Consider the following 144,179-nt stretch of genomic DNA (forward strand, 5'->3'; position numbering starts at 1 on the left):
TTTGAAATAGCTATTTTCAGTCCTATTGTATTTTCAGCACGGGAGTGAAGGAATTGACTAATGCCTCCCAGCTAGAACGTGAAGGACTTGGGCTTTTAGACCAGGCAGCCTGACTCCATAGCATAACTATTAAACACAACTCTCACCACGCTGTAGGTATGGATAGTCCTTCTAGAAATTCTGTGATTGGAGCTTGTTCACAGCAGAAAAAAATATATATAAGTAGAAGCAAGCACATAAATATCTTGGCATGAGACATTCTTATGGATGTATTCCTTAGTTCTTAGACTTTCTTCCTTGTTCCTAAAATATCGATAGACTGGATTCCGATTTTGCCCTCCGTGACTGAATTTTCTGTTCCTCAGTCCATAGTGTTTTCTCTAACTCTGCTCTGCATTGTCAGACTCTTGGGACCTGAACATAATTTGGATCATTTGTTGTCCATGATCGTCGTCTTCTTTCCACTCTTTTTGAGCTACTCTACCATTTTCAGTTCTGACTTCAGATTTGTGTTTCTCTCTCTCTCTCTCTCTCTCTCTCTCTCTCTCTCAATCTCTGGAAAAGCCAGCCTCTGGTTTGGAAGGCCATGCTTAGCTTCGGTTTTGGATCTGACTTAACCTTATTTCTAAAACTAGATTCTAGACACTTAGAACTGAGAACACTGAATTTGGCAGATTGTTTGATTCTACAACAAAAGTATGATTAGCTTTGGCCTTGTTGGTCACAATGTAGACATCCTTTGGCTGGACCATGCACTCAGTTATTCACCATTCACTAAGCACTGGTCACATGCCAGGCATCTTGCTGTGTGCTGAGATAAACCATGAATGAGTTGGTTCCTGTGCTTTCAGAATACTTACACTAGTAAACAATACTTGCAAGAGGCAACAGTGGTTACAATAGCAGCCATGGTTGTAACAGTAAACAAGTTACAGACTCTGCGTGAAGGATATAACAAGGAAGTCATCAGCTGCCTGGGAAGTGAAGGTTGAGCTGAGTTTTGAAAGCTGTGTGGTTCACCAGGTTGACAAGGGAATGTGGGGTATTGTAGCCAAGGAAGCAGAATTTACAAACGTATAGAAGCATAACCGAAAGCTTAGGATAGGACAAAAGGAATAATCGGAGATGGTATGGAAGAGAGGTTTAGAGTTACCTCAGGAAATGCTTCATATGCCATGCAGACGAGCTGGGGCTTTGAAGGGATTTAGGCAATCCAATGAAATGATGAGATCTGCCAGGTTAAACCACTCCTTCAGGCTTCTGCACATCAATGTGCCACCAGACGAGTGAATACAGAGAAGTGATTAATGAGCTCTGTGACCACCCAGAAAACATTTCTGGCAGCTGTAGGCCCCAAGACACATCGAGGAATCTGCTTCTCTGGCAACATTTAAGTTAGAAATAAGTCTATTTTTGAGAGTTTTTTTGCTGCTTTAGTCACATCTCTTTTTATCGGCCCCATCACCATATCATAGTTGCTGGTTGCTTCTTCTTTCTATGGATTATTTTCAGGGATTAAGATACAGATTAATTGATACAAAGAAGGTTTGTATTGCCTTAGTTTTGGGGTGAGATGGATCGTGCAAATCCAAAAATAATTTGGTAGGGCACACATACTCCTATTAGCAAGAAGTACATTCACTTACTGCTCCCCAGTGAAATAACAAACCTTATTAAAATGGAAAATGACAACGTATATGTGAGAAAGCCATGTTGACAGGCCTTAAGATCCCTTCAGCCTAGTCCTCACTTTCTGATGATGCTAGCAAGGGACACTTGTAGGGAGGTCCTAGAGTTACCCTCCCTGACTCCAAACCTCCAGGTTGATGGATAAAGCTGATTACACTTGATGAACTCAACAGCTTTACTTCCATGAGCATTTAACTTCAAATGTCATTTTGCATCTCCTGTCAACACTGAAATATGTAGCAGATTAGTACCAGGAATTTATCAGGACAATGTTGTTTATTAATACGAGCCCTTTGGAGCAAATAGGAAGTATCCAAGTCTAATTTTTAGAAGATGGAAAAATGGTATGGTTCTAAAAACATCAGATAAGTGTATAATATTCTGTTCATTTGGGGCTTTCTAATCTAGCCTCAGGGATCTGCTTCATGTTTCTATCTTTTTTTTTAACATGAGAACAGCGTTTACCTCCCATTTTACAGTGATTGAAATTCCCAATGCCTCAACTCAAGCCAAAAAAATGAAAAAGAGTACAGGCAAGGAAATAATGTTCCAGGGACAGGACACACATTTTTGCTCAATGTAACAATACTGAGAAGTGAGTATCAAGACAAGGACTATCTCCCTGGATTTTTTTTTAAACAAATGCAGAGGTGCTTATAAGAAGAAATAAAATGTTGAACAGCAGAAGCAGCAGGGAGGATTTCATATTGGATGGTAACTAGTTGAGACATTTTGGATATCTTCTTGCAGACCAGTAATTGGAAATTAAATAAATATTCCCTATATAAAGAAGAGGCACCTGCTTACAGCTTTGTGTTCTATTATTCCTGCTTTTCTCCTTTGATGCCTGATATCCATGTGCTTAGAATAATTCATGAGAATTACTTCAACATTTCAGAAAAGAAGCAATGGATAAAAGCTTGCTGTCTAGAAAAATATTACATAGCTGACTTCTGACACTATAAAGAAACTTGGAAATCTTTCCCCCTGCACTATCTGCAGTAAACCTGGTTTCATTAAAAAGCAACAATTTTAGAGTCAGGTGTCCTGGGCACAAGACCCCACTTCCATTGGTAGCTAACTGTGTACCCTTGGAAAAGTCATTCACTTCTCTGAAATTTAGTCATGTGGTCTAGAAAATGATGGAAGGTGTTTGATAAGCAGTGGGGACTATGCTACCTTTAATACTCTATGACAATTTGTTATGTTTTAGATTAAACACAAATGAACTGAGAAAAAGGAATGCAGAAATTAAGGATGCCATCATTAATGCACTTGGGGGTATGGGGAATCACACATGAAAATCTGGAGTTGCTTTTTCCCCATACCCTAGGTGGGAATAAGCAGCCATGCATTTAAAAATGAAACTTTGGAACGTAGCGAAACTAATATGTAGGGCTAGAGAAAGAACCAAACCCACAGCTTTAGGGGTGGTAGAAATCCTGATACCAGCTGTATCCTATGGTTCCTGTGGATCTGGGACTCAGAGAGGGAGAATGTGACTCACAAGGCGAACACTTTCCTTCATCCCACAGACCTCGGTTCTTACGAATATTCCAGATCAGTGGGAGACCACTCTGTCTGCCTTGGAGAACCAAGCCAATTTCTGGGCTGGGAAGGAGTAGGTATCTAGAATGAATGCTTGGGTAATGAAAGAAAAATACATCCTCTACGATCCTGGAACATGGGCCTCACAGGTGGTCTAAGGATAGGATTCAGGTTGTTCTAAATGAATTTTCTTTCAGTTTGTTTTTACTGCATTGAAATTGGTCCTTTGGACAAACTGTTGTCAAGTTATTAAGGTCCAATTGTTAAAGTATTTATTGAGGCAACTCTACAGTGGATTGAGGAGTTACTATGGACAGTGAAATGGCATATGCTTCTCATGGTTGCCAAGTTATGATGTCCAGAATGATTTTTTTTTATGAACCCTAGGAAAAAATGTATTCTACCAGTATGACTATAAATATCTCATTACAAACTTATAATATAAGGTACAGCTCAAGTTAGAAAACGTCAGAGAAAAAATGGTACAATGAAACTTACAGATCCTTTGGTTTTATTTTCATTGCAAAAATTAGGGGACAGAAACAGTCTTCTTGAGTAGTTGTGCTCTTGCCAAAAGAAGCATAAAGTCAACCAAGCATGTTTTCGATGCATACGAAACAATGTGGGTTTCAGGAGGAGAAAGCTTAATTTTAAAAATCTGGAACTTGTACACTTTTTGTCGTTTACAACCATCCAAAACTTAACTCAAATTAATTCAAGCACCCACACACAAAAATAATATTAGGTTATCTCAATGAACTTAAATCAAGAATTACCTGGCCCCCAGAAAGCAACTAGAACAGGAGACATTAACTCTATTTGAACTCCTGGTTTTTTTCTTATTGTGTTCATTTCTGTCCATTTACTTTATTCTACTTCATTGCAGTTCGGCTTCCACCATTTTTCTGGGGTATGGTCTACATGATAGGAATATATGGGCTCCAACATACCTATATTTTCCATAATATTAATACGTTAAGCAACCTAGAAAAGATCTGCTTTTTTTTGGTACAATACCAGTTCAAAAATTCCCAGGCAGGGATCTATTTCACCTAGCATGGGGCAGGTGTATAAACACAGGCTGATCAACTCTGGCCAGGGTTAACATTATAGGAACATAGCTGTTCTTCCTGTCACCAGTGGATGAAAGGTGTAATGTAACCTCTTAGAAAAGAATTGGTATTACTTGGCTTTAATGCATAGAAATATACTGTACACCCTTGATCCCCCAGTGTAGATGTCAAAAGTGTCCTGCTGAAAGTTTTCCGCCTTTCCCAGGTGAACTTTGGTTTTGGCCCAAAATTATACTTACCCTGCATTCTGATATAATGACCGGGGCAATGATTCTCTGTGGCCAGGCTTTATGAGTGCAGCTCAGCCCTACTGTATTCAGCTTCAATTACTTATTTATATAGTTCTTTATAACATGTAATATACCCAATAAACAATGGTGGGAAGAAAAGCAATATAATTATAACAAAAATTTTATTTGATTAAAAGAATGAAAGAGTTGCAGTGTATATTGGCCACTGATCCTTAACATATCCTGATGTAAAGGGATATAAGGTGAATAATAAAATGAGCAAATATCTTGGACATATGCTTGTTAACTCTCTTCTCTAGAAGTCAAGTGGATGCTTTGATTATTCTATCCACTGATTGGGAGGGTTTCCTATAATGGGTGTTCTTCAGGAGTTGTCCTATGATGGGTGTTCCTCAAGACTTGCATTTGACATTGGAATTTGGGAGGATCTCTCCTAAATCACCTCTGTAATTCTCTTTTTACCAGTACCTGTATGTGGGCCTTGCTTTACTGGGTTTTCTGTGAATGCAACTTCTATAAAATGTTTTTCAATTATCTGTCAATTTCACCAGCGAGAATTCTATTTTTAAATAACCAGTGAAAGAGATGTGTGGAATTGAACCTCTAGCCTGAACTGGTCTTGTCTTCTTGGATTCTACTTTAGAGCATCAGTCTTTAGGACTCTTCTCTTCCCTTTCTTTCTCAGTTGAAGGATCTTTTGCATGAATGAAAAACAATAGGTTGGGACAGGGAAGTTTGTGCCTTTATTCTGTACTGAGCCCTCAGCCCCCAGCTGTGTTCCAGCTCTAGCTAAATATACTTTACAAAGAGAGGGTCATCAATGTGTCCACCCCTGTACTATTGGTGCTTTGGAGGAGCACCTTAAGTTCTCTGGGACCGCCCAGATATTCCTATTCCAATTTCTAGAATGGAATTTATTTGTTTTTATTTCAGAATAGAGTGCAACAGAGGATTTGGTTTTTGCAGTTCAGCAAGGTAAACGATTGATCCCTAGCTGGTCAAAGGCACAAGTTATAAATATGTACTACTGTGCTGACAGCACACAGCCTGCTTGGGATTTTCTCTCTCTCCCTCTCTGTCTCTGCCTCTCCCACACTCGTGTGTGTATGCACACACTCTCTCTCAAAATAAATAAATAAAATCTTAAAGTAATAAATATGTCCTGTTGTCTTTGAGCTGCTTTCATTTGAGCCACCTCAAACTGAATATTATTCTTTTGTGAAAAAACCCTAATAAAGTCTGAATGAAGTAGCCAACATATTAAAATATTCTGACACTTGTCGCCAACTCCCCTAAACATCCTGGATACAAGATACAAAAGAAGATAACCAACTGCTATGCTATGTCAATTCTTCTCCTGGTCCCAGGGAAGGGATTCTCGCCATCCCACCCTATCTTCATTCAGTCAGTGTGCAATGTCTGCCCTTACACTCCTTCCTTGGAAAAACAAGTTGTGCACATCCATGCCATGGAATACTATTTGGCAATAAAAAGGAAGCACCTTAATGAAGCCTTGACTCAGTGATGCAAAAGTATGGATGTCAAAAACATTATCCTGAATGACAGGTGCAAGACGTGGCAAGGCATGTAGTCTGACTTCATTTATATTAATTACAAGATCAGGCAAAACTAATCTATGGTAATAGAAACCAGAGGTGATTGTCTCTGAGTGGGAAGTAGAGAACTTCCTGAAAAGGGACACAAGCAAATATCCAGCAAAATGTCTTTGTTGGAGGAGGCCATCAAGAGGATGTGACTGCCCCCTGACCCAAGAGCTGGGCCAGGGCAATTGGAGGCTCCTCATGCCTTCCCGTGGCCTTGGAATGTATGTTCTGCCCACCGTTCCCACATTATGAATTATTCCAAGGACATAGCCTTCAGAGAGTGATGTGTTGTTGAGATTACCTGTATGGTATAACATGATTGAATCCAGTTAAAGCCTTTATGTAAACTTTAAAAATTCTGGAGGGTAGGTGTGGACTCTACTCATCTTGTAGCTGCCCAAGGCAAGCCTCCTATGTAAGTTCCCTTGCTTATTAAACCTGCCACCTACCAGTCTGGTATGACCTGCCTCTTTCTTTGGTCTCTCTTTGACTTCTTTGTATGGGCACCAGTTTACCCAGGGAACCCTAAGGTTGCAAACCAAAAATTTTGTTTTGGATAGTTATTACATTGATGCTTACACACGTGAAAATTTATCAAACTGAACACTTAAGGTCTGTGCATCTTACTATATGTAAATCACACTTCAGTTTAAGACAAAAAACTAGTTTTTCCAGTAGAGGTAACATAAATCTCACTCAAATTAGGTACAGCAAAAAATAAAGGAATTGATTACAGGGATTTGTGAGGGTTTGGGGAAGACAAGTGGAATGCATGTGAGTGTAAGAAATGAGCTGGGACCAGAAATTTAAGTGCTCTCAGGATTCAGTCTCCCACTAAAGCTGATCTTAGCACATCTCCTTCATTTCCCTTACATCTCTGCACCTTCCTCTGCTTCTCGGGTCCAACTGCCAGGAAATACAGATGACAGCAGTCCCTACGTGTCACATGTTACAGGATAGTCCAATCCTTCATTTGTTCAGCAAATATTTACTGATACTGATTATTGATTGTCACAGAGCGTCAGGTACTCTCATAGGCCCTGGGGCTATTTATCTGAACTGGCCAGACAAATCCTCTGGAAAAGTATATTCCAACTAAGGGGAAAGGAGGTGAGAAGTAAAAAAACACACAAACAAAAACCACCAAAACAATATAATATTAGGTAGTAATAGGGATACTAAAGAAAAGGAAAAGAATATGCAAGTCAAATGATACATGCCATATTTCAGAGACAGAAGGATTAGTGGGGCTGGATGAGGAGTAGACTGCTAAAAAAACATGAGGCACCTGGTGGCTCAGTTGCCTCTTGTTTTCGGCTCAGGTCATGATCTCAAAGTTATGAGATTGGGCGCCATGTCTGGCTCCATGTGGAGCATGGAGCCTGCTTAGGATTCTCTCTCTCTCTCTCTCTCTCTCTCTCTCTCTCTCTCTCTCTCTTTCTCTTTCTCTGCTCCTCCTCCCACATGCATGGGCACGCACCCTCTCATAAATAAATAAATAAATAAATAAATAAATAAATAAATAAAGTCAAGAAGGTAGGCAGACGCTATCCTCGAGAGCCATAAAGACACAGATGCAGAATTGGCTTACGTTTTAAGAGCAATGGCAATCGTTGTGTGATTTTACTCACTGGAGAAATAGGTTCTGGTTGATATTTTTAGACCAAAGATAATAGACTCTCATAGGTAGTTCTGATATCACTTTCTTAAATGTATGCTTTTCTTAAGTTCTTGATTACGAAAAGATTTCCTTGTCCAGTCTGGATCAGGGCTCCACCCCTCAGTTCAATGGTTGTGGCCATTGAGTAGGATCATTTTACAGAATCAATGCTAGGCCCTGTACAATTTATATGTTTACAGGAACAAAGAATTTTTAGGAAGGTGTGGTAGACAGACCAACCTATAAATGCTCACTCTATATCCCAACCCCAAAACTAAAGTTCTCTGCGAATTTGTTTTCTTGTACTGCCAAGTAGAGATGTGACATAACCTGGAAAGGCTTCAAGGAATCATGCTTTAGAAACACGAGAAGCAGTTTGTGCCTTGGTTTGTGGTTTGTGCCTCTGTCGACATTATCCACTCCAGAAATACAGATATTTCACTCCATATTTTGAAGGAGGTCTTAGAGGAATTGGCAGATGTGCCATTTTCCTTCAGCATAAACTGGATGGAATGACTGATGCGTCCAAGTGCGGATAGTTCCTAGCTTTCTTCCTTCACAGCTTACGAGAGGGCATGGGATCAGGTCTATACGGTTCACTGTTGCACCCACAATGAGCAGCATAGGGTAGATACTCCATATATTTGTTGAATCTGTAAATTATGATGCCACCAAAAATGCATTCGTATTTTATGTCTGTTCTGGAAACTTCAAGGAAATTGATGTCTCTGAATTGTTAAAATGAAAAACACAGTGTCTTGGACGGAAAGAAAAATGCTGGGACATTATGGTTAGGTAGTGTTTGAAATTTTTGGTGGCACATCCGGGTTCGTTTTTTTTGGCCAAAGATACAAGCTCTACACATAATCGTGGGTCATTGTAATAATTATCTAACTATTCCCTGCCATGTCTCACAATCTAATAGACGTCCTGATGTGTAGCTGTAGCTGGTACTTCATAAATATTTGCCAAATTATTACCAATATATCAGGATGTATTGACATCAAAGATTTTTTTTCAATTATCTCGAAATAAGCCTTGTCTACTGCTATGATGTTGTCACTTGCTATTATGTTTCTTCAAGTGGTTTCTAAGAATTAGAACTAATAATGAATTTCTTTTTCATTATGTGCAAAAGTCTATGATTTTCCAGAAGACAAATCTCACAGGTTTTCATTGAACCTGAGGAAGAAGTTACACTTTTATTGAGGATTAAAGAAAGCCTATGTGAAGCACTTTGACAAGGAGGGGCTCATTCCTGACCTGAATCGTTTGGTGGATAATTTTCACTATGTTAACCTGGTTAACTTTCGGTTTCAATGCCCTGCAGTTAACTAACGTGCTTCGACAGAAGGCCTGTAATCTCTTTTGACCAAGATGCTCCAACAGCAAAGAAAACTGGAGGCAGAGTGCTCTGAGCTGCCAAATATCAAAATAAATCCTTCTGTAAAGTGCAGGTTCTGACGCAACAAAATAAAACTCGTGGCAAAGTTTTCTGTGAATAAGTCTTACAACACTTCAGAGGAGACTGTCAATAGCTTTCAGAGGATTCTCCATGAGCCTTTGACTCCAGAATATGAAGAACCACTGTTACCCCAACATTCAATTTATAGATGAAATGTTCTGTGAGAGACTTTTAAAGGAGGAAGAGAAGTAAGCTTCGGGCCAGGTATCCTGAGAGCACTTCACATGCGTTATCAGTCATTCTCTCTCTTTCTCTCCGTATGTATGTATTCAATGCTGTCATGACCCAGTTGTGAGCCCATGGCAAGAGGTTCAGTCAGTCCTGAGCAGACGATTTAGTCCACACCCCAACCACTTCCATTAAGCTCACACACTGCAGCTCGCTATGTTTTGGTCCTCATTCCCTCGTGCCAGATAGCGCACAACAAGGGACAATCCCCATGACCTGAAGTCCATGAAAAATTATTCAAATTAGTCAATCCACAGACAGCCTGTGGACCCCACCCCATCTGGGTTCCCATACAAATATGCCCTCTATTCCCCTCCTCCCCGGGAACAACCCACTGTGCTCCCTTGAGGGGTTGTAAGGAACTTGGAGCTCTGTCTCTTACCTATCTGCGAGTCATTGGCTTGTGTTCCGCCACCAAAAGAGTCCTTAAATCTCCTAAAACACCTTCACAATCCTATGAAGTAAACATCATGGATTCTGTCTTGCAGATGAGGAAACTGAGCCTCAGAGAAGTTAATAAAGTACCTCAAATTTAATCATCTGTTAATTGGTAGAGCTGACATCTCAGTCCACATCTGTCTATACACCACTACACCTGGCCCTGAGAACAAACTCTAAGTTTATAAATTCAAATATCCTACAAATATGGTATATATTGCAATGATTTCTTAATCTTCAGATACAAATGAGGGAGAGAGAGAGAGAAAGAGAGAGGGAGAGAGACATGACCTAATATTTGGTTAAGGAAAACTGACAAAAATGTATCAATATCAATAATCATCACAAGTTATAGTGAATCTTCACTAACAATGAAATAATGCTAATATTTGTCTGTAAATAACCTTCCATTGATTTTTCCCCCTTATGAAATACAAAATGAAAAAAGGTATTAAAAGGTTTCGCTAACAGGTCCGGGAGTTCGAGCCCCGCGTCAGGCTCTGGGCTGATGGCTCAGAGCCTGGAGCCTGTTTCCGATTCTGTGTCTCCCTCTCTCTCTGCCCCTCCCCCATTCATGCTCTGTCTCTCTCTGTCCCAAAAATAAATAAACGTTGAAAAAAAAATTAAAAAAAAAAAAAAGGTTTCGCTAACAGAATATATATCCCTGCCATGCAGAGGCATGCCAGAGCCAGGGCTTATAAGCTTATAACCTGTTGTTAAACTTTTAGGAAATTTGTAAGGCAGTTGTTATACAATTGGAAATTTGCTATGGTTTGGAGGCATTTTAAAGGATCACTTATGTGATTGCAGACCAAATCATCTCTGAGCTGTTTTCCAAATTCCACTACTCTAACTAGAAAATCTTACCTCCTCTTTTCTTCCACCTTAATTGCTTAATTACCGATCACCCTAATTAACCTGTTTTCTGGATTTCTATATTCCACATTCTATACTGTGCTACTCAGAAATTCTCATAATTTTTATATTTTTGAAATAGTCTGTGAAAAAATTACATTAAATTTTTTTTTAAAACATCATATCCACACAGTGGTAGATCTGAATGGTAAGAAACAGAATTCCACTATGAATTACAAAGTAGAAAGTAGGAATTAATTATTTAGTTTAACATCAACAAATGACTGTGTAAAGTGATAATAAAAAAACATATGTGCCTTAAGGACAGAGAACAAGGAGTATGTACAAGTGAGACTTTGTACATACTTTAGTACGTCATTTGTACTTTAGTATCATTACCTGCAAGATTGAAAACTTCACTTTTGTGTTGACAGAAAAAAAAACACAACAACATTATGAAAGAAAAGTGCTTCGAAGGAAAACACACTGTCCCAGGGCAGAGGCTTACTTTAAGGTGCATTAATTTATTTCTGTGATTCTGGTTCACATTTTAAGTTTTAATTACCTTCTCATTTAATGCCTAAGTTTCTCACACTAGATTGTAAACTTTCTTTTTTTTTAATGTTTGTTTATTTTTGAGAGAGAGAGCATCAGTGGGGGAGGTGCAGAGAGAGAGGGAGGAACAGAGGATCTGAAATGAGCTTGTGTTCACAGCAGAGAGCCCGATATGGAGCTTGAACCATGTGATCATGACCTGAGTGGAAGTCGGACGCTCAACCGACTGAGCCACCCAGGCACCCCTAGATTGTAAATTTTCTGAGATCAGGCATGGAGCTTTCTCCAGCACCTAATTCAGTCTGTGGCACATAGTAGCCACTCAATAAATATTTCTACAATAAAGGGATGAATGCATACCTAATGACTCAGAATGAATGGCCAGAAATATAGAAGCGGATATACACCAAAGCGATCATTATTGTTTGTGTGAACATGTTTAATGATGTCTTTCGTGACACTGAGGATGTACCATCTGCCTCCTTTCAAAGAGAGAAGGGATAAGGTGTAACCTGGAACAAGAGGAAGGAACGAACATAGGACATGCCTGGTCAACTGACATTGATCAGTTTTCAATTAGAAGTAGCCATGTCCAGTGGAGAGAGAAATGAGAGCTCTGTTTGTGGCAATCCAGTACTTCCAGAACCCATTGCCACATCCCTGACTCCTCTCCCCCATTCTGCCACCACCAGCTACAATTTCCAGACTCTGAAAGGTCATAGTGGAAAATCTTTGTTCCATGACCTGCCTTCTGCTTCTATATCCTTGTCCCTCACAAATAATTCTAATGAAAATCATTTTTTCCATTTCTACTTCTGAGATTTGGTTTCTCTCAAAAGCCAGACTGCTCTTGTGTCCTTACCTGAGGTGTTTTCTTAGCAAGAAAAGTCTGTGTACATGGATGGTAATGACTAAATCACCTTCTTAAAAGGGTATGTCCATGTATCACATAAGAATAGTCCCCTTTAGAGAGTGCTAAAGAAAACTAGGGGAAGGGTAGGGGAAAGGGGCAGTTATTAAAAAAGGTAAAATGCTGCCGATGAGTATAACTGATAAAAGCAATTAAGCATTAAGTGTGGAGTAGGGAATATAAAGCATGGCATAAATTATAGCCACACCTCATGTTTCCTTCGTCCCTAGACATTGACATTACAAGCCCCCGTGGCGTTCCAAATCAATAAATTCAGCCCTGTTTAGGATGCTTGTTTCCTTGTGAATGTAGGAGGTGTCTCTCCCAGTGACTCAGCTGCATGAATATCATTAAAATTATGTCACAAAGAGCTGACCCCAAGTGAAGCCATTAGTAGGGGGAACGAGGTGCAACGGTGCAGAGGAATAGGATTTGGGCAATTAGGAGTGAAGAAAAGAGGTTATTTACTTAAAGCTACTCTGTCTCTCGTTGCTAAAGCACCTTAAAGTTTATCAGCAAAAACCATCTCTCTCTACCTGCTCTTTCACACTGCAATTATTGTACTTTCTTAATCTCAAGAGGATGCCAGTATCTTCTGAAGCAATAAAACCTGTTCTAGAATGATGTTATGGGCTTGCAAAGTACTTTTTCTAAGCCTCCCTCACAATGCCATCTCAAGAAGTCTTCACTTTAGAGATGATATCATATCCCACATATTTGACATATTCAAGGAGAGCAGAGATTTAAAGTACAATTTATTTCTAGTAAAGACAAAACGGAAAGTGTGCTCCATACTGATTGAAAGGCAGCCACGAAAATAGGTTTGTTTCAGACCTTTTTGTTGTTAGTAGAAGCCATAAAGCTCTGAAAAAAACAAAGATATATGGTCTTAAATCTGAGTAAGACCAAATAAACCTGATGGTTTTTTCTGAGCAAGAGGTGGTGAGATGGCCTAGAAACCTGTGTTGTGTGACGATCGTGAGATAGATCATACCAATTTAATTGGTATAAAGATTGAAATGGTTGTACAAAATTATTCCTCTGGGGCTATTTTACTGCCAAGATAGTACAAATTTACACCCAGCTAGGTAAAACTTCTTAAAAAGGGCAATTTCTATCCCGAACACAAAGTCTAAAAAGAGTTAAGAATGAATGAAGTCATGCAAACTTATAGTTGACAGTTTTTTGTGGAGCCTGGATTAAGTTGGCTAAGCAACCCACTTCAGCTCAGGTCATGATCTCACGTTGGTGAGTTCAAGCCCCCGTTGCTGACAGCTCAGAGCTCGGAGCCTGCTTCAGATTCTGCGTCTCCCTCTCTCTGCCCCTTCCCTGCTCACACTCTGTCTCTATCACAAATGAATAAATGTTAAAAAAAATTATAGTTGACAGTTTCTTTTTTTTTTTAAATGTATCTATAACTACAGACTATAAAGTAGTCCTTGCTAATTGGATACAAATTCTGCAAACCTCTCTCATGCATGGATCCCAACTCAGTCAGTTACTAAAATGCATGATTATATAAAAATGAAACGGAAAAGAGAGCTTAAATGAATTGCGTTCCCGCAGGTAGTTTGATGAGTCTCTGAGGGTAAGGCAGGTCCGCTCGGTTTGCTTAAGATCAGCGGAACCTACGGAAGGGATATGAAAGATTAATGACATTATAATTCAACATTATAGGGTTTGCCAACCATATTTCATTCATTACCCGGTAAATTAATGATGGCCTAAATTAATGCTGCCAACAAGCAGCAAGACAATGCGAAGGAGAGAAAAGCCTGAGCAGAGCTACTCACTTGCTAATCACTCTAAAAAGAAACCCATCACTGCACAGCTCAATACAAACCACATCACACTGGAATTCTTTGCCAAAGGACCCTCAAATGAGTGAAGACACAGAACATGTTTACAACTACCACTTCCCATGGAAATTGTAGAAACCCTTTCTCGAACCGCGTACTAGACAGCCATGGTGCTCTGGTCCCCCCGGAATTGTTCCCTCTTTACCAGCACTAACCAACGTCCAATTGTTTATTTTATTTCACCCCCACAGCAGCTCTCTGAGGCAGGAATTATTGCCCTCATGTGAAAGATGAGGTGGTGAAGTCTTAAGAGAAGCCAAATGGCTTATCCAAGGTCTCTGGCCATCAAAAGGGGAATTAGGACTAAGTCTTCTCAGAGTCAGGACTCCCGAAGGTGCTCTTAGGTGGTGCTCCTCAAATTACCCGTTGTGAAAGGTGTTTCTAAAATTCCAATTTGTTACTTTTGTGATGATGCATTGGTTAAAAAAAAATTACTAGGAAGATGAGATTTTTTTAAAAAAACACCGAGAAGATGTAGCATACAGACTCAAATATTTTAGGATTAGGTTCGAAAGGTGTAAAGTTACTCTGTCAAATTGCTACCTTCAATTACCATTACAGACTGGTAACAAATAGTCCCTCGGCCCACATTGGCCCTAATCCACACTTTGAATAGCATTGTGCTGAAGTACTGGTTCAATGAGTATCTACGTAATGGTCCCCAAGCCGTAAGCATTATATGGAAAACTCCTACCAGCTACTAGTTTCATCATGAACAGAACCATGAACCGAGACTGCTCACAGTCGATCATTCTGTCTTCACCTGGACCTTCCTCCAAGGAATCTTTCCAGGAGATTTCAACATTTGGGCACTACTTGGTGCAAAGGTAGGATCAGAGCCCACGCTTGTTTTCGTGACAACTGATCTGCACGTCTATGGGTGGCTACCGTTTCTCTTGTGCCCGGGTGAAATGGAGCCCAAAAGGGGCAGGGAACGAAGTCGGCTTTGCACTCACCTCCATGGGTCTCGCGTCCCTGCACTCTCACCAGTGAATGCCCAGAACTTGCGGACCACAGGGTGGACCCTGTCTGACAGCTGTGCTTTCTGGCAAGCACTTTGCCGTTACTTGGTTTGTATGTGAGAGATCAATATAAATATCAATTTTTCTGAAGGTAGCTTTACATCTTTCTGCAACATTTAAAATATTGTATGCATCGGGGCGCCTGGGTGGCTCAGTCCGTTCAGCATCTGACTCTTGATTTCAGCCAGGTCATAATCTTGTGGTTCATAGGATTAAGCCCCCATGCGGGGCTCTGTGCTGACCTCATGGTCAGCTTGAGATCCTCTCTCTCCCTCACTCCTCTCTCCCTCACTCTCTGCCCCTCCTCCCCATCTCAAAATAAATAAATAAACATTTAAAAATATATGCATTGTCTGTTTCAAACTAGGACGTTCTCCTTATTTTTAAAAAAATTTTTTTTTCAACGTTTATTTATTTTTGGGACAGAGAGAGACAGAGCATGAACAGGGGAGGGTCAGAGAGAGAGGGAGACACAGAATCGGAAGCAGGCTCCAGGCTCCGAGCCATCAGCCCAGAGCCCGACGCGGGGCTCGAACTCACGGACCGCGAGATCGTGACCTGGCTGAAGTCGGACGCTTAACCGACTGCGCCACCCAGGCACCCCTACGTTCTCCTTAGTTTTATTTGGGGCTCACTTGAGAGAACTGAGGGAAATGACTGGGGTCAAGCTACTAAGTCTCTTCTCGCTCTTCAGTTTTTTGAGAAACATGTCCTTCACTTCACTTCCTTCTCTTGCCACCATCCAGTTTTGTTCCTTCTGTTCACAGTCAAATTTTGGAAGAAGCACTCATATTACTTACCACCTTCTATTACCCTGAACTAGATAAATTTTCTCGATTCAACTCATATCATTTTTCTGAAACTGCCATAGCTAAAAGTGCCAACCACCTCTTTACTACTTCATACAGTGGATACATCTTAGACCCTCTCTTATTTTATATATCTGAAGTGTTGGATATGATTTACCAGGACCACTTTTTAAAATTACAAGAAGCACCTGGGTGGCTCAGTCGGTTGAGCATCCGACTTCGGCTCAGGTCATGATCTCACGGCTGGTGAGCCCGAGACCTGCGTCGGGCTCTGTGCTGACAGCTCGGAGCCTGCTTTGGATCTTCTGTCCCTTTCTCTCTCTGCTCCTCCCCCGCTAGCACTCGCTGTCTGTCTTGCAAAAATAAACATTTCAACATTTTTTAAAATAAAATTGTGTGGAATAGAAAAAATAAAAAGCAAAACCTCTGGTCCACCTCCCATGAACCACACTTCCGTTCGAACTTTCCTTAAATTTTCTTCCAAATCTATTCCACAAAGACTTCTGAAGTATTTATAAATGTAAGACACTGTTCAAAGCATTTTACCAATGTTAACTTATTTAGTCTTTGTAATCACTTCACGAAATAGATACTATTATTGTGATCATTTTTGGGTGGCAGAAATTAAGGCTTCAATTGAAGCTTTTTTTTGTTTGTTTGTTTTTTCCCTTACTCCAATCTAGACTGCGATTATCTGAACTTGCCAGCCAGCTTTCATCTTGGGAGCTCCCTTCACTGTCCTCCTGTGTGGGATCTACTGCATGCTGGATCTGACATCATCCTCTTTCTTGATTTTCTGTCTCCTTTTACTTTTTTAAGAAAGGCCACATGGGAAGTAAAAGTATTATGACTCCTTGCATATCCAAAAATATCTCTATTCTGCTTATATGCTTGAGTGATCCTTTGGCTAGAAATACAATTTTGGATTGAGAAAAAGAATTCCCTTAGAAATTCAAAAGCATTGTTTTAATACCTTCTAAAAGCCATTGTTGCTGATGATAAGTCGAAAATGGTCTTTTTCTTTAAAATTTTCTTTTTTAACATTTATTTATTTTTGAGAGAGGGAGACAGAGCATGAGTGGGGGAGGGGCAGAGAGAGAGAGAGAGGGGGACACAGAATCTGAAGCAGGCTCCAGGCTCTGAGCTGTCAGCACAGAGCCCAATGCGGGGCTTGAACTCACAAACTGTGAGATCATGACCTGAACCGAAAGTCGGATGCTTAACCGACTGAGCCACCAGGCACCCCCAGTACTGGTTTTTTTCTCATTCCATGGTACGTGACATGCTTTTTCTGTTCTGGAATCTTTTAATTGCTTTGGCGTTTTGAAATTTTGTATGAAAGGTCTAGTGAAGGCAGAATTATAAGGTATCTCCCAAGATTTTCCACCTCTCTGATCTACATGCCCTAGATAATCCCAGGGTCTGTGAAAGTGATGAGTTTTATTCCCCATTAACTGGCACAGTTGACCTTAAGATAGGGAGACTACTGGGGACTTGAATTAATTACATGAGTCCTTTAGAAACAAAGAGCTTTTTTGGTGGTCACAGAAAAGGAAGCCAGGAATTGGAAGCACAAAAATGATTCAAGGCACCATTGCTGGCTTGAAGGTGGAGGGGGTCACTTGGCAAAGAATGAAGGTGGCCTGTAGATGTGGGAGTGGCCCCAGCTGACAGTAAGGAAATGGAGACTGTACAAGAAACTGAATTCTGCCAACAAGAATGAGCTTGGAAGCAAACTCTTCCCAAGAACCTTCCAGATGAGAGCTCAACGTGCTCAACACGTTGATCCCAAGTCATGTGATACCCTGAGTAGAGAACCTAGTCAAGGTCCATTTTATTTTAAATTATTAAAATTTTTGGTCTTTCTCTTTCATGTCACAGTTTTTCTCACATATCTGGTAATCCTTTTAATATTATAAGTTACATGAGAACAGAGACTTTGTTGTTTTTCCACTGCTTATTAAACTGTCCGTAATTCTTAAATTAATTGAATGAGTAAGTGAATGAATGAATGGAGTGATAGAACTTTGTGTACAAGGGAAGAATATTGATGACAGAGCTCTACCTTATGGTGAACAGACTAGAAGAAGGTTTCTTTCAGAGATGAATCCTCTAATATTTTGCCTCAGATAAGTGCTTAGTCATTATGAACACAGAGATGATTAAAGGGACTCAAGAAGAGTCAAGGTTCGACATACATATTTATTCTGTTCCCTTGTTCTCAACCCCCCTTATTGCTTCTGGTCTTCATTATACCCACTGTCCCACTATGCTAACTGCAAAGCCTCTCCAAGCTTACACTGGAAACACAGGCACCTTCCTTAACTCCAACCCCCTTTTTTTCATATGTTGAGATAATTCTAGTTTCTTCTATGCTGCTTCATCAGTGAATACTTTTTATGCACTTTCCAGAAATTTGTTTATGTGTTTATCTGCCAGAGATTCTCTCCATTCTCTTCACTGTTGAGAATTTATAACATTTATAACATTCCATTATTTTCATGTTAGTATAGTATCAAGAGTGGGAGAGGAAGGGAGGAGACACACACTTACGCTCAGTTTACAATCTTGAAGTAGAAACCCACTCCCTATTTCTCATGACTTTTTCCTACATTTATGGCCATGACATCACATACCTCTCATCAGAGTTTGAAGAGAAAAACAACCAAACTAAATCGATATTAATGTTCATATTAATTTATATTCCAACTAAATATTATATAAATTATAAATACATATTTGATTATATACAAATAATATATTACCTTAAATATTAATTGTAAATAAATGATGTTACTATAAATGATGTTTTATTGTTAATCGCTTCTGTTTTTATTTTCTTTTCCATACTCTCTTGAGGACTGTGATACCCTAGTTACATATCCACCTTTTTTTTTTAAATTTTTTTTTAACGTTTATTTATTTTTGAGACAGAGAGAGACAGAGCATGAACAGGGGAGGGACAGAGAGAGGGGGAGACACAGAATCCAAAACAGGCTCCAGGCTCTGAGCTGTCAGCACAGAGCCCGACGCGGGGCTTGAACTCAGGAACTGTGAGATCATGACCTGAGCAGAAGTCGGTGCTTAACCGACCGAGCCACCCAGGCGCCCCACATATCCACCTTTTAAGGAAGGGAGGCCAGGGGCACCTGGGTGGCTCAGTTGGTTAAGCCTCCAACTTCGACTCAGGTCACGATCTCTCAGTCCGTGAGTTTGAGCCCCGCGTCGGGCTCTGGGCTGATGGCTCAGAGCCTGGAGCCTGCTTCCAATTCTGTGTCTCCCTCTCTTTCTGCTCCTCCCCCATTCATGCTGTGTCTCTCTCTGTGTCAAAAATAAATAAACGGCAAAAATAAAAAAAAATAAGGAAGGGAGTTCATTTATGTGAGTCAAGTCCTTTTCAGAACTGCAGCATCATACCTGTGCCAGCAACTACTTGGGTCCTTTTGTTTGTTGGAAGCGTCTAGAACATTAGTGCTGCAGAAAGAAATTCTTGGTTTAGAAGTATGGAAATATGTCTGGACTCTTTAAGATGTCTCTAAATTGCTTTCTTGAGGATTAAAAGAAAGATAGCATTTAAATGCAAACATCAAATGTATCAGGTTTTTTAGTTTCTATAAATTTTTAACACAGTTATGCATTTCAATTCATATTATGCATATATAGGGTTTAAATATTTTATTTTTTTCTCCAGGTAATGGTATAAAATCATGATAGTTTCTAGAAGCATAAAGTGATTATTTCATTTTGTCTTACTAATAAATACTGAGTGAAGCATTTTATGCCCTGTCCCAAAGTAGTATCTTAAATTGAATTTAGTAAATCCAGTAACTTAAACTCCTTTGATTCCCCACCTAATCTACATAAATCAAGGTTCCTCAGAGAACTAATTGAAGCTATTTTCCCATTTGTAGTTGAAACAAGTTCTTTTGCAGCATAAGTCCATTTCATAATAAAATTCTTGCTGGTAAATTCTCTTCTAGTATGTAATTGTCATAGTTCTGAAGGCACTCTTAATTTTGGTAGGTGCAAACCGTTCATGCTACTAGGTGCAAAAATCATGAAATAAAGGTGAAATTCCTGATACACACAGAAAAATTTGGATGTCTTTATTTCTATTGCTCTATTTTATCTGTTTAATCTTTTATAAAGCCTCTTTTTGTTTCAAGAGGATAAATAGACACACACTTTTAAGAGGGATTCTGAAGTACATAGTAAATGAAAGTTAAAGAACTATGTTATATGCTTACATGAAAACATTTCCCTTTTTTCCCCTATTATTCCACTATGTACTGACTTTATCTATTCCTCAGTCTGATTTGGGCAGTAAAAGAACAGCAGTTGCAATAGTACATTCTTAATCTCTACTTGGGATTAAATACACAAATTCGTTTAAGCTTGACAATAGCCCTACCATTGTTATATCATATTACATTAGTACCATTATCTTACAGAAAAATAAACCAAAGATGTTTTTTTAATATTTATTTATTTTGGTAGAGAGAGAGAGAGAGAAAGAGAGAGAGAGAGAGAGAGAGAGAGAGAGAGGCAGGGAGAGAGGAAGATGGAAGAAGCTGAGGCCTGATATGGGGCCCAAACTCATGAACCATGAGATCATGAGCTAAGCTGAAGTCAGATGCTTAACTGACTGAGCCACCCCAAACAAAAGTTTTTAGAGTAAGTAAGGTGGTCAAGGCCACACAGCTTACAAGTGATAGTCAAATTACCAAGTCTGTTCTATCCGACCAGAGAGCTACCCTATGATAAATATTCAGAGACATTCAAGATCAACAAAAAGAAATAAATCATTGATATGAATTTAAGTTAATAAGAATTATTATAATAAACAATAATTTTGTTACAAACATGTCTATAAGATATCTGGATCAGTTAGGGTTGGAAGAGAGAATTTAGTACCAGTTAATAGAGTTTGCACTCAATCCTCTTGTTTGTCTGATAAAAAATAAAAACAGTGATGAAATAACAGCACTATTTTCTCAGACTATCAAAGTAAGCAGAGGTCTTTCACCCCCATCTAACCTCACTTTTCCAAAATTTATAGGAACTCATACAATGCAATAGCAAATAAATAAATAAATAAATAAATAAATAAATAAATAATCTGATTATAAAATGGGCAAAGTCTACCTGAGTAGACATTTTTTTTCCAAAAAAAAGACATACAGATGATCGGCAAGTACTTGAAAAAGCGCTCAGCATCACTAATCATCAGGGAGATGCAAATCAAACCATAATGAAGTATCACTCCATGCCTATTCGGATGGCTATCATCAAAAAGACAAAAGATAACGAGCATTGGTGAGGATATGGAAAAAAGAGAATCCTTGTGCACTATTGGTTGCGATGTAAATTGGTACAGCCACTCTGGAAAACACTATGCGGTTTCTTCCAAAAATAAAAAAAAATAAATGAAACCTGATATGATCCAGCAAGTCTACTCCTAGGTATTTATACAAGAAACAGAAAAGTCTATGTCAGCAAAATACTTGTATTTGATTATTTCTCGAAACTTTATTTGTAAGAGCCTAAAATCTGAAAGAACCTAAATGTCCATCAAGAGGTGAATTGAGTGTGGTGTGTTTATGCAAGAGATACTACTCCACAGTACTGAGCTGCTGAAATACACAACACAGTTGAATCTCAAGTGAAAGAAGCCATATATGAAAGACTGTATGATTCCATGTATAAGAAATTTTAGAAAAAACAAAAATATAGCGACAGAAATCAGATTAGTGGTTTCTGGGGGACTAGTTTGTAGAGGAAAAGGATTGGCTGCAAATCTTTGCATAGGTAGGATTTTGGCGGGTGATGAATATGTTCTATGTCATGATTGTGGTAATGATTATGCTACTGTGTACATTAGTAAAACTTTATCAAATTATACACTTACATCGATAAGTTAGTGAAGTTTACTCTGTGTAAATTATGCTTCACAAAGCTGACCAAATGAAAAAAGAAATGGCAAATATTCTAAGAGTTGATCAGATATGAACTTCCTTGAATTTTGCTTTTCCACAAACATACCTTTATCTGTTCTTCCCTCCTTCCCTCAGACCATAAGGTGTCCCTTCTCATATTTAAGACCAAACTCTTTATCTTGACTTGATTTCATTCCTTCTACTACCTTGATTCTCTCCATTTCCTCTAGTATACTGTCTGTGCGTTTTCTACACCATTGGATCTTCCCCAGATACTCCCTCTTAGCCTTGAACCATGATAAAGCAAATAAGAACACATCCACTGACCATAGTTTCAGCTGTGTTTCTCTCCTTCCCTCTTCAGCCAATCCTGGTGAAATAGGTTATTCTCTGTGCTTCCGCACGTGCTCTTTCCTTGCTCAGAATTCCTTTCCTTGTCCCTTCATCCTGCACCTTGCATTTTCCCGTGATTGACACCTGAACATTCAATGTTATCAATTCCTCCCGGATCTTTCCATTATATCTTATGCAACATTGGGCCTAAATGTTTCATTTTGTGTTCTCCAATTTGCTTATTCCACATTGCTTTAAAACCAAATGATTTTGAGACTGTTTTGAGGGTATGGGATTTGTGTCACTAGTTATACTAATCTAGAATGTAGCAAATGCTTTGTGTTAAATGTGAATAATATAGTTTTGTAATGTATAAAACATATATAAATGAGAGCCTCATTTAAAATGCGGATGGTGAGGGGCGCCTGGGTGTTTCAGAGGTTGAGCCTGTTAGGTCATGATCCCAGGTTGGTGGGATCAAGCTCAGCATCAGGCTTCACGCTGAGTGTGGAGCCTGCTCAAGATTCTCTCTCTCTCTCTCTCTCTCTCTCTCTCTCTCACTCTCTCTCTCTCTCTCTCCCTCTGCCTCTCTCCCCTTTTGAAAAATAAAATAAAATAAAATAAAATAAAATAAAATAAAATAAAATAAAATAAAATGCTGATGGTGAGCCATTTATAGAAATTTAAATTAACTTTGGGGCATTTTTAAAAAATAACTCTAAAGTGGATTACATACTTTAGAAATACCAATCTCCAGCAGAGTTTGCAATACATATCGTGTAATATTTAAAGGGATAGTCTGATTCTGTTATACAGATTAACTAATTCCTCTAGAATTCTGGATAGACTTGGCTTTTGTCATATTCATTATGCCTTGTTGGAGTATTACACACATTTCAAAATGTTTTCATATACACTTTACCATTAGATATGGTCATCTGCACTACAGCAAAGCTAAGGCACGTATTTCCAGGTTATAATGTTATATCTTCCTCAAGTCATAGTGAAACTCCTGCCACTGGAGGTGTTGAAATTGAGACTAGATGACAGACTATCCCCACTGGGCCTTTCTCCATCTTCAAAAAAATACAAATTGACCATAAAAGTCAGTGTCCTCTTGACTGTTGACAATGACCTTTTAGGAGGAGTTATTTTTTATATAGGTCATATGTAACATAAAACTTAAAGCTTTCATTTTTTTCTTTAGGATTACAGAACTATAATTTCATCCCAAGCAGTCATATTTCACCAGGCAGCCTTCATGGAAGTATTTAATTATAATTCATGATTTTCCTTACTACTTTAAAAACATGCCTTAATTGTGTTTTTCTATAGGCCTTCTCCCATCTTTAATGACTTGCTATTTAAACGGGCATGGATTAAAATACAACTGCTGCTGAATGTGTGAACTGCCAATAAACTTCACAAACCAAATGCTGCTGGTATCAGATGTCCAATGCTACAAAGAGCTAGCAAGTACCACTTTGCATTAGACACGCTATTATTTATAGCTCATATTGTTGGCATAGGAATGAATCCGTGCAGGTGGGAGCAACAGGAAAACACCAACGAACATCTCTTGAACAATAGGTGTCACTCTTCCTCCTGAATCTGAGCCCTATTTGCTTTGGAAGAGCTGAGGAGTTTAGCTTTGTCATTCACTGTTTGTAGATATTGTCTTCATAAGTCAAGTCTTTTATTAGCGTGAATAGAAAATAGTGTTTCCCTTGTCACTTATAGACAATAATCACCCACTTTACAAATTGCTGATTGAAAAGATCATGGTCATTAACATTTGTTGAGCAGCCCCTGGGTACAATGGGCTATAACAGGGAGAAGAGGAAGGAGAAATGAATGAGAAAGTGAAGGGCAGGTTCCAGAGAGAGTGTTTAAGCTGACCATCAAGACTCTTAGACCTACTGGGTGTGCTAGAAAGGCAATTTAGTTTAGCAAATATGTATTTACTATTAACTGAAGCACAGGGATGGTTTAAAAAGATGATTTTAAAAGACCCAGACATAGTATGCTCCCTCAAAGAATGAACGTCCAGCTATACAGACAGAACATGAACATGTAAAAAGTAACTGACAGTGCCATTCAGTAAATTAGGTTACGTGAGTAATGAAGAGCACGAAGGCTGTAGACGTGGACAGCTGTATAAGGAAGAACTTATGGCTTAGAAGAAATCTATTTTGAAGTGGCTCTTTAAAAATGGGCAACATTTGATGCATGGAGGAGAGAGAGGGAGGCTGTATTGAGAGTCAGTGATAGGCTTCTACTTCTACTGTGCTGGAAAGGGTGTAGAAGTTGTTCTGGAATAATAGGAGACAACCACCAGAAGATGGTTTGGGCCATGACTGTGGAAAACCCTGAGTAATAATAAATATTTAGCTTCTTTAATGGATTCTGCAAGACAAAAACAAAAGGGTAACAAAATATATATTTTTTTATTTTCCTTTTTGTGCCTGGAAAGTTGGTTTTCCTATTGTCTTTAATAGCTTTTCCAAATACTGACTTGTATACCCACCAACTCACCTATCCTGGGTAACTGTTCTGAAAGGCACAGGTCCTGGTAACAAACCTACATTTGAGAGCTTACTCTGGGAAGATAGAGACCTGGAACACAAATGACTCTAATCTAGGGAGGCAGAGCCTTATCTGTGTAAGAGGTTTCGGGCAAGATGGGATTCGGCGAAGGAAGGATTTGTATCTGGCCGAAGGTATCAGCACACGTATATCCTATGCTTGTTTTGTCTTCATGCCCAAGATGGCACCACCACTTGAATGTGAGAACTCTTCCAAAGGTTCCTCGCAAAACCAAAGAAGAGCTGTCCAGAGGCAAGAAGTGGTGCAATTTCAGGCTCTATGACCCCCAAATGGAGGAGATATTTAAGGTGAGGTCTATCTCTGAGATACCTGATATCTTTCTCATCAGGTGACAGCCACTCTGTCTGACGGGACTCATTGGAGCACTAGGAATCCTTACCTCTGCTCCCTGTAAACGGTGGATTACACACTTGAGCAGACCTGTCTGCTTCTGAGTCATGCACGTGGGTAAGCCCACAGGGTCCTCAGCTCACAAGAAAGGACGGTCTGCCCATGTGCCTCTCAGGGCTGCTAGTGACCTTCTGGCATCTGTACCTACCTGTTAGGGAAAATGGTTACGTCAGCTTTCATATTCAGAAGAAAAGTACTCCACTGACTTTTCGAAGAATACGTTTATTATTGTAGAGAGGGAATGGGGAGAACTGGGTTTTGAATGGACACAGGGAAGATCTGCCCATGTGTCAAAAGAGTCTTTGCTCCTTCACAGAATGAAAATATTGATGTTTCAGAAGGAGCACCATAAATTGAATGTGAATGTACAAAATAATTTCTCTTTTATTCAGTTAACATACGTAGAGGAATCTTTTCCCACAATTACTGTTTTAAAATGATGATTCAATGCCTGTCAGATACTATGGCAACTGAAAAACATCTGCATACCGGTTTTTGGTTAATTAAAAATTTTTTCATAAATATTTGTTTCTGTTGCACAAATGATCTTAGCTATATGTTGGGCAAACATTATGCTTCCTTCTGGTTTTACAAAAGAGGATGAAAAGTGCAGTATAGGGAATATAGTCAGTAATATTATAATAATGTTGTATGGTAAACACAATAATAATAACCAAAACAAAAGAAAGAGAATGAAGAAATTGCTTGGCTAGAATTACATATCGAGTCAGTCCAAAACCCACATTCTTTCCAAACCATAACACTAAGGAACCCATAAAGTGATACTTTGAAATACGCCTTTACAAAATTAAGGGAGGTTAAAAATCAAGAAACTGATCTGAGTAGATGTAAGGATTTAGTATATGATAAAGGAAGCAGATTGGGACACCTGGATGGCTCAGTCAGGTAAGTGTCTGACTCCTGATGTCAGCTCAGGTCATGATTGCACGGTTCTTGAGACTGAGCTATGTATCGGGCTCTGTGCTGACAGCACGGGGCCTGCTTGGGATTCTCTCTCTCCCTCTCTCTCTGCTCCTCCCCCCACGTGCTCTCTCTCTCCCTCAAAATAAATTAAAAAAAAACTTTAAAAAAAGGAAGCATTTTGAATCAGTAAAAAAGGAATGCATAGTTTATGAATAGTCTTTGAACCCTGTTAAATCATCTGGGAAAAAAGGTCCCTTCCTCACATCAGCATCCACATAAATTCCAGATGGACTGACAATTTCAATATAAAAAAGTTCTTTCAATGAAAGAACTGGAAGAAAATATAGGTGGCTTTTTTGTAGCTCTAGTATGAAGATCGCTTACTAAATATTAAAGCAAAGCAAAAGCCATGAAAGAAGCAAGTGATGATATTAAAGAGATACACACACACACACACACACACACACACACACACACACACAGATATATTTGATTACATAAAATATAAAACTTCTTTAAGCCAAATTACCGTATCCAGAATTAATACAAATGACTCACCAGAGAAACATTTGCAAACTATATCACAAAATATTTTATGGTTGGTATATAAATATTTCTTACATATCAATAAAAGGTGAACACCCTAAAAGAACAATGAGATGGGGCGCCTGGGTGGCGCAGTCGGTTAAGCGTCCGACTTCAGCCAGGTCACGATCTCGCAGTCCGGGAGTTCGAGCCCCGCGTCAGGCTCTGGGCTGATGGCTCAGAGCCTGGAGCCTGTTTCCGATTCTGTGTCTCCCTCTCTCTCTGCCCTTCCCCCGTTCATGCTCTGTCTCTCTCTGTCCCAAAAGTAAATAAACGTTGAAAAAAAAATTAAAAAAATATATATATATAAAAAGAACAATGAGAAAATGTTTTGAATAGTAAATCCATAAAAGTAAGAGAAAGAACCAGTAAATACATTAAAAAAATTCAATCTCACTGTCACAGGGATTGACTAAGTTCAAAGTTGGACTGTGTGTGTTCAAATCCAGGCTTGCAAAGCTAAACATTTTTTTTTTTCCTCAGGATAAATTATTTAGTTTAACCTTTTAACCTATGAAGAAGAAGTTAACTTTTGTGTGCCTCATTTTCCTTGCCTGTATTGCGATGGTATTAATTGGATATACCTCATAGTATCTACTTGATAGGATTAATATGAGGATCAGATAATATAATTCATTTTAAGTGCTCTAAAAAGTGTTTTGTTTTGTTGTTTTTTTTTTTTTTTTTTACAACAAACACCGGGAATTTTTGTGTAAATTAAAATATCAACAAGAATCCATTTTTCACTTTTGGATTGCCAAAAAATGTGTAGACATCATAATACTTTTTTTTTTTTTTATTTTTTTTTTATTTTTGGGACAGAGAGAGACAGAGCATGAACGGGGGAGGGGCAGAGAGAGAAGGAGACACAGAATCGGAAACAGGCTCCAGGCTCCGAGCCATCAGTCCAGAGCCTGACGCGGGGCTCGAACTCACGGACCGCGAGATCGTGACCTGGCTGAAGTCAGACGCTTAACCGACTGCGCCACCCAGGCGCCCCGACATCATAATACTTTTGATAAGGACTGGGAAACTAGTCCCTCACATGACTGCTAATGAGTATAAACTGATGAACTCTTTCAAAAGAACAAAAATATCAAGCTTTAAAATGTATAACTCCTTTGCTCTAATATTTCTTCTTCTAGATATTTATTCTGAGCAAATGAGTAATGTTTGTTAATGTGTTTTTTCATTAGGAAAAAATTAAGTAACTTAAATGTTCAACAATATGAAAATGATTTAATAAATTATGATACACATATGTTCTCTTTTATTGAGGTATAATTGACACATAACATCATATTAGTTTCAGGTATATAATATTATGACTTGATATTTGTATATATTGTAAAATGCTCATTATAGTAAATTTAGTTATATTCTTTAAAAGTATGCCTGTGTTAAATATATACATGTAATATATATATGAATATATACACATAATATATGTATGAATATATACACAAACATTATATTTAATGCTATATATATAATTTGTATATATGGTGTTCTATGTGGAAAATAAGGCACAAAAGTATGATCAGGAACCATGTAGATAATACATGAATATGATGGACACACAGGTTTATCACTGAACAGGGGGATGACACATTATTTGAATTTTCTTTCTTAACCATTGTCTTTAAAACTTTACAGTGATTACTTTCATAATAAGTGCATTGTTGTTGTTTTCCTTAAAAAGACAAAGAAGAAGTGGGGAATGCAATAGGCGTGTAGAGGAAGCTGGTTTCAGATACCCATGTGGTCCAAACGCTAACATGATAAATGGGAGCATTACCCCTAAGGCTGTACCTCATCCAAACGGTGAGTGCCAACCCAGCTCTTTCTCATATGTTTGTAACTAACTAGATCGAACGGTTCTTAAAACCAAGGCAGAGGGTGTGAATGTCCTGAGCTAAGACAAAAACCAACTTCTTGACTTTCCCATTAACATCATTTAAACTTTGGCAAATTACCCACCTACATGCATATGAATTAGTAACTCTTGTGGTTAATAGAAAAATTGCATTCGAGGGGCGCCTGGGTGGCTCAGTTGGTTGAGAGTCTGACTTTGGCTCTGGTCATGATCTCACGGCTTGTGAGTTCGAGTCTTGCATTGGGCTCTGTGCTGACAGCTCAGAGCCTGGAGCCTGCTTTGGATTGTGTCTCCCTTCCTCTCTGCCCCTCCCCCGCTTGTGCTCTGTCCCTCTTTCTCTGTTTCTCTCTCAAAAAGAAATAAACATTAAAAAAAAATTTTTAAAAGAAAAATTGCATTCAATTTTCTGACAAACAGTTATTGAACATCTAATTCAATGCCAGTGCTTTGCTAGGCCTTGGGGAGACTACAGAAAAGAATAAATGCTCTGACCTGCTCTAGAAAACCATTCCCTCAGGTGAAGGAGAGAGACACTTAGCAAGCATTGGTCGTAGAGTGTGGCAGCTGTTATGATGAGGGAAGGGCCACATGTTGCTACTCACTAGGTATTTACAAAGTGTCTACTATGTGCAAGGTGCTGTCACATACACTGAGGATACAGCCATGAGACTACTGATCCCTACCTTTGTAGGTCTTACATTCTAGTGAAAAAGAGAGAAAAATTAAAAGAAAAAAAACCAATGTAGGTAAGATGGTGGGAAGTTGTAAAGAAAACAAAGCAGGAAAAAATGTGGGGGAGCAATTGTCATTAGATAAAGAATAAAGGGAACCTGCCAGAGAAAATAATATTTGACTGAAGACCCAATGGAGTGGAAGGAATGAGCCATGTGAATATTTAGGGTAGGGTCATTTTGGAAGAGGGAAAGGAAGAGGAAGGAGAGTCAAGTAGAAGCCGAGGGTCCTCAGCAAGGGCAAAGGCTCTGAAGAGAGAGCAGGGTGGTGCTTTCCGAGAACTCTAAGTTGTGCGTGTGGTTGGAGGTACTGAGAGAGGAGAGCATATAGTAGATGGTGTCAGAGAGGTAAGGGTGGTAATCTAGACCCTACATGGCCTTGGAGACAAATGCAGAGGTCCTTACCTTTTCCTGTCAAGTCACTGCAGTGTTTTGAGCATAGGAAGGGCCCCCCGCCCCCCATAGGTCATGCCCTGTATGTCGTTAAAAAAAAATGACATCAACAGAGGATCACTCTGTTGTTTTCTTACGACAGCAAGGATACCAATTATGAGTATTTTGCAATAATTTAAGTGAGGATGGAAGTAGCTTGGAACAGACTGGAGGCAAGGGATAAGGTGAGAAGTTGCTGGATTCTGGATATATTTTGAAAGCTGAGTCACCAGAATTTGCTGACGGATTGGAAATAGGGTATCACAGGAAGGAGGAAGTCAAAAGTGATTATTATTTTTTTAAAACATGAGCAAGGAAAGAATGGAGTTGCTATTAAATAAAATGAAGAAGATGATAGGAGGAGCAACTTTTGAGGGTGGCAGATAAGGCGTTCAGTGCTTAGCATTGAAGGCTGAGATGCCTGCAAGCCATCTAAATAGAGATGTCAGGGAGGCAGAGGAATAGGAGTTCAGGGAAGAGATTAGGGCTGGGATACACACGTGAGCATTATCGGCATTTAGATGGTGTTCAAAGTGAATGAGATAGGACAGTGTTCAGAAGACTGGGTGTAGACAGAGATGAGAAGCGGTTCAGACTCTGATGTTAAGAGACTGGGAGTATGAGGTGGAACCACCAAAGGCGGGTGGGAAGGAGCAGCCCTTGGGATAGAAGGAAAACATCCCGGAGGCCAGGAGAAGAAAATGCTTAAAGAGATGGGATAGATCAACTGGCAAATGCTGCTGGGAGGTCAAGTATTGGTAGGACTAAGAAGTGGCCACCGGATTTGGAAACATGGAAGTCATAGGTGACCATAAACTGTAACAAATACAATTTTAGAGAAGAGCTGGGTACAGAAACATCAAGGGGGTGGGCCCACGAAAGGGTAGAAGGTGAGGAGTTAGATGCAACTGTTCCAAGAGTTCTGTGGTTTAAAAAAAATAGCAAAAGGGAAAAAAGGGAGGCAAAATGAAGCATATGGAGTAAGAAATGGTGTCCAGATGGCATCCAGATTTTTATTTTTAATAAGAGAGAAATAACATTGGTCTGGATCCTAATTTCAGGAATCCAGAATAGAGAGAAAAATCGATGATGCCTGCAGGAGAGGAGAAATTACTACCTCCCTTGAGGAGGCAAGAGAAAAGCCCTAGTGTCTCCGTGTGGTTCTCTAGAACAACAATGCTTCATACGTTAACATTTTGATTGGGAGGGTAAAATCACAAGGAGGCAGACATGAAGGTAAAGGGAGAGTGGTGGGGAAGGAAAGTAAGCAAACCTAGGAGAATATTACTGATCTGACCACAGCTTGGTGGCAAACTGATTGCTCAGTCCTGCAGGACATCTTCTGAGACGCCATACCAGAGAAATTAGCGAAATTCCCAAACAGTGCAGAATTTGTTCAACAGTTCACACCTCCCTTCTGAAAACCCAGCGTAGGAGGCAAGAGACTGTTAGGTTGCTCGTGGCAGAGAAGTGCTGGCCAGTGCATTGATCTGAGGTGATGCAGACACTGGCAATAGAACAGAAGGCTCGGACTTAGGACTGGAGAACTGACAGCTCATCCAAAATAACAAGAAAGACAGGAAGTTATTTGAGCATAGATGCATATAGATGGGGGGGGGGAGTTTGTGAAAATTCTCTTCTGTTTGCTTCTATTTTCTCAATAAAATCAGCTGAGTGAGGACAGGGGATTGATGAAGTCGGGGAGGCCCTTGGAGAGGGGAGGTTAAAATGATTATTTAGGAGAGTGGAAGGAGTAAAAAGACCGGGGAGTCTGAAAGCACTCATCTTGTCTAGCAAGTCTGCAAAAGCTTCCTGGAGAAAAGGATCTGGGAGCTGAGACCTTAAGAATGAGCTGGAGTTAGTCAAATGGACAGGGGACTTACCTTCTGGAAAAGGGAATATAGTATGTGATAAGACCTAGGGACTAGAAAAAGCATAACACATGTAAATATTGCCAATCGCAGTGCACAACGAGCAAAGTGTAGGACTTGAATTTGTAAAAAACAGATGGGTGGAAGATTTGCTTTTCAGGTCTTTTATTTCATAGGGGTTTGGTCTTCTTAACAGCGATAATAAAATACTTGATGAATTGGGGCGCCTGGGTGGCTTAGTCGGTTAAGCGTCCGACTTCAGCTCAGGTCATGATCTTGCAGTTCCTGAGTTCAAGATCTGCATTGGGCTCTGTGCTGACAGCTCAGAGCCTGGAGCCTGCTTCAAATTCTGTGTCTCCCTCTCTCTCTGTCCCTCCCCTGCTCGCACACACACACTCTCTCTCTCACACACAAAAATAGACATCAAAAAGTTTTTAAAAAGTACTTGGTGAATTAAGATTATTGAAGTGCAAGTCAAGTGTTAAGAAATTTATACATACTTGTGAAATTCAGATACACTGGGAGTTCCTGGTGTCCCTAATGAAAGTCACAGTTAGTCCCTCGAGCAGAAAAGTAAGCATAGCTGCAATTCTCAAATACGAAAAGTATTAACCATTTTGCAAATAATAGACTACATTATCTTCAGCTCCTCTGTAATATCTTTCTAGCTATTACATCAGAGAGGAATTTAATGATATACTTATGATACTTAGTATCCTTAGTAAAAGTGTCCTAGGATCACACTCAGAATTACACAAACACACATCTATGCACATACATAGATATTCATAACTTTGGCAGAGAAGCTAGATAAAATGTGAAATGGAAGAATGTAAAAATAAAACCAATTACCATCTTGGCAATAAGAGTTCTTTCACTCTGCTTGGAATTTCTCTGAAAATAAGAGGATGCATTAGCATCAATTCAGAGAGTAATATGTTCCAATACTTACATCTTTAGGAGGTTTTACCCTTCCCACAAATAATCAAAAGACATTTGGACATGATGACATCTTAAACTATAGAGAATTAAGACCAAATACGACACAGTAACGAGACTCCATTTTTTAAAAAGTCTCACTTGGGGTTTATTCAAAAGTTAAGTCTTCAATTAAACATACTAATAGTGTCCTACTTACCTTGTGTGTTCTGAGATCAGGCATCACTGAGGACACCCCTTTGATTTTATTCATTCTTCACTGTCGTGTGGACGTGTCTACAGTGTTCTCAGAGTTATGTTAAAAGCTATGGAGAATACTCAAAGAAGTACCTGCCCTTGGGAAGATTCCCAGAGAAAACTCAGGAGAACCACAGTTCTCCTTTCATCCCTCACTCAAATAAGGTAATTGGCTCAAGTCCACGAGGCTTCTCCAAGCGAAAGAAGGGTCTGGTAGAACCACATGAATCATGAATGCTTCCATCATCAGCCATTAAAATACAGTGGAAAATTTAAGTCACCACATGCACGGCATGCTGTGGTCCACAGAGGGGGAGAAGTGGTGTGCCTCCTTTAATTACTCCCACAGAACTGAGCACATGTCTAGCCATGGTCTTTTCTTTTACTATTTTCCAAATAATGAGTACTCTAATTGCTTCAGTTCGAGCAGCCCTTGCTCATTTTAATGGTTGGCTGCCAGTGTTCTTTCTCTTTCTTTCTTCCCTCTATTCGCTACACACACACACACACACACACACACACACACACACACACACACAGTCTCCCCTCCCTCCCCCGTTTTTGGTCTGAATTTGATGAAAGTCTGGTTTCTACTCCCTGAAAGTTTAAGTGGTTAAATTAAATCACAACTTGCTTTGGTCAATCATCTAGGGAGCTCTTTAGGAATTGGGGAAACATTTTATTTACGACTCAGCTTTCCACCTGTGCTGACATGGCACGGGATTTACAGCTATATTGAAAGCGTTATAACCAGCACCTCAGAAATTCCACATTCTCCTGAGCTGTATTATTATGGAACATTTGTCAGGCAGCCAATTGCTGTGTCAGCCCCTAATTGATTTATATGAGCATCTGTAGGAACGAGGTGGAGTGAGGATGGGGGTGAGCCCGGGCCGACTTCAGACTACCCCATTGCTGGGTCTCCTATGGACACGAGAGATTTGCAAACAGCATTGAACAGAGATACTGTGTTTTCCTTTTGTTTTGTTTTTAGGCAAGATGTTTAACATTACAGATGTTAACACAGCCAGTATAAACTTTTACTACCTTGGGAAAGGTTCGGGGAGCCTAGCGTCTCCCTGCCAGGCTGTCACTTAACTGTAAAGAACACGCGGCCCTAAAAGGTGAGCTGCATGTTTCCCCGGAGGGCAGGGGTTGGGGGTTGTGGATAAAGAAACCCAGAAACAACTTCAAAATGTTTTCCTCTGTCAGCCTTCATTTACAAAAATAGTAGTTAGCTCTCATAGCTCTTTTTTACACTTAGATTCCCCACCTCCTGGATTAGAAACCTACATCTACCTATATTGTTCATTCAGAAACACCTGGACTGAGGTTGGGTCCACGCTGAGGGACCCTGGAGAAATCAGCAAAAGGGACCATGGTGAGAAGGCCCAAGACACTCGTTCACTACAACATGGGTTCTTGGAGACAAATGGTTTGCACAAGAGCGTTCAAACAATGGTGCTCCCGGAGTGTCTTGGCCAACATGATTTTAGATGTTAGCATCCTTGATGGACGTCACAGTCCCTGCACTCCCTAACGTATCATGTCTGGTTCACAGCATACATTTAGATCACGGGCCTGGTCTCTGATGTACGTGAATCTGCAATGATTCACACACTGTCATCATGAAGCTTCTGCAGGAGATACAGGGCAGGGATGAAGGATGATGGGAAATGGGCAGGGTGTGAGTGTGGGGAATGCAAAGCTTTCTCACGGAAGAAAGGAGTTCCTTAGGTTTGTCTAGGCTTCGGGCTGTGGGGCAACCACAGCTGAGAGTAACTTTAGGGAAGGCCTGCCTCTTTCTACTGCCCGCAGAGAACTACTGGCTGGTCAGCAGAGGTCCTGGTGGCAGGTGCTGGATGCGGTGTGCCTGGCTGACAGAGCTCCTAAACCACAGCAGACCTGGGTTACAGTATGCCTTCATCTCCCCGTGCCTGGATTATAGTATACTTTGTTTGTAGCATGCTCGTGTCACGTGCTGGTCGGGCACCATGTGCCTTGATCACAACTTGCTTCAGTTACACTCCTTAGACTTGACACACCTTGGTCAGAATGCACCTCGGTCACACCAGGCTTGTGCCATAGTGCTCCTTGGTTCCCAAATGCCTTGGTCCCAAAATATTGGCCATAGAGACCCTCTAACATGGTATACCTTTGTTGTGGCACTAGTGTGCTTTGGTCATAGTATATCTTGGCCACAAGTATGCTTGCTGTCTTGTGCCTTTATCTATGTAGATGGGTCACAGTAGCCCTTGGTCATTGTGGGCTTCTGTCTCTATGTTCTTGGCTCACAAAGTGCCTAGCGTGCCCAGGCCACTACACAATGATGGTCACTCACCGCTGGTTATCTGGGTGCCTGAGTCATGGCTCATGTGGGTCACAGCATTGATGCGGTTATAATGTGACTTCTGTTTACAAAGTAATGGTAACTGTAAATAACCCCCTGGCGTGAAGTGTTCTCACTGGAGGTGGAGAGACAAGTGGGATTCCAGAAGCCAAGTAACAGAGGCATCACATAGCCAGTAAGATAGGCAGGTACTCAAAATCAGTATATCTATGGTATACATAGTAACAGACTTTGTGTTGCAGAATGCTGAAGTGAATACTTTAAAAACTATCTCTATGCTAATGACTCCTGAATTTATCAATTCTTCCCAGCCCCGTATGTTCATCTGCCTGCTCGACATTACCACTTTGAATTGATGCATGTGTCCCAAACTGAGCTGACATTCTCTTCTAACCTGACCTTCCTGCCTTCTTCCCCATCGGAGATTACACAACTCCAGGGCTCAGGTTGCTCAGACCAAAACTGATGGTCACCCTGAGTCTACTTTTTCTCTCCTACCCCACACCCAACCCATCATCAAACCCTGCAGACTCTAAAGTCAAAATATATAAACAATATAATCCTCACCACCTTCATTGCTATAGCTCTAGTCCAAATGACATCTTTCCTGGATTATTAAAATCGTCACATAATTAATCTCTTCGCTTCCAAACTTGTCCTCTTTACTCTGTTATCAACATAGGCACTAGATGAACCTGTTAACACGTAAGTCTTTTCTCTGGTGAAAACTCTTCAAAGTCTGTGTCCACTCCGCTGGGAAAGGCCTAAGTCCCTGCAGTGACTCCGAAGGACCCACAGTCTGACCCTGTGTGTTACCTCTCTGGTGTTATTCCCCCACTCTTTTCTCTCCAGGCCTCCCCCTTCTGGCTGCATGCCCCTGCTTCAATGCCTTTGCACTTGGGAGTTTCTTGGCTCCATGTGGAGAGCTCTGTCCCCAGACTTCAACAACGCTGAATCCCTCACTTTTTTTCAGCGCTTAGCTCAAATGATCCTGAATTTTGCCTTACTGCAAAGCACATTTCTTTGCTTTGTTTTTCTTAGCATTTGCCACTCTGTAACATACCATGTATTTTAACTCGTTCATTTTGCGCATTGTCTGTCTTGCACAGTGAGTTCAATGAGGGCAGCAACTTTTATTTAGTCTTTGTATTCCCTACAAGTGGAACAATGCTTGACATGCAAACGGTGCTCAAGACATGTTTGCCAAATGATTGAATATTAGGCAGTTACTACATTTTAAATGTCCCTTTTGCTGTTTTTTCTTTAACCTTTCCGAAAACTCTTTTGAGGTTTCATTGTCCTGTACACTTTTGACTCTTTTATCTATTCACTGTACAAACTCCTCATCTCATACCTCTCAGGACTTAGACTAACTTACATGCTAATCACTCACATCTCTTCATCAAGAGCATTTTTCACTCTCCTGACCTTTCTACTCTCTGACAGCCCACTGAAATTTCCTCTTGGTTTTCTAATACGGTCCTCAAATTGTATGAAATAAAATTCATTGCTTTCTTTCTCCAAATTTGTCATGTTCTATATCTCAGTTAATGGTGCTAGAGTCTAATCACAAAAATTAGAATTTTGGTATCTTCTTCAGTTTCTCCATGATAGTTACTTCTTTTTAAAAAAAAAACATTTTTTTAAATATTTATTTTTGAGAGAGAGAGAAAGAGTGTGTGAGTGGGAGAGGGGAAGAGAGAGAGAAAGACACAGAATCCAAAACAGGCTCCAGGCTCTGAGCTGTCAGCACAGACCCCAACGTGGGGCTTGAACCTGGAAACCGGATCATGACCTGAGCCGAAGTCGGATGCCCATCCGACTGAGCCTCCCAGGCGCCCCTCCATGATAGTTACCTCCAATTTCTATTAGAAGACCTCTTTTTGGTCAGGATGACAAATTTTGATTTCTTATTTCAATCTTTACCTAGTAAATATAACATCCACGTATGCGTCTATGGATGTATGTACATAAGACACACACATGCACACAGCACACAGCAATAGGAGAAGCTAAAGTCACAGTCCTATTAAGTTCTAATTCAAAAACCTGATGGAACCAGAAGTTTGACCAACAGCCAAAAGTTCCTCAGGCATCAAAGGGAATGAAGCCAGGCTTACTGCATGAGATTGGGCACTGCAAGAGACTCTCTACCTGTGGAATGCAGTGCAAAAAGCAGTGGCTACCGACCAGGGTGAAGGTTTTCAATCTGTCCACTTGCAGCACTTAAGACAGGCTGGACTTGAACCAAGCTGTCTGCTACTCCTCTGACTGAATGGGACAAGTGGTGCATATCATCCGTAGTTTCTACTATGAAACCTACTTCTTGGCGAGCGGTCCAGCTATGCCCCCAAGGCTATCATAAAAAACACTATAGAGAAAAACAAAAGTCGTCCTATGGGGAGAAAAGAAAAATGACCAACCTGCAAGCCAAAATTCCAAAGCACATAACTAAAAGAGACAGTCAATAATATTGACAAGTGGGAGATGGTGTCAGTCTCGAAAAAAATACAAATAATGGAACAATCTATACATGATTTTGAAACCTTTTTATTTAAGATTCTCAGAGACACACAAAAGCTATGACCCAGGGAAAAGTTGTGAAATACCAACTAGAAGATATAATTCAGAAATGGTTAAAAACAGATACAGCTAGCAATTGTGTGTATATAGACAGCGTCCTTGACTTTAAAAAAAAGGAGGACCTTCTACGATGTAGTCAAAGAATTAGAGAATTCAGACACTACTGGGCATTTGCCTACAACAAACACAGAAGGAGAGTAAATTAAAAATGTAAAAGATAATTTGAGGTTCCAAATTACATCTTAAAAGGGATGTGAGACTTCAAAAACAAATCAACCCTTCTCTAGAAAATAATTTTCCAGACTTCAGGTTATGAGTTTTCATAGCAAAAGTGCATCCTTAGTTGCAGGTATGGTCAATAAAAATAAACCCACATTCACACCCATCGCAGTGAAATTGAAAGGCATAAAAGATAGAGTAAAAGTCTCAAAAGTTATGAGAGAAAAGATGGATTAGCAACAAAAGAATGACGATTTTACTAAAACTGATTTCAACTAATGATTCTGGAAGACAACAGAGTAGTAGCTCTGAAATGCCAAGAGAAAACTACCATCATTTTAACACTTTATATCAAGCTAAACCATGATTCAGGAGTGAGGAACCGATGAAGACTCACAAAGGCCATGAAAATGTACTTTCCCACAAGTTAAAATAACTCTTAAGGGATAGAGTTCATCAATAAGAGAAATGAACCAAATGAAATTAAATAGGAAAACAAAAATGATCGAAGTAATGGTAAAATATGTTGGGCAATCTATAAAGCCATCTGTGAGAAAATTCTAGAAACATCATTGGAGAGAGTGGAGGTGGTAGGAAGTGGTAGGAACTCAGGAAGAATGTGTTAAAGTCATTCATTAAGAGAAGGACAGAGAAGATTTCCCTCTTGCTAGAAAAAAAAAACAGAAAAATGCATGTTAACATTTTAGTAGTAAATTCCTAAAGAGTAAAAATGCAAACAACAGGTTCCAAACTAGCAAGGTAAAAGAAGAGTGAACAAGAAAATTTTCAGCAATCTAACAGAAGTCAGGAAAGGGAAAAAAATGGGTACTTGGGTGGCTCAGTTGGTTGAGAGTGAGACTTGGGCTCAGGTCATGATCTCACAGTTTGTGGGTTCGAGCCTTGCGTGGGGCTCTGTGCTGACAGCTTGGAGCCTATAGCTGGCTTCAGATTCTCTTTCTCTTCCTGCCCCTCCCCACTCTTGCTCTGTGTGTGTGTGTGTCTCTCTCTCCCTCAAAAATAAACATTAAAAAAATTAAAACTAAATAAAAATTAAAAAAGGAAAGGGGAAAATGAAGAAAGCATAGAAAAAGGATGGGAAACAGAAGAAAATAAAATGGTAAAATCCAAATATATTAGCAAAGTCAAATGGTAATAGCTTGAACTCCTCTATTAGAAACTAAAAACCACATTGGGGGAAATTTTCAGGTACATTCTGATTATAAAGGGCATTTTTTTTATTGTGGTAAAAAAGACAACAAAATTTAGCATCTTAACCATTTTTAAGGGTATCGCTCAATAGGGTTAAGTGCATTCACATTGTTATGGAACAGATCTCCAGTGCTTCTTCATCTTGTAAATCTGAAACTCTCCATAATAGAGTCCCCCTTTCCCCTAGCCCTGGTAACCATCATTCCACTTTCTGTTTGTATGAATTTGATTACTTTAGATACTTCAGATAAGTGAAATTATACTTTTTATTTTTATTTAACAAATTGTTTTATCTTTGAGAGAGGGAGGGAGGGAGGGAGGGAGGGAGGGAGGGAGGGAGAGAGAGAGAGAGAGAGAGAGAGAGAGAGAGAGAGAGAGAATATGAATCTAAAGCAGGCTCCAGGCTCTGAGCTGTCAGCACAGAGCCCTATGCGGGGCTCGAAATCACAAAATGTGAGACCATGACCTGAGCTGAAGTCGGACACTGAACCGACTGAGCCACCCAGGCTCCCTGGAATTATACTTTGTAAATCACACAAAAAGATGGAAAATAACAGGATTGGAAAAGAGACATAAAGCAAATAGAAAATTAATTGGTGTAGAATAAACATTAGCCACTCCAATCAGCTTATGCTCAGAGCAACACTGCTTTTTAAGGAGTGGGGCGTAGAAGAAGAATCAATGGAGGAGACCAAGAAAAAAAATGAATGGGAGAATCGTGAGCAGAATAAGAAGAATGTAGAGATTCAGAAAGTAAAGATTATGCAACAATATATTAGTTCAGTCAAATAAGGACCTAAACACATGAGCAAATGTAGAAGTTCAGAGTACTGATGATCTCTATTGGTGATCTTGGCCAAAGCAATTTCAGTTGAATTTGAGCAAATTCCTGTCTCTCAGATTGAAGAGGAATTGTGCTTTTGAGAAGTTTGAGAAAAAATGGGTGAGAAGATAATGTACAGGTGAGGCTAAGGGAATATAAATATTGCTTTACAGGACACATATAACCATTTTTATACATTGAGAGCAAAGAGATTAAGCCAGAGGGGTGGCAACATCTCTCTCCAGCTACATCTCACATACATTTCCTTTAACACAGGGCCACTCACTGGTCCCTGAACAGCCCTATACCTTCACCTGTACTTTGATATCGGTACTGTTTCCAGGGTCTAAAATTTCCTTTCCCTTTTTTGCCACTTCTTACTCATCCCTTTAGATTTAGCTCAAATATTCCCTCCTTTGTTAAATCTTCTCTGACTCTCCCAGGAGAACCAAACACTCGATCCATTGTATTCATTGGGTTTGTAAATAAGTCTGTTCTTCTCTAACAAATGTTATTTATACATGGAATTATCTATGCCATTTCTAGGTATGAGTCTAGCCATGGATTTCTCCTCCTTAGTATAAGTCATATTTCCCTGCTTCTTTACAAACCTGGTAATTTTTTTTATTATTGTATCAAATATTATGCATTTAAACTTGAGTGCTGTGTATTTTGGTATTTCTATAAATATTCTTGAGCTTTGTTTTCAAAGACAGATAAGCAACTTTGAAATAGCTTGACTCTTTTGAGTCTTCATAGTTTTTAGGTGGGACCAGAGCAGTCTTTAGGGCTAATTTTGCCCCATTACTAAGGCAATGTCCTGGGTAGTCTACCTGATGCCCACTGAATTATGAAGTTTTACACTCCAGTTAGTAGGACCAACTACTGCCCCTGTGGGAACTTCGGAAATGTTCCTTCTAATTCTTTTCCTGGCCTTGGGTTGTTGCCTCACACGCATGTGCTAATGGGTATTCAACTAAAGACTCAAAGGGAACCTGTGCAGATCTCTGAAATTGTCTGTGTAGTTTTCTCCTATGTAGTACCCCACACTCCCAACTCTCTTTCACTCAGATAGATGGTTGGACTCCAGTTGGTCCCCTCTTCCAATGCCATAGCCTGGTATTAGAGGGCTCACCTTATTGATTTTTATTTCCTTGGGGATCATTGCCTTGTGATTCCCAACGTCTAATGTCTGAAAATGACTGTTTCAACAATCATTATGTTTCAATGAGGAAAAGAATGGGAAGCTAGGAGCTGGGAGATTTCAGATTAAAAAAATAAATATCAACAGTGAAGTTTTTAAAGTTATACATGCATAGCCATAAAATTTAATCATTACTGATTAAATTCTAACTTTTGATCACCACGATATTTTGCATAGATTTAATGGCTTCTCCTTCCCTATATAGCTGTTATGATTCGCATAGAGCTTCTCAGGTATTAGCATCCATGTAATAGGATATGTGAATTATAAAGCCACATAAAAGGAGCTACACTGTGTAGGCAACAGGTTTTTTTTTCTTCTCCTGGTTGTGATAAGCTTATAACTACTTGTGTCCCGAGAAAGGCAAATCACATCCACTATTGATTATATTAATACCTACTTTTATTGAGAATTTTACCATAAGAAAATCATCACTGTTTTATCAGGGTGTGACCTCCTGAAAAGAAGAATCCTTCAGTGATCCAGGCCATGTCTCATTGACTTTTGATATCCCAAGAGTCTATCACATTGCTGGTATTCATGTGTTGTTAAGAGACCTTGAAACACAGTTGCAAAAATCTGTATGACTAAATACACTCAATAAGCCTCCTTTAAAAGTATATCCATGGTTGAGGTGGAAAGAGAGGACACTGTAACAGCAGTGGGATGTACCACTGCAAGAGGATGCTCAGTAAATGCTAGCAGGGTCAAGGACTTAGTGACCCACCACAACAGTGGAACCCAAGTCCTGGCATCTATGTTAGGGCTGGTCATTGAGGCCAAGCTGTTCATTTTTAAAAGGGAGCTTGATAAATTAATGAAGAACAAAGTCAATGAGCATCTTGGGCTGTTCTTCCTATTAAAATATGATTTCAAGCAGGGGCAGGACAAGCTGTTATAAATACACCCCAAATGCCATGTTCAAGTGCAATAAGCACTTTTTCCTCACTTATGTTGCTAGTCTTCAAAGCAAATATCCCAGGTTGGTGGGGAGACCGTATTCCATTCAGCCATTCAGAGACCCAGTCTCTCCTACAGGTGAAGTCAAGGAAGAGCAGCTCTCGGCTATGGCTTTCCAATCAGACAGCTGCAGGAAAAGGACATGGATGGGTGCTTGTAAGTAAAGGTTATGTGTCCAGGCTTTCTACTTCTGTTCACATTCCACTGGGGGAAAAGTCACACAGCTGTAGACACACCTAAATGCAAGGTGACTGAGAAATATATAGTAGCTGGGCGGCCATATGTGCAGTTCCTACCCAAATAAAAATCTGTTGACACACCTGGCCACCTGTTTACTTTTAGTAAACTGAACAGGAAATTATTTTCCTGCTGACTGCTGGACCAAATCATCTGGTGATTGTTTGAAAAAGAAACAAAGATCTTTTGACTTCCTTTAGTTCTTTCTAGAAGGCGTCCTACTGACACACAGGTTAACTGTTCTTAGTATTTTTCATACAATGACATCACAGCTGGCTTTGTAACTAACAGCTTCCTGTGCTACTCTCATGACAGTTCATATGAAGTTCTATGGGAAAACATTGCTACGTGTGGGGCAAAAAGGAAAAGCCTGCTTTTCAAGGAGCCTCTGGATTCTAACAGAAGAAAAATAAACATTTCAGGACAATAATTTTTTCGTATGTCTAGGAGTTTCTTTGGGGAAAAATATTTATGAGTATTTAAAATATTTAATTTTAATATTTAATAGCCCAAGCATCTAAGATAGCACCTAAGAGTACTCAAAAAAAAGTTTGCAAAAACAAAAATGAGAAAATACACACAAGGACAAGAGTGTTGTTGCCAAATTTCAACTTTAGGCTGTACATGTGTCAATATAAACCACAGAGGTGCATAGGGGCTGGTCAGGGGTACTGTACTGTTCTCTGAAAAGCTGGGAGTAGGGGGTTGCAAAGCAGGTACGGTTTGAAGGGTGGGTTGGATCTATGAGTGAAAGATCTTATACACCATAAATGGGATTTAAAGCTTAGCCATCAATGGTTTTTAAACAGGAAAGTGACCGATTCAGATCTAGTTTAGAAAACTAATTTTGTGAAACAATGAATCGGGTAGGAGAGAGACAAAGGACAAAAGACAGATGAGGGTCTGAACTTGGCAGTGGCAATGGGCTAAGAGGGAAGGCATAAAACATCTTGAGGACATTCAGGTGCAAAATCAATAGGAGTGGTGATTACTGATGATTAAACATGGAAGGGAGTACCAGAAATGAAATTGTTCTAGGATGCAGGTGGGAAACCTGGATAATCAACTTGTTCTAGGACACGCTGAGTGAAGTGCATTTAACACTTGTAGATAGTTCCATTAAAATTACAAAGTTAGTTCAAAAATAGCTACAGGGGCCAAAGCTATAGCATTTAATGCAAGGTATTATAAGTATTTATGAACCTGCTTCCTGTCCCTCTGATTAATTAGGACAAGGATTTTACTCATTTCTCTACCACTGATTCAAAATATACATACAACTAAGTATATAAGAAATGTCTGACAGCTGAGAGTGTGTTATCGAATTTCCACTCTGAGCTGTAGATAGATCAAAACCATATGCAGAAATATCACAGTAACTACCAAAACAATGACAATAATCTCATGAAGGCATTAGGTGTTATGTTTAAACAGGATTAAAAAAAAAGTTTACTTGTTAAAAGCCAAAATCAACCATAAAACCCAGCAGAGATACATGAAAATTATAGAAATCCAAGAGTGAAATTGTAACAATTGTGGATTGCTTTGCCTTATTAAGATGTATTCTTAAAAATTCTTTAACTAAAGCATGTAATTCTAATAAAAGGCTACATGCAAATACTGATTATAATTTCTTATGCTCATGGATATCAATCATCATATGGGAGGATACAGAATTCGGACCCTAGACACTAAAACCGGTAGAAATGATAAATTATCTTGAAATTTTTACAATAGAGAGATTTGGGGAAACTGTATACATTTCAATCTATAATATAGATGTTCATGTTTTTTTAATCTCAGTTAATACATCTCAAGTTAAATCAAACATCTTTATTAAAAGACACCAATTATCAGATTTCTCAAAAAAAAACAAAAACAAACCAAATGGTCCCAAATATTGGGATCAATATTTCTCTGTTAAAAGACTTTCTTTTTATACATTAGTTTAAAAAGTGCCTCATGGAAAAAGGTAAGTTCTGGTAACTGGATATTTCTCAAATATTGAAATAATTCAATTCATGAAGAAACCGTACCCCTCTTTGAAGACTCTAATAGTTTTTTTGGCAGGACGCTGAGCTATTCAATGTGTTCATGGAATGCCGTCTTAAAAAATAGTGAGTTCTAAATTATCCTATTACACAAGTCCAACCACTGCAGATTCCGAGAGTGGGAGGCACACAGCAGGCTCTCTGTGGTGACATTTGGTTCTCCTTCTTGAAAAATACCCCTGTAGCACATCTATTGTAATGTTGGTTATAAATTACTTCCTATCACATTAAATCAAAAGGACTAACACCCTTCAGGTGTGTACAAATAGCAATTCACTTTCCTTTTTGACATCAAGTTTTTAAAAATAGTACCATTGGCTTTATTCTGAGAAGTAATTTCTGGCTTCTGTTAAGAGGACTGTGAAAGTGAGTTGTAAACGTTCCACAGACTAGACATTACAAATATTGCTGGGGCACCTGGGTGGCTGTCGGGTAAGTGTCCCGACTTTGGCTCAGGTCATGATCTCACGGTTCCTGGGTTTGAGCCCCGAGTCAGGCTCTGTGCTGACAGCTCAGGGCCTGGAGCCTGCTTCGGATTCTGTGTCTCCCTCTCTCTCTGCTCCTCCCCTGCTCGTACTCGGTCTCTCACAAAAATAAACATTAAAAAAATTTTTTTAATGTTGCCTGCCACAATTATATAACCTTTATCTCCGAATATCTTAAAAAACAGGTTGAGATTACACACAGTAACGATGTTATCATTAGCACTGGTAATGAAGAAAACACTATGAAAGTGGCGTGAACATCTATTAAGATATGTTGTATGTGAATTAGTCTTTATCAGAAAGCACAGAAAGATTACATTGAAAAATTTTAGGCATTATTTTTCATAAACTAAATGATTTGGTATTTATCTTTTTCTGAAGTCTGTATTATTCTAGGATATATTAATACTTACTAGATTCATTTTGTGATTATATACGTTCTTTTCCTGCAAATGTCAAAGAGAAATTGAACTCCTGTTTTTCCACACAGCTAAAATTATCTGTAATCCATATATACACACAGAGTAAAAGGGAAAAATCATATTAAAGTAGAATGAATATAATTTTTGAATTTCAAGTGCTAATGATTTAAACCTTTGTGGCTAAGTCCGGAAAAATGAAATCCTTTAAAAGAAGTTCTTAATCATTGAATAGGCCCCCATCAATGCTTGCAACACATCTGGCAATAATGAAGACAAGTTAATAAGATCTTGAAAGTCTGGCAATATGATAAAGCCAAAGCATACAAAATCACTTCTCTGCACGTAGTCACTGGTGGTCCAAGGAAGGATCAACTTCCTGTCCTAGACTCTGGTGTCTACATTAAAGGAAGAAAATCTTACTACAGTCTGGGGTCGTTTCTGGCTCACAGACGACAAAACTGGACACTCCCTAAGCAGGAAAACGTCACCCCCCCCAACATATCCTCCGAGAAGAATCTGCTTTTCTAAGAACTGCTTTCACTTTAGTTCAAAGGACTGAAAATGGCATAAATTCACACCTTCATCAGGTTGGATTTTAAAGCTTAATGTGCTATGCATTAACTCTTCCCATATATATTTAACTATTCTTGGGCAAGAGGATTGGTCTTTAAACTATAGACGTAAACAAGAATTGCCTTTAAAAAATCCAATTTCATCACCTGAATTAGTAGACTTAAGTTTATTTCAAGTAATTGAAATAATGTCACTTAATTTTAAAGATGACTATATTCATGTTTTGTGTGTATATACGCACCATGTAATGACATTTTCACTTAAATACTATTTAAAACAACTATTTTAAATAGTTTAAGTAACAGATTTGATACTCAGTTTTTACCAAAAGCAGGATAACCAAATTAGAAAATATTTTAATTCTTTAGAATAGCTTAAAAGTACCTTTTTTATAAGAACTGCTCATCCAACACAAAATCAGTAAAAAATAGCCAAGATTTCTATCAGCATCCCACTATAACCTGGAACAGTAAGTGAAAATCACCTCTGTTATAGCCACTTTAACTACAGAAATGTGCAGTAAACCATGCTCTTGTTATAATTAAAGGGATGGTAAATGTGAAACTATTTGGAAAAGCACAAGGCATCAGGCCACATAAGGCATTATTATAATTAAAGAAACATGGCTTGGGCAGTGATTTAAGCAATGGTGGTTGCACTACATTATACCAGACTATACCAACAAATCTTTGTTTGTAAAGTTAGAAATAAATTAATACACCTCAAATCTTTGTAGCTCTTTTTCGTTTACAATGTGCTTTTATATACACTAATCTGATTTGAGTTTGCATTACCTCAATTCTGTGTGATAGGCAGAATGGTCAGTTTTGGCTCATATTTTAATGTGCTAAGTATAATTTCCTTCAATTTGGACATGATAATATGAAATTATTAAGCCTAAAATGTGTTGAGAACAACAAAAACTGTAATTGTATAGATGGGGCTTGGGATCAAACTGACACATTTTATTAAATGCAATGTGCAAAATAAAATGAAGTGACCTCTATTCAAAAAAGGTACAAGACAGGTATTAATTAAAATGTTTTAGTACTCATTTTCAATAAAAAGAAATCTGGCATTATAAAAATACATAAAATAGTCATGGATTCATACCATTAATTTACATTAAGATTTTTTTTTCACATAAAACAAAGTTAAAAATAGTTTAAAAAGGTATCCTTATATGAAAGTTACTCCCAGTATAAAATTTTTTATAAATTTTTGTAATTTTGGTCCATCTGTATAAATAAGACATTTTATCCTTTTAAAATTCATAACTCCATTTAAAAACATAGGATTCTCTCTCTTTTAAATAAAAGTCTGCTTGAGGTAGTATGTTAGAGCTCTTCTTTGCTCCTACTCAGTCTAGGTGTCCAAGTCATAAGACTGAAAATTTGGAGTCCTATGGTTTTCTAAGGTCTGTTGATAGGTACACGTGTGATTTTCTTGCTGAAAATCTGTCCTTTCTTTCCCATATTCCTCTGACTCAGAGTCCAAGTCTGGGGAAGAACGAGCTTTTAGGTGAAACGCTCTTGGCTGACAATCTGATGGCTGTCCGAAGCTTGAAAAAGCATCCAGGTGAGCTCTCTTCAGAGGCTTTCCAAATGTTCCTGAAAGAAAACAAAAAACAAACAAACAAAACAAAACAAAAAAGACCCCTTAACATATGGGTCCTTTGGCTAGTATGGATATCAAAACACATTTTAAATGAAGGAGCATCTTACCCAGTGAGCACAAATAAGTGTTTCGTACAAGTCACTTATGGTTTCAGGTATATGTGCATCTGTGTTATGGAGAGAGAACTTACGGAACGGAGCTGAGGAATGAACACATATGTCCAATCGTTGCATTTCATAACCTACAGTAATATTAATCACTGTGCAATGAAGTTCCCCAATATAAGTTCTTCCAAATCCTAGCTTTGTTACTGAAGGGTCCACAATTTTCCATGAAGGAGATTTGGGTTGTTGGTTACAAGTAAATTGTGCCTAGATACAGAAACTTTCTCTCAAAATCATCCTTATGCCTTGCCCTTTCTTCTTCACTAACAAAATATTATTTGACTCAAATTCTTGTCACAGTCATATAAAAGATATTTTCATTGTTAAAAGAAAGAATATAAGTAGTTACACTGTGACAAAACAAAATTTTTTAAAAGCTGGTAAACGTTTTTAAAATTCCATTTTTTAAAAACAAGATAATTTGTGGTTCATTTTCCCATATCCTCACTCAGTGAAAAGATGGCCTCAGTTCTATCCGTTGCCTGTCTGAAGCACTAGACCAAAAAACTCACAAATGAGTCTTGGCACTAGCCAGTGTCTACCACCACCAACTTGGGCTTTAAGGCTCTGACGGGCTCCTCCGCCAAAGCAGTCCGGCTTGGCAGACGGGCAGATGTTGCCAGGCGGGACGCTGTCCACCCTCCGACCGTGGTCCAAGTGTGAGCGCCACCAGACAGCCCAAACCACAATCATGCAGCGCGCACAACTCCACCCCAAAAGCTGCCGTAGCCCAAAACCACTTTTTCCACATGGCTGACAAATGGAGCTCCTAAGTCACTCCCCAAATTCTTGTGTTCTAGATGATGCCACACACAGTGTTAACCAGAAAGCTCCTAGGGCTTACTTACGGATTACATATATAATCAAGGAAAATCCCCCGTGGCTGACTCCGCCTTTAGAAACACGTGTACTAACTCACAGGATGTCATGACAACACCATTTCAACAACAACAACAACGACAAAACACTCTTCACAAGTTTGGCATCTGAGGCGCTCACTGGTCTCCCACATACAACATGGAATGTGAGTCCTGAGTTGAGGGGTCTACTAAGTTAATAAACTCACCCATGAAAGAATTACTTGAAGCAACTGATGCTGGCTCTGGACTTAGACTGAAATCTAAAGAGGACTTGTTTAGACACAAACTTTTCATTCCGGGTCCTTCATTCTGAGAGTAAGTGGAGTTGATTAATTTCCTCACATGTGAAGGCCATCCTACATCACTGCCATTCTGTTCACAGGATTCTTCTGAAGGATAAGGACATGGGTAGCACTCCTTTTTCTTTATGTGACTGGGCTCACAGTGGTCCATTAAAGCTGTTCTCAGGTCAGGGCCACAGCCTTTCGAATTTGGGGACATTATCAGAAAGAGCCAGAGTTAGTGCTTCTGAAAATCTCTCCAGGAAACAGAACTCAGATAAGAAAACCACATACCTGTATGATAGGCTTCAAAAGGATCAGAGCCACATACATTCCCCCTCAAATACACAGGGCCTGAGGATCCCAAAAAGGGACAAAGGAATGGATCCGTGGAAACTTCCACATCGGCTTCACTGCTATTGTCGATATTGCACGTTCCTTTAAAACAGACATCTCGGTCACCAAATGAATTTGATTCAAGTATCCTTCAACACTGTCTCCACTTTTGGTATTTTCCATTATTTAGAGATAAAAATTTTGGATAGAATGACATATAAAAGAAATAAATTGCAGAAATTTATAGCAGGAAATTTATTGAGGCCTATGGATTAGTAACTAACTAAATCCGTGCCATCTTACAGAAAGAGCACTTGATTAACCATCATACGGACGTGTTCACCTCAGTGAGCCTCCCCGCCCGGCTTACGAGAGAAACTGATCTGTGTCTGCGTACAGCACCTAAAGCAGCCATGGTCTGAAACACATGATGGCATCAGCACTGCCCCCTTCCTCCATAATGTCACAGGTGAGCAGGATGAGGGAGGGGCCTTCAGCAAATGATCTCTGAATGCCCAGCTCAAAGATGAGCTCGGCCAAAAAAAAAAAAAAAAAAAAAAAAAAAAAAATCTCTACTGTGAGTATCTGAGCCAAAAAACCCAGAAATGATATGCCAGTTAGCAGTGGCCACAGTAGAAGGAGGACGAGATGCGGTGCAGGTGAGAGATGCCATGATAGGCCACGTGCCTGAGAAGTAGGAACCGGGCAGTCTTCGAGAGAAGAGACTGTGCAGAATGTGATCAGTGATGCTGGTGGCCTCTGGAGCTGCTGACAGCACCAATCTCCAGCCCCAGCAGCCACGTGACAGCATTATTGCCTTCCAGTTCTGTTGCTTTAAACTTTCATAAATGTCTCCGGTAAACCCTGCTACATTTGAACAAGCTTGGGCTTCTGCCCTTTGCAACCAAATGAGCCCAACCAGAACACCCACTTGGGTGTGCAAATCTTCTATCTCTACAACGCTGCCTTGCCAAGCACTTTGTGATTATTTGTTGAAATTTTTGTCTCATCACTGACTATACTATGAGATTGAAAACAAGTATCTTCCCTCTTGACTACAGAGTCCACCACAGAGCAGATATTCCATAAATGCTTGTGGGACAAGATGGTAAAATGTTTGAAAAGAATGTCAATAGCTTTCACTTTTTGAGCCCTTTAGTATGTGCCGAGCACTATGCAGTTTTCCAGTATCATTTTAATTTCACAACAACCTAATAAGTACTATAGAAATGCCCAAGATACACAGGGAGTAAGTGTCAGAAGTGGGTCTTGAACCAAGCCTGCGTGCTTGTCTTATGCTGCCTCCATGGTTATTCTTAAAACCACACAGTTCTTTTCTTAATGCTTATTTTTGAAAGAAAGACAGAATGTGAGTGGGGAAGGGGCAGAGAGAGAGGAGACACAGAATCCAAAGCAGGTTCCAAGCTCTGAGCTGTCACCACAGAACCCAATGCAGGGCTTAAACCCAGGAACTGTGAGATCATGACCTGAGCTGAAGTTGGAAGCCGAAGTTGGAAGCCGACTGAGCCACCCAGGTGCCCCCAAACCATACAGTTCTTAAAGAGTCAGAATTTGATTCCTCTCATTTGACTTTTAAGACCATACATGAAACCAGTTAACGTCATTTAAAAAAGGAGAACGTTCAGGGCCAAAGAGCATTTACGGTGTAAAGAAAATACTGCGTTGCATGGGGAAATTAAACTTTAGTTCTTCTATTGGTCTTCTATTATTATCAGAAACAGATTTTTCCAGTATTTAAGAGAACAGCATAAAAGTATTTAATTTCAAGCTTTGCTAGTGATGCTAGGCCAGTTCCTGAATATATGAGTGTATCGATTTCTTGAACTGTACTTCAGCCTTCCATCAAATTATTTCAAAACAACTACAGCCCGTGTTCATTTTAAACACTTACCGTTACTGTCATGTTGCGGTAAGAAAAATCCGCCTCCTGAAGAAGTGACGAACTGGTGGTGGCTTCCACTTTCTGAGGAGATGTACCCATCCTGCCTGTCGGCTAAGGTTCCCTGAGATGACAAATAACTAGGGATATCTGCTGGCAAGTTGGTCTCATCTACAATCCAACAACAGCACTCTGTTAACCCAGGATGACCATACATACCCCACAGCCTTCCTTGATGAACAGTAAATACTGTTTGGGTTTCTGTACAAATCAAGTAAACCTACTCCTGAAAACCCATCTTGATTGTATAATATTTAGGTAAGGAAGATTAGGGCTTTCTGTCTGCTGCTCGGCGAGCACAAGCCCATTTTGTACTGATCTTCTCCAGAATACCCCTCCCAAATTTCAAAAAATAAAGGCTTAGGAATTTTCATGGGATGTATCTAAGCTCTTGAATTAAGCTTGATTTCTGCCATTTTTCCAACTTAATATTTACCAGCAGAGGAGTCTGCACATATTAGTCAAGTGACAGCCCCCTCCCACTAATAACAGGATCCTCCCCAGATGGCTGCACGCACATGACAAGACAAAGAATTACGTCAGCGTGTAAAGCTCACAGCTGAAGGGCTGCTCCTGTTCTCCATCACCACCGTGTGAAAGAGTGAGTCTGTTTTACTCTGTGATTTGGGCTGTATCTCACAGCCAACAGGATATTCTGATGAGGTTTTAACAAAAAGGATTAATCTTTAAACGTCAGCTTTCTTTGGGGCTGAGGTGTTATTTTTAGCTAACCATATTTCTGCAGCTTGCAACAAGTGAGTCACCCCTCTGCCATGGCCTCAGGATGTGAGACACACATTCTAGACGAAAATTACCACGGGACCACAAACACACATGACGACGGCCTGCTGTGCCAAGCTTCTGTTTACACACCTGTGTTGGTAATGCTGCAATCTTCGTTCCTCCGCCTTGTGTGGTATATGATGACCACCCACACGAGCGACGTGCCCACCACACAGCAAACCACTGCTATGATCACGACGCCCACGGTGGCCCATCCGTCGTCGTCTAACGACGAAGCGGTCATCTGAGGGGAGTCGCAGGTGGGAGTGGGGATCACACTGAGGCGCACGTTGCCTCTCTCAGTGCCAAGGGTATTAGACATTTCACACGTGTACTTCCCAGCATCGCTGACATCAGAGTCCACAATGATCAGCAGCTGATTGCCTGCTGCAAAAAAGTGCCTTTCGGTGACCACCAAGGGGCTGTCATCCTTGGTCCAGTTCAGTCTGGGAGGAGGGCTACCTCCAGCAATGCACTGCAGGACGGCCGTTTCTCCCTTGGTTACAGTTCGGTCCAACAGGGGCCGCAGAAAGGATGGTGTCTCTGAAATGACAAGTTATGCTTTTAATCTAAATGAAATTAGGTTTTGCATATCATAAGACCCACTAGTTCAATTTACTAAAATTGGCACCTAACAATGTATTCTTCCACATCTTAATGTGTACACTTCTTTAAGAGCCTAAATGTGTATACAACATTTGGGATTTCATTTCATTATTTGGCTGTCATTTATTGTGACACCTGTTAAGGATAATATTTACTATTTTTCAAATCTCAGCCTCTCTCACTCTTGGCAAGATTGGGAATTGTGGAAGAGGGGCAATGTGAAACATTTTAGACATTTCTTAGAAACAGAAGATATATAAAAATAATTTTAAGCAGGGGGATGTGTTGATGGAGGAAAGATTTCAGAATGTTTAAATGTTTTAAAGGGAAACTTTCTAGTGCTAGATGTCCAAACCTATATTTAAATTATGAAAGTATTTTTATTTTCTGGTATTCATAGGTTACTTTGCTCAACTCTTTCAAAGATACACAGATGATTAACATATTCAAATGCTTAAAAAGCTCCCGTTTAGGCAAAAGGTAAAAGACAAACTCCTGATTTCCAGAATGGCAGGGCAGGCCATGAAAAGAGAACAGGTCCTTCCCAATCTGCTCACATGTTTTTTTTTTTTCCTTAAATATTTTTTATAGTGTTAGGATTATTGGTAGAGACTGGGCAATGGGAAGAGGAGGGCAGAGGAAAAGGTGACTCCAAAAAGGGGAAGCTTTCAAAGCATTTACTTTTCTCCTGCCCTCGAAACAGAAGAAGCAGATTCATCTCACTGGCCTCAGGCTAGAAGATGTAACGCACTCCCCACGTTGAGCTCCCAAGAAGCCATCCGCCCTCTCCAAGGGAAGGCAGTGTCTTATGGATTACCTCTCACCCTCACAACTTGGGACACTTAGGGCCTCTGGGGGAGCTAGTTATCTTTAAGATTAACTTACATCACGGAACCTGACAACAGCCACTTACCTAGGACAGTCAGAGTCGCATTTGCAGAAATGCTTCCTGCACTGTTCTGAGCTGTGCAGCTATAAACCCCGATGTCCTCTATCTTCACATCCACAATAAAGAACACATCGTCCTCAGGCATAACATGCATGCGTCTCTCCCTCGCAGCAGGGAAGTCTGTGCCCCCGTCCTTCTGCCAGGCTATCTGTGGGGCTGGATGCCCCAGGGCGGCACACTCCAGACGTGCCATTGCCCCGGCTCGGATGGTAAGGTCCATGGGGGTCTTGGTGAAGGAAGGAAGCACTGAAATCAGATAAAGAATATGGGCATCAGTGCTATGGAGTTTTAGGGGTTCATTTCCATTCTGTTTTTTTTTTTTAAGTACATACCTACCAATGCCCCTGACATAGTTAAGGCTGGTGTTATTTCTGATTGCAAGATAAGGAATGTAAAGCTGAGATGAAGAGGTGCCCTCAAGGTTACACAGACACAGAAATGATGAAGTCAGGCTGAAACAACACAGGTCACCTGATGTTCAGAGTGAAGGTCTTTCTGCTATTTTCAAGATACTTCTCAGTTCCCTCAGTAATCATCTGTGAGATCTTGGGCAAATCAATTAATCTCTTTGTACACTGACCACTCTCTCCTGGCTCCAACATTCTACGACTTTAGATATGTGTTTTGTCCTACAATTTTAAACTCAAAATTGTTGTATGTGTCAGGCCTCAGCAATCATTTGTAGAATGGATACATTAATGTATCATACAAGAAAATCTCCTACCACGGAAAGTACAAATGATTAAAGATAAAGTGGTAAGACTCCAGTCATAAAAATGTATACCAGCCACACAAAGTAATTACATATTTTTACTAACACTAGCTAATACTTACTGCCTTTAGTGAGCACTCACCATATGCTAGGTATTCTGCTAAGTTCTCTGTACCAATTATTTTATTTAATGAAGATCACACCTCTCTGTAAGGTAGGTACCATTATTCCTAATTGAAAGATGTGGGGCGGGGGGGAAGATGTGGAAATGGAGGCACAGAAAGGTTAAGTAACTTGCTAAGGGTTACACAGCTATAAGCACGAGTTGCAGGATTCCAACCCAGACCTCAGAATTAAAGGCGGTGTGCTCTAACAGCATACATCATGGCCTCCCCACATCAGACTAATACATCGTTGGGGTGTCTGAGTGGCTCAGGTGGTTGAGTGTCTGACTCTTGATTTTGGCTCAGGCCATGATCCCAGGGTCGTAGGATTGAGATCCACATCAGGGTCGGCATGGAGCCTGCTTGGGATTCTCTCTCTCCCTCTGCCCCTCCTCTGCTTGCACGCACACTCTCCAAAAATTAAAAATGAAAAAACATGGGGTGCCTGGGTGGCTCAGTTAAGCATCGAACTTTGGCTCAGGCCATGATGTCATGGTTTGTGAGTTCAGGCCCTGTATTGGGCTCTGTGCTGACAGCTTAGAGCCTGGAGCCTGCTTCAGATTCTGTGTCTCCCTCTCTCCCTGCCCCTCCCCCACTCGCACTCTGTCTCTCTCTCTCTTTCAAAAATAAATAAACATTGCAAAAAATTAAAAAAAAAAAGACTAATACATTGTGAACTCCCAGGAGAGCAAAGAGTGTCTGATTCAGTCCTGTGTTACCCACCATGATGGGGTCCTCAACACAATAACTGCTTGCATAGATGCCAAGACTCTTAATTTTGCAGAGAGGCAGAGAAGGGAAGGGTTAGGTGGGAAACTCTGAGCAGAAGACAGGGTCAGGATTAAGAGAAAACCAAATCTAAAAGGCGTCTTTAAATGCAAAAGGAAAAGTCAGACCACATACTATTTACTGTGAGCTTGGCTTTGACAGAGTAGGATGAGCCAAAGTGATTGGAGATGACACACTGATATCTCCCCTCACTGGTGAATTCCACGCTGCGCAGCCGGAGAATGGTGGTGTACTCCATCACCTCGCCGCCTTGGGCCCGCAGGTGTGCGTAATTTTCCATTTCAGCATCATGCAGTAGTTCATTGTCTTTTTTCCAAGCAAAAGTCATCGGGGAATCACTGCTGCTGGCAGCCGAGCAGATAAAACTCAAATTGGAACCTTTTATTGCCGACTGTGTTTCTGGCTGAACCGTGATCTGGGGTTTAGGAAAATCATCTGTTCAAAATGGAGGGGAGAAAACAAAACAATTTTAAGGCTCGAGAGTCCAAAAGCTACTCACTTTTTAATACCAAGAAACCCAAAACAAATGAGGGCTTAGGTTTTACCCTTTGTGTATGTTTCACAGATGGACTAACAGTCTTAGTGTTGAAATGATGGCCTGGGAGAGTGTTTATCAACTAATTTGTTCACTTCAAAGAGAGACTGAAACTTATTTATCAGTCACTAACTGAGAGGAGACTGCTATTTTGGAAGATAGGTTATCCTAGGCCCCTTATGCTTTTTTCATACAGATACAAGAAGAAATCAGTTATGGAACTTCCAGGCTCAGAGATCATACTTAAATGCTACTTGTTTTGGGGAAGTGCGATTTTTTTCCATGTTACCCATGAGTAAGCAGCAGGGAAATTAAGAAATCACTATCACTAAAGACAGCAATTAACACCCCATTTACCAAAGACAGAACCCATATTAAAAAGCAGTAATTTTTAGATACAGCAGAAAAAGATAATCCTGCAGTGAAAGAAAAAGCATCTTTCAAACTTCCTGTGAGACCCTGGCTTCAGCCTGGGGTTTCGGGTGGACAATCAATCAGGCCGCTGTGCTACACTGTTGGAGCTACATTATAATTAGAGCTGAGCAACTCTTTCATTCCAAACAGCTATTTTTAGTTCTCTGTTACTTTTTGGAAAAGTTACCTTCTTGAACTGCAGTTTCTTGGAGATGGTCTAAACCCAGAAGGAAAACAGCTTAGAAATACTGAAATGTATTATTTGGGTGCTCTAGAAAAACAACTCGTGAGTGTGTGTGAGTGTGTGTGTGTGAGTGTGTGTGTGTGTGTGTGTGTGAGAGAGAGAGAGAGAGAGAGAGAGAGAGAGAGAGAGAGAGAGAATGATTATGTATACCTCTGTGTCTGCACATGCGTGAATGGGGCATGGGAATGTTCTGATAACTCCAATGCTGCACACTTCCAATACCATGCTGTAATCAGGATGGTTTCTTCTTCCGTGGAATTATTCTAAAATTCTCATCTGGTATATCAATGTTTAGATCCACAATGGAAGGAGTGACAGAAAAATCTAAGGACACCATATGTACGTCTCAAAGTAATCGCGTTCCTATCTTAAGACTAGAGAACTGTGAAATAAGCACCATGGGAAAGGCATGGCTCAGGCCCTTCTAGATGAGTGCCAAAAGCTTATTTAGATCCAAAAGCTACATCAGACATTTTATTTCCAGAAACCGTTGGCACTGTTTAATGCTGCAACCTAAAAAAATATATTTTTCTTGTACTTGACTAAACAATCGCAGGCAAAGCAGTTTCAAATAAATTTTTAAAGGCCAATGTAAAATTAGGTTCTGTAATATCTTAACACACACGCTAAAATTTAAGCACAAGTCGATTTCGTGTTCTATGTGCACATTTATTTTTACAAAGGTCTCCATGGTGGTGAATAGTAAACAGCAGTGTGGTGTGGTAGACAGAAGCCTGCACCAGGGAGATGAGAACCTGGGTTTTGATCCGATCTGCTGACTAGCAATGTGAAGTGTGAGATTTCTGACACTGAGATTCTTAGATGCTATGACAATGGACCTTACGTTTATTTATAATAAATTCAAACTTTCTACTCCTTATAGTGCTTTACCCACCGGGAGCAAAATTGTTAACGGCCCATCAATCATAAGCAGATAATTTTTCTCTTTCTACTCTTAATACACAGCATTTACACAGGGGTTAGTTCAGCCTCTCAACAACCCCACGGTTGGGAAGGGAAGTCCACAGAGTTCCCATTTCACGGACACAGAGATTGAGATTTAGGGAAGCAGGAGGGCTGCCCCTGTCCTTCAATTCTCCCAAGATCCAATGTCCTACTCTTTCCATCAAACCACCCTGATGTCAAAACAATGACATTTTGGAAACCTCTCATCTGTAACATTAAAATCATCACGATAGATCCATTTACATCTACCTCAGCAGACACGGAAGCTTCATTAAGAGAACAGAAGCTTAGGGAGCGCCATTAGGGATGGCCCAGTCTGTTAAGCATCTGACTTCAGCTCAGGTCATGATCTCACAGTTCATGAGTTTGAGCCCTGTGTCGGGCTCTGTGCTGACAGCTCAGAGCCTAGAGTCTGCTTCAGATTCAGTGTCTCCCTCTTTCTCTCTGCCCCTCCCCCACTTGCACTCTTTCTCAAAATAAATAAACATTAAAAAAAAGAGACAGGGAACATAAGCTTATTCAAAACCATTAGCTGGAGGGAAAAAGAAGGAATGCAGAGGCAACAGGTACACTCACCACACACAAAGCCATCTGGGCTAACAGCAAAAATACTTCTTCCTTTTAGCAGCTGAGGATGGGCACAACTGGCATTTACAAAGCTCTGAAAGTTGTTTTCTGCCACCCACTGTGGGAGCCATTTTAGCTGGCAATCGCACAAAAGGCTTGATGTATTTAAATGCCTGAGGAGAGTAATTATGTTCAATTTGTTTTATATGAAATGCAGATTCTACAAGTAAACTAACTCAAGTAAATATTAACAATGCAATGAATGTGGAAACCAAATACACCCTATGAAATAAATATTCTCTAGTCCACCTTAAAATGTAAGAAATGTATTAGCACCATATTGTTTGTTCTTACCGACCTGCTGAGGGAGAGGGACTGATGATATATCAAAAATCTCTCACTACTGAAGACCTGTTACTGGGATATTCATTGCCCTGCATTAGGTCCCAAAAATGTAAATTGCAAATTCCTAACAGAAACAAAAAGATACTCCTCTTTTCGAGCAAAGGAACAAATAACCAATTCCCTTTGCTTTCTGGTATAAAAATTAAGTAATACTAAGGACCTGCTAGACACTTTTCATAGACACGTGATCTAGGATGTCATACCTCATAAGAGCTCCCCCCACCATGTTTTATTTGAAACCCTTGGAAGGAAAAAGAAAAGCTTACAATTGCTGAAGTTTCTTCATCTGTGAAAATGCATTGCCTTGTAACGACATGATTGCGTTGTCACTCAAATCTCTGAAAACAAAATACATTAGAGCGAATTATGGTCACTGCATGCCTCAGGGAAAGGCTGGGCCCACACTCCTCATCCCATTTACCGAACTACTCCATGCGCTAAAATATATAAACCATGCAACTCCAGAAGAACACAAGAAACTTAGATCAAAGAACATCTATTTGTATCCAGAGGTAGGTTCTGTTATAGTAAAAGAGATTTGCTTTATATCATTATGTACAGGTTATTTGACTCCTAAGGGCCTAAGCTGTTCTGCTGTATTTTTTAAAATAGTTATATGGCTTGTTCTGCTGTGATACTTTATTGTTTCTCATTATTCAAGTTAGTAACTTGAGAAGTTAGAACTTCAGAAGTTACTGAGAGTAACTTTTAAATACACAACTAAAATTCTTCATAGTTATCCTTTTTAAAAAACCCATCATGCATCAAATCCTTTCTATGACATGCACTGGGTTAAATGACTTAACATTTACTCCTCACAGCAACCCAAAAGAAGATGGTTTTACTACCTTGTTCAGCATGACAGGCACAGCTAAGATGCAAACTCCATTAGTTTCAATTTCAAAACCTATGCTCTTAGTAGCCCATTCTGCAACACACATGTATGTCACTGCTAAAGACGGTACCGCGTTCAGACAAGATGTACTTGCCGTAACACACTCTGGGAAGCGCATTAGTAAAACCAGAGAATATTCTAGGCTGACTTTATTTGTAACTAGTACCTCCAAGCAGTTTGAATTAAAGCACTCTCCACAATGATTACTACTCCGGTTTTCTTTACAGGTCAGAGTGTACAAAAAGGATTTTGAATGAGATGAGGGGCAAGAGAGGACAGAGTGAAGGTACCAAACATGGGCAGAGAAAGAGGCTGGGAGAGTCAAGAAGGTTTAGAAAGCTAAAGCCGAGGTCAATACTCCACTGATCCACTAATTCCACTTTCCCAGAAATGGAATGGGTCAGATGACAAACCCTTTTGGCTAGTTTCCCTCTGAAAGCAATTTGTTTCAAGAAGTCCAGCAACACTGGCCCGCCCTTCCAAATTCTGCAATGCAGAATCACCCTCCTCCAGCCCGAACTGTTTTTGTCGGTGTGGCTAGCCAACCAAACCTCCCTCAAACTAACAAGTGAGTCAGAAGACAACAAGGTGGTCGTGGATAATGGTGAAATCTTCCCTCTTGATACGCAGTGCAAACACGGGTACAACCAAATGTGTATTGTAAATCAGAACATCTTTTGTCGAAGTTAATAGTTATTAAAACTTTTGGCTACAAACATTCCCTAACAGAGTGGAGACATTTAGTATCACTTTGTACTTTTGCTGGACAAGTATAAAACACAGATCCAGTTGTAAGAAGCTGGTCGGTTCAAGCTCATGCAGGTTTCGACTCCTACCAAGGTTGGCTAGCTTGCCTTCCTAGTGGCTGGAAATATCCGAGTCCCTGAATGTCATTTCAAAACTGTGTGCCAGGAGTTGCTAAGAGGGGGTGGTGCAGAGCTCGTGGAGGTGAGAGCTGCTCGGCACAGGGACGCCTACGGCAGAGGCAGCCCCGGTTTGAGTCCTACTTCTGTCAACTGCTAGCCAATGGACTGGTAGCAAAATGGAAAAAGAGAAAGAACAAAGGTGGAAAACAGACTGTCTGCTTTACAGTTAACCACAACAACAAACTACTAAAAGCCTCCCAGTAGTGCTACTAGTCTCCTAATGTCATGCCTGACGACCGCGGGGAGTGGTCTTTGTATCTTTAAAATTCAAGTCACCATCTTAACTGTTCGATGGAATCAATGGACACTCTGGACTTCCATTTCTTCACTTCAAAATAAAGGTAGTAATAGCTATTGAATAGTTTTTCCTTTTTTAGAGACGGAGTGCAAGCAAGGGAGAGGGGCAGAGGCAGAGACAGAATGTTAAAGCAGGCTCCACACTCAGCGCTGAGCCCCATGTGGGGCTCGATCCCATGACCCAGGGATCACCTGAGCCAAAATCAAGAGTCAGACACTCAACCAACTGGGCCACCCAGGTGCCCCTGAATAGTTTTCTCATGAGGATTAAATGAGACTGTATATAAATACCTGGCATAATGCCTGACATGTATATACAATAAATGGTAGGTTTTTGAAAACTAAATATGTCACCGCTTGAGAAAAATAACTAAAAGAAAACCCAATAACGTGCAGCAACGTCCTCAAATGCAAAGGAAAATATATACCTATATACTGCCATGAAGATATAGATAGGTAGACAAATAGGTACAGGATAAGCAGATGTGTAAATATACTTTATGGTACAGAAAGGATGCCAACAAAATTACATTCTACTTTATCTTTCATGACACATAAGTAGATAACCATCTCAGATTCCTCTAGGGTAACTAAATTCCAGTCACTCACAGATGTTCTAATGCGTCCAAACCAGTAAAGGCTTTTTTGGTAATAGATCGAATCCGGTTCCCCTGGAGTATTCTGGGGAAAAAAAAAAATTACATTGGAACAGTTAAAGCCATTTGGGGATGGAATTCTCATGAAAAGAATTGCTTTTAAAATCATTTGTGAATAATTCGATTTTCTTCAATTAAATAATGTATCCTGTAAAAATGTTATCCATGCCATCTATTTCAGTAATACAGTTCAGCAGGGTCTCAAAGCATTCAGCAGAGAACTCAGCAAAAGTAGGTATTCAGTAAGTTACTCTAGCAGTTAAATTAAAGCAGTGATTTTGAAAGTCTTTTTAGGAAGAGGTAGAAACTTTCTTCCAAGTAAATGGTCTCAAAAACTATAATCAGTAAAGAAGATATAGTGGAGATCTTCTCTTTACCCTTCCTCCCCATGGACACTTTCATCATCCACAGAAGCTTAGGGCTATATGAAACTCAACCCGAAAACTTAAAACCCAGAATCTGGCCATCTACAAGGCCACTTTAAGGCTAAATAGAAGCAGGTTTTCCTCCTCTACTGCTTGGAACCTACTGCAGTACTATCAGTGGACACTGGGTCACTCCACTTAAAAACTCCTGTGAGCAGAATACAACTCTGAAAGGTTCAAAATGGCGGACTTAGTAAGCATATTAATTTTTATACAATGATAATCCCAAGAGCCTAAGCACTCAAAAACAATTTAACACTCTTATCTAGATACTAAAATAAGTTACAACTCACCAAAGTGTTGAACAAAACCACCATCCCACGGAAGAAAAGCTAATTAATACCCATCTTGTGTAACAATACTCATTTGGGAAAATGTCCAAGGGAAACGACCAGATATAAAGCCTCTAGTTCTAAACTCTTCCAAATGTGAACCTGTAGACTGGACCTTCAGTGAACGTGTAGGTCAGAGAGTGAGACAAACATGAAGCAAATCCTACTCACAGCCGCCTCAGTTTGTCAAGCCCAGAGAAAGCACCGTTCATGTCTTCAATAGTCCAGGAAATTTCATTGTTCTTCAGATCCCTAATTATTGAAAGAAACATTACTGAAACCGGTACCAGATATTTAACACAAGATACAAACACTCCCCTTAGAGATATGCTCAAAAAGTTAAGATCACCGCCCAGGTGGCATACAATTTGTAACAAATTCTTCATGATCCCTCACATCATCTCTACCCCTTTCAAAACAATACAAAATTTTCTCTCTCCCTGCCCTCCTCCCTCAACAACATTTTAAGTATTGCTGCCCAAAAATCAAGACAGTTGAACCTGTCCTATTAATTCCTCTATCAAGATGACTCAATTCTGAAAGACCTGAACAGTCTGAAAAATACATTAAACTTTAAAACCACAGCTCCAACCACATTAGCAGGAGTTGGCCAAAGCACACAGCATGTCTTTCAATTATGTCATGCTTCAAATAGTGAATGGAGCAAAAATTTCTGACAGTGCAAAAACCAAAAACCCACTGCACAACGTTAAAATGAACATTTCAGAGATATTTCAAAGGTCAATTAATCCAAAATTTTCTCTTCTCTTAGGAGATGGATTAAATCTGGATATAACTTGTATGATAAACAGGCATCTTCCTTTGCTGCCCTTTGTAGATCTTTTCACTCTGGGTAATTTCTAATCTGCATTTTTATAAAGAAAAATCAGTGGATTTACAATCGTTTCCCCTTTGAGCAGTTACCAACTTCCTGGAGATCTTGAGAAGGCTAAGTGTAATCACCAAACCAATCTGATCGTTGTCCTTTTTAATCCCTCTAAGAAACACATATGGATGAAATGGACCTATTTTAATCAAACTGATCTGGGAAAGATTAAGACACTACTTCTGAGGCTGTAGATATTTCCTTCACAACAAAGGAAATCTGCTTGGAGAAAAGTGGGCACATTTAGGAACCAATTAGGTTCATGTACGGAGAGCAAAATGTGTAACTTACAAAGTCTTTAAACTGGAAAGCCCCCGGAAGGCACAATCAGCAATGTAGCTGACTTTGTTATTCCCAATGTGCAGTGTATTTAGTAAGCTTAGGCCCAGGAAGCTTGAATCATCCAACCTCGATAAGTGATTGAAAGTTAGGTCCCTGTAAAAACAAAAAACAAACAACAGCTTTTATTTTCCAATTCAACACAACGATTTGTTTTCTAAACAACAGGTGATATATATAACCACAATAATTCTTATTTTGACACTCTGCCTTCTTAATAATACTCAGGTAAACATTGTTTCTAATCCTAGTAACTAAAAAAACTCTCTTTATTTGAAAATAACCGTCACTGATTTAGCCCATGTGCCCCAAAAGTCAAATAGCAGAGTTGGCTTCAACTTATCACAACAAAAATATGACTAGGTTGCATGTGAAAAAAGCTGTCACCTTGGAAACTTTGTTATGAAAATTTCACAGATCAGTGGTAAGAAGCTCATGCTCTGGCATGATCCCTGCTCTCAAACCTGGGGAGAATAAAAGGCAACTCACAGCTCACTGAGTTTCTGGCAGAACTCCCAGGCATCAGGGCTGATCCTGTTGATGGCATTTTGGCTGAGATGAAGTTCTTGCAGCATCAGCAAGCCGTAAAGCCAGCCTTTGGTAATCTCTGTTAGGTTGTTATGGTCCAGCTGCCTACATTTACAATAAGAATCAAAAGCAGGATCAAAAGTTCATTATCTAGTCTTTTCAAAGGAGACATATGATTACAACCTATTACATATTCCTATTGTTACAAGATGTTTAGCTTTTGTGATATAAAGGCATCAGCCAAAAGTACCATGTGCTTCTAAATTTCAGTCACATTACCTGAAACAAAACTGGGTATTAAATGAGGAGACTGTAACATAGGATTTCAAATAAAGCTACTGCATGTTCACTGCGTGGTCCATGGTCGTACTACCTAAGCAGGAACTGTAGGATAAGCCATACTTACAAGATTTCCATGTTGCTCAGCCCCCAAAAAGCTCCATCCATAAGTTTTGTTACTCCATTTCTTTGCATTTTCAGAGACTTCAGAGCACCAAGCCCTTGGAATGTGAGCCCATCTACATTTCTAATCTTGTTTCGGTTCAGTTCACTGCATTGGATATAACAGTTAAACGGTTAGCTTATATGACAAATTCTGGAGTTAGTAATAAAATGCAACATTACTATAATATAGTTAAACCAGCCGGTGTTAAATTACATGGAATGTTTTAAATTACTAAACATTTTTAGTGAGAAGAAGTTTGATTTATTAGCAGTGAGGGCATTTCCTTCTGAAACGTGTGATGTATTTTCAGAATGAAATACTGAAACTAGACTACACTTTAATTTCTAAATGGTCATCTACTCAGTATATTTGTCTCTAAATTATCCAGAGTGAGAATACTGAATATAATGTTAAAGCATGAGGTCTATTTCGGGGGCAGGGCCGTCAAGCTTAGCTTGCTTACAAAAGTTGGTTGGTTACTCTCTTTGACGATTCTTTTTATGTTTAATGCTTTCTCTTTAAGGCAGTCCTTTTCAACCTTGGTTGCACACTGGAATCACCCGGAGAGTTTTAAAAATTACCGAAGCCTGGATCTTACCCCCAGAGGTTCTAATATAATTGGTCTAGGGTGTGGCCTGGACATTGGGATTTTTAAAAGCTCCCCAGTGTCTATAATGTGCAGCCAAGGTTGAAAACCACTGTGTTGCAGAAGCCTGTTCACAGATCATTCCACTGCTATTAACGAGACAGTTCTCTGCAGCCACTTAAGCTATCAGAGCCTCCTGGAGTTGTCGGTATTATTCTCATAAACCACAGCTGTTGAGAGTCACCCACGATGTCTTCTGTGCCACAATGACGCCTTTGTGTGGAGATTGTTCAATGATTACACTGTGCATTCCTTCAGTAACAATCTAACCTGCCCTGTCAGGCAGGAGTCTGCACTAGGTGACTGTGAAGGCTCTTTCCAATTCAGAAATTCTACCACTCCAGCTCTCGATGGAAAGACAGCCACATCCTTGCTTCCAAACTCCTTCGGCCATGTTGTGGATTTTGGGCAACAGATGCCAAGGGTTAGGAGGAGCTGAGGAAACAATATCTAAGAGAACATTTTACTTACAGGTGTTGTAGTTGGGACAGTTTAAACATCTTGGGGGGGATAGCCGGGATTCGGTTCCTGTTCAGCTTCAACACCAGGAGTGTGTTGGCCAAGCTGTCAAAATACCCAGGTTCCATTGAAGTGACCCGGTTGCTGTTGATATACCTGTTAAAAGTTTGAAGATGAGCTGCTCTTTCTGGTTCTTTGGAAAGTTAAAGCACAAACATTCTCTGTGTTATAATGTCCAGAGAACCTAACTATCATCTGTAACAATGGACACTTTAAAAATTAAGTATTCAGGTCCTTGTGGACCAACGCTAAACTAGGGTTCACACGTACTGCTCAGGAAAGAGTGACTGGAATATCTGAAGGTTATACAAGTTTGTTAGAGATGCTTATCCAATTTTTATAAAATTCACTTACTAATGAAACAAGCAGTGGTTTAATTTTTTCAAAGGAGCACTTTTAACTCCACCTATTTTTTCTAACACTCAAAGGAGGTCTAATTTTTTTTGTTTACATTTTTTTTAAATGTTTATTTCTATGAGAGCGAGCGAGCATGGGGGCACACGAGTGGGGGAGGGGCAGAGAGAGCGGGAGACAGAATCCAAAGTAGACTCCAGGCTCGGAGCTGTCAGCACAGACCCTGCTGCGGGGCTCGAACTCACGAGCTGTGAGAGCATGACCTGAGCTGAAGTCAGACACCCAACCGACTGAGCCACCCAGGTGCCCTGGATGTCTAAATTTTTTGTAATCCAAAAGTACAACAACAAAATAAAGATTGTGGTTATTTGGGCTTACAGCAAATTACACATCAATAAAAGTTAAATGGCTGATACACCAGCAATTTTAAAAAAAGGCAGATTTTATTATATCCTAAAGTTGATTTTTTGTTATTATTACAATGATATTTTCATCGTAGGTGAATATTTTTGTTAAAGAAGAACTGACTTACAGATATTTGAGTTGTAGGGGTGGAAGGGGAATTTTAAGCTCTGAAATATTATTGCTGCTCAGGTCCAAAGTTTCGAGGGATTGAAACTGTTTCAGATGTTCAGGTAATACTTCAACAATCCTGTTTCCAGCTCTGGAATTTAAGGATAACACAGATGACAAGGTTAATAGTACAACAATCTGAAAGGCCATTCCTAATTTGTTCTTCAGAATTATGGAAAATTGATTGCTCTAAACTGTACTTTTAAAAGTTAAACAGCAACTCTTAAGTCACTTCAATTTTGCCTTAAACAGTAAATCATAATATTAGAATGTATGAAAAACATTCCTATGTAAATCTGAATGTGTTTACCAGTTGTGGTTACCTAGGTGCTATGCACTTAAACTGATTTTTCTTTATGTTATTTTATTACCAGTCCTTCTTCCTTACCATTTTATTATATGTTATGTAAAATGACTAGCACCGAGTTGGCATTCTAGGTACCGGTGTGTTAGTTCCCTATTCTTTTTCTTGATTCCTAATCTATTTCTAATTCTTCTCCTGGAGAGTACCCACACTATAGGTACCAATAACCTTAAAATAATCATCAGGTTGGGGTTATTTTTTAAAGCCACGCTAGAGAGCTCTCTTTTTCTTTAAGAGACAGCAAGTTTCAATGTATTGCTATACAGTCTTCAAAAGCAGTGGATGTGCTCCAGAGCTTTGAATATTATAGAAGTATTACATAAAAAGCACACCAGTCTAAAGAATTCCTAGAGAACTAGATTAATAAAGTTTGACATTAACAGCCTTAAACACCTGACCACGATGACCAATATGGTAGGTAGCCATATGGAGCACTTTAAATTAAATTTAAATGTTAAAACTCAGTTCCTTAGTCACAGTAGCCACATTTCAGGTCCTCGACAGCCACATGTGCTTGGTGGCTGTCAAATGGGTCAGTGCACATACAGAATATTTCATCACTGAAAGTTCCACTGGTGAGCCCTACATAGATCACAAATGAAAAACAAAACAAAAAAAGAGGCCAAGTCAATCTCTTAAAAGGTCATTAACACAACAGCTTTCAAGGGGAAAGTCAGCATTAAATGACAGTCTTGTTAGAGAACAGGAATCAAACTGATGTGCGAGCCATCTTATTTGTCATATTAGATCAGGAAGTGTGGACTTCTTAAACCATCATTTGGCGGGGGAAAACAACATGTCAAGGTAGGAAGCTAGGAAGGCCAGGATGAAAACAGAGTCCACCTGCAAAAAAAGTCTCTTTACAATCCAAGGAACAGGGAGACAATCTGAAGGCTCTGGGCAGAACTCTGTGAATGTCACATGCTGACGTTCTTATACATAGTCTACGGTTAAGCCTCATTTAATGAGAAAACTTAGGAAATACAGCTCATATGTGTATCTTTCTACCAATAACTTATTTCTATAGTGCTTTCAGTTTATTCAGCTCTTTTGCATTATTATAACTCACAGGCCTCTCACCATCTCAGAAGGTCCCTGAGTTAGGAGCACCTTGTATGTATTTTCACAAGATCCTACACTGTGTTCTGACATTGCACTTTTACACTGCTGATCTTCTCTGCCAAACTGTAGTGAAAGTAGGGATAGGTCTCTACCCATGTCTTGGATTGTATATGAAATCTAATAATGTTGAGAACGTCTCACATGTCAAGCCGAGGCTAAGCATTTTTCATATGTCGTGCCATTTAATCCTAATAGCATTTCTCTAGTGTAGATATTATAGATAACTGCAAAATTAAGAAACTAGAGCTTTTAACCTAACAAAGCCATATTGGTCCCAAAGCAAGGCTTATTTCATAAAACACAGTGTCAGATTTATTTTGGCAATTCAATTCTTATATGGAGATGCACGTCCAGAAAGGGCCACTACTTCCCACTCTTGCAGACATGTTTAACTTCTGGTTTCAAACTAATGTGGGAATCAACACCGGCTCACAGAGCCATCACCATGCCAACAATAAGGATGCCCTGGAAACAGGGTCTCCCCAGTCTTGCTTGTACCCCAGGAAGATAACCCACGTATTTGCACGTATTTGCCATACGCCAGAGCTTCTAGAAGACCAACACTCTGAATAGGCGCCAATGTTGGGTGCTGATTTCCCTGCCAGAAAGGACAATAAGGGGAGAAAACAGGTTGGATGCTTTCTATTTAAACGGCAAACTAGGGGCGCCTGGGTGGCTCAGTCGGCTGGGAGTCTGACTTCGGCTCAGGTCATGATCTCACAGTTAGTGAGTTCGAGCCTGCACTGGGCTCTGTGCTGACAGCTCGGAGCCTGGAGCCAGCTTGGGATTCTGTGTCTCCCTCTCTCTCTGCCCCTCCCCTACTCACGTTCTGTCTCTTTCTCTCTCTCTCAAGAATAAACAGTAAGAAAATTTAAAAATAAATAAAAATAAAAATAAACAAACTAACAAAACTTGTCAAAATACTGTTAAAACCCTCCATATGTTACTTTTAAGGACTGCAGGGATTCATGTCTTGATCCAAGTCATCTGGGAATCTATGTTTTGAAATAATCCTATACAAGGTAACAGGCATAGGTGATGTGTATCTTAAGAACTGAATTTGTCTGAGATAATAGTAAGGTTAAAAAAAATAAAGGATTAACAGTCCTATTTACAAGTAACAAATATCAAGCCCCTTAGACTCCCATAAAGTCTTACAGACTTTGTTTAGAGTCAAGTCAGCCATGACCTCTGATTTTGACCATTTCCCACATCTGGATTTGCCAGTGTTTAAACTCCTTGATCTAGTTGTGAGGTATAGGGTAATGCAACAGAGACAATTAGTCAATTTCTAGGTCCCGGAGATGGATTTAGTCCAAGAGAAAAGCCACAGGGCCTTAGGGTCAGGGTGTGTGGGTTAAACAAAACCACACTTTAGGGGACAAAAATGTTCTCTTAAACACATAACCCAAATGTTTGCATTACCAGGATGTCCTCCCACAAACAGTAGAGTAACCCTGAAATGCCCCTCTGTCTCCACCCCCCTCTTTGTCCCTAGTCGCTACCTCCCATCAAACTCTGCATCTGGTTTTGGCCCCCAGGCTGTCTGACGCTGGTACAGCTACACTTAACGTTTAACAACACAAAGAAAACGCTCAGCTATAGATTTTTGCAATAAACGGAACAACCTGGTTTTTTGTGGGAAGGAGAGGGAGGCCTACAGGTGTCTATCACGTTGGTCAAATAAGGCTACAGGTTAGATAACAGGCCATACAATCTTTGGTTTATATGTTCGTTTGTTTATTAAGTAATTATGAACAAGGTATTAAAACTGCCAATTACTTGAGTGACGAATAAAATTTTCCTTGCAGTTAAAGTATGCTCCAGCCAAAGCCAGCAATTTCCTGAACTGCACACTTCCTAAATTGCAGTGTGAAAGTGCTCAGTTACAGACGGAGTGTGCACAGTGCCCTCTTTGTCAGCCCTGCTTCCTCGCACAAAAATCCCTTACAACTGCCAGGATAATAGTCCCTGTATCACAGAATTTTAACTCTGTTCTAATGGAACTGAATTAAATCCAAATACCAGTTTCGTATTAGCTCTCAGACTAACTGACAAATAACCACCTGATATGTACCAGTTTAAACAAAACAAACTTGCTTTATATCATGCAAGAGTTTTTAAAAAAGGAGACAGCTCCATTAAAAACTAGATTGAAAAACCTTTCTAATCACCTAAAACCCTCAAAATAAACATAATTCTAATAGAGTTGGTCACAAATAGCCGCTTCTAAAAGACAAAGATTCAATTCAACTCCAGCTTTAATTTTTCTCCAAATATGGATAAATGCCAAAATTGATGAACACACTGAAAGCACTGCATTTAATATTTTTGGCAGGATATGTGCAATGCTTTAACGAAAACAAAACAGTGTGAATGCTTTTTTCCACGACTTGATGTGGAAATGCCATCTCTGCATTGTTCAAAATAGACAACATGTATGTCGTGTAAGTACTAGAAGGCATTTTAACCTTGTGCAAATCCACCTAAAAAGGACCGTGAACATTTTGGTCATCTGTGTCTGTTGACAGTACAAGGTGTTCCATGGTCAAATCACTGCTGAGGTCAAGTATAATTAGTCCCTTGTGGACACACACAGATTTGGGGGCTTGGGCTGTCGGAACGCAGATGGTTCCCTGAGGCTTCCAAGAAGCCACAGGAAAAACAGGAGTCCCAGGTATAGCCTTGGCTTCTCAGGACCAACCATGCTGGTTTCACTTTGTTGCTATTTCCCACTTCCGGCCCACTTTACCCAATACCTTTAGAATGCCGAGGCAAATAAAGCTTACCATTTGCTTATGGGATATTTGCTCTGTGAGTGCTGAAGATCTAACAAGGAACAAGATGGATATGGTCCCTGACCTCACAGAGCTTACGTTTTGGTGGGGCAAAGACGCAGGCAGATGAAACCAGTCACCAGAGTGATAACTGCTGTGATAAGACTGCAGTGGGAGAAGAACGACCAGCTCTTTACTTTTTAGGAGTAAAAGGTGGGGGGGGGGCAATGGTCAGCAGAACTTCCCAGAGCAAGGAGACAGGGCTAGCGCTCCAAGCAGAACCAAGTATGAGTAAGGCAGGGCTTCCCTTGGAAGAAATGAAAGAAAGAAAGCCTTGATGGCTGGAGTAGGGAGTTCCTGGGTCACGACTGGGGAGAGATGAATCCAAGAGTGAGGTAGCTGGGAGAAGAGGAGTGCAGGCCAAGTGGGACCCTGTAAACCACTGTAGGCACTGGACCTTTGTCTCAATCAGCTGGGGGAGGAGGGCAGAGGACTTCGAACGTGGGGTGGCAGTATCAGGTGTGCATTCTAGAAAAGCTGCTCTGGCAGTGGTGGGTAGAAACACTGGTGAGGGCAGGTAAGACCAGGTGCAGGAGCACCAGCGGGTGCAGAGGACCAATGGCGGTGTGTCGGGATAACAATGACCTCTGCCTAGCGATCAACTTTGGGGGTGAAGCACCATTCTTCATCTGGTTCCCCAGGACACAGGCTGTGCTTTTCTCCTCCCCTGACATACAGGCTCAGGTTTCCAGTTCTGCAGCCTCTGGACACTGGAACCCAATTCAGCACCACTCGCCACTACCACTCGTGTGTTGTGCCGCTGACATGGAAGGCCTTGTAAAGCATGGGACACAGACTAGGATTGCGTCTCGCTCAGGTCTGAGATGCTACTGAGCAGAACAGCCCTGTACTGGCATTTTAATGTCTGTAACCGCTCGGAAAATGGACAAATGTGTTATTCCCATCTATAAGAATGTCCCAATTTGTTCTGATACTCTCAACACCTGCACTGAATGTAAACCCAGACTAAATTATTAACAGTAAAATATAACTTTCGAGGCTAGTGACATGATCACTTGGTGTGATGATTTACCTCCTGACTCACTACTATCTCCACAAAGTGTAAGAGTCTCAAAAGAATTTCATGGACTCTTAAGTGGATATAAATGGTATCTGTTTATTTCCAGAGTCTGAGAGTGGAATATTCTTTGTGAGGAACCAGAGTATCAGTTTTTTTTTCACACTGGAATTCCTGAACTAATTAAACTGTAGCGTCTTGATGAATAAGAAATATCTGTCAATAGTTTCAACTGTCTCCTACATACTGGACAAGGTAACAGGCAGCTTAAAGTTTCTCAACTGTGATGTGTAAAGACGTGCAATCTTGGCTATTCGGAGAACGTTATATGCATGTGGCATTTACCTTTTAGAGAAGGTGTGAGCAGTAAAGTTCACTCTGAACCATATATGTTGCAATGCCCCCTTTTCTTAGAACGCATTACTCTAACCACATCACTTATGTCCAATTCAGTGACAGCAGCTAACAAATTGCCCAATCTGTGGTCTTTCTATACAACCACAGGACAAGCGTATTAACTGTATTGATGGGGACCAATACAGTGGGGGTTGGCCTGGCCCCAAGGAAATACTGATTTCTATATATAATTCGCAAACAACCAGTTTAGCACCCATTTATGAAAGAATTACAAGTTGTTAAAGAAAACGTTACATTTTGCAAATACATTAAAGGTCACTTACACTTCCAATGATGACCTTCTCTCCCCAAGAAAATGCTTCCTTGAAAACTACCTTGGCTGAAATAACTAACACCCCATAATATTAGGCTTCTTTTAACAGAGAGACTTGGCAAGCAGAGAGCCTCTCCCAAGCAGATAAAAATAAACTGTCTCTGCTCATCTTTTTTTCTAAAAAGATAATTAAGAAGTTTCATTAAAAGAACACATGTTCAGACTGGTCCGCTGGTACTGTGGCATCAAAGAATACAGCCAATTGAAGAAACTTTTGCAAGGAGAAAGATTCTTGATTAAGAACTAATGATACTAAGCAGCAAATGAACTACTGTAAGGAGCAAAGAGTTCTTTCAGCTAAAAGCCAGGTCAACATAAAATATAATTGTCTTTTGGATCAAAACATGAATGAAGATGGCCATATTTTAATATAGAGGTTCTACAATAATCAGGGCCTTCTTCATGTGCCAATATAATACATGTTATTTGCCAATATAAATACATGTATTTATAATACATGTTAAAAATGAAAAAAAGAAATAGGGGTCAAAAACCCATTTGATCCCCAAGTGTGATCCCCTGTTTTGATCCCCAAGTGTGAATTCAACTTAAAAATCTTTTTTAAGTTTATTTATTTTGAGAGAGACAGAGACAGCGTGAGTGGGGGAGGGGCAGAGAGTGGGGGGGGGGGGTGGAGAGAATCCCAAGCAGGCTCCACACTGCAAGAACAGAGCCGGATGCAGGGCTCGAACTCAAAAACCGTGAGACCATGACCTGACCTGAAACCAAGAGACAGACGCTTAACCAACTGAGCGACCTGGGTGACCGATGTGTGAATTCCATTTAGTCCTTTATGTAAACAGAGATTTCAGGGTGAACCCGCTAATGTTAAATGTCAAAGATACTTACTGAACAATTATCTGAATCTCAATTTAATTACGTACAAAAAAATTTAATTTCTAAAATTTAACAATTTTCTCTACCTCTCTTGTGAGGCAGAGGCTTTCCATAAGAGAGTTTCATATGCCAGACCACTGTTAGAGTTCAGCTGTGAGTTTGAGTTTCCCCTTTACCTTGGGACTTACTTGTGAGTAGAGAGGCTAACTCATCTTTGGTTCCCCAGAACTTAGGATTAAATGAATGGGTTTGAGACCAAGAGTGACCAGTGCTTCACCTAGAAATTCTAGATCAAGCTTCAGATTGGCTGGTAAGGATTTATCTCAACTATGGTTCAAGACGCATATGTACATCAGAAAATACTATGATGATTACAGCTACCAGCCAAAAAAAGTAAAACTGCCACTCCATATGCTAACCAACCTGTTAAAAGTAGGATCTCCTTGACACAGTAATTGAAATCACAGTTCCCTAGCAAGATTTTGATTCTCTTCCTGGCTCTGTTTTGATTTACTACACTTTGTGGACCTTGATTTTCTCACCTGTTAATCAAGAGGACCTTGAATGGACCGATTTCATCCATGTCTAAGAGGCTGTGATTCTGGATTTGGATGATGAACTCTGCAGAAGATCAGATTTGCCACAAAGTCTTCACAGAACCATTATTAGAAAATGAAGCCTGGCTCTGGAGGGATTTCACCTCCTTCCTCTGCGGGGGAATCTCACTGCCTGGCTGCCCAGTCTTCATCCTCGGTTTACTTGTTCATTTTCCTGGGGCATATCCTCCACCAGCTTTACAAGAAACCACACACAGAGGTGCTTTCCTCAGCCCCATGTTTGGAGATGACTTAACAGGATTGATAGTTTAGGTGTACACAGAATTTAGAAGTCATTCTCCCTTGGGATTCTGAAGACATTGTTTTACTCTATAACCACAGCACTCATGCAAGTACTCAGAGGAGCTGGAGGCCATTTTGATTCTCTATCCCAGGGTTTCTCAAACTTTGGCAGGCATCAACTGGGGGGTGGGGGTGGGGGCATGGCTTCTCCTCCAGCAGGTCTAGGTGGGACCTGAGAATCTGCATTTCTACCAAGTTCCCAGGTGATGCTGATGCTGCTGGCAGCACACTAGAAGAGCCACTGTCAACCCTTATAGGTGACCTGTTCTGTGTTTTCTCCCCTCCTCTCAGAGCTTCTTTACTCCTGGCATATGGAAACTGCACAGTAATGTCTCTAGCATAGGTCTTTTTTCAATTGCTGGCGCTCATTAGGGCCTTTCAACCTAGAAATGTGTGTTTCTCAGTTCTGGGAAATGTTTTTGTATCTCTGATAATTTCATCCCTTCTATGTCCACAGATGTCTCTGTGGAATTCTGATTAGACAGGTTTTAGATTTCGGTCTGATATTCCTATTTTCTCATTTTTTCCTCTCCCATTTTCCATCCTTTGTCTTTTGGTTCTTCCTTTTGAGAGAGTTTTCAGCTTTCTTCCAATACTTCTATTGCCTTTTTATTTTTAAAAAAAAATTTTTTTTTTCAACGTTTATTTATTTTTGGGACAGAGAGAGACAGAGCATGAACGGGGGAGGGGCAGAGAGAAAGGGAGACACAGAATCGGAAACAGGCTCCAGGCTCTGAGCCATCAGCCCAGAGCCCGATGCGGGGCTCGAACTCATGGACCGCGAGATCAAGACCTGGCTGAAGTAGGACGCTTAACCGACTGCGCCACCCAGGTGCCCCTCTATTGTCTTTTTAAAGTGTCTGTTATCTTTTTAATTTCTAAGACTTCTTCCTTATTGTCCCAATATTCTTTATTGTCATATACTAATTATTTAACATTCTTTACTTATTTTGTGGATGTAACACCTCTTTTCTTTCCACACATATTAGGTTGTTTTGAGATTCCCTTTTCCTTCCACTGTCTCTGGCTCTCTTTTTCCATTTATTTCAGTCAAACACTGATTTTATTATTAGAAACTTCTACAAAAGTCTGGCAACCACTGGGCTATCCATTTATATTTAACAAAAAAACAAAAGTCTGGCAACTACTGGGCTATCCAGTTATACTTAACAAAAAACACTCAAAAGTGGGGCGCCTGGGTGGCGCAGTCGGTTGAGCGTCCGACTTCAGCCAGGTCACGATCTCGCGGTCCGTGAGTTCGAGCCCTGCGTCAGGCTCTGGGCTGATGGCTCAGAGCCTGGAGCCTGTTTCCGATTCTGTGTCTCCCTCTCTCTCTGCCCCTCCCCCGTTCATGCTCTGTCTCTCTCTGTCCCAAAAATAAACGTTGAAAAAAAAAATTAAAAAAAAACAAAAAACAAAAAACAAAAAACACTCAAAAGCTTACTGAGGGTGGGGCACCTGAGTGGCTCAATCGGTTAAGGAAGGACTCTTGATTTCAGTTCAGGTCATGATCTCATGATTTGTGAGATTGAGCCCTACATTGGGCTATGTGCTGACAGTGTGCACAGTCTGCTTCTGATTTTCTTTCTCCTTCCCTCTCTCTCTCTGCTTGCTCTCCCTCAAAACAAACAAACAAAAAGCCAAAACAAAACAACAAAAACAACTTACTGAGGGCTGTGTGTGGAACAGACTTGTTGCCTGGTGAGTCCCAGCCACAGGTGGCAGGCAGAGTGGCGACCTATTTCATGATGGGATCTCTTACATGTCTTACTGCTCTGATCCTCCAACCTCCAGTCTGGTAAGTCTAAGCATGATTGCTAGCCTCTGGAAGGGCTAACAGGTACATAAGCTGAGGTGAGGCAGTGTCCTCCTCAGTGTTCAGATTAGATTTAATTGCCCTGATGCTGCCCTGAATCCCCACTCCTTCTCTGCCCAGTAGGTCTTGCCTCCTAAATTCTAGAGACTCACTGTTTCAACTCTCCAGAGGGTAACTTCCGGTCTTCTGTCCATGTCAATCACCGGGCTTTGAGTTTGGAGGAGGAAGCTGGAGGTCTCACTCCTTCTTATAAAAGAGTTTTAGCCTTTTCCCCATTTTCAGTCCTCCTCTGCACCCGAACCCTTATAGTCCTTGAATTTCTGAACTCAGAATGGTTCTGCAGAAAAGAAGTCTGCTGCTTTTGGACTCCACTCCATTTTCTCTAAGTCAGTTACAATTTGTCCATTTGCGTGCAAAATTTTTATGACATCTCTCATGTGGACGGTCTCCTTTCCTATTTTATCTTTGTTCCTATCTGTGTGCATTTTCTTTTTAGACCTTTACTTCCCTTTTAAGGGAGTTTTAAGGTGCAGGGTGAAATGAATTCAGTTAGTCCACCATGCTTGATAGGAAGTCTTCAACAGAACTCTAATGAAGAAAAATGGATTTTCTCTAAAAACCCCAAAATAAATCACAAAACCTTCCCTCAAAAAAGCTACTGTAATTTTTTGCTGGAAAAAAATCATCCAACTTAGATTTGTATATTTTAATGAAAAGTTAGCCTATATAAAGGATTTTCATTTAAGATGATGCTACAAAGCAGAAAACACATTATTTTTAACCTCAAATTAAACAGTTCTCATATAGAAAATTAATTCCGTACAAAAACATCAGGCTAAATTAATGTTATTTTACTGATATGGTTCACAGACGAATGGACTAAGAACATCTCAGACACCAAATATCTTGATTTAACCAAGTATTTACTGTCCTTGTGGGGCACGGCACCTGATTGGCTCGGTAGGCAGAGCATGTGACTCTTGATCTTGGGGTCATGAGTTTGAGCCCCATGTTCAGTCTAGAGTTTACTTAAATAATTTAAAAATAAACAAACTGTCCTTGTGAATAAGACACAGAAAATGTGGTGATGATGATCATACAGGCAATTGAGCTCACATCCTTTAACTTTTGTTCACAGACTGACATGAACCTTTAAAGGAAGCTGCTAGATACAAAATCAATGTACCTAAATCTGGTCGATTTCTATACACTAATAATGAAGGAGCAGAAAGAGAAATTCAGAGAACAATCCCATTTACAAATGCACCAAAAATAATAAAATAGTTAGGAATAAACTTAACCAAAGAGGTGAAAGAGCTATACTCTGAAAACAATAGAACACTGATGAAAGCAACTGGAGACAACTCAAAGAAATGTAAAAACATTCCATGCTCATGGACTGGAAAAACAAATATTGTTAAAATATCTATACTACTGAAAGCAATCCATAGGTTTAATACAAACCCTATCAAAACACCAACAGCATGTTTCATAGAACTAGAACAAACAATCCTAAAATTTGTATGGAACCCCAAACTGCCAAAGCAATCTTAAAAAAGAAAAACAAAACTGGGGGATCACAAGCCCAGAATTCAAAATATACTACAAAGCTGTAGTAATAAAAACAATATAGTACTGGCTGCAAAAAAAACACACAAAGATCAAAGAAAAGAAAGCCCAGAAATAAAATCCCAATTATATGGTCAACTGATCTTTAACAAGTATATGCAATGGGGAAAAGACAGTCTCTTCAACAAATGGTGTTGGGAAAACTGGACAGCTACATGCAAAACAAGGAAACTGGACCACATTCTTACACCATACAAAAAATAAGTTCAAAATGTAATTAAGACCTAAATGTAACGTCTGAAACCATAAAAATTCTAGAAGAGAGCACAGGAAGTTATTTCTCTGACACTGCCTGTAACAACACTTTCTAGATATGCCTTCTGAGGCATGGGAAGCAATAGCAAAAATAAACTTATTGGATCTACATCAAAGTAAAAACCTTCTACACAGGGAAGGAAACAATCAACAAAACTAAAAGACAACCTACCAAATGGGAGAAGATATTTGCGAATGACCTATCTTATAAAGGATTAGTATCTAAAATACATTAACAACTTCTACAGTTCAACGCCTAAACCTAAATAATCCAATTAAAAATGGGCAGAAGGCATGAACAGACATTTCTTGAAGGAGACATCCAGATGGCCAGCACACATGAAAAGATGCCCAACATCACTCATTATCAGGGAAATGCAAATCAAAACCACAAGGGAGATATCACCTCACACCTGGCTAAAAGCAAAAACATGAGAAACGAAAAGTGTTGGCGAGGATGTGGAGAAAAAGAAACCCTCTTATACTGTTGGTGGGAATGCAAACCGGTGCAGTTACTCTGGAAAACTGTATGGAAGTTCTTAAAAAGTTAAAAATAGAACTACCCTACAATCCAATAATTAATTGTGCTACTGAACGTTTACCCAAAGAATATGAAAACACCCCTATGTTTATTGCAGTAGTATTTACAATAGCCAAATTAAGGAAGTAGTTCAGGGTCCATTGATAGATGAATGGATAAAAAGAGCTGACACACATATACACACAATGGAATATTACCCCGCTATAAATAAGAATGAAATATTGCCATTGGCAATGAATGACATGGATGGAGCTAGAGAGTGTAATGCTAAGCAATATAAGCCAATCAGAGAAAGAAAAATACCTCATGATTTCACTCATATGTAGTATTTAAGAAGTAAAACAAATAGGGGAAAAAAGAGAGACAAACCAAGGACTATTTAGAGTACAAATTGATGGTCACCAGAGGGGAGATGGGTGGGGGGTTGGGTGAAACAGGTCACGGGAATTATGAGTACAGTTAACTTGATGAGAACTGCGGAATACATGGAACTGCTGAATCACTGTATTATACACCTGAAGCTAATATAACACTGTACTTAACCACAATGGAATCAAAATTAACAACGAAACAGGGAAGCTGCCAGTGGCTGCAATTGGGTCTGTGGCCCTTGTGCTCTCAACATTCGTATGAGCATGGACAGAGGTAGGAATGATCAAATGCGGATGTCCTAGAATTAAACGTATACATCATCTATTAGATGAATCACGATGCCACAACTCTCAACGTACTAAAATGATGGTCTAGAAGCAATTAGAGAAATTAAGTTGGGGTAAGTGTTTTGAATTTTTAATTAATCATTTTTAAAAGGCCTATGTGAAAGAAATTCTCATGAAAATGACAATAGACCTGGGGAGCTTGGATGACCACAACTCAATATGAGCCCAAAATACAACACTGTCCTTAAAAAGTCAACACAATTTTAAGCTTCATTAATGTCCAGTAATCTGGTCAATGGGCATGATCCCACTGTATTTTGTGGTGGACTTACCTCAAATATCTTGTCTGGGCACATTTTACACTGTCACAGTTAATGACGTATGAATAGGGCAACTTTAAGAATCTAGACCTGTACTGTCCTGGACAACAGCCACCGGCCATGTGTAGCTATTTAATTTTAAATTAAATAAAATTAAAAATGGAACTTTTCAGTGTACTAGCCACATTTCAAGTGTTCAATATGCATGTGTCTAGTAGCTACCACAGGCGACAGCACAGATACAGAGCATTTCCATCAGTGCAGAAAGGGCCACTGAATACCACTGGTCTAGACTCCATGTCATATAGGAAAGGATAATTGGAATTTGAGCCAGTAAAAGAGAAGGCTTTAAGAAAACCTCATGTTTTATGACCTGTAGGTATTATTATGCAGAAAATAGAACAAAGTTGTTTTTCCCAATACAGAGAACTAAGGCTATAGGTAAAGGCAGGGGAAGAGCTCAGCTTAACAAATAAAACATCCTAGTAACTACGACTATTCACAGTGGAATGGCTTGTCACCAAGAAGTGAGGCTTTGTCCCTGGAAGTGCTCAAAGGGAGGCTGGATAACCTCTTTTTCCAGAGATCTCTCCATAGAGAGAAATGTGTCTTCCCATTCTAAGTTACTAGGATTCCACGCAGATAGTCAAAACCAAGAAAAAATGGGTTGTGACCAGTTATACAATCTACCGAACTGTTTTTAATTCCCCTCATCCTTTAGTGGACACTTAAATGGGGATGATGGTGAGGAACTGAAAGCAAAAAAGACAGGAGAAGGAGAAAAAAAGAAGGATTTATACAATTGACTACTTTCCTGATTCTGCAAACATCTATTCATCTTTAAAGAGTACTGCCTCTATTCCTAGGCCAGTACCTTGTTCAGGATTACATGGCAATTAGTGACTAACTTCAAAAAGCGTCTTGTTTTTTTTTCTAAAAAAAAATGTTCGTTTTGATTCTATTCCAATGTTTGTTTTGGAATAAAAACATTTAAAATCGCTCATGCACAGTAAAACTGACCGTCCAAGAATATACACCATGTTTATCCTGTGTTGTAGGGTACCTGCAGCATGAACGTTACCTCGATATTTCATTTTGCCTTCAATCTCATTCTAGAGACTGGTCTATCTACTGGCTAAAGCTTCAGAGGGAGGAAGGGAGACTCTTAGGCAGGTGATTTTACATTTATAATTGCCTCTCCTTTCATGTTTCGAATTTAGTACTTATGCAACTTTCAGCCAAGGGAAGAAGCAGTGGTACAGGTTAGAGGCCTGTTTCACTGTTTTGGTCTCTCTATCCAACTAGAGCCTTGAGCCTCTCATCTGTGGAAGATGGCAGCGATACTGAAATGAGGATGAGAAGGAGGAAAAGCAACTAGGCCAGGAGAGAGACATGTTCACTCTTGCCACCCCATCATGAAAAGCAACTGGCTGTGACTTTATTGTCTTGTCTGTCTTGGCAGCACAAGCCTCATTCAGCACAGAAAACGTCTCTGGCAGAAGTCGCACTTGATACTTCAAAGCAGCAATCGAAATGGCTAGCATGAAGTTGAGGGGAGATGAGAAAATGCTGCAGGTTCAGGTAAACATCGGTAATACACGAGTTTTGGGGGCAAGCTATGCTGGAAGGACAAGTTCAAGGGAGCGGGGAGTCATTTCTATGGGGTCCGAGTACCACCACTCAAGAAAGATGTCCACTGGGTCACTACATCAAATCTGAGACTGTTGTTACCTTGGAAAAAGCAAGTGTTAATAGTGAAAACAGTTCTAAGTGTATATGGAGAGGTGTGAACAGAAAGGTTAACTGAACAGTGTCTTCTATAATTAACTGTATACGATATTAATTAGGGCTATCCATTTGGTCGTTCATTCAACAACCATGCACTGTCTATCAGGGGCCAGGCACTCACGCTAGAGTTATAATTGGGATGAAAACACACACACTCTCAGCTTTTATGAAGTTCCATTCTGGTGGGGAAAATGGACATTAAAAAAATCACACATACAGGGTGCCTGAGTGACTCAGTGGGTTGAGCATCTGACTTCAGCTCAGGTCATGATCTCACGGTCTGTGAGTTCAAGCCCCGCGTCGGGCTCTGTGCTGACGGCTCAGAGCCTGGAGCCTGCTTTGGATTCTATGTCTCCCTCTCTCTCTGCCCCTCCCCTGCTCATGCTCTGTCTCTGTCTCTCAAAAATAAATAAATGTTGGGGCTCCTGGGTGGCGCAGTCGGTTAAGCGTCCGACTTCAGCCAGGTCACGATCTCGCGGTCCGTGAGTTCGAGCCCCACATCAGGCTCCGGGCTGATGGCTCAGAGCCTGGAGCCTGTTTCCGATTCTGTGTCTCCCTCTCTCTCTGCCCCTCCCCCGTTCATGCTCTGTCTCTCTCTGTCCCAAAAATAAATAAAAACGTTGGAAAAAAAATTAAAAAAAAAATAAATAAATGTAAAAAAAAAATCACAAATACACAACTGACAAATGTGACTGCAGGTATGACAGCATCATAGACACTGTAAATAAAGGTGATAGGAAAATGTGTCACGTGAAACCTAAGTCTGACTTAGCAAGAGTTAGGAAAAGGGTGAGTACTGTGGGCAGAGAGGAAAAGTGTGCAAAGGGAAGTGACGCAGAACAAACTGGCACGCTCCTAAAAGCAAGAGCTGAGTCTGGAGAGGGCTCAGCAGGGGAAGATTCAGATCGGGCAAGCGCCTTGTAGGTCTTGTGAAAGATTCTGCTCTTGACCTAAGAGGAGTGGGGAATTCCTGAAGGGTCTAAAGAGCCACAGCATGATCACAAATGTTTCATATCTAAATTGAGAATTCAAACACCTAGCAAACCTGTATTGTGGGGACTGGTTTATGATTAATTGTAAAGATAAACGTAGAGTGTAACAAACACATCTTTGTGTACAATAAACTCTTTTATGTGCAAATCACATATAAACATTTAAAAATCCAATAAAAGAATACAACTTATCATATTAAGATGTTTATGTGTTTATTTTGTAAGACTTCAGCTTTATGAGCTTATTTCCATTAAACACAATAACGTCTGGGTTATTTACACTGGTAAAGGCTATAGCCTTCAGATGCAATGTCCTTTAAATACAAAGACACTAGTCCATTCATCCACATCACTAGAGCAGACATTTAGGGATGAGATCTTCAGTTAAGGTGGTCAAATTCTATGGGCTCATCTACACCCACAAACGGGTAAAGATGATATGGTTTATGTCCACTTAATCAGAACAAAGCTCCCAGATTCCCCAGAAACTTAAGATTCTAATTTTGACTAAAGCTTCTTCCCATTTCTCTAATTAACATGACACATTGGTAACCTTCTTTCAGACGCTGACTTATATAGTTTTGGTTTAAAAACAAACTATTTGAGCTTTACCACAGTTACACAGTTGCTTAGTTACATCATCACTTGAAATTACATCAATCATCGTATGCGAAAACGTATGTAATGCTTGCCTTCCTTTTATGCAGCTTTATCTGAGTTATAAACTATTCAAATATCAACACGCTTTAAAATCACAAACTGAGTTTGAGGAATAATTTAAATCAACTCTGTGCTATACAACCAAGCAATGGTCTCTTGAGTCACCATCTCCCAAAGATGATTTTATTAGTCTGTAACAAAAAATGCATGCTTATGGATGAAATTCCCACTCAGTATGGTGTTGGCTTCTAGATCTATCTATCTATATTTTGATATATATATATATATGTATTCTGATATGCGTATATGCATATCGTGATATATATATTCTGATATGTATGTATATATATTGGTACATATGTTCTGATATGTATATATATGTGTGTATATATATTCTGATATGTATATATATATTTTGATATGTATATACATATACACATATCAGAATACTGCAAATCTGATTTTTAATTTATTTTTGAGAAAGAGAGAGAGAGTGTGCACAGGGGAAGGGCAGAAAGAGAAGGTGACACAATCCAAAGTAGACTCCAGACTCTGAGCTGTCAGCACAGAGCCCGATGTGGGGCTCGAACTCACGGACCATGAGATCATGACCTGAGCTGAAGTCAACGCTTAACTGACTGAGCCACCCAGGCGCCCCTGCAGACCTGATTTCTAATCACTAGTTCAACTCCACCCTTTTCATCATACAGAAGTCAATGTTTATATGATGCCCACCCTGTGGTCAATTTCCTTTTGTGGGAAAGAGAGATGTGGCCCTAACAGACAGCAAGGGCCAGAGCACAGGATAGTTCTAAGGATGGATGGATAGCAGGTATTTGGCAAATCGTAACTGTTAATGATCAACAGCACATTATTTATCTTCATGGCATTTGATTTTGAAAATGAACATGGTTTAGTGACTTGAAAAAAAGGAAAGAAGATTCTGTGCTTCAATGAAATGTAGTCATTCTCCTGATTAACAAAAACGTCATTTCCTCCTCCAAACCTGTAAAACACTTAGGTGCATCACTACCAACTTACCCATGTCTCTTTTCCTTCTGTGGACCTCACTCACGCTCACGTTCCACACACACTGAAACTACAGCTCTCTTCCGCACTGGGACAGCCCTAGACATCTCTCCATCATTCAGGGCATCACCCTACTCGCAGCATGCCCTTATTGTCTGTCCTCCCCCGTTATTCCTTATTTAAAGTCCCTTGAGGGCAGAGGCCAAGTCCCATTTTTCTTTGTTCCCTAGCACTGAGCACATAGGTGGTGTTGCTGGGCACCCTGAGCAGCTCAAAATCCACCTACAGACACACAAGTCCTCAGGGTAGAAATGCTGTTCAGTCATTACAACTGAGTTTTCACCAATTCTTTGAACTACTGGAAGAGAGCAAAAGTTTTCCATATAAACCACTCCAAATGCAAACGCAAAGTTCTACCTCCCTCCCTCAACTATGTGGCCAGGATGTTTCTCAATCCTGCCTCCCCCCTGTGACCCTCTGGCTCCAGAATCCACTCTGGCCCTGCTGCAAGTGCTGCTGCTCGCACCTTTCAGAGCCGTCTCCTTCTGTTCACTCTGCCATTTGATCCTGCACAGGAACCACAGGAGATGGAGGGGCAGACATCTCACACCGTGTTTACAGATAAAGAAGAGGTGACGAAGTCGGCCTGAGGTCGGGCAAGTCACTGGTGTGAGACAAGACAACAACGTGTGCGCCCCATTCCCAGTTCAGGTCTTTCCACTGTTGCACAACGGCCCCACGGTCTCTCTCCTGACTCAGATATTTAACGAGCACCTCCTGCGTGCCAGATTCTGGGCTGGGATGCTGAGGGACTAACAGCTCAGTAGGACATGAATCCTACCCTGGAATGAGACATGTGACAAATGCCATTGGAGAATCTGAGGGAGTTTCAAAACCGAAGGGAAAAAGCCACCTTTCTTCTCAGAATTCCATAATATCATGCAGGCCACACAAGCTGCCAGCATCCCCAGATGCCCAGGACTGTTCCTTGCAGCGGGTAAATCACATTAGACCTCAGGAAAGGGCGTAACCCCCGTACTTCCCCACATCCCAGAGCATCCCTGGTACAGGAGGGCACGTGATGCGATGGGCCCCACGTCACACCACGTCAGGCTCTAATGTCAGCACACGAGGGGAAAACATCTATCAATAACACACCCTTGAAGATCCCTTTAAGACAACAGCGAAGTGTTCTTAGGCAGGCATATTCTCCCTCCCTGAGTCCTATATGACCAGTTTTGCCTTAAGTGTTGGAACAGATCGATTATGTATTTTGTTATTGTTTCTTATTTTGAATTTTCAGTTCAGGACCTGACGAAGTAGTTCACATGTATGCTGGGCCCAAAACCTGAAGACCAAAGTCATCCCAGGTGGGCTGAGATATTCAAACTAAGAAAGGCAAATAATGAAGGGGGGCTTTTATTTCCCACACACTTCCACCTCAAACACACTGCAGGGCATGCACTCACTGGCTAGAGTGGGGAGCTGAATCCTTTCACTACTTAACTTACTTCTCTTGTTCTTTCTTTTACTTATTACTATTGCTGTTGTTATAATTTATTATTATTTACCAAGCACACAGAGTTGAAGACACATTAAGTAAAACATACATATGCTTGGTCTTCACTGTAAGTTTTTAGGTACTGGTATAGACTAAGTAACAGGAAATCTGCCTGAATAATGCTAAGTGCATGTGGCTTTCCATATATACTCCTTAATTTGTATACCTAATTAAGCACCAACTACATGCTATTCATCTGCCAAGTGCTGGGGAAACTAAGAGCAGGCCCACAGGCCCCAAAGTATACTACGGGAGAAAAGTATGAAAAAAATCATTTCATTACCATGTAGGAGTTGGACATACAAGGTGGGAGGGCCTGGATAGATTAGGGGAGGCTTAAGGAGATGACCCTGACCCCCAGGATGCTGCACATGACCCTTCCCTCACCTTCAGGCCATGATTCAAGTGTCATCTTCTCAGCAGACCTCTCCCTTCATCCCCATTTAAAGTGTTTGGGGTGGCTTTGGGCTCCTGGGTGGCTCAGTTGGTTGAGCATTCGACTTTGGCTCAGGTTCCCTGAGTTCTCATGTTCCCTGAGTTCAAGCCCCATGTCAGGCTCTATGATGACAGCTCAGAGCCTGGAGCCTGCTTCAGATTCTCTCTCTCTCTCTCTCTCTCTCTCTCTCTCTCTCTCTCTCTCTCTGCCCCTCCCCCGCTTGCACTCTCTCAAAAATAATAAACATTAAAGTAAAAAAATAAAAAATAAAACTGTAAACCCCCTCTTGCCACAAACCCCTATTACCTCAGCTCTTTTTTCTTCCTAGCCCTCACTACCTTCTGAGCACATTTTTTATTTTACTTTTTTGTCTTCTTCCATGAGAAGGTCAGCTCTGTGAGGGCATGAATTTTGTCTGTTTGGTCAAAACAGTAATCTCAACCTGAGACGGTACCCAGCACATAGCAGGATTTGGCAAATACTCAGAAGCCTTCCTTGAACATATTAAAGGGCATCCGCCAGGGCTCTTCTCTGTTCTTGGTTTCCCAAGAGATAAATGCCAGAACAGCATTTATCAAGAAACTGAAGTAATCTTTAAACAAAAAAAATTGTTAGTGTCCTCTTACTCCTCACTAGAAATGGAACCTTCACAGCAGTGACTTGTCTGTTTTGTTCACTGCTGTGTCCCCAGCACTTAAAACAGAGTCTGGCACTATGTATTTATTCCACGAATTTCACTTGGGTGAATGATCATCATCATTGTGATCACAGCTCATATTCACTGAGCACTCAGCATATGCCAGATGGTTCTATCTGTATTCTCTTTTCAGATCCTCACAACCCTAGGAGGTGGGCACTGTTACGATTCTCATTTTGTAGATGAGGAAACACAGACAGAGACTTGCCCAAGATCTCAAACCTAGTAGATGGAAGAACCAGCAAATAATTCCAACTTAAGCTTTGCTTTAATCACTGTTCTGCTGCTGTGACATAGTACTGGCATCACTCTTGGGCTACCATAGTGGTTCCCCCATCACCTGTCCCCTCTACACCACCCTCCGGCCACCTTCAGGACATCCTCCACACTAAAGACAAAATGACACCTTCAGATAGAGAAACTCATCACCTCATTCTGCCTTAAATCTCTCCATTGGCTGTCCATTGGTAGAGTACACATTTTGAGGTCCCACCAGCAATGTTTATAATAACCACCCTCGAAGGATGACATTATCATTTCTAGAAAAATTACAGGCTATAAAGAACATGATGGGCTTGGGAGAAATGCTCTACCCTTGAGATAAGAAATAACGAGAAAAGGCTTATTTGATTATAACTGGATTCCATCAGCGGTTCCAGAAATACTTACTGAATATCTAATCAGAACCAACTAGGTAGATGTGTTAAAATGGATATTCCTGGGCCCCACCCAATCCCATTAATTCAGAATCTCTAGGGAGAGGGTCAGGAAATAGACATTTTTTAACAAGTACTCTGGGTATTCCTTTGACATTCAGGGACCTAAGTCTTTTCAACTCTAACACATAGGCAAGTACTTACATGTTGAGCAATGCTATATAAAACCACCGATGTCAAGGCCAAGATCTAACCAACTTTATTTAATGACCAGTGAGAACTCTTTTGTTCAATGATAATGTTATGTAACAATAATGTTATATAATTCAACAAAAATGCTCTAACTCAAAATTGCCCAAACTCAAGCCATAATTTTTACAGATGTCCAATGTTTGAGTGGCTCATGCTGCCTCACAGGAGGTCAGAACTACCATGTCTGGTGAAATTAACTTATTTATGCCAGGTCAACAGTTTTATTCTTTTAAGTTTGTTTATTTTGTTTTGTTTTGTTTTTTTAATTTTTTTTTCAACGTTTATTTATTTTTGGGACAGAGAGAGACAGAGCATGAACGGGGGAGGGGAAGAGAGAGAGGGAGACACAGAATCGGAAACAGGCTCCAGGCTCGGAGCCATCAGCCCAGAGCCTGACGCGGGGCTCGAACTCACGGACCGCGAGATCGTGACCTGGCTGAAGTCGGACGCTTAACCGACTGCGCCACCCAGGCGCCCCAAAGTTTATTTTGAAAGGGAGAGGGAGAGGAGAGAAGAGGAGAGAGCAAGCGAGCGGGCATAAGCAGAGGAGGGGCAGAGAGAGAAAGAGGGAGAGAATCCCAAGCAGGCTTCACGCTATCAGCACAAAGCTGACGTGGGACTCCATCTCATGAACTATGAGATCATGACCTGAGCTGAAACCAAGAGTCAGGCGCTTAACTGAGCCACCAAGGTGCCTTATCAGGGCAACAGTTTTAATGTATGTTCATTCCAAACATTATTGCATTTCTTCCCTTAACATATAGCATCCTGCCACGGCTACAAAATAGAAAAAAAAGAAAAAAAAATCACACAAACCATGTGCTGCCTCTAGCATGTCAAATTACACAAACCATGTGCTGCCTCTAGCATGTCAAATGTGCTCTGGGTGGGATTCAAAGAAAAGCAAGTCTATTCAGGTCTTTTACATTCTGACAGACCCCTAAAAAGGTTAGAGATGAACTTTGTTAAGGGAAAGTTCAATGCTCATCCAACTACCATCCCAAAGACCCTGGTATTTTACCAGGCTTCCCTGACATTATCAGAAGTGGTCCCTAAACGAATTCATCTCTGGACCTGGGAAGCCGTTTGCTCCTGGCTCCTGAAGATGAGAGAAGGTGAAGGTCTCACCAGGTGCTCTTCTCTGCCTCCAGCTAGGAAGGGTCCCCACTGCACAGAGCAGCAAAGATATGGAGAACCAACCTTAAATCTTTTTGCTCAAGACTCCCAACTGATTTTTCCTTTCCTTTAACATGTTTCCAAATGATTTAACTTGCACAAATGACCCCCAAAAACCTATTTTCCTCCACAAATGTTATGAAAAAACAAAAACAAAAACCAAACACCTTGATCAAAAAGAAGTCAAACAGTCCTGAGACCTACTTTGAGAGACATGGTGCTTAACTGTGGTGCCGTGGCAAGTTTCTAATCTAAGCCATGGGATGTGGTTGAACAATCTCTTTTGAAATTTCAGAAATTTAAGTACTGATCTAATGTTCAAGTACTTCTATATAAAAGAAAGTGCTCTGTCCTATACAACACAAGACAAAAATTAACAGTGCTTCAGAAACAATGACCGTGTACTGCAATATCGAAAGAGGACTACAGGAGAAAACAACACATTTGTAAAAGAAAACAGCCAGAGAAATACATTTTTCAACATATTTTATAGGCATGAAAACAATTTTTCACTACCTATATTGAATTAGCAGTCCCATCACATAAATAATCCTTTGCGGATGCTGTGTAATCTAGGTAATAAATAGGATCTCTCATTACATAAAAATGAACAAAATAATCCCCGGTCAGACATGCTGCAACACATTAACGGGAAAGAAAGTGAGAGTCTTCAAGTTCAGTAAAAGATTATTCAGCGCTCACTAAAGTAAAACACAAATGAAAACAGGGAGGACGGTTCAAATTTCGAAGGCTTCTGTCTTTCCAGAGTTCTTTTTCAGTTTTCAAATTATAAAGGAAAGCTTGAAGTGTAATTAAAATCACCTAGGTTGTTTATTTCCAATAGAAGTTTCTAATTTCCTTACAAGTTCTTACGATTTCAACTCTATACCAAGTCAAAGAGAAGACTGTTTTCCCCACCCCACCCAGATTCTAAAACTCCACGGTGGACCCTCTCAACCATGAAGCACCCAATGACCCTCAACTCAAGACTCTCTTGAACATGCTGACAGAATCTGCCAATACACAGGACGAGAACAGCAGGGGGAAGAGGCATTCCCTGGGATCGAGAAAGGCCCCACTGGTCCAATGCGAATAGCTAAAGCTGTTTAAGATACCAAAACCAGCACTCCATTTCGACACCAAATTCTTAAGCAATTATGAAAGACAAAGAAAACAGGTATTAATGCTAGCATAAAAATGTTTCTTAAATTCAGTGTTTATTTGTCAAATACCAACTCCTTTTTCTTTCATTCCTTTCTGTTTCTGATCTTTGGAAAAACCACATCAGTATCAAATGTCACTTAGTTCTTATTCAAACAGAGGAAAGCAGACACAGCGGCTGCACTCGTGACTTAGGTGACCTGGGCCCTCAGTAAAACCCAACCTCTATAAATCACCAGATGTAAGCAATTGGGTAGTGATCACTTTAATTAATTGAACAGCTTTCCTGAAATTTACTGTATAATTTCAACCCTCACAACACCTTTCCTAGAAGCAAGCAACAATGGTGGTTTTTTCTTAAGTTGTATTAGGAAGGAAAACATTTTAAGCTCAATGGCTTAAATATATTTTTAAATTATTCAAGATCATGGTGGCAAGCTACTGAAATTTTAGAAATTAAATGTTGCACATCCTACATGCTACCCTTAAGTGCCAAAAGTCAAAATTATGCCAGAACCTCTCCAAAGCATGATTATAAACATGTTATTTGTCCTAAAAATACAGGAAATTTAGCACAATTTTAATTTTATTTGAAAACTCATCTTCGTAAAGTAACATGCAGTGGTGTTTGTAACTTCAATCACGTACTTAATTTCAACTGTATAAAGCTGATATTTTGATTTATTGTCTCTGAACCTCGATTTCTGCTACAGGTACCACACTTAAAAGAGAATACTTCAGTGTCTTATTACCAACTCCCACTTCTCACAAAACAACTCTAATCACCCTCCACCAGGAACTATTTAATACCTAACCCACAGATCCCATGCCGACCACTGGGCAATAACCAGAATTAGTCCTAGTCTACAGGACATCATCCAACACCTGTCTTTATGAGGTGAAGCAGCTCTTCTGAATCTTGGAGACCAGTTCAGCAATGACAGCAACACATAAAGTGTGTTGTTACAATGGTACTTCAAATTTGGGAGAAAATGGCTGGAAAACAAGTCAACCAATTTAAAAAACGCTTCTACATTATCTATAGAAACATTCGTATTTTGCTTGTAAGACCTTTACTCTAGCAGAACTGCTACTACCCGTGGTCCTTGCAAACATACAAAATCCTAAGGTTCACTTACAAGGAGAGAAGTGTAATATTTGCTGAGACTGGTCCTAGATTTGGAATGGTCTCCAATTCATTGTTGTTCAGTTTCCTTTAGGTGCCAAAAAAAAAAGGGGGGGGGGGAGAAAAAAAGACAAAAAGAATGCTGATTAGATAATCTGTAATTCACAGAGGTAAAAACTTTATAAAATTAAAGATACCTCCCAAATTAAAAGTTTTTAATAATTTACTGTTATCTAAATGTTCTTTACAGTTAAGTGGTATATTTTATTCAACCTCAAATAGAAAGTAAAATAAGACTCACACTTCTCGAAGGCTCTGAAGGTGGCTCATGGAATTTGCCTTGATTAAAGACAATCTGTTGTGACTCAAGTCCCTATGAGAAAACAAAAATAAAGTTATAGGTGGTTTCAAAAACAAATCACTAACGGTCTTTAACAAAGTGCAAGACAGTTATGAAATATCTCTATCAACACTAGTGACAACATAAGAAATAACTGGTTCATCCTTTCCCCAAACTAGATGGTAACCAAACTGCCAAAATCAAAAATACAAATTCTGAGGACAAAATTAGCTCAGGAGGCTGGCAGATTCAAGTGCTTTGAGCCTACAAATTTTTAGGAGATGTTTTTTGGCACAAGGTGAACAGATCTTTTGTGAACTGGTTGTTTTGCTTCACCCTCCCCATCCCCTACCATCTCCTCGCTTCCAACCTGATATGATGAAGTCATGGCCTATGAAAAGTGGCTAATTAGGCAGGCTGCTGAAACTCAAATCTCTAAAGAAACCTTTTTATTATCATAAAATTAAGCATCGGTGTCTTTATTACAGTCAAACAAAATAGAAATTGCTTTTTATACATATTTGTTTCTCTGGGTTTAGGCACCAAATTATTTCAAGTACCATTTTGTGTGTGTGTGTGTGTAGGAAGCCACCTGAATCCACCTGAATTCTACTTTCCTGAATTTCCCAAATCTCAGTATCTGATAATATAATGTATAATTTAAACCACATAAACCACCTACAAAGTAGGCTGTATAGAAACCTATGATCAAATTTTTTTTCAATCATTAAATACATCTGCTTCTTACTCAAAGACTTAACCTGAGTAACAATTTCCATAAGACAGCATTATTTTTAAGAAAGCAAAACAAAACTTCTACTTACACAATATTGTAGGCCAGGCCATCATCTGAGCACTTAAGATTCAAGAATTTTAAAGAAACCCAGTAAATATTTGATGGCATTCCCTTTATGTGTTAATAAATTGAATGTGCGCCTTCCACGTGGTATAATGAAAACGAAATGGTTGGAACAGCCATCGAAAATCAGGCTTACAAGCAGTATGGCTTAAAGCTCTCCCACTGAAGGAAGCTTACCAATCCTTACCAAATTAATTCTTTCAGTGTTTAAAAATGAAGACTTGTAACTAACCCAAGATTTAGGTAACCAAACTTGACTGGAGAAAAGCATGAACCAAAAATAAAGGGCCGAAGAATCACATCCAGAGAAACACAGTGTAACTTGGTGCACATCTATTAAGCTAACAATTAGAAACCAGCAATCCTTTCAAGTCTTTGAATTTTTATTTTGAGAATAAACCTGGATTTCTCTATTTCACCTAAATAGAAAAAAAAAATCTGCAAAGGTTTTATTTGAAACATGTTTGCTTAAAGACCTACCAGACAGTAACAGACATGAGTAGATTTGTTCTGGTAGAGTTATAACATGAAAAAAAATCTGGCACAGTCTTTAAACTATAAAAATCCTGCAATTACAACCACTGCTGTGCATGCTCACCACGCTGGAGCCAGACACTTTCCCTCACGGCCCAGCTCACGTCCGTCTGGAGTTCATCAAGGAACCCGTGGGCCCAACAACTCACGTTAGGATTCAAACAAAACCTGTGTGCTTTTAGCACCACAGACAGTCACGGATTTCCCACAGGGTTTCAAAAACAACCAGCGAAAAGAGTCCTTCACCTGGGAGGTAGCCTGAATCAACAGAGAGTCTCATTTGGATCCACTTAACTAAAGAACATTGAACCAGCATAAAACTGCGTCCCTGATTGTTTCAATTTTTAAAAGGAAAAGGGGAGCCAATCTGGCATTGCCATTTAATACAGGTGGTTTTCTTTTTAATTAGAAAAAACTAAAACCACACTCTTCGCTTCGTTTTAAACATTATTTCATAGGGCAATCCTGTGAGAAAAGAGAGCGAGTGTTGAGTTTTTTTTCAACCAGTAATGGGATGAGATCTCCAACAAAAGACCTTTAAAATGAGAAACTGCCTTCCAAGAACTATGCACATGCTGGGGACCACTCATTTCTGATCCAGAAGCGGGAACTGGCAACCTTAAACATTTCAGTTATTGCAACACACTTCCATTCCTGAGTTTTGTGTACTATTAAAACCACATTATATGTGGGAGGAAAAAAAAATCACCTCTTAAGTGACTTTTACTACTAAATACTTAAAGCCACGAATCTTTGAATGCATCTAAATTTAGATTTAATACAGTTTATGTTTCAGAAATGATTACTTTCCAGTTAAAGGATGTCACATTTTCCTCAGTCTTCCCTATATTGTTTTTACGGCTAAACCACATTAAAAACAAACACAAGTCATACAATGTCGATATTTTCTTAAACCCGCAAGAACATTCAGGGAGAAAAGCAGATTCTTCATTTTTAGGGTTCCATTAATGAACACCTTCCCCAGGAAACCTTACTAAAAAACTCTGTAGAGTGAAGTTAATAAATGTGAAAAGTGGCGAGGCAAGGAGGTGTGAACTATTTACCTAGAACTCAGCCGGCCAAATGCTTGAAAATTAAATGCTACATGGTAGAGAAAAGTCTTCCTGCACGTTAGCAAGCAAATAAATATACATGAAAATAATTCATTTACAACATTTGGTTCCGGCCATCATTTTGTTCCTTTTAGCATTTGGAAATCTGACTTCCAAGTCAAATTTTAAAATGCAAATCCAGCTCAGCTTCTTAATCAATCCCACTGGGGCCTGCAGAGCTGCAAATTCAGCAGAAATCTGGAAAGCTGAAAAACAAAAAGCCAGGCTGTAGCTGTTTTAAGACACTGATCCAAAGTGACTCATAAATCAGCCTGCTATGTTCAAGTTTTAGTCTGGAAAATACAGAAAAACAGCTGTGAAAACCATAAGGCCCATTACCCTCACTCCAGCCCCAATTCTGGTACCGAGCAGACGATTTCTAACAGGAGAACACTAAAGCCACACCAGCAGAAAGTACCTTTCGGACTTTCACCTCAGCCCAGCTAACTCAAACATCTCTGTGTGATAAGATAATTCTGAAACTCCATTGAGATTTTAATACATTTAGCTCTCACTGGCAATTGAGCAACTTCTCTGTCTTTTGGCTAAAGTAACATATTCCAACAAGCACTCCTCTTTGGGTTCAGAACTCTGTAAGTGCAAACTCACAAGATGTAAACTCAAGTCTGCCTTTAAAGGCAGTTTGTAAGCAAAGACTTCCAGTAGTTACTGTTTTAAAAGCCACTTTCAGTAAAGTACTACAAGTTACTTATGGAAAAGAGAACTACGGTATTATTATTTTACAGCTCAAACTACTCAATTTTTCACACACGAGATTCTTAAGGCAATACATTACAACCGAATAAAGTGAACAAACTACATACGCACGTACATTAGATTTTAACTCGCAAATTCAACAAAAGACACAAAACACAAAGTTTTCCTGAATGGTGCTCTCATCAATTAGTCCTAAGGCAAATGTTTACTATCTTAATTACCCGAGAAAGAGTTAAGATATGGGAAAGAATGATACGTACTCTCCTGTTTAGTTCTCAACTCTGAAACAGTCTACTTAAACGCTTTTATAATTGTGTAAAATTTAAGAAACGGTGATCTTATGCCTCCTGTTCCAAACACCAAGTAACAGAGAAGTAAAGCCCAATTCCACGTGTTTTTCTGCTCCTTTCAAAGGTGGAGCGAGGAGACCTCTAGAGCTTTAGGAACAAAAGAAACATTTATAATAAAGAATTTAGACCGCATGGCTTGGTGACAACTACAAAGTTGGTTAAAAGTCACACAAGTACAAGGATGACAGAACTGTCCAATGAGTGATCACAGTGGGGCTTCTGACAACAGACCTGGTGCTTATTTATACAAGTGGAACTTATTTTCACATATATTTAAGGAATGTGTACTTGTACTGAGACAATTTACTGCTGGCGGAAATGTAATTAAAGATTGTGCTAACCAAATAAACTGTAATTTGTTTTTAGTGTGCCACCAAATTATCTGCAAAACAAAATCCTAATTAGGTCAGCTACTTTTAAGACAATGTTTCAATAGATATCAAACCCCTTTTGGTTTAACTCAACTTCTAATCAAGACCAGTACAGTTATTTTTTTTTTAAGACATCCAAATTCACACCAAAAATATATATTGCACACTGGCATGACCCAATAGACTATTTGGCAATGAGAAACTACTAATATAAGTTTGGCGAATGATTCAAGCATTTCTAAACACACCCCAGGAAGGACTATTCATTTTCTTTTTCTCATCTCTCTATTATTCATACATGTTCACCTCCAGTCATTCAAATGTTCAGTTCCATATGTTGTCAATAGAGCCATTCACATTTCATGAATAAGGCAGCATGACCTCCACAAGAAGCAATTGAACAGAATTAGCCACAACTAATTGAAAGTCTTCCTGCTTGGGGTTAAAGCCCTTATCTCCTTTCAATTGTTAAAAAAAAAAAAAAAAAAAAAGACACTATTAAAACATCATAAGAGATTAAATCATCTAAACCTTTAATTCTACTTTTCTGTTAAAGTAAGGTTTATTAACACAAATAATGTGCTTTTGGGGCCAACAGTCCCACAATTCACAAATAAAGATTTTGATTAGCGCAATGATTTAAAAACACAATTTCTTAAACTACCAGACTAAACTTTCTACTACTATTACCAGGATGAAGGCAGAATTTGCGTTGCAATTCTGCTAGGCCCAAACCTAAGGATTAAGGATGGACTGTATTTCAACTTTTTTAGACAAGATAACTTTTTAATTTTTTTTTGAGAAACACAAGTTTTGATTATTTACATTTTACACAAGTCCGCCAATTTTAACAAAAGACTGGGGCCTGGAGAGCCTAAGGAGAGGACATTTGGAAAGAATCAGCCTTTCCAGCTAAACTACATTTTCTTCCTTGTTCTTCCACGCAGTTGGCAGTGATTTCAAGTTTTCAGACTTCACAGCTAGCTTCCAAAAACTTGCATAACAGCGTCCAGTCCTCTGTCCTAAACTGTTTGCTGAGAAGCTACAGAAATCACGCCCTTCGTTCTGAAAACTAGTTCCTTTCTTTCCGTATCTACTCATCAGTCTCGCCGACTTCTTACCGGAACCAGGATGCATTACAATTTGGTGGAGGCTTTACGGAATTTCTTATAGGCGAAATTAAGCACAGGGGAAGAACAACAAAAGGATGTCTACTACAGCTTGGACGGAACTCTGGCGAGGGGGACTTCTCAAAGGCTCACTCAGTTACTGGTTAGGAACAGTAAAGGGGGCCAGAACCAGTTAGAAACTGTAGTTGAGCCACAGGATCACACACTCAGGGAGAACTGCAAACGCCGGTAACACGTAGGTTGCCACCTCTCCTGTCCCGCCCTCGCAGGGGAGCGCAATGGAATCCCCTTGGCAGGCTCAAGGCTCAGGACCCAGGCTCTACCCTTTGGAGTTGTCAGCAGCTCCCTTCCCCCGCCCACCTGCAGCCAGGCACCGGGGTAGAGAGACTGAGGCCTCGACGGCTCCTTTTCTATCCCCACGGAGCGCCGCTCGAGGCCTGGGCCAAGAGCAACTGCTCCAGAAGGGCCAACTGAGCGCCGAGCCCCAGGCCCCTTGCGAATCTCGAGCGGCTCCCCCCAGTGCCCTCGAAAATACTTACAGCCGAGCGACCCACGGCGGGAGCGACTCGGGAAGGCGCGCCAGCCGCTGGCGACTGCAGTCCAGGAGGTCCCCGAGGCAGCGGCAGGGAGCGGGACACAGGCGCTCGGCGGCGACCCCAGAAGGCTGCCCGAGTGTCCCCGAGCCGCCGCGACCGCTGCCCTCGGCCGGGCCCAGCCACCCCAGCACCGCGCACAGCAGCAGTCCCAGCGCCACCGCCGGCGCGCAGAGCCTCGGCGCGCCCATCGCACTCTTGCAGCCTCTAGCTCGGCCCGGCGCTCCGCAGCCGGCGCGCGCTCGGGGCTTGGCACAAACTTGCAGCTGAGAGTGGCCGCCCGCGCTCGGGGCCGCGTGTGCGCGCCCTGTCCGGCGCTCCGCGGCAAACTCCTTTATTTTACGCCCCGCAGCGAATCCCTTGCATGCCCCGGAGCAGCGAGAGGAAAACCGGAGAGGACGGCCAGCTGCGACGGCCTTGCAGCCCCAGCAGCGTCGGCGCGCCGAAGCCCCTCTCGCCCGCAAAGAAACTTTTTGCCTCCTCCCCGCCGCGGTGCGTGAAGTCCCGGCGCGGTGGAGTCGGGAGGCGGGGCGTGCGGAGCCGTCGAGCGCCCATTGGCCGGCCAGGCCCAGTCGCCCCGAGTCCACGTGACAACAACAGGGCTCCAGCCCCGGGCGGGAGCGCGGGAGAAAGTGGAGCTGAGATTGTAGGAAATTTGGAGTTAGAGTTTCCAGCCTCTCCGGCCAGCAGTCTCCACTACGTCCTGGGAAACATATATCAAATGGAGTTGAAGAGAAAAAGGTAGTGTGCAAACAACTGAACACATCATTAGGCCAGCTCTCGGAGTTGGAGGTATTTTGGCAAACTTGAGAGGAGTAAAGTTAGTCCTGTTATCAGGAAAGTTTTCAATTCCAAATTTAAAAAAAATTAGAAATTATCCACAGATGTAACGATGGTTTCAGTAAAAATACGGTTCCTTTAACATTAATAATGGCTGATTTTTTCACACACATATGTCAGCTCTAAAGATAAAAATAATAAAATGTAAAAGTCATGTCATTGGAAACGGTATATGGCGTGGAAATAGCCAGCCTTAGTGCATTGGGTCGAGCTGGGGGGAAATTCTGGGAAATGACTTTCCAGTAAACTGTGATGGCAATCGTAGAGCGTATGCAATAGCTAGGAATAATAAAAATAGTCAACAGTCATTTCAAGGCAAAATGAAAACTAGGACCTTGGAGGAGGAGGTTAATATAGGCCCCATAGTCTGCCTGGGCTTTGAGTGATGACAAATTCTGATTGAGAATGCGATCAGGCTAAAAGTACTGGTATACCTGCTTAGCTAGGGGGTGTGGGGACGGGGGTTGGGGAGTGGGGTGGATTCAGGCATATAGGACTTCCCCAGTGAAGTCTGTGTCCTGACTTACTCCTGCAGGTGGTTGGGGCCACAGGATGTTGGAAACCTCAGAGATAATCTGTGAACATCCTCCTCCTCTAGGTGAGGATATATACCCAGAGAAGGTAACTAATCTGTTTGTGGTGAAAAAAGGAAGCTTATTTGAAACTTCAACTTCTGCGGTCGTTGTTTCTTGCAGGCCATCTGCCAAAGCATTCCTTAGGGACTGCTTAAACTGTTCATTATTGAGGAGTGGACGTAGTTTGTCCAGTGGAGACTTTAACTCCAATTCCAGTGCTCTTTGATTTCTACTGCAGCAAACCACCTGTTAATAAGCACTCCCATTCTTGGGGGAGAGTAAACACTCACTTTGAAGTTGAAGAACACTTTAGATATGATATCCCATCCTCTTCCTTTCACTACTGTTAGTGTCAACTCCACCACTTTTTTGGATGATGTACAATTAAGAAATATTTATAACGATGTCATCTCGGTTTTGAATGATCGCTCTGCCTGCTTGGAGTGGTCAAGAAACACCACAGTCGTGCTGTGTTCAGCTCAGTCTCCCCCATCTATTTCATGTAAGGAAAATCAAGCTTAGTGCTTTGGAGTTTTTAGAAAGAAGTATGCCATTATACATGTGCCTTTATGTATAAGCGTGGTGGCTTGCTGATTGACCTATCACCGATGTGATGGAAGCAGTCAGAAATTGGCTACCATTTGGGGGAAGTTTGGCTCATTTTCTTTGTTTTCTACTCTCCTTATTTCATTTTCTGTTCATTTCACTTACACCTATGTGCTGACATTTACCATATCCATATTTCCAGCCCACATCTTTCTCTTAACTCGAGACTTACATATTCAACCACTCTTAGGTATTCTCAAACTGGACGTTCAAATGTAACATGTTTAAGATTAAATTTCATCACCCCTGAACCTTACTCCTTTTCTTCATGAGTTGGACATCTCAAGGAATGATGAAACCTCCCTCTTTCCAGATGGCTACAACTCCAGAAACCTCATTCACCCTTAATAGTCCTCATTCTCACCACCACCTCTGCATTTGATCAATTAGCAAGTCCTGATGAAGCTAGCAACTAAATGTATATCTCCTCTCCATCTCCAGAGGTGTTATGCAAACTCAGACCACCATCAGCTCTTGCTTGGATTACCGCTATAGCCTCCTTCCTATCTGGCATTCCAGTCCTTTCTCCACAGTGCACTCAAGTGATAAGCCGAAAGATCATATCTGAGCCTGTGATTCCAATGCCTAATTCCTACTGTCCTCAGAGTAAAGTTTAAATTCTCTAGCATAATATAGTCTCTTTTTGTATTTGGCCTCTACTCACCTCTTTAACTCATTTAATCGTGTTCATTTTAGTCCAGGAACTACTGGCAATTCTCTTCCCACGCTGTGCTCTTTGCCTTGTCCCTCCTTCGTACCCTGGGGCCTCTGTCCCTCTTCTGTCTGGTTGGTTTGCACTTCAACTTAAGCACCCTTCTTTTGGAGAAGGCTTCCTTGAGTCCTATCCCTCCACTTCCAGCATATCCTTCCACTTCCAGCATATCCTTCCAGCATATCCACTCTTCACTGGAATGTAATTGGCCATTTTTACTTTGCTATTTCCTAGGTAATGCTTAGAATTTTCCATATAATCATTTTTCCTGTACATTCTTCAAGGGTTTTACCAGATATATGTCAATTAAATTACTTAAAATTTCAGTATTTTAGTTTCTTCATCTGTGAGTTGGGAATATATATATTTTTAAATTTGACTTCCAGTATCAGTTCACTGTATTGGCTGTCACCCTCTATTCCCTCTGTATTATTTAAGGACTAATAGCCATGACTAGCTGAAATCTAGAGGCTACCAGCCCCTCCCTAGTACACCCTTTGCATGTTTGCTCCTACCAGTAGGATCCATAGTAGCTCCAGACTTGTTTATATCTATAATTACACAATCGAATTAAATATTATGTTAACCAAATAAATTTGAGTGCAATCAAAAAGTAGCTTTATTCCTTATAATGAATAATGATTTGGATATCTAATGAAGAATTTGAAACTGGAGAAGTTTCTTAAAAGGTAATCGCTAAAACACAATGCCATCAGATTAGATATGGGCAAGACAATTGAATAACTGGGGAGAAATTATAGATTAGAAGATTTCTTCACACAGATTGCTTTGTAAGCATCTTTAAGTTCTTAGTTCACTTCAAAGTAATTGTAATTGGGAATCAATCAGCAGAGGATGTTTTATGGATGTGGCTTATGCTTGCTCAGAACTTCACATGGTCTTTGAGCAAACTGTGAAGACATGGAAAGGTTTTAGCATACATTAAATATGGCTATTCTCCATCTCAATATGACCTCAACTATTCAGTCAATAGAAAGAGGAACTAGTTCTACATGGGAACTTTAAATCACCGTCATATTTTCAGAGACTTCTCAAACCCTTTATGAACCACAGGACTGAACTTCCATGGGGTTTCTGCTGAATGAGAATGTTCCTCACAGCCCTGTGCAGCTTCTTTTGTAAGTATGCAGACAATAGGAATGGAGGCAGAGTGCCAGGAAACATGGTCTGTAATAGAGGAGGAAAAGGAACGTAAAACTTTGTTTAATCTTCCCAAATTCATCAGTGAATAACAGTGATTCAGAAACCATCTTAATGTGTCATTGAATTCTCTGATCGTCTCATGACGTAGTTTATCTGTACACACACATATACAAATACAGTAGTATCACATGTTGATTCTCCATTCTTGTGGCTAATCTCTCATAAAAACAGATCTAGTATGAAGTAGCCAGATTCATTTTGAATGGAGGTCTTTTAACATTTGAATTAAGATGAGATCAAGTGTTGGATTTCTGTACTCCTTCAGAAGTTTACACTGGTTAACTGGGTAGTTGAAAATTGACTCTATTGGAAATGACCTAAATCACACCAGACAGTTTCTCATTTATAACTTTGTCCTGGTGAATGGCAATTCCCATCCGTTTTTAAAACAGCCTCCAGCTGCCCATTTTGTGGTTAGTATAACCCGGCCCCAGTTCTCTTTTCAGTTTTCCTGTTTTTTTTCTTTCTTTCTTTTCTCCTTCTGGCAAGTGTGAGACTTTCTTATCTTGAGTGTTGGCAAGGGCAATGACTCACCGATAAAAAGTAATAGAGGTGCTAAGCTGTCAGTTTTAACATCCCAGGGCAAGAATGAAAGCTAAACACTCAGTACTTGCTTTATCATGACAATGAATGGCACAGTTTGTGTAAGTGTGAACTGTGAAAAGGAAAAAGAGATAAGGCAAAGGAGGAAGAAAAGCACAAAAATCCCCAGATAATGATGCCAAAAGCAAATGTTGCTGTACTCTGTAACCTAACCATATCTTTTCCCATTCATTAAGGCATTTTAGAAGAAATAGATAACCCCCCTTTCTCACAAAAAAGTGCAATGTTTTACTTAGAGAACAGAAGACTAGAGTCTTAACTTTATAAAAGCTCTGCTATGAACATGTCTTAACTCTTCAGGAAATATTTAGAAAAATGAAGATAGCCACCCATCTGTTTCTCTCAAGCTGGCCAACCATGCGATATTACTGTAATTGAAAACAAACAATGTTATCTGAACATTCTGTTCATCCAACCCCAGATTCCACATATGCTGTCTTTTATTTTACCCATTTCTCTGGTCACCCACTAGGAATAATATGTGCTCTGAGGAAAATTCATATCGTGGACAGAACTGGATACCCTGGAAATCACTTAGGTGTAGCGTGGAGCCATTGGGAGCTGGGAACCTTGAGGTAGGGGTGGGGAATGCGTGAAGGCTCAGGGCTGTGATCTCCCCTAGATTCTCCTCAGTGGTGTGTCCTTTCCCAGCAACAGATCCTTTCAGTGGTCTCCAGTTTCTCCATTTTTTAAGGGACTTCCAGATAGGTTCTCTTCTTTCAATGTCTGTTCTCTTCTTTTTCTGTAGCCGGCAGTAATACTAACTCCATGGGGAATCTCGATGCATAAAAAATAACCCACCCTGTCAGAAATGCAGAATTCCAAACGCTTGAGAAATTGTTATAGAGGATGCAAGGTAGTCTGATAGGGAGATCATACACGCGGAAGCTTCGGCGTACCCTACCTCATCACATTGGCCTGTAAAACAGGTGAAGAATGACACATTTGCTGTACGGTACTATTGTGTTACTACAAAGTCCTTCATAGATTCTAGTTCCTGTGATTTAACTCCCAAGTTGCTATTTTCTAATGATATTTCAGGGAAATAAAGTGAATTCACTATAGAAACATTCTCCTGCTGGGGTTTTTGACAATGGACTGTTGGAATTAAGGAAACCCTCAACTATTTGTCCTGAGAAAAGTAATATTTAACTTTAAGACAGAGAACAACGACAAAAACATTTTATAACCTTAATAGAAGATCCGTAATCTATGTGTATGACAGCATATTATACATACCCTGAGATTTTTAATAGGTCTTTTATTATGGCATATCAAAAAGTTACTGCATGACTCAATTTGTTATGATTTATCTTGTGAGGTCAAAGAGAATCATTAGGTATATTTACTAAAAAGATTCATATATACCTCCTGGAAACTTTTCTGTAGAATATTTTTCTTCTACTTCTTGCGTGAACAGTTGGCATATACACTATTCTAAGAATTAATATGCATTTCCAAAACATGAGAGCACTCATAAATGAGTTACTTATTGCTTTTATTTATGGTTTCATCCTCTTACACATTTGTTGTTTACTCAAGTCTATCAAATTATTAAGGTGAGTGTGCCATGAACATTCTCAAAAATCAAATCCCCTACATTATTAAAAACTCTGTTTCGGGGTGCCTGGGTGGCTCAGTTGGTTAAGCAGCCGACTTCGGCTCAGGTCATGATCTCGCGGTCCATGAGTTCGAGCCCCGCGTCAGGCTCTGTGCTGACAGCTCAGAGCCTGGAGCCTGTTTCAGATTCTGTGTCTCCCTCTCTCTGACCCTCCCCGTTCATGCTTTGTCTCTCTCTGTCTCAAAAATAAAAACGTTAAAAAAAAAACTCTGTTTCTATTCTTTAAGGATCCCTATCAAGCTACAGTGTTTACTGTATCATCACTCATAAGTATTTCAAATAGAGAATGAAGAAGAATTTTGGTTGTATGGGGTCGGTTTCAACACGGCATCATGCTCCTGTCATAGTAAAGACAGAACAAGTACTTTCCTGCTAAAATCTTAAGTTTTTAGCCCAAAGCTTTACACATTTCTGTTGTTTATACATACATAAAGAAAGATTCCCTCAGAAACATTGACATGGAGCTTGAAGACGCTTTCAAGGGCACCTTGCTTATTGGCTTGCCCCGGGCACAACCATGTCTGCGGCAGGCAGCCTCCTCCACTCCCATGGCAATTATTTCAGACTTGAACACCTTTTTCAGTCAGAGCCTTCATCTTTAAAGCCCACACAAATAAATTCCTCCTGGTCTCTTGCTGTCATTTGAGCTTTTCTGTTTCTTCTGGGCAAAATAGAAGCTATTCCCAGAAATATTCCTTAGTTTTCCTCTTTGCACATTAAATAATTACAATTCTTTCTAACTCTTTCTCACAAGCAGTACCCTTCCTCTATCTAACACCCTCATGAGGATCAAAAATGTCTGTTTTTTGGTTGCCTTGCGTAGGTGAGTATGGCAAAATAGAAGTAAGAGACTCCTGAGACTCCATAAGTGAGGCTATTCAACCTTTGTCAAGCTTTCGCTATTCTTCCAATTTTCTAAACATTTACTGTGTATTAACTCATTTATTACTTACCACCACCATGTGTGATGTCATCCCCATGTGGCAGATAAGGAAACTGAGGTATGGAGATGCTAAGGAATTTGCCTATGTCGGAATTGGGATTCCAACCCAGTTAATCTTAGCTCCACAGTGTACTATCCTAACCACTATGCTACACTGCTTTCCACTAGAGTCAGAAGAAGCAAGTTTCCGAAATGCTCCAGAGAAGGGGTTTCCAACTGGTAGACTGGGATCAAGATGGGAAGCATGCCTGGCATTTGCCTGGTAATCCTTGAGGATGCTTGACTGCAGTCATTGTTTCTCCTTTCCTTCCCTCCTTCTTCCTTGCTTTCTTCATTGATCCAAGTTTAGGGGGAAAATTGTCTTATGCAGATGTATGAATAAGTCACCTCATATTCTGATCATAAAGGTTAATATCCCTACCCTAGTTTCAGAGTAGTCCTTCAAATGTAACCATTACAGATTAACCATATGTGCTCAGGCAGGACTGTCCCCCTAAAGTTCTCTGCAATGTCACTACCCCCTCACCTCCAGGAGTGTTGCATCAGGTGTCATTGGCATTTTAGAGTCAGTGTTGTAGGAAAGTACTTATGACTTGTAGGAGAACCTAGGTGGTTGGTAATCAGAAGAAGGAAAAAATGTGGAAGGGGAGACAGGTTTGGCTTTCTTTACAATTTTGTCTAGGGCTGCACCTAATTAGGGGAGCCATGAATGGGATACATTTGTCCAAGAAGCCCAGAGAAAGGAAATATTAATACTAGAGATTATATTTCAGCTGTTGAGATGGTTTTCATGTGGTAGCAGAATTTTCTTTTAGCTTTTGGTTTATTAGCTAATGCTCATTTTTATGCTTTTCTACCTCTTATACAGGAGAATTGTTCTTAATGTGTCCCCCAAATTGGCTGATTTTGAATTCTAGTTTCCCAAGCAGTTTTGTTTTAAAGGCTGCCCTTTAAGTCCGTTGTCCCAGGAACATCTCAGAGGCTATAGGGGACTGTGCTCAAGTTCTCACAGTCTTTCTCACATTCAGAGATACAACTCAAGTTATGAGATAGTAATTCTTATTATCTTCATTTACACTTATTAAGCCATCTATCACCATGACGAATAGTTTCTATTATGAGTAATAGAGTAGACAACGTGAAAATGAACTTACTGGAGTTTTGATTAAAAATCTATATTTTTCTAATATTGTAAGCAAGAGTGCTAGCGACACAAGTTCCCCTGGGTTAAAAATTGTGAATTCATTTTTTAATTTTTATTATCATCTAATATTAAGAGCTCTCATCTACAATTTTATGAGTTTGTACACAAAACTAATTCATATAAAAGTATATTGATTTTTTCCAGGTATTTCTTAAATATGTTAGGAAAGTAAAACTTATTTCAACAGTTTTTCCGAGAATATTAAATCATTTAATGCAGTGGTAAAATTTGGAAAAGCCAAGACCTATCTTAAAAACAGGAATTTGGATATAATCTTTATTTCAGCTAATGAGAGTATACCATAGGAAGTTAATGAAAGCATGAATAATTAATTACAGTAAATGCCGATGGATCTGTCCCAAAAGGATTCATAGCATTAGAAGCTGATGAGCATTTTCCTGAAGTTTGTGATTATTCATTGAAATTGATATGCTTGTAAAGGGAACAATAAAATGTACTATATTTTTTTCCTTGTAACTTTGGATCTTTTCCTATAGTTTTAATGAGAGTACATGCTAAATGTCTCAAGGTGAGGGTAGAATTCTCCATCTTGTTAGTAATTATACTTGACTTCTTGTGATCCAATACAAGGATGTTGGAAACAAAATTATGCATAATTTGAACATACTGATTGCAGTCACAAAAGCTCTTTCTAAAATTTTTGCCATAGGCAAAAAAAAAAAAAAATTAAATCAGCTTTTATAAAATCACTCAAATGTAGCATGCTTGCTTCCATTAAAAATAACTAAATTATCCTAAGGCAATCCATATTTGGTAACTACAGTTACTTCTTTAAGATGTGTTTTATGTGTGACTAGATCTGAAATTAAGAGCAATCTGTTTCTTAAAACTGATATGTAAAAAAAAATAAAGGGTTTAGGTCAGAGAATCTTTAAAATATCTCGTATTTTTGTCATCCTTTGTTCTAAAACTTTATACTGAATATGGTTCCTCTGTGTACTATTAGAAGGCACAGGATAAAACAAAAGTACTGATAGATGGTAGTGTTTCTCCAAGGGTGATCATTATAACTTTAGCATCAGACCCAGGGAAGGAGGCTCAATAAACAAAAAGACTATTTGGCCCTTTTCTCAACTTAACTGAATCAGAAATTCTATCGATGGGTTCTGGGGATCTACATTTTAACACACCCTCCAAAGTTTTGGAATCTGCAAGTTGCTACTCTGGAATTGTGGGGGACCAATTCTCCTATTACCATGTAGCCTTTTTAGAGTTTCATTACATGGGTGATGAAACCCTTACCATGAATTCATGAAACTCCTCTCTCTTTCTACCCTGTTCTGTCAAATACATAATTGAAACTTACGGAGTATGGAAAAGGATACCATGATTCTATCTTGAATAATCATGGTTGCCTAGGACCACTATGGAAATTTGGCAAAAAAGAGGCATACTTTCCCATATGTTTACATGGACAAGGATACATTCTATGGTGCCAAGCAATAGATCTTTGTATGCTATGTAATGATACATAATATGCTGCTGTACAGACCAATTTGTACAATCAGCTAACACTGAAATATCATGTATCTCAACAGGCCACACTATTCAGTGATCTATTTATGCTAAAGGCTAAAGAAGAAGGACTTAAATAAAAGTTATGGAAAATCTAGAGATCAGGAACTTCCTGAGTATATTTCTGTAACAACACTTGTCAGGTGTGTGTGTGTGTGTGTGTGTGTGTGTCTTCCTTATGATGTGAGCTCCTTGCATCTTGGAAGCCAGGAACTGTCTTACTCATTTGATTTGTGATTTGATCTGCCATTTCAGCTAGTGGCACCTGGTTCTTCTCCGCTCTTCTCTTTCTCTCACAGTTTACAACTCCCCTCCCACATCAGCGAGTCCTGTCAATTCTATTTTCAAAATATATGACGATTCTCACCAGTTTCCACACCTCTATTCCCATGACCCAGTTCTAGCTATCATTGTCTTCCTCCTGGATTAGTAGGAAAACCTCTTACCCAATCTCTGATGCCACTCTTGAATTCCTATAATCAGTTCTCCACAAAACAGTTCAGACCTTCTTAAACATAAACCAGACTCCTCTACAGACCCCTCTACTCTGCCCAATTCATAGATTCTCTCACACTTGAAATTAAATCCGAAGTTTTCACCTTGGTGTGGTCTGCAAGGCCCCATAGGAGCTGCTTTCTTCCCCAACCTTATCTCCCACTCCTCTGCTCTGATTTGTACCACTCTCCCTCTGGCAACACCATACTTGGTCTCACTCTTATTTCTGGAACGTACCAAGGTTATTCTCACCTGAGGACAGTTTCAATTGCTGTTAATTCAGTCAGGCCTAGACTGTGCTTCCTTGATCACCCCCTAGTTCATTCTCTCCTCATTAAGGTCTCTGCTCAAATTTCACCTCCCAGAGAAACTTCCTTCCACAGCTTCAAAATAACCTCCCTCTCCTCCCTCCCTGTCCCTAGACAAGCTCTAGTTCTTGGCCTGTTATTTTATTTCCTTGTATTATCACTACATGAAATTACATTATATGTGTTTTTTTTCTTTTCTTTCTTTCTTCCTTTCTCCTTCCTCCTTCCCTCTCTTTCTTTTTTCTTCCCTCCTTTCCTTTCTTCCCTCCTTTTCTTTCTTTCTTTCTTTCTTTCTTTCTTTCTTTCTTTCTTTCTTTCTTTCTTTCTTTCTTTCTTTCTTTCTTTCTTTCTTTCTTTCTTTCTTTCTTTCTTTTTCTTTCATGTTTTTCATCAGAAGGTAAGCCCCTTGGCCAAGTGGGAACTTGGTCCTGCTTACCACTGAAACTCCATGCCTAGAATATGTCTGGCATGGCATAGTAATCAGTGAAACATCATTAAATGTCTGTATCCCCAGAGCAATTACATAATCAGAGGTTTATACATGGGGCTAAATGTCTCACAGAATGGCTATTAGAAGCTTTGTGTTTCCAGTTACAAATATTCACCTTAAACAGAATGTGCCCCTTGCAGGTAAGTGCTCTTACCTGGTCCTACCTCTGCTTCCTTGATCATATTTTCCATCAGAACAGATTTGTTTTCTCATGTTTGGATGAATGAAAGTCAAGTAGAAGCAAGTTCTTATTAAATAAAAAGCAATTTGGGCTAGTTTGAAGCCTATAAAATAATCATAAAATTAATTTTGCCCAACAGAAGGATATAGGGTGGCATCCAAATTTTCATGAAGCGAGACAGTATCAGAAATAAGACAATAGAGACTTAGTAATGGGCCTTTTTCACTTGTTTCTCTCTCTCTATGTCACTGAGAACCTAAATACCCTGTATAATAACCCACCTGTTATTGGTATCCTTTCCGTTACAATTTCAGATTCCTCCTCAGATTCTGGGGGGATACCAATTTAGGTTTTAGGCACTAATTGCCTCACTGTCACACTTCTTTATGGAAATGTGTCTTTATGGGACATTTTAAAACCTGCATAAATGAAAAGCTGAAGAATCCCAGCCAGTACAGTGGTCTTGTAGAAAGGTGTCTACCTAGTCATACCTTAAAAAAATACCTTAAAAATATCATCTGCTATTATAGGAGCAGAAGTATGGCTTCTGACAACATTATCCAGAGTGGGAAATAATGGTAATGATTAATGCAAGTGCAATAATAAAATGGCTCCATGTTGCAGTCCCCCTCCCCCTTAGAATTCAGTTAGAGGATAATTTCACACTGGTAGACAACTGCTTCCCACATGTGAATTACAGTTCAACTAGACCAATGATGTCATTGACATGGAATAAAGAGTGCTGTGATTTTTAGTGATAGCTATTTCACCACAGCTGTGAGCAATGTGTTCCATAAAGACTGGTATAATTCTCCCAGGAGCCACGTTAAAACCTCACTCTTGCCACTCTTTAGTAAAATATAATGATTAAAAATGGATGCTAAAGACATTTACCCACAAGGTCAGTATTTTATGTATTTCCTAGTTTAAAAAAAGTTTCTGATATTATTATATATATGATACATTAGGCTGGTGTCCAGTATGTGCTTTATTATTAAGCAAGTCTGCAAATTCAAATAAGAAGGTGATCAAATACAATAAGGGTGATTTTCTGGTTTGAAATAAAAGTATAAGCACATGGTGCCTTTGAACTTTAAATATTTGAAGAAAAATAGCCTGGGTCAAAGGTAGAGCCAGATTTTTTTTTTTTTCTTTCAAAGCTTTAAGATTGCCTACTCTTATTTTGGTTGGATTAAAGCAAATCGTTAGCATTACTATAACCCGGGTCAGAGCTGGCCTTGGGGGGATGGCTGTGTGCCCAGCAGACCCGTTCTGAGGGAAAACGGCCATGGTGGCCTCTCCACAGGTGTCCTCCATGGGGCACAGTTTTCTCCTTGTGGGGTCTCAAGGATTCACCATTGAATTTTCATTGAAGAGACAGATTTCCCAAAATGGGAAAAGGAAAACAACACCCAGCAACTGAATATATATTAAGTAGCTGTTTTTAGCATAAAGAAAGTGAAGTCATTCCGTGTGTTTAGTCCTTCACCTGTACACGCCACATCTGATGTGATATGACTGAGCAGATTGCAGACTTTGCCCGAGACATCTGTCTGTCCAGGTCCTAGTTGGCCACATTTTGCAGAAAGACCATTTATTCAGGTCATTGCAGAAATAAAGCCTCCTGGGTTGGGTTTATTATAGAGGGAAGGATGGTTATCCAGGAAGGTTGAAGGCTCAATAGTGAATGTGGAAAATGCCTTTGCTGTGTTCTGAGCTTATATATTCATGAGCTCTGAGAATGCGTAAATTATTTCTAAAGTATTTATCATGATATCCCCTGAATTTAGACAAGTGCCTAGCACCTAGCATGTTTTATATGCTGAAAAGGGTTGTGTGTATGTGTGTGGGTTGAGATGGATAAAAGGAAAAAGGAAGAGATAAAGTGGGAAAATGAAAACGATGCTGAGTATCAGTTCTAAAAAGTGGTATGTGGCCATTTTCAGAGAACTACATGGATCCCTGAACTGGAAGAATAGGCTGGTGAACAGAGGACAGATCGATGTGAGTTTTCAAGACTAGGGCGGTGCACTCTGCAAGGTAAGGATATTGAATGCTCCTCCCAGTTTGGAAACAGGGCTGGCCTGACAGTTGACAGAAACGGTCCGTGACAGGGACAATGGACGCAACAGACACCTTTGCTCCTGTGGTAAGTCCTGCTCAGTAACACCTGCCTCGCTGCCCAGTGCATTTTTTCCTTGTGGTATCCCCTCCTACTTTCCCCACTAGAGTGCACATAAATCTTAAGAACACCATGGATTGGCCTCTAGGACTGGGATATGTAGAGTGGTTTCCAAAGACACTTAATTTGCAATCAGGAAGTAACTCAGACATCAAGCTATTTTGGCTTAATTAAGAAAAAAAGATCTCTGACAGCTACAAGTGGAAAGTTCTTGGGATGGGACAGCTTTTAATAGCTCCAGACTTGGCAACCTTCAAAAGAAGTGCTGCCAGGTCTTAATTTTAAAACTAAGCCTATATTTATGCAACATTTAAACAACTGGTTAATTTAGTGAACTATCGCCACAATTTGATTTGACGACTTGTAGATGAACAGACCTTAGATTAACTATTTCACCTTCCAATCACTTGTCAAGATGTTGCAAAAGGAAGCTGATTTCTGTTTCACACAACTGAGATTTATGGTATCATTAAAGAGCCAAGGTTCAATGACTTTAAACTGTGCTTGAATAATGACATAAAACACTGTGTTACATTAATAATGGTGGGGATATGAAGATTTGCTTTTAAACTTAGTGTGACGTTTTGGCTTTTACTTCAGTGACATATTTATCAAAGATAAGTCTGTGCTGAGTGTTCAAATGTGCTTTTAACCAAGCTTTTATCTTAGAAAACTACAGCAGTCTTTTTATTTTGCATTTTATGATGTTAATCTCTTTCCTCCGATTTACCCTATACTGTTAAGGAAATCTTAAATATTATTTCATAGTGTAATTTTTCTCCTTAAAAACTTTAATGCTGTATATATGTACAGATATTATCATACATATATCTAATTGGACATATGAAAAATAATAAAATTATGGATAGATATACACAAAGATAATGGATATGGAAGATTTAATTGCATCTTAAAATTCTTGTTTCTTATCTGTGTTGTCCTATTTTCTGCAAGGGGCATATCTTGCCTATGTAAAAATGTTTTTAATTTCTTTTTATTTTTAAAAACTTCCATAAGGCCCACTGCCTTGGTTAAAAAAGAAACAGGAAAAGTAAAAAAAGTAGAAAAAGTAGAAAGCACATAAGAGTACAGAAAAAATCCAAACATGGTAGTAATCATATCATAATCAATGTAAACAAGTTAAATTCTTCAGTTAAAAACAATCTCAAATTGAATTTTAAAACAAATACAAAAATCAGCCATATTCAGTTCATGGGAGATACACTTAAAACATTCAGATAAAGGTTTAAAGTCAAGGGACAGAAAAAGTTCGTTTACCTCTCAGTGGTAAACTAAACAAATTGGTGTAGTTATTTTATTGTCAGAAAAAGGAAACTTAAAGTCAAGAAGCATTCCTAGAGATGAATACTTCAAATCACCTCTCAGATATGAGTTCTATATTTTTTGAAGTTTATTTATTTTGAGAGAGAGACAGAACACATGAGCAGGAGAGAGGCAGAGAGAGAGGGAGAGAGAAAGAATCCCAACCAGGCTTCGCACTGCCAGTGCAGAGCCCAATATGGGTCTCGGACCCATGAAATGTGAGATCATGACCTGAGCCAAAGTCAAGAGCTCGACCCTTAACTGACTGAGCCACCCAGGTGCCCCAAGAGTTCTATTCCTTTTAAAGTAGTCTTCATGCCCAATGTGGGGCTCAAACTCACGACCTCAAGATCAAGAGTTGCATGCTCTACCAGCTAAGTTAGCCAGGTGCCCCTAACAGTTTTATTTTTATATGCACCTAATAATATAGTCTCCATTTGCACTAGAAGTTTTTATAATATGTATCTCAGTAGTAGATCAAAGCAGACAAAAACCATCAGCAAAGCTATGTAAGATTGAAGCGTACAGTTAACAAGTTTGATCTGTTTAACATTCAGAGAACGTTACACTTTACAGTTGGAAAATAAACATTGATATCATACAACTCATATTTCCTAAATCCAATGAAGTTAGAAATTGGTAGCAATTATGAATCTAGGGAGAAAAAAAACATACTGAAACACTTAATACTTTTTCAAAGAACCAATAGATTTCTAAAATTCATAATCAAAATTATAAATATTTAGAACTAATTGGTAACAAAAATATTATATAATAAAAATTTGGGGTAGAAACTAAAGTAAGTTTTGGTATAGGTTTTATAGCCGTAAGTACTTACATTAGAGGTAGGCTCAAAATTAACGATCTAGGGGTGCCTGGGTGGCGCAGTCGGTTAAGCGTCTGACTTCAGCCAGGTCACGATCTCGCGGGCCGTGAGTTCGAGCCCCACGTCGGGCTCTGGGCTGATGGCTCAGAGCCTGGAGCCTGTTTCCGATTCTGTGTCTCCCTCTCTCTCTGCCCCTCCCCCGTTCATGCTCTGTCTCTCTCTGTCCCAAAAATAAATAAACGTTGAAAAAAAATTTTTTTAATTAACGATCTAGTAATACAAGATGGTTTAATATTAGAAAATAAATCAATGTAATTTACTACATTAGTAGATTAAAAGAGAAAAAGTGTTTAATTATATGAATAAAGACAGTAAAAAAATTTGACAAAATTCAACATTCATTCATGATCATAGGTCTTAGCAAACTAGGAGTTTGGAGCTTCCGTAACCTGAAAAATGTCATATACAGAAGTGTACAGAAAATGTCATATTCCATGTCAACTATAAGAAGCATTATTTTTATAATTCAGAACAAGCCAAAGATGCCTACTCTCATTGCTTCTAACCAATGTTAAACCATTAAGAGTTTTGCAAGTTTATTTGGTACAAAAATTAAAAGACAAAACTCAATTCTATATCCATGCACCTATAAAAACCAGGAAAGGTAGTTAAAATAAAATGGAAAAACACGTTCTTTCTAATGTCTCCTAAATCAATAACAACAAGTAGCCACCATTACCCGCAACAAAAAACCTACCAAAATATGATGCCTTTTATGGAGAAAATCGTAATATTTTATTATAAGATATTAAATAAGACCTAAGTAGGAACATATATACTATGTTCTCAGGTCCTATATTACGAAGAAGAGAATTCTCTTGAATTTTAGCTAAAATTCAAAGTAATTCCAACTTGATTTTTCATGGACTTGAATAAACTAATTTTAAAATGTATGTGGGAGAGCAGAGATGAACAATGTGGTGTTACTTGCACAAGATGTTGCGATAGTGTATATTGTCACAGAGAAAAACCAGTGGACCAGTGGGACCAAATAAAGGATCTAGACACAGATCCTTCCTGATTTAAAGTGTGACCTTTGGAAATAAGTGGGAAAAGAAAGAACAATGTTATAAATGATGCTGGGAAACATTATAATTCCTGTGGAAAAAATAAAATTGAGGCCTTGTCTCCTCCCATACACAAAAATTAATTCTGGGGGGCTAAAGACTTAAATGTGAAATGCAGTCTTTGAAACAAATGCTTTGAGAAGACAATAGAATAGAATGTCTTTATTTTTTTAATTTAATTTTTTTTACTTTTTAATTTTATTTTTGAGAGAGACAGAGTGGGAGCGGGGGAGAGGCAGAGACAGGGAGACACAGAATCTGAAGCAGTCTCCAGGCTCTGAGCTGTTGGCACAGAGCCTGAAGTAGGGCTCAAATTCATGGACTGTGAGATCAGGACCTGAGCCGAGGTCAGATGCTTAACCTACTGAGCCACCCAGGTGCCCTAACAGAATATCTTTATATTCTGATATTGGGGTATGGAAGCATCTCTTAGGATATTTAATATGCATTTGAATTAAATATTTTAGTTTAGCAGAGACACCATAAATAAAAAGAGTAAAAAATAAGCCAGGGACTAGGGTGAAATATTTCCAATATATGTCACTGAGAAATGATTGTGAACTAGTGTGTGTAAAGAATTCCTTCAGCTCAGAAAGTTGGGAAGAAAACCCAACAAAACCTAATAGAAAAATTGGCAAAGGACATGAATAAACATTTCACACAGGAAGAAACAGCAAAAGCTCATAAGCATATGAAAAGATGATAAACATCATTAGTAATTAAATCAAATTCAATTTAGTATATTTATATGTCAAACCACAATGAAACATTTCATATGCACCAAATTAGCAAAGATTTTAAAAGTCAGAAAATACCAAGTGTTTACAAGGATATAGAATAGGGGTGGCAAACTTTTTCTGTAAAGAGCCTGATAGTAAATATCTTAGTCTTTGCAATTTATAAGGTCTCTTCTCTGAGTAACAACTCAATTCTGCTGTTGATTCACAAATGCCACCACAGATCATGCATAACCAGTTGGTGGCTGTTTTTCAATCAATCTTTATATATAAAAACAGGTGGTAGGCTTGATTTGGCTCATGGGCTGTAGTTTCCTGACCCTTGCTGTAAATGAAAGAGAAATCACATGAGAGTATACGTTGATATAAATCTTTTGAAATTATAAACAGAAGAGTCTATGCACAATCCACGCCTACATATGTAATGTAGAGTAACCCCAGCATACGGACACTGGAGGCCCATGCAAGAATGTTCATACCAGGATGTTTACAGTAGCAAAATATGAGAATCATCTCAAGTGTATATCACCAATAACATGGATGCATTTATTTTGAAGTAGTCATGCAGCAAAATACTCTACAGCAGAGAACACAGATGAACCACAGCTATATGGATACGTCTCGAAATCAGTGTTGAAAAAAAAAAAAGTAGGTCACCAAAGAATACAGTATGATCCCATCTGAATAAAGTTCAAGAGAGGCCACACTAAAAACATATATTTTTTAGAATCATGTGCGAGGTGACAAAACAAAATGGAGAAGCAATAGAATGATTATACAATATGCAGGACAGTGTTCACCTCTTTCAGGAGGGATGGGATATGATCTGGGAAGGCCACACAAAGGTTTCTAAAGTACTAAGGCTGTGCTGTTTCTTAACTCAGCAGATCTTTCAGTTGGTTTTCATTTTATTCTTTAAATGCTAAATATATATGTTATGTACCTTTGTCTATGTGGTATTTTGTAAGAAAATATCATTTTAACTACGGTGTGTGATCAAGTAATGTTTCAGGAAGATGACTCTGGCTGAAGTATTCAGGACAAACCAGAGAGGAGGAACTATCAGGCAAACTAGAGTATTGCATGTATAGGGGACAGATGTAAAGATCTTGGGTGGATAGGATGGGAAGAATGGATGAATCCAGTGACTTTTTGTTGTTGATGATGTTGTTAACGATTTGGGTCTCCTTTATACTTTCTGAGTACTTAATATAAATATTTAAGAAAATGAGGAAAAAAACTATTGAAGAATGTTTGAGTAATCTAGCCAAGTAATTTCCCCCCAGAAGAGCCTAAATGAAAATGTTTACCGGAAAAAGCACAAAATAGAAGGAACAAACAAAAATTTGTGTTTAAAATTCCCAAGGAAAGTTGAACAGAATTTGTTTTGCCATAAAATAATAAAAGGTCATATTAATATTATTTAACGTACAATGGAGAAACCCCTGGCATTAGACAAATGGTAGCTGCTTAGAATTCGGAAACATGGGAAGAAATGTGATTATCTTCCTACGGTGGTTAAAAGTGTGGGTTCCAATACTGGGCGGTCTTTGGCAATGTTTTTTTTTTTTTTTTTTTTTAATTTTTTTTCCATGTTTTTATTTATTTTTGGGACAGAGAGAGACAGAGCATGAACGGGGGAGGGGCAGAGAGAGAGGGAGACACAGAATCGGAAACAGGCTCCAGGCTCTGAGCCATCAGCCCAGAGCCTGACGTGGGGCTCGAACTCCCGGACCATGAGATCGTGACCTGGCTGAAGTCGAATGCTTAACCGACTGCGCCACCCAGGCGCCCCTCTTTGGCAATGTTTTTAATGTTTCTAAGGCTGAGTTTCCAATCTGTAAATGGGTATAATGATATCTATTTCAGATAGTGTTTGTGGGGCTTACTGTAATGCTTTTATGTGCTTACTGTATTACATAACACACAATAAACACCTGGTAAGTGACAGGCAACAAAAATTATAAAGATATTTTTTTGTAAACATGATTAGGTCTTTTACAAGAAATAACTGGTAAGTTTTTTTCCTAATACTTTTATAATAATATTTTTGCAAATGGAACTATTAGCCACGTGGCTTTGCTGCTTTGCTGTTATGGCTCTTTTCCTCCATGACTTTAAAGAAACTGAGTAATACAACTGGATTTATTTTAACTCATACTTTGATACATTTATTTTTCTCTCAATGACCTTGGAAAGGGCAAATTCACTGAGTAAGACTAGTTATGATTCCATAGAACATAGCTCACACTTCTGTGATTTGGGGTGTACCCTTAGAGAAAAACATTGAACTTACATACCTCACTCCTACCGTCTGTAAGAGGTAGATGGATAAAGGCTGAGTTTATGTGCATTTAAATTCTGAGTTGTAAGCTTCTCTTTCCTGTGGGAAGCTCGGTTATAATAAAAAGAGTGTGTGAAAGAAAGGAAAGTAAACCCTTGCAAAGGAAGGAAGACTCACTGTTTGGAGTGAATAATTTAAATCAATTGCCTATACAACTCAAATTGTGCTGATAATAGTTGAATTTCCTGCTTTATTTTTTATTGGGTACATTCAATCCTTAATGGCTCAAAACTTTTTTCCCCATTTAATAGTATGAACAATAAAGTCATGTCTTAGCTACATGAATGGGGATTACTTTAGGATTTAAAGATATGCATTGCCTTGGGAGAAAAACATACAACCTTCAAGGTGAAACTTGAAATATTGCCTTTAAATTATTAATTACATTTTATGGAGATACTATTTCAATCTCACTTGACTTTTGAATTCGATTATTTAATGCTTGGGGCTATACACAGCTACTATAAGAAATTATCTTCAGAAATATTTTAAAAGAAAATAAAGACAAAGAAAATGGAAACTTTGCTTCTTTATGAAAAACCTGAAAAATCTGTCTAGTAATTTTCTCAAACTAATTAAGTAGGTGATCTGTTAATTGTCATATTTGTAATATTTTAATAGTAAGTTACTAATCACCAAGCTAACGTGTATATAGTATCTAATTTGCAGGTGGTTTTCGTATGTTTTACATAAGAGGGAAAATTAGATTTTCTTTAAGATGTAGCCAGTCTTTGTAATTTTGGGGGGTGTATGGAGGGTAGTGGTAGGCTTGTCACTTCTAATTATAAGTTGTTTTCATTCACTTGCTCTTCTTACGTAGGTTTTCATATGTCAATCTAAGTAAATAATGAGAAAAGGTCAAATAAATACACATGGGATATCAGAGACATTCTTGCCAAGGAATGCATTCTTTAGAAAAATTTCATGACAATATCTCACAACATCTTTCACAACTAGGAGAAAATAGATGACGAACAAAGCCATGTTTACATAGATTAAAAGCATGGATACATTCAATCATAACAATTAAAAAAGTCAGTATAAGATCCAGTTAAAGTAACTTTTTATGACTTCTTAAAACAAAGGATCTAAATGCATGTTTTAGGTTTTGAAAGTTGTATACAGAGGAGCCAATCTCAGTGTCAGTTTGGTAGGATACACATCCTCATGAAAGTGGACCAAATGGTTACAATGCCCATATCTCTCTCGGATGGGTGACACAAGAAATGGTAAGCCATGGACTGAATTGGTATCCCTGTTCACTCAGACTGTTTACTGTCTCTCAGTGATGAAGGCTGGAGGAAGAATGACAGGCCAGAAAACCCAAGAGTGTGTTAGTAAATTAAGTGAAAAATAAGAGATAGGCTCAAGCTTATTTACTCCACAGCAATATGAACATAAATGACAGAATCCAAACTTCACCAGATTGAGAAATGATTATAATGGCTAATACATTTTAATGCTTATGATACACTAGAAACTTGACTAAGAACTTTAAATTTTTTATATGTTTTTATTTTTGAGAGAGAGAGAGAGAGAGAGAGAGAGAGAGAGGACTAATGAGGGAGGGGCAGAGAGAGAGGGAGACACAGAATCCGAAGCAAACTCCAGGCTCTCAGCTGTCAGCACAGAGCCTGACGCAAGGTTTGAACTCATGAACTGCGAGATCATGACCTGAGCCGAAGTCAGATGTTTGACTGAGCCATCCAGGCACCCCACTGACTGAGAACTTTCTATCTCTCATACCATCTCTTGATCCTCTTGACAACACTGAATTATTATCACCATATTATGAGGAAGGAACTGAGGTCAAGGGAAGCTAAATAAATGGATTGAAATCACAAGTTCAGTAAATGAATGAGCTAGGTTTTGAACTCAGGTCTCTGATTCCAGTCTATATTTTAAACCTCTTACTGTGGTTCTGGGATAAGAGAAGACTACATTCCTCTCAGTGTAGGAGATCATCCTACTGTGAGACCAGGAGTTAAGCATTCATTTGATACTAACATTCTTGGTCAGTTTGATTTCAGGATCTAGTAAAATATTTGTGTCCTCTGGGTGATCAATGGTAAATATGAAAGCTCTGATAAGAAATCTTGCCTGTTATCATTTAGATAAGCTGAAGAAAACATTCTTTAAATGTTCCATCTGTTAGCTAAAGGTTCTTTTTATGAATAGCTATCAGATTTCCAACTGCTGATGGACGTCCAGCAAGGGTATCAGAATAAAGTGTGCCCAAAGAGTTCATTTTAGGGAAGCAGTGAAATAAATGTGGGAATATGCACTAAATCAATTATCGCAGCCATTTTAGATGATAGTGTAAAGTCTGTGTAGCATCATAAAGGAAAATGATGAAAATAATAATTAGCATATACAGAATACAAGGTGCATATATGGTATGATCATGGCTGTATTTTAACAGGCACTCCTAGAAAATGCAAAAATACATCAAATGCTAACAAATGGTTGTGTCAAGTCGTTGGGATTTTTTTTTTCTCTAATTATAAGTCTTAACTAATGTGCTTAAATTCCTTTTAAAATAGGAAAGAATGAATAAATAGAAAAACAAAACAGAAAAGCAAGAATGTATTTGAAAGAGACATTTAAGGTTTGTAATCCACAGAGTGTCTTGACCTGTGGATGTGGTTGATGATCAAAAAGGAGGAGCCAAAGATGATTCCTGGTTTTTCTGAACCATCAGATGCATTCTCCAAGATAAGAGGAGGAGCAGATTTGGAAGGAAGATGCCTGAGTTCAGTTTAGACATTGCTGAGTGTTGCACTTAACCCAAATATTGAATTCAGGAAAAGGAGGAGAAGATTTTTGGAGAAAACAAATCTGTTAAGTTTTTGTCATTAGGTTTGTTATATGCCAGATATCCACCAGACAACTGGTAATTTTATACTGATGTTAGGAACAGAAGTTAGGGGTAGTGATTATCATCAGCTACCTGCTGATGCATAATGCCTGCAACTCTGAGAGTGTGTGAAATCATCCATGAAGAGATTCCAGGGAGAAAAGAGAGCCAAGGACAGAACTTTGAGAGACTCAGGTGTGAGGAATGGATTTGAAAGGGGAGATTGGGGCATGGAGTCCATTTCAGAGGCTGGTACCTTGTTTCTTCTGTGAGTTACTGAGAACATGGAGAATGGACATAGACACTGAAAGTAAAACCATTTTGGTGTAAAACTGTGTTAGGTGAGGAAAAAAGGAAATGAGGATAACTTCAAGGTACCCACTGTTTTGAGTGACTGAGTGAATGGTGGTGTCACCAACTGATTAGTGGGATAAAGAAGCTTAGCAGATGTAGCAAAAATTTGTGGATCTAGATTTTGGGTTTCAAATTTCCATGGCACAACCAGAGAGAAATAGACAGTCAGCAGATAGATCTGGCATGGTGAGGTCAGGGCCAGTGATAAAGACCACTGTGGAGATGGTGGTGAAACCCATGGAAGTGGGTACAACATCCCAGAAAGGGTAGGTCAAACAGCATCAAATGCTGCAGAGAGGGCCAGGACAAGGACTGAGAGGTAGCCATTGATTGGGCTGTGTGAAGAGTCATGGGTACTTGGGGTCAGTGTACAAGATCAAAAGGCCAATTGTGTTGGGCTGAGTAGTGAGTGGGGATGAAGAAGTAGCAACAGCAAAGACAGACTCCTTTCTTAAGAATGTTGGTAGAGGTGCCTGGGTGGCTCGGTGGGTTAAGTGTCCGACTGTGGCTCAGGTCATGATCTCACGGTTGGTGGCTTGAGCCCTGCGTTGGGCTCTGTGCTGACAGTTCAGAGCCTGGAGGCTGCTTCGGATTCTGTGTCTCCCTCTCTCTCCCTGCCCCTCCCCTGCTTGTGGGTGTGTTTCTCTCTCTCTCTCTCTCTCTCTCTCTCTCTCTCTCTCTCTCTCTCAAAAATAAATAAACATGAAAAAAAAGAATGTTGGTAGATAGAAGGTGTTGAGTCTCTCAGACTGAGGAAGAGACGCATGGCATGTTTTTAGGATGTTGATAATGAGTCAGAGAAGAAAGAATGGTTGAGAGTAATATGGAGATAATGGATAAAGTAGATTCTAGAGATGGTGTTAAAGGGTGGAGTGGGAATGGAGTTGCCATGGAAAGAATAGTGATACCTGTTGCTCTGAGGGGACCACCCTGGAGTGCTTTGCAAACAGTAGTTCTCTCCCTCTCTCTCTTTATACCAACTTAAATCTGTGTTACAACTAGACTGGCATTGTTCCAGAAAAATAATTAGCAATCTTCAAACTAATAAGTTCCTAGCACTCTTCACCCTTGAGCTAGCTATTCGAATTACCTAAGTGGGAAGTAGCTCTATTAATAGCTCCTAATATGTGGGTTGACTGTCCTTTTGACTTTGAAATCACAGTATATTTCCTCTCCATCCTTTGGCAGTGGAGACTGTCTTACTTGAGAGATGCCATTAGGCCCCCCAAGGGAATACTGCGTGGAGCTTATATCTTAAGTAAGATCACCCCCCAGGTGTCCTCCAAACTTAGCGAAAGTCTATGAGGCAGCAAGAGAAAAATCAATTTCACTTACATGTATTTTAAGCATATATTACATTTTTTCCTTATATTGCCCCAAGTCTTCATTTTAAGAATGAAATAAACAAACAAACACCTAAGACCTGGAAAGATGAGGTAACTTGTTTGGGGTCCCACAGCTAGTTGGTAACACAACAGGAGATACAAATGAGGCTTTCTGACTTGAATTCCAGTGCTTCAGCCTATAGTATACAGTCAACACTTTACATCAATCATGTGGATGCTTCTTTGTTCTTTCACTCTTTTCCTCTAAACATATACCTATACTTTATTGTATCTGGCCTCAAACAGTAGGCACATCCACTTATTGCTCGAGATGATCTAATTTAGGTCTGTTGGAAAGTTTAGCTACCTATGTATGTGACAGGAACCGGCTGCCCCGTAACTTGAAATACTATTTATGCCTGCCTCACTGGTGATCTTATAAACCAGCCGTGGCTGGTTTATTTAGTAATTATCCCCTTGGTCAGGAGAATTGGTTTGGGGGACTTCTTCAGCTTTAAATTTGCACGGCACCATGTGCTCTATCCTGAGTAACACACAAGCAATAGAAAATAGGAATGAGGGTTGTCTGGCTGGCTCATTAGGTAGAGCATATGACTCTCGATCTTGGGGTTTGGAGCTGGAGCTCCACATTGACTGTCAAGGTTACTTATGAAATAAAATCTTAAAAAAATAAACCAACCTATCTTAGAACTGGTATGCCCTTTGTCCCAGAATTTGGTTGGTTCTAGTTTTATAGATTTAAATATAAAACCTGTGATGAGAGTCTTTTGAAAAACGAGCCTTTAAGGTTTTCTTAGAGGAGGAGGCGGTGCCTGTGTCAACTGAATTAAACATGACGTGGGCTTCCCAGAGTGGAAATCGGAGCCTCTCAGAGAGCGCTCGGTGATTGGACTGAAGGGACAAATACATCAGACTTGGAAAGCGTACAGGTCTTATCAAATCTTATTTATACTCTTGAGGGTGGCAGCATGTAAAACAAATGAGGATGTGTCACTATTGGTGTCTAAATCCCATGAGGGTTTTTCAATGCCTTCCCAGGGTAATGACCTTACTTAGTTTGGGTTGATGTCATTTTGTTTCAGTCTTAGATGTTCTTTTCTATTCCACGGACCTTTGCCTTTCATTTTAATGATGCTTTTTGATGACAGAGATGGGGCCTAACAAGCAAAACAAGCCAATATCCACTGCTGACTATGTTGTATTTAAGGGTATCCCTTCAAAGACAAGACATAAATGAAGTGTATCAGTTAGGAACGGGTTGGTCTAACTTTAACAATTTGTGGGCAGGAACAGGCTCAAATTATAGCTCAGCGGTTGGGGAAACCCTCTTCACTCTAAGAAGCTGAAGTCAGTAACTTAGAAATAACACTAGTGTGTTGGAAGTTCTGACGTGTAATCCTTATTTGCAATGGGTGGCACTGTAGTGCATGTACTTTGGCACTTTAAGGTCTGAAAATTGTCAAAGCAATATTTTTTTTAATGTTTATGTCATGTGATTTTATTTTTCTTTGATTTTAAAAGACATACTTGCATCTTGTCCTAAATTTATAAAAAACAGAATAATATAAATGGAAACTAATACCATACTAAACCCGTGTGGAGGTAATCCCTGTAAATATTGGGCCTTCTTTTCTCCTATATTTAAAAAAAAGTTACTCATCATAATAGTATAATAACAATGCCAATAGTTATAATAGCAGCTAACATTTATTGAAAATTATGAACCAATAAATTCATATTGACTCTATCAGATGAAGAAATTAAAATAAGCATACAGAGTAGTGCTTTATACATTCTATGTGCTTTATATACATTTCCTTATTTGATTCTTACAAGCATAATATGGGGTAGGTGATATTACTGTTCCTATATTACAAGGGACTACAATACAGAGAGGTTCAGTAACTTGCCCAAGAACACACAGAGTAAAGTGGTGGGGTATTTGAATTCAAATTTAAGCAGTCTTACCCTAGAGTCTGAATACTTTACCATTATCCTTTGCTGCCTCATATACATGTTCATTTATATTTGATTTAAATCATATGTTAGAAACAATGTAATGTGTGCCCTTTTTCCACAAATGTATTATCATAAGGATTTCCCGTGGTAATAATCTCTTCATAAACATAATTTAAATAGTCACTTAATGCATCATTATATGACTATATCCTGTTATATGTAGTTGTTCCCTCTAAGTGAGGCATTTAGGTTATTTACAAATTTTTCATATTCTAACTAATGCTATGATGAAGTTACTTTTATGTAAATCCTAGCATTTCTTATTATTTTCTTAAAAACATTTTTTAAATGTTTATTTATTTTTGAGAGAGACAGAGACAGAATGCAAGTGGGTTAGGGGCAGAGAGATAGAGAGACACAGAATCCGAAGCAGGCTCCAGGCTCTGAGCTGTCAGCACAGAGTCCGACGCGGGGCTCGAACTCACGAGCTGTGAGATCATGACCTGAGCCGAAGTCGGTTGCTTAACCGATTGAGCCACCCAGGCGCCCCACTTCTTATTATTTTCTTAGGATAGATTTCTAGAAGTAGAATTATTGCTTGCTATGGAGACATTTTAATGTTATACTTTATAAAATTTCAATGATTAGAAGTCAAATTTGAAAAAAAATAACCATGTCTACAAATAAACTCCGTCTTCTTAAAACGTTAATTAATGGGATTGCTTACATTTTGGAAGCTTTCATGATGTGATGAGAGAAGGCAGGGGTCCAAGCAATGGGGAAACCATTCTCTAACTGCAGCCTGACCTTTGCTCATTAATAAGCCACTGCCTTATCTTTGTATGCACCCCTGGAGCTAATCCACACATGGATTGCCCATTGATTTTGAATAAGCTGTCTTCTCAAAGCAGCTTTTTAGGAACACACAGAAAGAAAAGAAATTAGGCCAGAGATTGCAAAGCCTGTATAAATGCTTAAAAGTCACAATGTGCAATGTTGGTTTTAATCACAATTCACAAAGACCTCTTTGTACCACAAAAATAAAATAACAAAGTAGAACTCCATTCTGAAGTAGTGTCTATCATCCATATGGGAATTTCAAGGTATGTTATGAAATAAAGGCATGATGAGCTCTCTGCAAACATCGGTATTTTCACAGCAGAAGCCAGTTCCAGTAAAGTGTGTAGGCCTAAAGTTGCAGTGGTGTGACTTGGTAGCTGAAAACGTGATCTGCTTCCTTTGGTCACTCGCCTGCTCTTTGATATGTTCTTGTTTAGGGCTTCCTTCTGTTGTTCATTCTGGCTTTTTCAGTCCTATCCCCCGGTTCCGATTTTATTTAACCATGATGCTGCTCTCTTCTTGCCCTCTGATAGGTTCTCTTATATTTTCTATCTTGCTGTCCTTCTGTGGACTCTAAAAGTTAGGACACCATTTATTTGGCTCTATATAGGTTTTTATATACATATATGCATTTACATATATACGTACACATGTGTATATGCATGTATAGCTCTACATATATACCATACACATGCGCGCGCGCACACACACACACACACACACACACACACACACACATACTTGGGGATATTTTAAATATATACTGTCTTCACTCACCAGTGGGCCTGATCCCGAGGTGAAAATGTGAATCATTATTCAATATCCTCTCTTTATTCCTTCTGTTCACTCATTCAGTGTTTTCTTACGGTCCCATGTCCCAGTCAGGTTTTTCCACATGGGCCCAAATTTGTCATGACTATCTTTTGAAAAATGACAGCTATGTAATTGATTGAGCAAATTCAAGCTAAATGAAGGGACATGTTCCTGGCTCTGGTAAACTGAAGAGTGAAAGCACGAGGATGAAATGCAAGTGATGACAATGAGAATACATCCATATGTAATAGCATTTAGGATTAGCTAGGAGATTAAGTTCCTGCAGTTTTACCTTTCCTTAAATAACATACAAATGCCCCCTTTCCAATGCTCCCTCAGGGAAGGTAGAACTACGTATAATGTTACCTATTATAAAGGATCTATTGCTTCTTTATTCAGAAGCTTTAGATTTAAATTTTTGACTTTCAAGGAACACAGCATAAAGAACTCCCTTTGGTGAGTCTCTACATACTAGAGAGCAGTGGCTCCCAAATTTGGCTGCACATTTGAATCACCTGGGGAGATTTATAAAAATGCAATGGGGCCTGGGAATTTATATTTTTCAAAGTTCTCCAACTGATTTTGATGCTTAGCCAGGTTTGGGAACTGCTGTTAAAGTGGCTGTTTGGATATTAGCTAAGTCAGCTTCTGTGCCTTCAGTGGGTATGCAGTAGGAGGCTAACAGTCACTGAGCTCCCATGTTGTGCCAATCACCCTGACATTTTCTACCCCGGGAAATTTGCCTAAGTTTGAAAGTGGCAGAAACTGGTCAAAGAGGTGAAAACAAGACTCTGCACACTCATTCCTATGCAGCTTCTCAACGAAAACTAAGGCACAACAAAAGGTAAGGGACAGGCTGAAGTTAAAAATTCAGTCTCTCATCCTCACATCTTAGTCAATCAGTTTCTTCACCTTAGAATGGAAATATCTTTGCAGGATAATGTTTACTTAACTTTATTCTAAAATAATTCTATACTTCGAGAAGCTTTGCAAAGGTAGTACAGACCTCCTATATACTTCTCACCCAGCTTCCTCTAATGTTAACATCTTATGTAATGTAATATCTAATATAATAAACATTGTATACAACCATGGTATGTTCATCAAAAGTAAGATAATAACATTTGGATTTGTCCATTTTTTCCATTAATGTATTTTCCCAATTTTTTTGAGAAATAATTAAAATACATCATTATATAAGTTTAAGACATACAGCATGATGGTGTAATTTACATATATTGTGAAATGATTACCACAAGAGGTTCAGCTAACATCCTTCTTCTCATATAGATACAATAAAAAGAAAAGAATAAAAGTAAGAAGGAAAATAAAATTTCTCCTTGTGATGAGAACTGAAAGGATTTATGTTCTTAACAACTTTCCTGTATCTCCTTTTCTGTGAGTTGGTGTGTGCGTGTGTATGTGTGTGTGTGTGTGCGTGTGTGTGTGTGTGTGTTTAGGTTCTGCATATAGGTGAGATCATACAGTATCTGTTTTCCTGTCTGACTTATTTCACTTAGCATATTGCTTTCCAGGTTCATTGATGTTGTCAAAATGAGGATTTCCTTGTTATTTTTTACAGCTAAATAATATTCAAGAATTACTACAACTCCTTTATTCATCCATTGATGGATACTTAGGTTGTTTCCCTATCGTGGCTGTTGTAAATAATGCTGCTATGAACATGGTGGTACAGATACCTCTTGAGTTAGCATTTTCATTTCCTCCGGATTATTCCTAGATGCAAGATTTCTGGATCATATGGGAGTTCTGTTGTTTTGAAGAGCCTCCATACTGTTTGCATAGTAGCTGTACCCATTCACAATCCCCCCCAAAGGTGCACAGGGGTTATCTTTTCGCCATATTCACACCAGCATTTATTATCTCTTGTCTTTTTTATGATGGCCATTCTTAGGTGTGAGGTGATATGTCACTGTGATTTTAATTTGCATTTCTCTAATGACTAGGGGTGTTGAGCATCTTTTCATGTACCTATTGGCCTTTTGCAGATCTTCTTTGGAAAAATGTGTATTCAGGTCCTGTTCATACTTTTTAATTAGGTTGTTTGTATGTTTGTTTTGCTTTTGAGTTGTACAAGTTTCTTATATATTTTGGATATTAACCCCTTATTGGATGTATGGTTTGCAAATATTTTTTTCCCATTCCATAGGTCATCTTTGCACTTTGTTGATGGTTTCTTTGGCTGTACAGAATCTTTTGTTTGATATTGTCCCACTTGTTTATTTTTTATTTTGTTTCTTGTGTGTTAGGTGTCATATCCAAAAAATCATGACCAAGACCCATGTCAGGGAGGTTTATTCTTATGTTTTTTTCTAGGAGTTTTATGGTTTCAGGTCTTACATATAAGACTTTCATACATCTTGAGTTAATTTTCATGAATGGTGTAAGATATAGGTCCAGTTTCATTCTTTTACATTTGAATATCCAATGATCTCAGCACCATTTATTGAAAAGACTATCTTTTCTCCATTGAGTATTCTTGGCTTCATTGTTTAATATTAGTTGACTGTATATGCTTGGGTTTATTCCTGAGTTCGTGATTCTATTCCATTGGTCTATTTATCTGTTTTTATAGCAACATCATACTGTTTTGATACCCATAGCGTTATAATATAGCTTAAAATCAGGAAGTGTGGTGACTCTGCTTTATTCTTCTTAGGATTTCTTTGCCTATTCAGGGTCGTTTGTGATCCTATATAAGTTTTAGTATTTTTCTTCTGTAAAAAATGCCATTGGAATCTTTTTTTTCAAAATTTTATTTATTTTATTATTATTTTTTAAAATTTATTTTTGAATTTGTATACAAGTTAGTTAGCATATAGTGCCACAATGATTTCAGGAGTAGATTCCTTAATACCCCTTACCCGATTAGCCCATCCTGCCTCCCACAATCCCTCCAGCAACCCTCTGTTTGTTCTCTATATTTAAGAGTCTCTTATGTTTTCATAGGGATTTCATTGAATTTATGGATGGCTTTTGGTAGTAACAATATTAACAATATTAATAAATATTGTTTAATATTTAATAATATTAATACTTGCAGTTCATGAGCACAGGATACCTTTCTATTTATTTGCATCTTCTTCAGTTTCATTTACCAATGTCTTGCAGTTTTTAGAGATCTTTCACCTCCTTAGTTAAATTCATTCCTAAGTATTTTATTGTCTTTGATGCTGTTTTAAACAGAATTGATTTATTTATTTTTCAGAAAATTCATTGTGGGTATATAGAAATGCTTCTGATTTTTGTATGTTAATTTTGTATCCTATTACTTTACTGAGTTTGCAGATTAAATCAAACAGTTTTTTGGTTTGAGTCTTTAGGATTTTCTGTATATAAAATCATGTCATCGGCAAAGAGGGACAATTTTACTTCTGTTTTTCCAGTTATCACACCCCTTTTTTTCTTGCCTGATTGTTCTAGCTAAGATTCCTACTGCTGTGTTGTATAGGAGTGGTAAGAATGGGAACCCTTGTCTTATTGCTGATCTTAGAGGAAAAATTTTCCACCTTTCACCATCAAGTGTGAGAAGGCTTTTGTTGGCTATGGGTTTGTCATATATGGCCTTTATTATGTTGAGATATGTTCCTTTCATGCCTAATTTATTAAGATTTTTATCCTAAATGAATGTTGAATTTTGTCAAGTGATTTTTCTGTATCTACTGAGATGATCATATGATTCTTTTCTTTAATTCTGTTCATGTGATGTATCACATTGATTGATTTGCATACTTGAACCATCCATGAATTTCAGGGATCCATTTCATGGTCCTTTTAATGGGCTGCTGAATTTAATTTGTTAGTATTTTATTGAGGATGTTTGCATATTCATCAGAAATATTGGCCAGTAGTTTTCTTTCCTAGTTGTGTCCTTATCTGGTTTTGGTAGTAGGATAATGCTGGCATCATAAAATGAGTTTGGGAGTGTTTCCTCCTCTTTGATTTTTTTGTAAGAGTTTGAGAGGGATTGGTGTTAATTCTTCTTCAAATGTTTGGTAAAATTCACTAGTGAAGCTCTCTGGTCCTTGACTTTTCTTTGGTGGAGATTTTTGATTACTGATTTAATCTCCTTACTGGTCTTTTCAGATTTTCTATTTCTTCCTGATTCAGTCTTGGTAAGTTGTATGTTTTTAAGAATTTTCTCATTTCTTCTGGATTGTCCAGTTCTAGTTTCTTAAGGTTTAGAGTTCGTGTGTTTATTTGAGATCTTTCTTACTTCTTAATGTAGGTGTTTATTGCTATGAACTTACCTCTTAGAACCACTTTTGCTATATCCCAGAAGTTCTGGTATGTTGTATTTCCATTTTTGTTTGTCTCCAGAAACTTTTTTATTTCCCCTTTACTTTCTTCTACGATTCACTGGTTCAAGAGTGTTGTTTAATTTCCACGTGCTTGTTAATTTTCTAGTTTTCCTCTTACTATTGATTACTAGTTTAATGCCATTGTATTCAGAGAAGACAGTTGGTATTATTTCAGTCTTCTTGAATTTGCTAAGACTTATTTTATTGTCTATCATATGGTCTATCCTAGAAAATGTTCCATGTGTTCTGGAGAAGGATTTTTATTCTGCTGTTGTTGGATAGAATGTTCTGTATATGTCTATTAGATCCATTTGGTGTACAGTGTTGTTCATACCCACTGTTTCCTTATTGATTCTTTGTCTGGATGATCTATCCATTGTTGAAAGTAGGGTATTAAAGATCTCAACTATTGTATTACTGTTTATATCTCCTTTTAGTTCTGTCAGTTATTGCTCTATATAGGTGCATAAATATTTACAATTGTTATAGCTTCTTGTTGTGTTAACCCCTTTTTCATTTTATAATCACCTTCTTTGTCTGCTTTTACCATTTTTAGTTTAAAATCTATTTTGTATGATACAAGTATAGCTTCTCCTGCCTTTTTTTTTTCTATTTCTGGTTACCATTTGCTTCAAATGTCTTTCTTTCATATCTTCACTCTCAGTCTTTGTGTGTCTTTAAGGCTAAACTGTGTCTCCTGTAGGCAGCATATTGTTGGATCCTATGTTGTTGTTGTTGTTTTAATCTATTCAGCTCTTTTAATTAGAGAATTTAATCCCCTTATGTTTAAAGTAATTCTTGATTGGCAAAGACTTACTACTGCCAATTTGCTAATTATTTACTGATTATTTTGTAGATCCATTGTTCCTGGCTTCTTATCCTTTTATATATATATATATATATATATTGATATATATTGATATATTGATATATTGATATATTTTGGTGTTTGTATGCTTTGACTTCTTTATCATGTTCTTTTGCGTAGTTGCTACAGGATTTTTCCTTGTGGTTCCCATGAGACTTACAAAAAAAAAAATCTTAAAATTATAACACCTTATTTTAAGCTGATAACAACTTCAACTTAATTTCAAACTTTACATTGTTACTTCTCTTCCCCCTCACATTTTAGGTTATTGATGTTACAATGTGCAATTTTTGATATTACATAACTATATTATTAAAGTTATGGTTATTTATACTGCATTTTTATTTTAACTTTTAAACCAGATTTGTAAGTGAATTATACACCACTATTACCATATTGCAGAATCTAGCTATGACTATATATTTACCATTACTGGTAGTAATATTTTATGTTTTATTGATGATTAAAAACATCTGCTTATGTTTTAATGATGTTAATTAGCATTTGTTTACTTCTACTCAAAGAACTCCCTGTAGCATTTATGTAAGGCAGATCTGGTGGTAATGAACTCACTCAGCTTTTGTTTATTCAGGAAAGTATTTATTCCTTCTTTGTTTCCAAAGAACAGCTTTGCTGGATATAGAATTCTTGGTTAAGAGTTGTTTTTTTTGGTATTTTGAATATATTATCCCATTCTCTCCTGGCCTGAAAAATTTTTGTTGAGAAATCTGCCAATAATCTTATGAGGCTTCCCTTGTACTGGGCTACTCTCTTTTCTCTGGCTGCTCTTAAAATTCTTTTTTTGTCTTTGACTTTTGAGAATTTAATTATAACATATACCAGTGTAGGCCTATTTGGTTTAAACCTATTTGAGATCCTATAGGTCTCATGGATCTGCATGTCTGGTTCTTTCCCTAGGTTGAGGAAGTTTTCAGTCTTCATTGCTTTAAGTATACTTTCTGTTCCTTTCTCTCTCTTTTTTTTTCTCCTTATGGAACTCCCATGATATGAATATTATTTCTTTTCATTGTGTTCTACAATTCCCATAGGCCTTCCTCACTCTTTTTATTCTTTTTTGCTCCTCTGATTGGGTAATTTCTAATGTCCTATCTTCCAAGTTGCTGATTTTTTTTTTTTTTTTTTTTTGGTCTGCATGATTGAGTCTACTTTTGAACCTGTATTTAATACTTTAGTTCAGTTATTATGTTTTTCAGCTTGAAGATTTCTGTGTTTTGTTTTGTTGTTGTTGTTTTTTGGTGGCTGTTATTTCCTTGTCAAACTTCTCATTTTGTTCACACATTATTTTCTTAATTTCATTTGTTTGTATTTTCTTATAAGTTCATTGAACTTCCTTTAGAGGATTATTTTGAATTCTTTGTCTAACAGTTCATAGATCTCCATTTCTTTAAGGTTACTGTTTGGAACTTTATTAGTTTCCTTTGGTAGTGTCATATTTACCTGATTTTTCATAGTCCTTACATTGGCATCTATGCATTTGAATAATTGGTCTCCTCTGCCAGATGTAACAGGTTTGCTTTGGTAGAGACAGTTCTTTACCAGTCTGCTCAGTTTGGGTTTCCAGTTGTGTCTCCTGGTAATGTCTTTGGGTAGGTGGGCCCTCCTATTATGGTCCCTTTTTGGTTAAGGCAACCATTCAAGGTCTGAGAATAGGAATGGGGGGATGTGTCCCTGGCTGAGAATAGTTGGATAAGACTGCTGGCGTGGTTTCCAACACAATTAAGTGTGTAGGATGGGCTCTGCAGTTTCCTGGATTCTCTGATCAGGCTCAATGTATGAGGCTGGGTGTTGTATCCAGTAGTACATGGGGCTATAAATTAGCTTCCATGCCTTGGCAGGCCAGTAGTTCAGAGTTAGGGGCTGTACAGCTTATTGTTTGGGGGTGTGAATCAGGCCAGAGTGTGCACTGAATTCCCTGGTCAGGTGAGGCCACTGGTTTTCCTCTGAAGATGGGGAAGACCCATGAGCTGTACACTTTGCTCAAGTGGCATTGTGTATTATGTGTGTATGTATGTATGTAGGGCTTTTTGAATGGGCTATGTAGCTTTCCATGTGCTCCAGTTAGGTTCCCTAATCAGAAAGGCTGAAGGCTTTATTCAGTCGTGAGTGGGGCTATGAATTAGAATCCCTGTCCAGGTGCAGTGGGAGAAGCAGCTCTTAAGCTGGTAGAACTCTTTGCTGTGTTAAGCGAGCTGACCTGCACACCAAGTGTCCTGACCGAACAGAGTCACTGGCTTTGTTCTGCAAACTATCGGCTCTGCCTGCCTACCTCTTGGCTCAAGTATGACTGGGCTGCACAGCTTCCAGGAGTTGTCACCAGCCCTCCTGGTCAGATGGGGCAGGAAGCCACTCTCCCTAGTGAGTGGGGCCCTGTCTTAGCTTTCTTGCCTAGGCAAGGGAAGCCTCCATGCCCAGCATTGGCTTTACCTTGGGGCAGTACTCACTTTTGCCCGCCTGTCTCTCAGCTCAAGTGCCAATGGGCTGCATTGTTTCCAGGAGTTGTCACCAGTCCTTCTTATCAGATGGGGCCTGAAGATACTCTCCACAGGCTTTGATTCAGTTCCTTGCCTTGGTGTGGGCAAACCGGGCTCTGGGGCTGGCAGAACACCTCATCTGAGAATCCAAATTAGGCAGATCTTCACCCTCTTGAGTTCCCTGGTCAGGTCGTGCCCCTTACTTAGTTCTGTGTGTGAGCAAAGGCACTGGTTGGGATTACTATTTGAGCACTGCAGGTATGAGTTTGGTCTATCAAGATGCATGTGCTGGTTTTTTCAAGCCCCTACCCCCTTCTTCATCATAGTCAGATTCCCTCTGGTTGAGTCCTGTGGATTTCCCTGCGATCCCTGTTATATAAGATTAGAGTAGGGGCTTCCATGAAGCAACCCACCATGCTGGGGGGAGGACATTGATTGTCCCCTACTAGGTTATCTTTTCCCACTGGGTTTGAGTGGGAGGCTCAGGGGACACCTCTCTGTGTGAAGCTGTGGGGGAGGGACAATGCAGTCAGCATATATCACTTCTCTGATGTTTTTAATTAAAAAATTTTTATTAATATTTATTTTTTGAGAGTCAGAGAGAGAGCACAAGCAGGGGAGGTGCAGAGAGAGGGAGACACAGAATCAGAAGCAGGCTCCAGGCTCTGAGCTGTCAACGCAGAGCCCCATGTGGGGCTTGAACCCATGAACTGTGAGGTCATGACCCAAGCCGAAGTCAGTTGCTTAATCGACTGATCCACCCAGACACCCCACTTCTCTGATGCTTTTAAAGCAGTCTGTCTTGGTTTCTGTGGTACGGGGGGTACTTTAGCCGTATTCTAGGATTCCCTCACTGGTGTCTTGTGCTTGACAAGTTGTTGCTCGTTCTTCTTGTGAGGGAGAGTGAAGTCAGGAACATCCTGTGTCATCATCATGATGATGTCACTCATCGAATGTATTTTTTTGTTCCATTACCCATTCCACAATACCACCCTGCATTTTGCCACTGTTTCCTCCAATTTGTAATCATTTCTCAGTCTTTCCTGGTCTTTCATGATGTTGACACTTTAAAAAACTAGTGGTCAGGTATTCTGTAGGATATCCTCCATTTTGGAATTTATCTGATATTTTCTTATAATTAGACTGATGTTATGAATTTGGGAAAAGTATACCACAGAGGTGACACACCCTTTCTTGTTTCACTGCAATAGTACCTTTGTAAGATTTTTGACAATGTATACCCTCTCAATAAAGATATTTAAGAAGATACTACATGACTATTTGCAATGCTGAAATAGTCCTTGCATTTAGGCAGGATATTCAAGACCTGTTCCAACTCTAAAAGCCTAAAACTAATAAGTGAACATTACAAATAAAAAATCACACATATAAAATGAATAGGGGTTTGGGTAGAGTTCACAGTCTGGAAACAATCAGCTCTCCATCTTAGAGACTATTAGGATTTTCCTACATGGGGGCTGAATTCAGAATGTGGTATCTCCAGTGTATTGGGGGTTTTCACCCATGTGAAGGCTTTATGATAGCTCCTGAAAAGGCATCTGTAAGTGAGTCTTTGCTTCGTGTAATTAAAGCCCCTGAGTTGCTTTTGTGGTTTTCCTCTGTGTTACTAAAAATTAAATTGATATGTAGTTAAGTGGAAAGCAGTCTAATTTGAAAGAAAGCAATGATCTGACTATGACTGTAGTTCGGATATGTTAAGTTACTCTTTTTGCTTAATTTCTCTAACTGTGAATACTAATTCTTACTGAAATATATTGACTTATATTGAACTCAGGACATATCTCCAAGAGTGGACGCTGTGGCAGGATGTGGTGTTTGGGTTTTAACCTGTAAGCACAGGCTTTCCTGTCTCCTTTCTGATTTGAGCTTGGGGAGCTCGTTTGTACTGCCCGGTGAAGAGATAATCCCAGGCTTGGGAAGTATGAAATGGCTTGAAGAACTGCTGGGAGGAGGAGGTTTTTCATATTTTCCCAGAAATGTTGAGATTTGAAGGTGTGGAAATACCTTCTGGGCTAAGTGGTGACCAAACCATATGGAGCTTTATTGTCACGCCTTCAGGATACATAGATGGGCACCCTCTAGATGTATTCATTCATTTTAAAACCACTGTTTCTGCTCTTGGTTCACCAGAAGTGAATGGAGTTATTTGCTCTTGCAAGACAACTGTGAGAAAGAAATGTTCTCACATGGAAAACAAAACGAAACAAAACATATCCCCAGAAATACAATGCCTACCCCTGGCAAATGGGATGTGACGTGGTTCACCTAGAAGAGCTGATGTCATCTTTCAACATATGTATTATAAAGGTGTTTCATTATAAAGTATAATTTAAGGAATGAAGACACCAAATAAACTAGTTCATTTGAAATGTACTAAAGTCCCTCTGGAGAAATGGAGGACAGCTGTGACACTGCAAATACTATGTTGGGGTGTTTAGCGCCTATCTTGGGAACACTATGGTGCCGAGGAAAATGCTCTTGGCAAACAGAATGTCGGTTAGTGCCAAGGTTGTAGCCACCTACCAGTTGTATGCACCCAACAAATCTTACCTTTTGGCTTCATCTGTTACATTGGAAAGTCAGACATGACTTCTAAGATCCAGTTTCTAAATTCCATAGTTCTTTAATTTTTTTTGACACTTCATCCTATATATCGATGAAGCCATTGGTTCTGTGTTGCTAATATACTGTATGTAAATATACTTAAATTCCTTTAAAATTTCAGGAAATACTTGACTATACACTTTCCCAGCTTGAAAAAACAGCTTGTAAGTATCTCACACAGTTTAATCATTTGTTTAAAAAATCGATACATTTTTGCTTTTGTGTTTCTTAACTAGATAAAATGACTGCTTCAGTCCTAAGGGAGAAACTAGTTTAGTTATGAGATTTGAATATCTGAAATAGAAAATAACCTAAATAACCTTATACATGAATAAACAATTTAACAAATAAGTTGTCTATCTGCCCAAGATGTTCTAAGCTATTTTATTGGCAGGAAAATGGTAAAGTGTTTGGAAAACAGTTTCATTGTGATAAGTATAATCAACACATTTCCTGTACTATAGTTACAGACCTGTTCATAAACAACATTAAAAGAAAAATAAAATGACATAATGTCTGGGAGGGAATTCTCTAATAGAAACAGACTGAAGTCTATGGTTTGTGGTTTTGCAAATAAACAATTCCTTCCAGGAGGCCCTCTTGACAGATTTGTCCTGATGGTAGGAGTATCTTTCAGCTCTGAACCAAAAGTGGGATCATTCCACTGTGGTCTGTTCCATTCTGTTATCCTTACTGACCAAAGTGGGAGAAGCAAATGACCCAATCAGACTCAAAACTATACTACAAACTTCCTAGCTCCTTCCTTCTGGAACTTTTGCCAGCTCTAACTAACTTTTTTCTTTAAAGTTTATTTATTTATGTTGAGAGAGAGAGTACATGGGAGGGGCTGAGAGAGAAGAAAAGAGAGAGGGAGACACAGAGTGGGAGAATCCCAAGCAGGCTCCACACTGTCAGAATGGAACCCGATGCAGGGCTCGAACCCACGAATCGTGAGATCATGACCTGAGCTGAAACCAAGAGTTGGATGCTTAACTGACTGAGCCAGCCAGGTGCCCCTCTAACCAACTCTTAAAGCATGGGGTGAGATACATTTCAAGGATCATTAGAGGTTTATCTTCAGTAAATCCCCCATTACACGGAGAGGCAGATGGAGGTTTGTGATGGGCCAGATATGTCACGAACAAGTACGTATGTCACTTCACGTTAAATTCTAGTCTGAGATCAATCCCGACTTTAAAGTTAATTGTCTTGAAAAATAATGGGTAATCAGGCTCTTCAGTAATGGTTTTCTATAGTCATCTTAATCGTTTGTGATAAACCATATTCAAATAAACATGTGGACTGCTTTGGTATCACTTTCAAGTCAGAACAGTTATAATCTACATAGAAAATAGCAATGTCAAACATTGTCAACATGTATCTGAAACTTGTTGACTAGGATCCCATCCATCAGTTGTGTGACAAATATTTAACATCTGGCTCTCTGGACAAAAGCTCTGATTTTTGTAGTGCTTGCCTGTGTCTGTGGTGTAAATATTTCCACAGTGGTTAGTTTCAAGCTACTAAAGTTACTGTATGTGGAATCAGGAAGAGATGAGGCACATCAGTCCTTAGAAGCCAGTATGAGCAAGCTTTATCACGAATTGAGTACACCCTCTACACGGATGGAGAAAGAGGAAGACCAATGGGTAAAGTCAGGGCCACGGATTAGAAAGCACAGAGGAAAAGACATGTTTCCCAGGTTCAGCCCGGCAAGCCCAGCAAGCCCAGCAATGTCAGGGACGTCTCTGTCTACTTCAGAATACTAAGAATAACCGTCTTTACAAAAGCAGATTAAGATCAAGATGCAATTCTTTTTTGATAAGACTTTTTACCACTGTTTTAAAAATCGGATTCTTAAGAATTATGTGTTTGTAATCCAAAATTATGTATGTAAGGGACATTCCTGTATGAAATTAGAAAGTACTCTTGGATCCTTTGGCATACCGAACAGGAGACATGACCAGCAAGTGGTGAATGTCTTGTCCAATTTCTGAATGGACACCACTCTGTGGATCTTAGCAAGTTCAGCTTCTTACAACTTTGAAGAAAAACTTTGGGAGCTAGGACTTTGCTGCCATGGGCTGTGCAGGGTGGCCTGGGTGCCTTTTGAGGTAATGCTTCAGCATGGTCAAATCCCCTTTCTTACTCCTGTGTCCTAATTGAGCCTCATTTCTATGTGTATGCCTAACGGAGAGCTAGAACTACTGTCCTGGCATTTGACAGGAAAGGCTCTGAAGACAAAGCTGATCATGGTGTCTTTTTTATGAGAGTTTTCATTTACGTGTTTTATGATGTTTGCTATAATCAAAACACATGTAAGCCTCACATCTTTTTGGAATGCCACTATTCCTTAAACTCCTTAAGTGTCTGCTTAAAACACATCTTCTTCTAAGGACTTTTTTTTTTGTCATCTCTGGGAGGGAATGAGCCTTTAAATGTCAGCTTCACAAATCTTTTAAACACTTTCTCTTTTTGTCCTGTTTCCTTTCCTTCTTTCCTACTGTCTGTCCTTTCTGTCCTCTCTCCGTCTTCTCCCTCCCAGTCCTTCCCTCATCTCTTTTCAGGGAGAATGAGAACAATAAACCTAGAAAACGAATTACAATTGAAATAGAAATACAGGAAATTCCAGAGTTAAGCTTCATATGGCAGAGTTAACTTGACCATCAGCATGTTGCATTTTTTATTTTTATTTTTCTGATGTACTGACTACATTAGGGTAAAGTAGCCAGATGTCCTGCATTAGGCAAGACAGTGTCTTAGATTTCAGCCTTTTTTTTTTTTTTTTTTTTTTTGCCTCTTGACAATATTTCTGCACAAACATACCTACCAGGGCGACTCTGCTGAGTGGCTTCTTTTGATTACAACAATGATAAAAACCTCCCTGACCAAATTTGTCTTCTGGAGTCCTTGAAAATGGGTGTTTGATCTGAGATAAACTACAGTAGTCTCGAGAAGCAGCATCAGAGAACTAAATCACTCACTGGTAAGATTTCTTCATCTAATGGACCGATTACCACTTATTGCCATCTAGCAGAGAATATAGTCCATAACAAAGGGACAGGAGGTTTTTCTCCTACTAGAAGGGGGAAGTAAAGAAGGTGCTTTTGCTTGAGCGGCAGGGCAAACAGCAATGGGAGGCTGGAGGAAAGAGAGGCTAGATACAACGGAAGTGATTATTTAAAGGAAGGGTGTGGGAAGTAGGAAAAGCAAGAGGCTACCTGGGCACACTTGACGTTTCTGACTGTCCTGTGTTTTTCAGAAACCTGAGTTCTTACCCTGATTCCCTGATCTTCCTATTCTTCAACCTTCTTTTTCTTCAAAATTCATTTGTTTTTGCTGCTCAGCATAAGATTTATTTGCTAATCCTGAAGGCATTTATTGCTCTCATTTCCACAACTAAAGAGAAAAGCCTATCCACCTGACTTGATTCATCCTCTGTTTTCTGATGATGCTCATTTAACACTGCACACTCCTAACCTGCAGTAAGCATGCATCCCACATCTATGCTAGGAATCTCTAAATTTGAAATCACATCTAAAATGTACGGTGACTTTATCCTAGTGATAGAACTCTAGGTCTAGAGGTACCTGGGTGACTCAGTCGGTTACGCGTCTGACTCTTCATGTCGGCTCAGGTCATGATCTCACATTTTGTGAGTTCAAGCCCAGCATCGGGCTCTTTGCTCACAGTGCAGAGCCTGCCTGGGATTCTCTCTCTCTCTCTCTCTCTCTCTCTGTCTCTCTCTCTCTCTCTCTCTCTCTCTCAAAATTAATAAATAAACTTAAAAAAAAAAGAACTCTACGTTTAAATTTGTGCTGACATGTAGTTAAGTAAATACATTTTGGTCAAATCATGTGGAACATGCAAGTTGTCCATGAGCTGACCCACTCTTACATTTGTAGTCTGACCTCCTATTGTTACCTACCACCCTCAGACCTCTGCTCCTAATATTATAGTTAATCATCGAACATACTGTGCTGTGTACTATTTTTCTGTCCCTGTACAAGCTTTTCCTTTTTTCTGGAATTGTTCCTCTCAACATTTCTTTTCTCACTTCTGGTTGAAATATGTGTGCCTTTTCATAATGAGGAAAATAAAGAATGGCTTTTATGTTAGAACTAAAGTATGCTAAATATTATTTAGTAAAGCAAATAGATAAGAACCCCTAGAAAATTTTTGAGGAATAGTAAGGGGGCAGGCAGTAGTAGGAGATAGCTAGTATTAATAGTGTTATCAGATGTTAATAATGGACAATCAATGAATAAAAGTCAATTAATTAAATTTTATAAAGACCTAGAGAGGTAGATCTAAATATACATACAGACATATAATGGTCATAGATATAGAGTGTTCATCTTGAATCAGTTGTGAATTCATTCAAGATTAATTTCTAAATTAAATACTATTTATATTACAGTTTCACACTTTTTTTCATGGAAAATGACAAGCTGAATCTGATATGGAAAAGAAAATATCCAAAACCTATAAAAAGAGTTAATAATAATTAAAACAGTGTGGGCCTAGACAAATGAATGAACGAGACACAATAGAATCTCCAAAATGGACAGTGTGTATATCAGACTTGATATATGATAAATGTGACATTTCAAGTGTTATGGGACAACTCTAGTTTGAAAATACAAACTGTGTTTCTATTTTCCAAACTTAAAGAATAAAAATAAAGTATATTAAAAACTTCAAGAAAAAAATATAGAACAGTATCTTTAATGCCTCAAGCTAGTGAAGGGTTTCATAGATAGGATGAAAATCATTTTAAAAACTAAATCATAGGGGCACCTGGGTGGCGCAGTCGGTTAAGCGTCCGACTTCAGCCAGGTCACGATCTCGCGGTCCGTGAGTTCGAGCCCCGCGTCAGGCTCTGGGCTGATGGCTCAGAGCCTGGAGCCTGTTTCCGATTCTGTGTCTCCCTCTCTCTCTGCCCCTCCCCTGTTCATGCTCTGTCTCTCTCTGTCCCAAAAATAAATAAACGTTGAAAAAAAAATAAAAAAAAATAAATCATAAAGTTAAAAACAAGTGAAGACAGGATAACTACATGTAACACATATAACAAAGGGCTATGGTGTCTGTATTTTAAATGTTAAAAACTCTCAAGTTTCATTAAGAAAAAGACCAGTCAATAGAAAAATGGGCAGGTATGTAAGCAGTCAAAGTAGAAAAAAGGTAAATAATAGATATAGGTAAGTAATAAATGAATAGAAGTATGTTTTACTTCAGTAATAAGAAAATACTAAACAAAAATTAGGTGCTACTTTGTAACCACCAGATGGGCAGTCTTTAAATATTTGCTAATAGTGTATTTTGACAAGGGTGTGGGGAAACAGGCACTCACACACAGCCAAGAGAGCAACGTGGCTCCATTTATTAACAATTAATTGCACATAACCTTTGAGCCACCAGTTTACTTCTCAGTAAACATCAGACAAATTTGAACAAGGAAGCATTTGCAAAGATAGTCACTGAACAGTTAGTTGAAAGCCTGAGAAGCTCATTTTGCTTTGTCAGGAGGGAGTGTCTAAACATAAAGGAACTCCAGTGCACTGTAGACATGTAAATGCATCTAGGATATATTAGCGAGAAGAGGCCTTATTTAAGAACAAATGATATTATATTTGTTCAAAATGCATATATAGTCACTGATTTAATATTTGTATGCAAATGTATAGAAAAAACTTTGAAAGGATTGACATCAAACTGATAACTTGGCTGCCTAAAGGGATATACCTTGGATTGGGAAGGTAAATGTTCAAGGGGGATTTCAGCTTTTATCAAAACAAATCCTCTCGTTAAACACTGGCTCTGGCACTAGGTTATGAGGCATCTGTGAAAGTTTACTTTTGCACTTTCACTCTCACTGCTGTATTCAAAGTTACAAAATTGTCCCTTTCAGCAAAGCTGTGAGTCCTCCTTGTTATCAGTGGATGAGTGTAGTGGGAAGTCAACTTATAGAAGCTCCAGAGAGTGATAACAAAAGTCTTTCTGGGATATGTCCAGGAGACTGAGTGACTGCCCTGCTCCATGTCCTTGAGGAAGCACTTCATTTAAGGAAAACTAGAGCTGACATGAAACAAGGTATTTTGGGGAAGCTTAAACATGAGACAATGCCGCATGGTTAAGGTTACAACCTGGATTTGCAGTTGTGTTTATTGGTACATCTCTGAGGGGAATCCTTGCTTTCAAAGTAGGTTTTGGAAATGGAGAGTGTATTCTTTTCCTCCCTTTGCCCTGTCATTCTTTGTGGCCACATGGGTGCTTTGGGAATATCCACTGTGGCTCCTAGAGTTCTGAGCCATTGAAGGCTATATGTGTGTATATATATACACACACACACACACACACATGCATATACATATATGTATATATGTATATGCATGTATATATATACATGTACACGTATATATATGTATTTTTATATAACTTATTGTCAAATTGGCTTACATAAAACACACAGTGCTCATCCCAACAAGTGCCCTCCTCAAAGCCCATCACCCACTTTCCCCTCTCCCCCACCCCCCATCAACCTCAGTTTGTTCTCTGTATTTAAGAGTCTCTTGTGGTTAAGAGTCTCTTGTGGTATACACACACACACACACACACACACACACACACATATAACATTTTTACACTATAGATCAACATTTAAAACTTTAGTCTTAGAGGATCTACATAGCCATGGTCTCAGTCTTAGAAGATTATTGTCAAATTTCTTAAGTGTGCTGGCTTTTTGTTCTGTTCTTAAGTTGATCAGATGGTTGTAATTACTTGGAAACAGATATGTGTGATTGTTGTTCATTTGGAATAATTGATGGTGACTGAGAAAATGGCCACATGGAGATTTCTCTATTGAGGATCCATGTGAACCTTGCAGGCCTTGAGTGTCTGACCTATGTACACAAGTGGTTGAGATGGGCTTGAACCTAGTGTCTGTGATGTATTTTCCCCAGACTCTCAATTCATGTCATAGTTGAGCACCTTGAACTTTCCAGGAAAGTGCTTCAATTCCTAACTTTTCTGTGTTAGCTGAGACCTGATCTTTGTGGTAGGAGATGTTATGGCCTCTCATTTATTGGTGGGCCTATTTAAAAGGTCAAAAATTATGCTGTTTAATTTTTGGAGTACTCAGTGCACCTATGACAGAGATGAATATCATTACAGTCATTGGAATATTTAGTATTTTAGCACACAAAATAATGTCACATATGCATCCATTATAATTTATCCTAGGTTCAGGTTATATATTATGCCAGAGATACTAAATTATGGTAAAATTTCAAATAATTTATTAAGAATGGACCAGTGACTGACATTACAATTTTGAGGGGCCAGTTTATGTTTAGCATAAATTGAAATGTGTGAGAATAGCCCTCTTATTATTTTGTTAGGTTTCTGTTTGGCTTGGTAAAGGTTAAAGGCTTGGGAATGAATAGATTTTTTTTTATGGGTTTTGGTTTATCGGAAACATTAATTACTTCCATATCTTTATATTAACAGTAGCTTCTTGTTGTTTTATTTGTCTTTCTTTTCTCCTACAATTTCATCTGACTTTGCTTGGACTTTTACAATGTATAGTACTTATGATTGGGTGCTGTGTGGAAAGAGCATGGATTTTAGCATTAGGGAGACTGAACTTCAAAGCCTATTCCTGACGCATACAAGTTTACTTGTTGGGTGATCTTGGGCAAATTTCTTAAGCTTCTTGTTTAATAATAACATGGAATATTGCAAGGACTTTATGATAATTACAGACAATTTTATTCATGCACTAATGCATACACACGTGTGTGAGTGTGCATATACATGTATGTATGTGCTTGTGTTTGAAATACACAGTGCTTTATAAAAGGTGAATCTATTCAGTGTATTCATGTGTGCATTTGTCTCTGCCACTGGAGTCTAATCTTGAAAATAGTATTAATTATGTATTATTTATTTGGCATTCTTCCCACAGTACTCAATGTAGTGATTTGCACAAATTAGGTACCCTTTAAGTGTTTGTTTCATTTAATTATTGAGTTTTTTCATGAGAATTAACTTTTTTGGGACCTGAGATTTAAGGTGCTTGTGAATTAATTTTCAATAATAAAACAGTTTGACGAATAGCATCTTTTTATTTTCTGTAAACAAAAGAAATCAACTTTTATCCTTAAGTTCCTTAACTTCCTTTTGCGATTTTGGGGCCAAATCAGAGGCTGGAAATCAAATGGATGACAAGAAAACACATTGTGCTGAACCGGTCTGGAGGGAGCCTCAGCTATCTTAGCACCCAAATGTTTGCAATTTTTTAGCTTTGCTTCATCTGTAAGTGATTCTATTTTGGAGACCAGGAAGAAAGAAGTTAAAGGTCAAGGGAATCCAGTTCACTGGGGTAGTTTGTAACAATCAGGAGAACACAGAAAGCTGAGGGAAGCCGAAGGTCTTCCTGTCCTGGCTACGTGTACCACGTGGAAATCGATTTGTACTACAAAGAAGGGGGTGGTGTAGGGAGAGAGCTAAAGAATGTAAATAAATTTAGTTCAAAATTGTAATGAGGAAGGGGAGAGCAAAAAAAAAGAAAAGAAAAGAAAAGAAAAAGCAAAACTAACAAATGCCAATAATAATTTGCATTAGTCTCCAACTTGGGTGTTTTGAAGAATGATCTAAACAAGGGTATTTTTATGCTGTTCTTCTAATGCTCTTTATTTCTTATTGGTGTAAAGACCTCACTGATGTGAACACTCACTCAGCAGGGGTGCTTTGTGGCAATCCTAGCAGCTTCGTTTGCCTAATTAACAGGACATCAGGGTAATGTTACTATGCCAAGTTCATGAGACCACAAAGGCAAAAAGGGGAAGGCTCTGGTTTCCTATACATGTACAAATGGCAAAAGCCCCAGCAGTCCTGAGTCTTTCTAAGTATGGTATATGTATGTGCTCATATGTAATATAACCTATTATATTATATATATGAAAGAAAACAGTCTTTAAAGTATTTTTCTTGAATTTTCCAGGGCAAACACTCCTCTTTCAAAATATAACTTCTGTAACACAGAAACAAGCAACAGTAGCCAAGTGCTACAATTTCATTCATTCGACAGCTATTTTTGAGTGTCTACTATATGCTAGATACTGTACTAGGGAAGTAGC

General features: G+C 39.3%; 1 protein-coding gene and 1 long non-coding RNA gene across 4 annotated transcripts; one reads left to right on the forward strand and one right to left on the reverse strand.

Moving 5' to 3' along the window:
• Positions 1 to 43,832: 43,832 nt before the first annotated feature.
• LRIG3 (leucine rich repeats and immunoglobulin like domains 3) lies at positions 43,833 to 97,180 on the reverse strand. Of its 3 annotated transcripts, XM_023257177.2 has the most exons (19): positions 96,630 to 97,179; positions 90,979 to 91,050; positions 90,691 to 90,765; positions 66,076 to 66,207; positions 65,142 to 65,285; positions 63,986 to 64,129; positions 63,541 to 63,684; positions 63,004 to 63,147; positions 61,998 to 62,078; positions 61,023 to 61,094; positions 58,562 to 58,633; positions 57,900 to 58,063; positions 55,279 to 55,599; positions 53,464 to 53,745; positions 52,035 to 52,487; positions 51,114 to 51,272; positions 49,160 to 49,303; positions 48,791 to 49,066; positions 43,833 to 47,553 (listed from the first exon to the last, which is right to left on the reverse strand). In XM_023257177.2, the coding sequence occupies exons 1-19, from the start codon at positions 96,872 to 96,874 to the stop codon at positions 47,309 to 47,311; spliced, it is 3,369 nt and encodes a 1,122-aa protein (XP_023112945.2). In that variant the 5' UTR covers positions 96,875 to 97,179; the 3' UTR covers positions 43,833 to 47,308. The 3 variants fall into 3 exon arrangements, with proteins under 3 accessions (XP_023112945.2, XP_023112946.2, XP_023112947.2); XM_023257178.2 differs by lacking the exon at positions 48,791 to 49,066 and having other exon boundaries at positions 96,630 to 97,180; XM_023257179.2 differs by lacking the exons at positions 90,691 to 90,765; positions 90,979 to 91,050; positions 96,630 to 97,179 and adding an exon at positions 73,567 to 74,504.
• A 1-nt stretch (position 97,181) lies between these two features.
• LOC111561379 lies at positions 97,182 to 112,440 on the forward strand. Its single transcript, XR_006600815.1, has 3 exons — positions 97,182 to 97,424; positions 98,059 to 98,144; positions 109,968 to 112,440. It is a non-coding gene; the product is annotated as an uncharacterized LOC111561379 (long non-coding RNA).
• The last annotated feature ends 31,739 nt before the right edge of the window (positions 112,441 to 144,179 follow it).

The sequence above is a fragment of the Felis catus genome, chromosome B4, assembly GCF_018350175.1.
Source record: "Felis catus isolate Fca126 chromosome B4, F.catus_Fca126_mat1.0, whole genome shotgun sequence".
Classification (NCBI taxonomy): domain Eukaryota; kingdom Metazoa; phylum Chordata; class Mammalia; order Carnivora; family Felidae; genus Felis; species Felis catus.

What these genes read in the sequence shown, in the direction of transcription:
- LRIG3 (XM_023257177.2), bottom strand. Translation starts at nt 96,874, where the DNA reads ATGGGCGCGCCGAGGCTCTGCGCGCCGGCGGTGGCGCTGGGACTGCTG. An exon ending in CCCCTACAACTCAAATATCT is followed by an intron (nt 65,286 to 66,075) that starts GTAAGTCAGTTC and finishes AACTTTTAACAG; the next exon opens with GTATATCAACAGCAACCGGG. An exon ending in TTGGACGCATTAGAACATCT is followed by an intron (nt 58,634 to 61,022) that starts GTGAGTGACTGG and finishes TTTTGTTTTCAG; the next exon opens with AGATTTGAGTGACAACGCAA.